General features: G+C 38.0%; 14 protein-coding genes across 15 annotated transcripts; 9 read left to right on the top strand and 5 right to left on the bottom strand.

Moving 5' to 3' along the window:
• Positions 1-30241: 30241 nt before the first annotated feature.
• LOC115631442 lies at positions 30242-30725 on the bottom strand. The gene has a single exon (XM_030528184.1). It carries the CDS (start codon positions 30699-30701, stop codon positions 30477-30479), a length of 225 nt encoding a protein of 74 aa, XP_030384044.1. The 5' UTR covers positions 30702-30725; the 3' UTR covers positions 30242-30476.
• Positions 30726-30760: 35 nt separating this feature from the next.
• On the bottom strand, positions 30761-31285 carry LOC115631443. Its single transcript, XM_030528186.1, has 2 exons — positions 30974-31285; positions 30761-30900 (listed from the first exon to the last, which is right to left on the bottom strand). Exons 1-2 carry the CDS (start codon positions 31024-31026, stop codon positions 30807-30809), a joined length of 147 nt encoding a protein of 48 aa, XP_030384046.1. The 5' UTR covers positions 31027-31285; the 3' UTR covers positions 30761-30806.
• A 3353-nt stretch (positions 31286-34638) lies between these two features.
• On the top strand, positions 34639-34955 carry LOC115631811. The gene is made up of 2 exons (XM_030528648.1): positions 34639-34750; positions 34813-34955. The coding sequence occupies exons 1-2, from the start codon at positions 34707-34709 to the stop codon at positions 34913-34915; spliced, it is 147 nt and encodes a 48-aa protein (XP_030384508.1). The 5' UTR covers positions 34639-34706; the 3' UTR covers positions 34916-34955.
• On the top strand, positions 34953-35314 carry LOC115631810. Its single transcript, XM_030528647.1, has one exon. It carries the CDS (start codon positions 34978-34980, stop codon positions 35221-35223), a length of 246 nt encoding a protein of 81 aa, XP_030384507.1. The 5' UTR covers positions 34953-34977; the 3' UTR covers positions 35224-35314.
• A 10434-nt stretch (positions 35315-45748) lies between these two features.
• LOC115631520 (UDP-glucuronosyltransferase 1-3) lies at positions 45749-52823 on the top strand. Its single transcript, XM_030528289.1, has 6 exons — positions 45749-45798; positions 49821-50104; positions 50702-51084; positions 51145-51343; positions 51993-52438; positions 52506-52823. The coding sequence occupies exons 2-6, from the start codon at positions 49847-49849 to the stop codon at positions 52801-52803; spliced, it is 1584 nt and encodes a 527-aa protein (XP_030384149.1). The 5' UTR covers positions 45749-45798; positions 49821-49846; the 3' UTR covers positions 52804-52823.
• A 2025-nt stretch (positions 52824-54848) lies between these two features.
• On the top strand, positions 54849-58159 carry LOC115631521 (UDP-glucuronosyltransferase 2B1). The gene is made up of 4 exons (XM_030528291.1): positions 54849-55122; positions 56110-56483; positions 57003-57641; positions 57699-58159. The coding sequence occupies exons 1-4, from the start codon at positions 54850-54852 to the stop codon at positions 57967-57969; spliced, it is 1557 nt and encodes a 518-aa protein (XP_030384151.1). The 5' UTR covers position 54849; the 3' UTR covers positions 57970-58159.
• A 1935-nt stretch (positions 58160-60094) lies between these two features.
• LOC115631302 (UDP-glucuronosyltransferase 2B14-like) lies at positions 60095-65392 on the top strand. Its single transcript, XM_030528016.1, has 4 exons — positions 60095-60119; positions 63692-63882; positions 63943-64316; positions 64381-65392. Exons 1-4 carry the CDS (start codon positions 60095-60097, stop codon positions 65306-65308), a joined length of 1518 nt encoding a protein of 505 aa, XP_030383876.1. The 3' UTR covers positions 65309-65392.
• On the top strand, positions 65371-67187 carry LOC115631471 (UDP-glucuronosyltransferase 3A1-like). Its single transcript, XM_030528224.1, has 3 exons — positions 65371-65714; positions 65774-66147; positions 66203-67187. The coding sequence occupies exons 1-3, from the start codon at positions 65451-65453 to the stop codon at positions 67128-67130; spliced, it is 1566 nt and encodes a 521-aa protein (XP_030384084.1). The 5' UTR covers positions 65371-65450; the 3' UTR covers positions 67131-67187.
• A 1079-nt stretch (positions 67188-68266) lies between these two features.
• Positions 68267-70954, top strand: LOC115631047 (UDP-glucuronosyltransferase 2B14-like). Of its 2 annotated transcripts, none has more exons than XM_030527679.1 (4): positions 68267-68309; positions 69187-69466; positions 69529-69902; positions 69962-70954. In XM_030527679.1, the coding sequence occupies exons 2-4, from the start codon at positions 69194-69196 to the stop codon at positions 70893-70895; spliced, it is 1581 nt and encodes a 526-aa protein (XP_030383539.1). In that variant the 5' UTR covers positions 68267-68309; positions 69187-69193; the 3' UTR covers positions 70896-70954. The 2 variants fall into 2 exon arrangements, with proteins under 2 accessions (XP_030383539.1, XP_030383540.1); XM_030527680.1 differs by having other exon boundaries at positions 68273-68309; positions 69190-69466.
• Positions 70955-70980: 26 nt separating this feature from the next.
• On the top strand, positions 70981-73545 carry LOC115631046 (UDP-glucuronosyltransferase 2B17-like). Its single transcript, XM_030527678.1, has 4 exons — positions 70981-71307; positions 71373-71667; positions 72421-72496; positions 72564-73545. Exons 1-4 carry the CDS (start codon positions 71035-71037, stop codon positions 73522-73524), a joined length of 1605 nt encoding a protein of 534 aa, XP_030383538.1. The 5' UTR covers positions 70981-71034; the 3' UTR covers positions 73525-73545.
• Positions 73505-75181, bottom strand: LOC115631048 (non-specific lipid-transfer protein). The gene is made up of 4 exons (XM_030527681.1): positions 75049-75181; positions 74653-74976; positions 74401-74591; positions 73505-74218 (listed from the first exon to the last, which is right to left on the bottom strand). Exons 1-4 carry the CDS (start codon positions 75091-75093, stop codon positions 73555-73557), a joined length of 1224 nt encoding a protein of 407 aa, XP_030383541.1. The 5' UTR covers positions 75094-75181; the 3' UTR covers positions 73505-73554.
• A 175-nt stretch (positions 75182-75356) lies between these two features.
• On the top strand, positions 75357-77929 carry LOC115630934 (non-specific lipid-transfer protein). The gene is made up of 5 exons (XM_030527501.1): positions 75357-75487; positions 75818-76141; positions 76196-76386; positions 76444-77327; positions 77389-77929. Exons 1-5 carry the CDS (start codon positions 75443-75445, stop codon positions 77577-77579), a joined length of 1635 nt encoding a protein of 544 aa, XP_030383361.1. The 5' UTR covers positions 75357-75442; the 3' UTR covers positions 77580-77929.
• On the bottom strand, positions 77923-84427 carry LOC115630933. The gene is made up of 8 exons (XM_030527500.1): positions 83654-84427; positions 83321-83568; positions 81833-82867; positions 81626-81766; positions 81206-81345; positions 81002-81141; positions 80641-80931; positions 77923-80528 (listed from the first exon to the last, which is right to left on the bottom strand). The coding sequence occupies exons 1-8, from the start codon at positions 84243-84245 to the stop codon at positions 79057-79059; spliced, it is 4059 nt and encodes a 1352-aa protein (XP_030383360.1). The 5' UTR covers positions 84246-84427; the 3' UTR covers positions 77923-79056.
• A 1866-nt stretch (positions 84428-86293) lies between these two features.
• On the bottom strand, positions 86294-91681 carry LOC115630973 (tubulin polyglutamylase TTLL4). The gene is made up of 8 exons (XM_030527553.1): positions 91581-91681; positions 90318-90989; positions 89131-89587; positions 88682-89053; positions 88118-88304; positions 87878-88048; positions 86729-87737; positions 86294-86658 (listed from the first exon to the last, which is right to left on the bottom strand). The coding sequence occupies exons 2-8, from the start codon at positions 90960-90962 to the stop codon at positions 86494-86496; spliced, it is 3006 nt and encodes a 1001-aa protein (XP_030383413.1). The 5' UTR covers positions 90963-90989; positions 91581-91681; the 3' UTR covers positions 86294-86493.
• Positions 91682-142911: the final 51230 nt, after the last annotated feature.

Here is a 142911-nt window from a genome sequence, read left to right as displayed (position 1 = left end):
TGTTTTTCAATGCCACATGTCCTAAAAAAAGTGCATGAACAAAGTTCGTATTGTGTTTCAAAAATAATTTGTAAAGTGTAAACATTTTCTTACAACAAATTGTAGCATTATTTTTTGTATTGTATTTCATTTTAGTTATGACATCGATAACATATTTTGTGACTTAATTATGACTCTTAGTTTTTATAAATACAACTACTACTAAATATTAGTGTGAAAGCAATTAAAGTCGTTCTCCATTTACTTTCTTTTAAAATAATTTTTAAACCTAAATTTAAATAAATAAAAATATTTTCCAATGAAACCTTTTCCTTTTTATTTATTTTATTTTTATATTTCATTTTTTTGCATAACTGTTGCTTGCTTTGATAATATTATTTGAAACGGGCTTCTTGAGAATATAAATCAATAATTGGTTTTGTAATAGTCGTTTGTCACGTATTTTCTTTTAACATAATTTTTAAACCTAAACTAAAATAAATAAAAATTTTTTGTCAAGGAAACCTTTTTATAATTTATATTTTATTTTAAATTTTATTTTTTATTTTTTTGTATAAAATTTATTATTTGAAACGGACTTCTTGAGAATGTAAATCAATAACAAAATATTTCAAGGAAAACCTTTACTTTTCGTTATGTTTAATTAATTAATTTATGTTATTATTATTTTTTTTCAGTTATTATATTTAACGGGTTTCTCAATAACAATCAGACATCTATAGTATAACACTGCTTTCAAGGGATAAGTCTTCATTTAGGCCAAACTATCTTTTTTTGTGATTATCTGCAACAGATTCCTTTTACAAACTAATATAGTTTAATGTTAATTATGAATATACTATAGATATTGCTTGCCTGCAGAAATAAACTAAAACTTGTAGCCTTCCAAGAAAACCCCACTTCTACTTAGAACCGATAGTTACATCAAGGAATTCGCTTCTAAATAATGCATACTTTTGTATTATGTTTACCTACAAAATAAACTCAAACATTCTGACAACATATATTGATTTATATCAGGCGTATTTTATCAGATATAGAGTATCAGACAATTGATTTTTTAATTGAATTTGAAAAAAAACGTATGTAGCAGACCAGTCTTCTTATAGCTTTTAATCCTAACCGATGTAGAATAGGAAGAATTTTGTCAAAAAATGGAGTAAGAGACAATTTATTTTTGTATTAAAAACTCGAAGAGAATTGCAACCCCTTTCCCAAACAAAATATTTCAAGAGTATTTATAGAGCTTTATAGAAATGCTTTCAAATGTATGTATATCCTTGTGCTGCTGCCCCGCCTGCTCTAATGTGCCACGCGACTGACCACAACAGACAGGTGAAACGGCTGGCCGAGTCGCTGTTGTCGTCATCGTCATCGTCCTCGACAACGCTCTAACCAACTAATTTGCATTTATATTCATAATCTTTAAGTTCGTCATGAAATATCGCATGTTCGGGCCTCCTGTGACAGTTTAATTACCTATGTACCTACTACCTAGCTAACCACCTAGCTGCCCGGCCCTGAATGGCAATCAAAATCTTTTACACACACGAACCCGAACCCGCACCCGCACCTGAACCCGAACTCGAACTCTAGATCAATGCCACGTGCGCACTTTGCTTCATTAATTTGCCAAATTGTGGCGCACACATAAATCTTTGGGTTTACGGTTGGAGTGCGTACTTTTCTTTAGCTTATCGTCCAGTCCAACCCGGGCATTATCGTTGTCTATATGAGCACAATATCTGTGTGTCTGTTTCAATGCCCCGACTACGTGACTTTTGCGCGATTTCGCTTTGGCGCTGCAATAAAACTGCACGCCTTCAGATCGATTTTCATTTAGACATCATCAGCATCAGGCAGGCAGGCAGGCAGCAGACGATGTGCAATGCAGACTCTGTTTATTGTTGTTGTTGTTGTTGTTGTTGTTGCTGTGGTTGCTGCCGGACTATCTTTCATGCGGGTGCATAAAAACAGATACAGATAAAAAGGAGTGAGCAGCTCTGTGGCATGTCTGTTTTGCTTAAGCGCGGCCAGACAAAACAAAGTTAAGTTGTTACGTTGTTATTGTATTTTGATGGTGTGGTGGTGGTTGTTGTTGTTGTTGTTATTGTTGTTGTTATTGTAGAGAATGCAGACAATGCACGCGCCTGATAAATGTCTAAAAATATTCACAAAGATATTTACAGTGACGCTCGTTTTTGTGCGGATCGCAAAAATAGAAAATAGTTTTTAAGGGCCTCACGCATATAGCGGGAATTCTAAAAAAGAAAACTTGTCCAGAATTCCACTTCCAGTTTAAGAATTTTTTTTTGGAAACAACATCCAACAGTAAAATATTCAAATCCAGATGATTGCACAGAACATATATGTATATAAATTATTTGTCAATATTGTAGAGATCGCAAAAGTAGGAATTAATTCTTCTCTTCAATCTCTTCAATCGAAAATAAAAACTATTCAACTTTCAGTTCAATATCATATTTGGAAACATCATAAACTATCTTGGCTGAGCATCATTTAGAAAAAGAATAAAAACCCAGAAACAATAGTAACTGTTTCAATAGATACCCGGAATTAGTGTGGATCGCAATAGTAGAAAATTATTTTGGAAGGCCACACGGATATCTCTTCAAATCTCTTATATCACTTCAAGACTTTCAGTCCAGTATTGTATTTGGAATCATCATCAGGCCATTGAGGCATAGAACTAGAACCCAGAAGGTTGAGTTTTATGGCTAGTTAGAAACCTATACCAGAAGCTATAATGTGAGCACTATCTTTACATACGAGTACATAAGTATGTTCATTATTAATTAGAGACCTTGTCAGAAATTGTCATTAAAACTGATTCATTGTTACTTCTAAGTGCCTTATTGCCCTACAAGTCTGGTGGATGCCCTCGTAATACGCTTCCCGGACTGACAATCAAATTTCCTCCATCGGGTTGAAGATTTTACTTTTCCCCTTTCTGCTCCCTATTTCATCTAGATAGTTCTCAAACAAAATTAAGTTTTCTCCTCTACTACCTACTTTTATATTCATTTTTTAGGTCCATAATACTATAACTGTGAATCGGCAAATGGTAAATAAAATTCCAATACAGTGTCGAAGGTATTAATAAAGATATTATTAAAGAGTAATATTATTATATATCTTTATTGTAATTTAATGTTAAACATCTTATAGTACTCTGTATCGACAGCACAATTTGTTGATTTATTAAACAAAAATATAAAAAATTAAATAAATAACAATATTAACATTTATTCCTGTCTCTAAATGGCAATTCTTAAATATGGAAGCCTCAGCAATTGCGACAGCTGCCTCTTTTTCTTTCATATACAAGTAGGGTCAGTATAGCTGAGAACTAAAAGCTCAATAACTTATTTCCATTTGAAATAATCATTCAACCAAATGCTTCACACATTTTCCATTACAAAATAGCGGCAGAGTGATTACGAGTATATAAGATTTATTTACATTTTAATGGAAATGCGTGGCATATAAGTTTCGATAAATGATAAATTTAAAAGCAATCACTTGATAGAGGGTTGACATCCAATGTTTTTAGTCATTCTAATGGAATTTTTGAAATAACTGCACAGCTCTGTGGTTTTAATTGTATTTGAGTAATTGCGGTCGAAGATAAATTTGTCCGAATGTGTGATAAATAAATCGAAATCGAAATGAAAGGAATGAAGCTGACCTTAATGCACTATTTTCTTCATTCTTTATAAGTAGTATGCAAAGAAGTTGAAGCCTCTGGGGCTTGTCTGTCACCTGGCATGGAAGCAATGTAACTTTCCACAGTAACAAACAGACTGCCATTTTGTGAGGCTTTTGAAGTGCGCAGGAAAAGTTGAAAATGCTTTGGCTTGCAAATCAGTAACAAACATATATACTCACCTACATGTATGTACATACATATGTATATACAGTCGGGCTCAGCCCAGCCAGCCAGTCAGTCAGTCAGGGTGCACTTTGAAATATAGCCAAGCGTGAAGAGATGTAAAGACATACTCGAGTGTGCTACTCGATGTATAGGGTGGGATGGGAATGGGGAGTTTTGGGGGGAGGGGGTATTCCGGCAAAGAAGCACGCAAACATTTAATTTTTTTTCTTTTTTTGCCATATGCAACGCACAAAATGTGAAACGAGCGTAAACTGCCATTTTGCCATTTGGAGTGAGGCTTGCGAAAAGTAGAATTGTATGTGAAATAAAGTATTTTATTATGCTCACTCTCATAATTTTATTGTAGACTGCTCAGCGCATTTGCATGCATTTTAGTCACATTTCGCCTCCTTAAATGTGGGTGGCCCACCACCACCCCCTTCCCCACCCCCTTCCCCACCCCGTCCAGCCTGTTTAGCCCTTTGAGTGGCCTCCTCACGCGCTGCTTAACTGATAGACTAGGCCTGGGAGAGGGGTGCTAGCTGCCTTTTAATTAGCCACATAAAAATGTAGGTATTTGCATTGGCTTGTTGTAAATTATTAAAAAATAATAACAATTACATGCTGCGTCCACCAACTGGTTACAATTTTAATTACACCGTCCTCCACGGCACAAAGGTGAGAGCCAAATCGTTGACTGGTCTGCTCAGTTTTTCGTTTTTTGGCCAATTAAGATTTTAATATGCCTTGTAAAAATTCATTTACTTAGCTGCACACTCAAGTATTCTGAAAGCCTTTTTAGTTCAAGCAATTACATTTGACAGAGCAGGATTATAATTTCGTTTAAAAAAAAGGCTTAAAAAACTACCCGATAAAGCAGCATAAGAAATATTCTTTTCTCGGGCTCTTTTGATTATGTTCGGAGTCAGCATATTGGGAAAAGCTTTTGTTAAATTCCGAAAGGCAGGTACGATAATCAATTTCACAGCCAGTGCCTTATAAAATTATTGCAAAGAAATCAATCACAAATTTCACAAATCGAGGGAGTTTTGAAAAAACAATAAAAGTGTGTAAGTAGGGAGGAAACTTTTCCTGCTTAGGGCTTAGTAAAAAGTTAATACCAATTTAAGTGATTCCAGCTCGTATTCTAGCTCTAAAGAATAACAAGTATTATATAGAATAGTATCATAGGCTGGAGGCTGCTCAGGACCCATCCTCTGGATCTCTCCTAGGACTAGCCGGATACTACAACCTCATCATAAATGCAATAAATTAATTGTCAAGTTTATTTAACCAATTTAATGAATTTTAAATAAAAACACTATGCTAATACAAAAAAAAATTTAGATAGATGTCGCGCATTTTATAAACAAACAAACAAACCTAGGAATACAAAAAAGAACGCCAAGATAAAGAAACAAGTTTTTCCTTAACGGCTTCAAGCCTTTCAAGACAGCTTCTCTATGATATCAATTATCTTATCATATTGTTGCTCTAGATATCTCAAGCCTTACTTACTTGATTCGTGCTCTTGTACAATATCCAACTATATATGTAAGTATGTATGTAAAACCATAAAAGATCGATTTACAATCAAATATAAAGCTGCCTACAAAAATTTGCAAATTTAGTGAGTTTTTAAAGTAAATGCAAGACAATTTCAGCCAGACACTCCACAATTGAATTTGTGTTTTCTCAGTAACTAATTAGAACATTTATTCGATTTCGCCAAACTATTGAAACAAATTTCTGTCAAATGCCAGTTTCCCCCTCCCCCCACACCTATTCAAGGCATTTCCATTTCAACCACAACTAAATGGTGTGCATTGTAGTTCCGTTACAATATGCTTTGAAAACTTCAAATTACAAAATGTTTCGGGCATGTCAAATTAGCTTGAAATTATTGTGCCTAAGTTGCCAGACCAACCAAGTCAAACAAATGGCAGGACAATGAGAAGCAATTGCCATATGTCTGGAGCATAGAAATAACATAATTTCTTATCACAGCGCAAGCAAAGGAATCATTTAAATAACGTAGAAGTCAACTTCCTGCACAACCACACACATAGACAGAGAAACAAAATGGCAGCCAAGCGGTGCCCCCCCCCCAAACAAAAGTCAGGAAGCAGCAGCAGTGCCGGGAGAAAGGAAAAGGGAGAATGAAAAAGAAAGGACTTGGTTGCTGCTCAGAAACAAATTATAACTCAATTTATACGCTTGTTTGCTCAACGAACTCAGCTCGAGTTTAGTCAGTCAAGTCAAGTCAAGTCAGTTGGACGATGTAACGATGGCGACGATGCCAACGTCGCTGGCAGACAAAGGAACAGGACACGAGCAAGCAAAGAAAATTCATTTTATGCTGAGCAAACAGAGCACCGACTTATACGACCACCAACACCAACAGCAACAGCAACACCAACTCCATCAAATCCATCCCATTCCATCAAGCCCATTCCCATTCCCCGCTTCGTGTCCCAGTCCTGATTGTGCGCATTATGTACATTTATGCATGGAGCGGATATAGTATATGCCAGCTAGCAGGGGAGGACCCCGTCCTCATCCTTATCCTCTTCGCTGGAGCTGTGCGAAAAATTTATGATTTATGTTATTTTAAATCGGAAAACGTTATGTCCAGACAAACAATCATACCAGGCATGGGAAGCCACGCCAAGCCAATGTCAAAAATATTTCCCAAGCCATTGCGACTGCGTGTGTCTGACTATGTTAGGAGATGTATGTGTGTGTGTGTGTGTGTGTGTGGTTGTATGTGGTTTTCACAGATTATACACACAATTGAATATGTGTGTGCGGTGGCAGCAACGCCCACCACATACGCAGCACATCAGCAACCGCCCCTGCCACTCGTACTTGCGCCTCCCTTCCTTCCACACTGTGTCACAGTTAACGAGCACATGCTGCCGTTCATGTGCCTACACATATAGAACACGTATATGTTTATGAATGTCTGTATGCACTGAGAAAAATATATTAATACTCCTGGCGTTCTCGTGGACTACACGAGTCCTCTGCATCTACTTTACAGCAAATCAATCGGAGCTGGGCTTCAAGCAACAGTTAAGATTCTTCACTTCATAGCGAGACATGGAGTTCAGAGATCCATAAGTTTGCTGAGATTTCATCAAAATTATGATATTATCTAGACAATTTAGAGGATTTTAGTAAGTCAGCTATTTTATTTACAGTTTCTATTACAATCGGAGTTGAGTTTAAAGCAATAATTTGGATCCCCAGCTTCTAGCAGCAGTTTGGAGTCACCATCAGCATTGGAGTTCCGGGTAGTTCGAATGCCCCATTTTTGATGCTAAGTTTCATGGCCTTATTCTAATTTCAGAATTTCAGAATTTTTGTATTTTCGATATAACTTTTAGTTTCATTTTATAGCCATGCTACATAATAAACTTCGACCCACGGTAGCTTCTGATAGGCACATCGAATGCAACTCTAAATCTGACACAAAAAAATGATCATTAACCATCTCTGCAACGAATATAGCTGCTAACCGAAGCTCAGTCGCCACAGGCTTCTCAAGGCAAGTGTCATTCGAAGCAATCAAACAGGATATTCGTTTTGGCCTCAAAATCGCACCTTGATGATAGAATACAGATGAAGAAATATATCATTGCATTACTATTAAGGCGAGCATCTCAGAAACTAGAAATAAAAGATTAACGTTACAAATATAGTTTCAATTTCTCTCAGTGTAGCTGTGTGCGTTCAACTTCAATGCGAAAACATTTAATTTGTTTCGGAGGTAATGTGGCATATGCTCCTACGTTTGAGTTGCCAGCAGCCCCTGATCGAGCGGCATCCCTTCCACTTCCCCTTCCCCTTCCACTTCGACTTCTTCGACTTGGGTGTTAACCTCAGATTGAGTGTTAAACATGCGCTGCCTCTTCTGCTTCTGCTTCTGCTTCTGCTTCGGGTTCGACTTGTTCCTCATCTTGGGGCTGAACTGCCCCTTCGGTGATTACCATATGCTTGCTCCAAATTGGTCAAAGCTTGCCTCCATTTTCTTTTGTAATTGCTGCAAATGAGCAGCACGCGGCCAGGACTTGGACTGGACTCGAGGCTTTAGTGGGCATGCATCGAAAATTTATTACACAATTCGTGGTCGGACGCAGGCATTTGCATATTTATGAATAATGAAGGATAACCAGTGGCGAGAGCATGTCGGGGCAGCGTGACGACGCCCACTTGACTATACGAGTATAGCGTGTCTTTTGGCCCAAAGCCCAAAAGCCAATGACAAGCGAACGCAGGAAGGAAGGAAGGAGCAGGACCAGGGTCTCAAGGGGTCTGCAAATGCTTGCCAGGATTTTCCATTTCTATAACCTTTGCATGCAAAGTAGTGTGCAAACGAAACTGATACATCAGTAGGAGTGGGGGTCGGCCGCACTCTCACACACACGCACACAGATACGCGGTAGGACGCGTGCGCACTCACACAGACATTGGTCACGAAAAGCGGAAATGCTGATAAGGAATTTCAATGTTTTTTTATTTCGTTGTCGTGTTTAATGTCTTTTTGTCGTGCTTAGTGTCTTTAGCGCTCGCACTTGCCCTCCTGCATATACTATATGCATATATATAATCTATAATACTTTAGTGGCCAGTTGCCCAGCAAGGACTATAAATGATTTACTTGGTATTTGTATTTATGTGAGAGAAAAGTGGCATAAGTCAAATGCCTGAACGGAAAAAAGCTGTTCGGGGGCAGTGTCCTGGCCATATTTATGCAGCTTAGCAATTGTTTGGTTAGTAATACAAATTGTAGCCTCAATGGGGCAAAATATTTATGGATATCAGAATGTGAGGTAAAGAAAAATTGGCAATCTCTAGACTTTTTATGTGCCCACAAATCTTGCAGCATTAGCAATGTTAATGCAGATATAATCGGGTATATTGTAAGAGGGTAAGAGGCAAAGGGCTTAAGGATTATTATAATTTCGTTTTCGATTTATTTTTTTTGATTTTAACTTGTTATTTGTTGAAAAATGAAACACATTCAAAGCAATTCTGTAATAAATAGTTGAAATAGTAAAGTGAAGAAAATTTGAATAAATAGTTGAAATAGTAAAGTGAGGAAAATTTTAATAAATAGTTGAAATAGTAAAGTGAAGAAAATTTGAATAAATAGTTGAAATAGTAGAGTAAAGAAAATTTTAATAAATAGTTGAAATAGTAAAGTAAAGAACATTTTAATAAATAGTTGAAATAGTAAAGTAAAGAAAATTGTATAAAAATAGTTAAAATAGTAAAGTAAAGAAAATTGTATAAAAATAGTTAAAATAGTAAAGTAAACAAAATTTTAATAAATAGTTGAAATAGTAAAGTAAAGAGAATTTTAATAAATAGTTGAAATAGTAAGTAAAAGTATTAAGTAAAAATAACACAAGTTAAAAAGTTTCAATAAATCTTGGATACCTTAGCATCTGTTATTGAAATAATCTAGTACTTGTAACACTACTATATAACTATATACTAATAGAAAATACATACATTTCTTCTATAATAAATGATTTTCCTAGAACATCGCCATCAGTCCTACATCTATTTCGCACTATTGTTTGTTCAGGTTTCCCTCCTATGTGCTCTTTATGGCTTACTGCCTTATCCTATTGATATTTTTAGCAAATAGACTTAACGAAGCATTTCAGAAAGTTAGTATTTCATAGAGCTTACAATTACTACAAAGTTTTCTCTCATTTGTTTTCATATCTCAAGAATAGTGCAACAGATAAGGGCCTCCAAGTCAAAAATATTTGTTGACCTGCTCGCAAATTTTCAAGATATGCAATACTTTTTATAACTGGTAAAACGATCTTCTGCTTTAAGTTACAATTTTCATTACAAGCACATTAAAAGCAGCACTCATTACAGAATAAATTGATCACGTCTGATTTTGGAAATAAATCTTAACAATTCGTGCTGTGATTTGAAAAACAAAAAGTGGACAGCAAGCGATAATTCGTACATCAATGCAGAACAGCTCTACAAGTATAGAAATAGCATTTATAAATGGAAATAACTGTTTCTCGAATTCTCTCGCATCACACTTGAATTGACTTTTCTTGAACAGATGATATAATTCAAATTTTGATCTCTATTAGAAAAGTTCGGTACATTTTTTATGGCGCTGCGGCAACAGCAACAAACACAAGCTGCCGCCATAAAAAACGCATAAAGTGTCGCGTAACTCAAAATACTCCGCTCTATAAGTAGTTTTGTCATAAACAAAACCGTCTCTTGAGTCAAGGATGTCCCCAGAATCGGAATCAGAATCGGGAATCGGCAATCGAAGTGCTAGCTGTAAGCCACTTATTGAATTTCATGCCCAATTTGTGAAGTGAAGAGCATTGCGTCCGACAAATTGCTGCGACGCGACGGCTCCCTTTGAATGCCGACGGACTGTGAACTGTGTGTGTGTGTGTGTGTCTGTGTGTGTGTGTCCAATCATAAGATATTGATGGGCTCTGGGACACAATGCGTTGTGGCATAAATAATGCGCCTACGCCTCAAAACAATTAAAAGTCAAGTGAGAGTCAATTGGGGCTGTGAAAAGAAAGGGAAGGGGAGCGAAGAAGTGAAGTGAACAGCACAATTGAAATGTAAGTTGTACAAATAAAAACCAAGAGGCATGGGCCAGATAATGTCTGATAATATCATTATGCATTTTAAATACATCCTCTTCACATCGCTTGCCAGCCCCCAATGTTGTTCAGTTGGGAACCCCCTTCGCGGCACCTGCCAGAGCACAACCCTTACACTCACCTGAGTACACTTACATACACTCCCTTCGACTACGATGACTATCTCAGCAGCAGTTCATGTGCACGTGACTTATGTAAACATACGAGCACATACTCCTGTACATACATATAAGAGTATAAACACTCAGGTGGTGTGTGGCTGGTAATTCAATTTGGTTCGTCATTTAAAGCTAAGCTTTTGTAAATGCCTAGCTCTACAATTTAGCCGCGGGCATATTTAATTTAATTTCAATGTAGGTATTTAAACTGAAACCTAAACCAAAGCGCTGCCAGCAAACAGACGGAGAACAATAAGCGCCCTTTGGGCTGTGAATGGATGTACACTAGCTGCCACAATTATGCGGACAAACCCAACCTCCACAACAATAAAGAAGTGCACATAGAACACTTTGCATATCATTTTATTTTCTATACTCGAACTTTTTAAGGGTATGGTGTGACACTTTATTTAACATTTTATTCATATTTTCTTGATTTATTCTCTCTACATCTGACTAGCTGCTCTTCTGATTGACTATATGAACGCAATGATCTTGAAAAGTACTTTAAGAAATAATTAAAATATAATTAGTTGCCATAACATTTCTGCGGAAGTACAAAAATATACACAAATAGATGGAAATTTTATTGTCCATGTGAACGTCTTTTTAGTCCTGGAAGCTCATTTTACCAGACCTGATGCGCTGGAGATCTTAGAAATATTTATCCATATATTCCATTTATGTTACTTTTCAGTTGTTGTCAAGAAGTTTTCCGCCAAACGTAATACCTGTAACAAGAAAAATCACTCCATAGATAGTTAATTATTTAAAAATAATAATGAGAGCCTTTTCAAATAGAAAAACTCCTCATTTCTTCCTTTATTTTTTTAATATACTTACATACTTGTATATAGTATTTATTTGTTAAATATTGATTTCTAATATTTTGTTGCTTTTTTATATGAAGACTATTGAAAACATCAAATTGGCTCCAATTTTCCAAGTTGCCTCAAACTTCCATACTTTTTTTAAGCAGCTTTAAAGCAATTAAAGAAAGTTGTATATTTATTTATGATAAAACAAAAGTGGAAAAAATTACCGCAAACAGCTGACTAGTAATGGTAATCGTAGATTGGTAAAAAACTGGCAGGTAGTTCTAAAAAGACTCAACTAAAGTTGCCTAAAACTTCCATACTTTTATTAAGGAGCTTAAGAGCAATTAAAGAAAATTATTTAACAATACAATGCAAACAATAACGTCCTGCACATTAAAATACCGGAAACAGCTGACTAGTAATCAGCGAGAGGTAAGCAATGGTTTAGTAAGTAGCGAACTAGTAAGCTTTAGTAAGTGAGGAGCCAACATATATTATAATTGTATTAAGAAAACTTTAAAGCAATTGAAGAAATTTATTAAGATAGCAATTTTAAGTTCCCTGGCAAGGTAGCAGTGAAGAGCCCACATAAGTATTCAGGAAACTTTAAAGCAATTGATTAAGTTTATTTAGTTGGGAATTATAAGTGCACTGACAAGTAAGTAATAGATTGGTAATCAGCAAAGTAGTAAGCAGTTAAATAGTAGACTAGTAAACTTAAAAGAGTCCAACTTCCCGCTGAGAAATAAAATTTTAGTTGGCACAATACTTATGTGGATTCGTGTACGTAAGCGAGGGCGAGCGCGCAAAATGTTCGTTTAAAAATTTATGCAATTATGAGCCGCAAATATTATTATGTAAACATACATATATACATACATACAAATATAGAAGCGGACGCAACAAGCAAATGAGCAAAGACCAGCAAAGACCAATGGCAGTTCACTCAACTCGATGACGCGTGCCTGGTCCACGACTCCGAATCTCTATGGATGGCTGGGACAAGACTCCATTTGTCTAGGCCGGAGGCCAGGCGTCAGATTTGAGACAGAGCGAGAGAGCAGAGGCAACATATTGATAGACAATAATTTGTCTTAATGAAATTTCGGGTATTATTTATGAGATTGCTCGAACGTGAACGCTTGGCTCAGAGTCTAGCTGGATGGATGATTCATGGCCACCGTTCCCGGGGGCTGGGGTGGGCTTAATGCGTCGACGGTTCTAAGAAAACAAAAACAAGCTGCTGCGCAAGTTGGCGGCTGCTGGCGGCTGCTGGCGGCTTGAATGGCTTGCCGGCTTGCCTTTCAGGCAATTAGTGTAACTTTTCACTTTTCGTGTTTGTATCTTGGGGTTGCGGCTTGTTGTTGTAGAGCTGTTGTTGTTTAACTGCCACTGGCAAGACCTGCGGCGGGGGTTGGTTGTTGTTGGTGTGGAAGCTCTGGCAGCCGCACAGGTTCACAATTTGTGTCTTTTGTGTCTTGTGCATAATTTATTGTTTTGCTCGGCAACTCAATTTACACGGCAACATCAACAATAACAGGAACAGCAACAGCAACAACAACAACAACAACTGCGGCAATATCAGCTAGGAAAAGTCCAATATCTGGGGCGTGAAGCTGTGAATAGAAGCCTCACACACCCGCTCGGCCATTTAAGCCATTTCCAATTATCACAACTTTTGACAAACACACCCAATCGAGAATTCCCAGCTAGTTGTATATACTCGTACTCGTATATCCAACGCACTCTCGTCTATTTTCAAATCTGCCATGTAATTACTTTTGCCTTTGTTGTTGCTGTTGTCGTTGTCGTTGAAACCACAAAGTCCGAGTCAGCTCTTGACGTGGCTTCCCTGCTGTGCCTGCCTACCTATACGATATATACTATGAGTATAAATAAATATATATATATATATATATACTCTTTAATGTTTGTGTGTCCTTTTCTTACATTGTGTGTGCTTCTGAATTGAATTTCCTTTATGCGAAGATATTCAAAAATCAATGGAATTGAAATTGAATTTTAAATTGGCCAACGGTCTCTTGGCCACATTTAGATTGTGATTGCCTATGCGAGGCGGCCACACTTGTTTGTGACACTCACAGTCATCTGTTCAGTTGGACCAACAGGGAGTGTGAAAATGTGGCAAAAGGTATAATACGGGTAATACTTAGTATGTACACATAACATGTGGCTTTTGATTGCATTCACAAATAGTGATAATCTCGTATTTGAAAGCTGCGTCGGGGGCATAAGTGGCTTTTATTAATAGCTTTTCCACAGATCGAAATTTTGTATTTTCTACTTCCTGACTGACTTATGCAGATGCCTAAGCCAATACAAGCAATTCCGTAATAATGAAACCACTTGTTAGAAATAGCTTTAAATAAAAAAAAATCTAAAAAAACAAGCTTTAATGGCAAACCGAACTAAACCGAACGAACTAACACTTTGTGCAAATTTTTTATCTAATTGTATATGTTTTGGGTCGTCTTTGATTATATTTGTTGTTAAGAAAAATTGCAATACAATAAATAAAGTTTATAAATGTTCTGCTAGCCGCGTCAGGTAAAATGTTTTAAGACGGTCACAAGAAAAAGTCTGCTTTTTGCTAAATAGAAATATAAATAAAAATATAAATATAAACAGTAGAACATAATTTCTAAGTATTAGTTTACGTATAAATAAAATGTATCTAATAAAAATATGTTAAGTAGGCTAATCAAATCACTTTTAATTTTATTATCCAAGGAAATTAAATGTTTCTGACTAGTGCATTAATTTATAAGAATATTTCTTGTCGCACTAGAAACTAAAAATAAATACTTGAGAGCTTGTGTTATAGCAATAGAAAATTCCAACAATCAATTACGACTAATTCATTTGGAATATAATTAAAATGAAAATTACATTAGTAATAAAATAATTTAATTATAGTAAAAAAAAGCGTGGGTTGCTTGCTAGTAAATGTTACAATTATTTCAGTAGGAGCTGTTTATAATACATATTAAAGTCATTATGAAAATATAATAAAATGCACTTACTGAACATTTTGTATGGTTTTGAGAGGGTTTAAAAATGTCTAGATTTCGCCCTTTACATATCCTTAATGAATCTTCAAGACATTTGGTTATCATTTCATTTTAATATAATCAAAACCCAAAACCCATTTGATAACTCTTTTGAAATTATTTTTATTTTTCATTACGATACAAACAATTACATGCAGGCTGATTTTAAGTCAAATTCTTCGGGTTAATAATGGAAGCAGTAAATCGCTTTTTCGGAACATGCCTGGTCCTGATTTTGATTTGGAGAACTGGAAGAAAATAACCAATTTATGCAATAAAACGCATTTTATGAATTCTCAAAAGATAGAATATTCTGTGTGGAATTGAAGCTCGTTTTCCGGTGCATTTGTCTACATGACTGTATTATATAGCCAGGTGTACTATGTTTATTTAAATTTCTAATTAACTGCCTTAACAGTTACCTGTACCGTTTCCTTACTTCAAGTGATTCGCATTAGTTTTAAATGTTTCTTCTTTCATTTGTCAATCAACGCCATTTTGAAAACTGAAAAATCCGAACTTGATAATAATACTTTATCAACATTTTTTACTGCCAACAACTTGAGAGCTAACGGCACTTCCAGCATCGATCCCTTGCGTTCAGATAAGCGCTGTACGCTGAACCCACTAAATAACGACATATGCATTCCTTTTAGAATCCCACATGGCAGGAGGGCGCGTATTCAGCATTTCCAACAGACTTGACAGCAGAACGCCTCTTCCCCTCCGCGCCGAACAAAACAAAAGTAAAAGTAGGCCCAATGCTGCTATATTCGTACACGAGTATAGCGGATAAGGACGACGATGATGACGACACGGTGGTTATCACAGAAAGGCCGGGCCCTGGAAGTTCAGGAACCATGTGTATGCATCGCATTGTTACCAACATCGGGTAACTTCGCATTGTCGACATAAATGCACAATTTGCACATAAAAGCACGAGTACATACACGCACACACACAAACACACACGCACACTTACACACACACATGCATATTCAATGTGTTTCCGGTGGCAGGACCTATGCGAACCATCAACTCCAAATGGCATGGCAGCGAACAGAAACCGAAACAGCAACAGCCACAGCCACGGGGTTTTCAAGGCCCTTTGACAGTGGCGTGTTATAGGGATAATACACACTTAATTGCTTAAAATGACGCGATTGTCGAACAGTACATATGCACACACACACACACACACACACACACAGATTCACATAAGCACTCACAGATATATACGCCCATGCGGAGGCTGGCTAAGAAAACCACCCGACCCGGACTCGACAAATGCGGAAGCTCGACGCGTCGCAGCTTTTGGCGGGCAAGATGCGGCGGCTGCCACTCTGAATGGATGTACGAGGACTCGTATATATGTATGTTTAACCACCCAGCATATGAGTGTGCACATGTTGTTGTGTGTTTGTGTGTATTGCATTTAAGCCACAACAAAAGACACTCAGGGCATATCATTGGCGTTTTGTATGAGCGGCCCATAAGCTGTAATTGCATTTAAGGCTTTATGTGTTGAAAACACACACAAAAAAAAATATATATATATGTATATATAAGAGTGCTCTGGAAAATTCATTCAGCCTTGCCGGCAGCTCGAATGCACTTTATTTTGGTATATCCTGATGGACAATGTATTGTAAATATGTATTTTTGAAAACAAACAAAATCAAGCAACTAAAAAAAAATTTATGATTAATGCGTGGCTAAAAATAATATAAAACGTTTGTATCGGAATGTTTAACTGTTGTAGATAATTAGATAATTAGCTCTCAATTCGTCAATCATAGAAAATTCAATTTCTTGCAAAATATAGTTTTAGCGATGGTTGGAAATAATTATATTATTCAATTATGTGCTCATAGCTGTATAGATCTAGCATTTAAATCAAATTAATTTCTTATTAATTGTTTCTGCTTTTGAAGTTTGAAGCTTGTGATGGTTGCAAACAATTATATTTTTCATTAATATTTTTCATTTTTGTGCTCATAACTGTGTAGATCTCGCATTTAAATCAAATGAATTTCTCATTAATTTATAAAGCCTTTGTAGATTTTCCATATTTTTCCATATATTTAAAAACAAAAGCTGACAATCATTTCACTACGTCCTTCTTTCTTTCTGAAATTTTATGTAATGATAGTCCACACCTAAAGTATGCTTTAGTCTTCGATTTTTCCTCCTTTCTTTCTCAAAGAGAGAACATACAAGTACATATGTATGTGGATAGCAAAACATATGAGCGATGACAATTGAGTAAAAAAGTGAAGTGTATATATTTATCTGATTACCTTCATGCTAAATAGCTTTCTTTCATTGACTTTTAATCGAATATTACCAAATTATAAATCCAATTTTATGGTTCATTTTAATACTTGTAGTTTCATTGCACATTGACGCACACTATACATATATTCATCAGATTAACAAATCATCGTATATAACTCTCTTGCATCGGCTTTTAAATCGAATATTGTAAAATTATAAATCAAATTTTCTAATGTTTATATTCCATTTCTTCCAATGTCTAGTTTTTCTTTTACTCTTATTTGCTTTCGTTTCTTCCAGTAGTTTTGTCACAGAATTACTTTACTTTTTATTTCCAAAACTTGATTTATTTGTTCAATTATCTCCTATAAACATTTCATGAGCAAATACTTAGTACCATCATTAATCGTGTCTTCAAGTGTACATAGTTAGTTGATTTAGAATATGAGTTTTTTGTACTAGAGATGATTTTTCAATGATCTAACCATTATCAGTCCATCAACCGGCTATTGAATTATATTTGAAGACAGAAGCCGTTGGACCATTCTTTTCACAGTATTTGAGCAGCTTCTGCATATTTCAGATCTTCAAGAATATATTTTATTTGCATATATATTTATAAAGACAATTGCCTTTCCAAGCTAATATTTTCGCAACACCTAATTAAATTCGCAATGAAATCACAGTATTTTAGTAATACATATTGCCTATATTGCTACGAAGAAGCGACATGCCCCACTTATTGCCAAGTATGTGGCACACAATCCACCAACTTTCCGCCTCTTCCCCCCACACCCACTTCTCCGGCCAGAAAATGCAACCGCAGTTCTGCGTTTTACTGAAGTGCCCTTCACTCCCAACGTTCCACTCTGTGGAAGCTGTGATGCGGCCATTGTTTCTGTTTCCATGTCGATTTCGTTGTTTTTATTTTGATGACCTCGCTTATTTTTGAAATCTATAAATACGCGCGCACAAGTAGGTAGGTAGGTAGGTCGGAGCGGCAGCCAGGGTATGCACCCCGACTCACTTAGGCCTTGTAGATTGGCCCGTTGTGATACCGCATGGACAAGTCCACTTCCCAAAATACCCGTGTTTGGCTGCATGTCTGCGCGAGTATTACGTCCATCCAGCTGCCTGGATGAACTTGAAGATGTCTATCGGCTTCTTGTTTGCTAGTGCCGATAGATTTGGTAGGAGACTGTCTCCTAAGAATCGATGTCTTGTTCTTGACAAGGCCGGGCAGTCGCAGAAGAGGTGTGTTACCGTTTCCTCCTCTTCCACGTCTCTGCAGCTTCTGCAGAAATCGTTATGGTGGAGCCCTAGTCTGGCGGCATGGGTGCCCACCAGCCAGTGCCCTGTGATGGCTCTGATTACGACTGAGCATTGGCTTCTGCTCAGTTTGCAGAGTTCAGAAGATCGTCTCTTGTTGAGGATTGGCCATGTTTGGCGTGTGATTTTACAGGAGTCTGTGTCGGTGGTCCACATTTGATTGGCGACCAAGTCAAAGTGGTTTCGGACTGACAGTTTACAGCTGGCCATCGGTGTACCGACGCTCTCCTTGTCTGGGAGGAGGGAGGCGGTAGTACCGTGTCTTGCCAGCTCATCGGCTATGCAGTTTCCCTCGATATCCCTATGGCCTGGGACCCAAATGAGGTATATAGAGAGCTGTGTTGCCATCTCGTGAAGAGATTTGCGACAGTTCTGTACTGACGTCGAGTTCGACGTGATGGCGTTAAGGGATTTTATAGCCGCTTGGCTATCCGAGTAAATGCAGATTTCTCTGGTATGTGTGGCTGGGCTTGGCAGTATAAGAAGAGCTTCTTGAATGGCTATTACTTCCGCCTGGAACACACTGCAGTGATCCGGTAGCCTGAAGGCTTTTCTGATTCCGAGTTCTTCGCAGAAGACACCCCCGCCTACGCGGTTGTCCAGCTTAGAACCGTCTGTATATATTTTGATGGAATTGGTTGGGCCTGGCGGGCCGAAGTTCCAATCTTCCCTAGAGGGAATGATGGTGTGGAAAGGAGTATGTGGATACTCTTCTGCGATGCAGTGGTCAGTGACTGATGGGATGTTGTCATTTCCCTTCAGAATTTTGGCATGACCAAAGCATTCCTCTGACCACTGGTTTGTTTCTCTCATGCGAAGAGCCGCCAGCGTGGCGTTCATTTTTCCCATGAGATGTATTGGGAGTATTCCCAGAATTGCATCTAGTGCATCATTTGGAGTAGTGCGTAAAGCGCCCGAGATCGTTAGTTCAGCCTGTCGCTGAACTTTGTTAAGTCTCTGAAGAGATGAGTTTTTCGAAAGGGATGGCCACCATATGGAGACACCATATAAAAGTATGGGTCTGATTATTGCAGTATATAGCCAGTGGACCACATGGGGGGCCATGCCCCATTTCAGTCCAATGGATTTTCTGCAGGTATAGAGTGCGATTGTGGCTTTCCGCACTCTGTCTTCAATGTTCAAGTTCCAGTCCAGCTTCCTATCTAGTATCAAGCCTAGATATTTGGCTGAGCTGTTGAAAGCTAATGGTACCCCATTTAGTAATGGGGGACGAAGAGATGGGATTTTGTATTTCCTCGTGAATAGTACCAGCTCAGTTTTGCTGGGGTTTACACTTAGGCCACTTGACGTTGCCCAAGTTGAAAGTGTGCTTAATGCGTCAGTCATGCGTTCGCACAAGGTTTGGGGAAATTTACCCGAGAAGGAAATGGTCACGTCATCTGCGTAGGCTATCGCGCGGCATCCCCCTATCCCTTCTAAGGATCGTAGGAGTGAGTTAACTGCCACGTTCCATAAGAAGGGTGAGAGCACCCCACCCTGAGGCGTTCCGCCACTCACATATCTAGATACCGTGGACATCCCCAGTGTAGACTTAATGGACCGCCTAGTAAGGAGCTGTCTTATCAGTTCCACAATGGAGTTGTCCATCCCTAGATCGGTGAGTGAGCCTGTGATGGCGCTTGGAGACACATTGTTGAAAGCACCCTCTATGTCTAGGAAGGCGATTAGAGTATAATGTTTGATTTTTAGAGCTTTTTCGACGCCCGAAGTGACAGCATGGAGTGCCGTTTCTGTAGATCTGCCTTTGCAGTATGCGTGTTGAGAGCTTGAAAGCTCTGAGAGGGGGATCTTACTTCTCAAATAGAGACCCATTAATCTCTCGAAAGTCTTTAATAGAAAAGATGAAAGACTTATCGGCCTAAAATCTTTCGGGGTAGTGTGCGAGGCTTTACCTGCTTTGGGTATGAAGACCACTCTTGATCTCAGCCAAGCTTCTGGAATATTCCTTGTCAGGAAGATCTTGTGAAAAATATCTGCCAGCCATCTGATGGCAGTATTTCCTGCGTGAATAAGCTGCGCCGGAATGATATTATCCGGCCCTGCAGACTTATAGGGCTTGAAGCTTTTTATTGCCCATCTGATATTATTTTCAGATAGAAGATAGGGTGGCGTTTGAGATGGACCAGCGCTTGCTGAACGGCCGGTTGGTTTGATGCTTGTAGAGCTGGGAAAATGGGTGCCTAGAAGCAGCTCTAAAGACTCTTGACTCGAGGTCGTCCAAGTCTTATCTGGCTTCTGAAGGTACCCTAGCGTTGAGGGAGTTTTAGAGAGGACCTTCCTTAACCTTGCGGCATCGGAGGTGTTCTCAATATCTGAGCAGAAGTTCTGCCATGAAGATCGTTTGGCCTGTCTGAGTATTTTCTTGTACTCTGACAGGCTTTGTTTGTATGCATACCAGTGTTGGTCTCCCCCTTGGGATCTGGCTGCATTGAAGAGTTTCCTAGCCTTTTTTCTTGCCTCACTGACCTGTGGAGTCCACCAGGGAGGCTTGAGTTTGCCTCTTGGTTTCCCAGTGGGGCATGATTTCTGCAGCGCGGTGTTGCACGCTGTGGTGAATTGTTTTATTAGCGACGAGGTGAATTCGACTGTGTCTGGGCCCTCGGGAGGGTAGTATGGAAGTAAGTTACTTAAGTGATTAGAGTACAAAGACCAATTTGTGCGTCTAGGATTTCTAATCGCGATTGGTCTTTCATTCTTTAGAGATACTTCGAATTGGATGTATCTGTGATCTGAGAAGGAGTGTTCTAATAGGACTCTCCATTTGGAGATACGATTGTAAAGTGCGTCTGACGCCAAAGTAAGGTCAAGAACCTGGCTACGGTTCCTTACCACGAAAGTTGGATCTGATCCAGCATTACATAAAAGTATGTTAGTAGACAGGATGTAGTTAAAAATGGACTCACCCCGTACATTGGTATCAGTGCTACCCCACTGAGTGTGATGAGCGTTGGCATCGCATCCTATGAGCAGATCAATGTTGTTCTGCCTGCTGTCCTCTATTATTTGTCTTGTCAACAGAGGTGGAGGGTTAGCTTCCTCGTAAGCCATATAGGCTGAGCATATTCTTAGAGGCTTTGGCTTAGCCTCAATGCATGCGGCTGTGTTATCTTCATTACTGAAATTGGATAGCAGAAAAATGTTTATGTTTTTCTTGATTAAAATGCAGGTTCTGGTCTTGCCTGAGCTCTTCGCTGTGATCAGCTTATACTCCTTCGTCCCCAGTCCAGAAACCTTGTCCCTACGGACCCAAGGTTCCTGAATGAGGACTACGTCGATGTCGTCTTTGCTCAGACGATGTATTAGGGCAGCTGTTGCTGCTTTGCAGTGGTGGAGGTTAATCTGTAGAAACCTCAAGGGCATCTACCTCCATCTCCACCACTGTCCTATCGGCCTCGTCGTCGTCTAGGATGAAGTCCTCATCCTCGTGGCCTAAAGTCGCGAACCCTTTCGTCAGTTCGGAGGTTTCGGAGGAATATCCTTCAAGGATATCCTCATCATCCGACGCGACCTCTGTTTCAGGACTGCCTGGAACGACTGGTTCTGCGTCTGCTGGTTCCGCGTTTTGTGTGGTGGGCTTACCACTCGCTGTGTCACCTCGGTAGACACGTATGGCTACCGATTTGTAGCCATACCTGGCCAGATTTCCACATCTTGCCAGCTCGTCCACCGATTCCTTGTTTATAACGAGTACGATCTGGCGCGTGGTCCCTTCCGCCTCCTCTACCTTGACCACGCTCCAGTCGTCCGTTTTCATGCTCGGGTTGCAGATCTGAAACACCTTCAGGATCTCTTCTGGCTTCTCTGGTTTCGCCGATACCCTGACCCTGGCACGTGGTCTGCTGGGTATGTCGCACCAGTCCACCGCAACCAGTTTTGCACCTGGATACACTTCTCCGAGTGCTGCAATGGATTTCTTGTAGGCCTCGGCTGACCGCTTGTCATGACAAGCGATGGCCTTGACCCTGCCTTGATGCCATCCTGCATCGTCGCATATAGGTGGTGGTCCTCCACTCGTTGCCAGGTCCGTCAGAAACCGACCTTGCAGCTCGTTTTCGACTCCTGCCCATCGGTGTCTCGGGATAAGACCATCTTTGCTGCCCTTGTCAAGGACACCAATGAGGATCTTATCCTTCGCCACTTCTGCGAAGGTTCGATGCAGAGGCTGCGGAGGTCGTGTTCTTTTCGCTGGTTGTGGCGGCGTATCTTCTGCCGACCTCTGCCTTTTCGGGGCATTTTTGTTTCTTTTTACCGGAGCTGGCTTGAAATCCGGTAGGATTTTCTTCGCCCATTCCACCATCCTTTGACCGTCTGGTGACATCTCGGGGGCGGAGTGGTTTTTTTGCAGAATGACTGCTGCGCGTCTCTTGTCTTGAAACGACGTTTTTGTTTTGGGTGGTAGCATTGCCGAAGTTTCTGGCTCTGCAGAGTTACCAGCCTCCTCCAATTCTACTGCTGGCTTGGCAGCTTGGCTTAGCTGCTTCGCCTTCGAAGTGGAGGGGGTCTGATGCTCCCCAGATTCTGAGACAACCGATTGGCTTGTCGGATTGTCTCCACCTGTACTGGCAGCAATGGAATGGGAGCTGCTAGGAGTTCCCATTCTGGCGACAGTCAAATCTATGACCATCTGGTTAGAGGGATTTGAGGTCCCGTCCGGCTTATGGCGAGTTCCGGTCTCATTGTTTTGTTTTGTTAATTTGTTTTGTTTTTTGGTGCTTTGTTTCATTATTGGTCCCACGAGTAGTCGGGAAGGGTTGGGTCACCCGTGGCATAGCCCGAGTACCACGGGAAGCCTGATTTAAACTGGAGGTCGGCAGGTATCCAGAGTTCGCATAGTAGAGACTGAGCACCCCCTCAGCCACGCATCCATCGGCCTAAGCTGTTCCGCTTTGGATTGGGGAAAATTTTATAGAGTATTCAGCTCTCGCCCGACCACCATTAGTCAGCACCACAAGGCAGAGACATGACCGTGCCAAGGGCCTGCTTCCAGCCGCCCTCGCGAGGAGAGTATGGTCGCACTTCCCATGGTGTATCACAATTACGGCGCGTACCACCTGGCTTGGTGGTTACACGTGATCCCCTTGTGATACCCATTGGCTGACGGCGCACAAGTAACGATGGTCTCATATTTTTATTGCATATTTTATACGAATTTGATGCATGCCCCTTGCCGTGCCACAGTCCTACCGAGCACGGCCTCAACGAGCAATCCAATTGTCATTTGTGACAGCTGTCGATCAGAGTCGGAGAGCGAAATGGCGGCTGAAAAATTGCCCCGCCGTCCAACTTTATATATGTTCTATATATTCACGATGTCCCGCTGCCCCGCTGTCCCGCTGCCCTTTGTTTGATCAAAGGTGGTTGATTTTGATTTCATTTTTCAGTCGTGGCAATTGAGAATTGAGGATTTTGTGTAATTGCTACCTTTGTTTGGCGCATGTTTGGCATATTTTGTAAATTTTATTGTACCTTCCTTATTGATTTCTACTTGCCCCCAATGATTTGGGATGAAGCCATCAAATGTCATCATTTGATATGATAATACGAACAAAATTATGCAAATCTGTAGCTAGATATCATTATAACCCAATAGTTATTTCAATATCATAAATTAAATATTAAAATTCATAAATGTGCCGCACCAGAGACTTAATTTTGATTCACTTGGAAATAAAAAGCTATTCAATGGATTCAAGCAAAAACAGAATTAATTTTCTACTTGTATTTAAGTTCTAGTTAAGTTATCTATTCCGGAAATGTGCAAGAAACTTGGGCTTGTTAGCATTAATTTATAAATATTGACCAACTAATTCAAGCCTGAAAAAAGTATTATATCTGTTATGTAAATCGTAAAATTATTTATTCCGGAAATATGCAAGAAACTTGCGTTGGTTAACATTAATTTATAAATATTGACCAACTAATTCAAGCCTTAAATAAGTGTTATATTTATTACGTAAATCATAAAGCATTTTTCATATACGAGTGCCATCAAATGTATATCGGTTTTATGCAACTAAAAAAAATCAAGCTAAAGATAGAGAACATATTTGCAAATAAATTAAACAAATTTTCTGTAATTTAAAACAATTTAGCAGCTTAATGACTATTCGTGAATGGATTGATTTTATTATACTTTTTTCACTAACTATAATTATTTTTTGTTTTATAAATGTAAAACTTTAACTATACTCTTATTATTTACAACAACTTTAATTAAAATTAATTATAAATCTATTGGCAAGATGAGCATGGTGTGGCCTCTTCAGCCTCCTTCTTACCAATCTTCTGCCTTTTCTACGCCGTTCCAGCAGGCACCTTGCTAATATAACTTTAATAAGGAATATTTAGCGTATTAGAGGAGACCTTACTGATAAAATATATAGTATTCTTGTTATTGCAATAAAGTCTTTTAGTTGTAAATCTAAGCTAACTTGTTGATTTTGTAATCTTGCTTTATTTATTTAAATGTATTACCCCTATAGATTCAAACACTTGATTCACAATTAAAATAGACGTTGCTTCCTCCATACATACAAGTATGTCACAAAGTAATTTTAATGTAATTTGTATTAGTGTGAACCACTGCTGAACGTTAAGAAATATCATAAAACTATTTAATATAGTATTTTGAAAAGGTAATGTTCATATTTGGATTTAACTTTTTAAACTAAGTAAGACTTCATTCATGAAAATAAAAACTCTTAGTATTAGGCTTACTGACTGGCTTACAGCCATTATTTCAAACACTCCTAAGTTAGACTAATATACGTATAAATAGTAAACATTTGCTTTTAGTATTTAAAGTTTTCCCCTTTCGTTTGTGGCATTCAACGTGCTGTATGGAGGCCTATTCACTCGACAATGTACACCTACGTTACTTAAGTAACAGCACATGACATTAGAGGTAACAGACATGGGGAGCCTGTGAGTATTGAATTGCAGGCGCAATCATTTTTGAATTACTCGCATGTCTATTGACAACTGCCACACCAGCTTGCCATGTGCCACAAATGCCAGCCAACAAGAGGCAACACCTTTCGGGAATGTCAACGCCCGTACATTTGAATGCCGTGCGGAGGGCAGGATCTGCTGCTGCTGCTGCTCCTGTCTGAGACATCGGCATAAATGTACTCGAATGTGGCAAAATCGCTGGCAATTGTTTTCGCGAAATCTGACGGGCGCAACCGGGCGCAACAACTGCTGCTGTCGCATTCCCGCACAAAACATCTGTCGGAAGTTGTATCTGACGGCACGCCCCATACTTGAGGCACGCGATGAAAAGTGGGAATAGTCTGCCGCACTTTTTCATCGCAAGCTGTGTGGCAGCAGCAGAAGTTACGGAAATTATTCATAATTTTCCACGTTCCCAGTCGGCGGCAAATGTGTTGAGGCTGTCACATGTTGTCGCCAGAGCTCTTCAAAGGAGATAATATAACGCGGGGTCTGTAATAAGGGTTGTCTGATTGCAGCCCACAGTCATAGACACAGACATGGACGTACATATGTTTCGGCAACAACGGCGACAAAGGCGGAAGTCAAAGCCAGCCAGCCTTTGTGTAGGAAGCGGAGGGGGCGCAGCCCAAGAAGCTGTATGACAATTTTTGAAAAACTTGCTTGACCAGTCGCTGGCACTGCGGCAAGGGGAGATATGAAGTCTACCCTAGTATACTTTATTCCAACACGTGCTCGCTGCCAAAACAAAGATCCCAATACTCGTACATTTGTGGGATTTCTGTGATAATGACGTGATAATTGCTTTTTGCCTCGCGCACATTTTATAACTCATCAAAAATCACAGCAAACACACACACGCAAATAGAGAGAGAGAGATGGCAAACGGTAGCATCCGGTTTCGGAATCCTTGCAAGTGACACATTTTATAGCAGAGTTCAAAGGACACCTGCTGCGTCGTTTTAATTGCATGACACGCGCATTTGCCAAGGTGACGAAGATGCAGACCAAGATTACAAGTGACGACCACCCGGCGCTGGCAAAAACAAAGTAATTACAGGCCAGAAAAGGTTCAAATTAGATGAAGTGGCGGAGACAGTCGCTCCAGAGTTCAATCAGAGTTGCCAGCCTCGCAGACAGATATAGAATCAGTGGTGTACAGATTTATGAAATTATTACATTTCGAGTAGCTTGGTAGCTAATGGAATCTGCAGTCGTTGATGAATTAGATAAAAGAAATACTTGTACTCATGGTTTCTCAGAAAGTACAGTCGCTCCAGAGTTCAATCAGAGTTGCCAGCCTCGCAGACAGATATAGAATCAGTGGTGTACAGATTTATGAAATTATTACATTTCGAGTAGCATGGTAGCTAATGGAATCTGCAGTCGTTGATGAATTAGATAAAAGAAATACTTGTACTCATGGTTTCTCAGAAAGTACAGTCGCTTCAGAGTTGAATCAGAGTTGCCAGCCTCGCAGACAGATCTGGTGTACAGATTTATGAAATTATGCTAAATTTCTCAATTAACTCACATTTCAAATATTTTGGTAGCTAATGTTATCTGCAGTCGTTGATGAGTTAGATATAAGAAATACTTAAGGTTTCTCAGAAAGTACAGTCGCTCCAGAGTTCAATCAGAGTTGCCAGCTTCGACGACAGATGGAGAATCAGTGGGGATAAGTGTATAGATTTATAAAATTAAGCTTGATTTCCCAATAAACTCACATTTCAAGTAGTTTGGTAGCTAATGAAATCTGCAGTCGTTGATATATATATAAGAAATACTCATGGTTTCTCAGAGAGTACAGTCGCTTCAGAGTTACCAGCTTCGCAGACAGATATAGAATCAGTGATGATAAGTGTATAGATTTATAAAATTAAGCTTGATTTCCCAATAAACTCACATTTCAACTAGCTTGATAGCTAATGAAATCTGTAATCAAATTTCTCAATAAACTCGCATTTCAAGTAGCTTTGTAGCTAATTTAATCAGTAGTGTTGGATGGAGTTAGGTAAGAGAAATCCTCATGGTGTCTTAGAAAGTATCTCAAAATCTCAAAAAATATTTTGCTTACCCACTGATAATGGTTTCAGAGATAGATATTTAGTACCTTAATAAACAATAACAGCGCTTTGTAGAACTCTTTTTATTTAAAAGCTACATCTGACATTTTCTGCACCTGAATGTTGGCAACACTGGCCACGCACTCACACACAACTCGAACAAGTGTTGTCGCAGTGACAGCTGCCAGCAGAAGTCACGCAGCGATGCTCTGATAAATCGCGTCAGTTCGCAATGCCACGAAAATTTTAGAAAAATTCCATTTGTGCCGTCAAAGAAATCGTTTTTGTGGCATCGCCCTAATAGCTACCGCCACGTGTCCGTTAAGCAGTCGTGTGTCCAAAGACCGCAGCATCGGCAGCGGCATCGGCATCAGCATCACTCCCCCCCATTTCTTTTATCCGTCTCGTACTATTCTATTCAATATCTGCCGCCGCCTTCCACCGATTGAGCAAACAATACAATTGAAAAATTATAAAAATTCGCACTTCTCCGCCATCCGAAGCGTAAATGTTGTTGTCGGCCACTCTTCCGTAACGCACGCCGGACGCCGGACGTCGTTGCGGTTCTAATGGTTTGCAGAGATACACTTGTTCCCACACCCCCTCCGTGAGTGCGCCGTGAGCCCGTCACGCGTCAATCCGAGCATGCCCGGGGGAGGCAGCTGAGCATCATCAATATTGCAAGGACGCGCGCACGTACTCGGGCCAAGGTTCAGTTTCGGAAAGTTGTGAATCGTCGTCGTCGCCCATTCACTGGGGCTGTCAAATAAGCGTAGCTAATGTGTATTAAGTGCACTTTACCGTTTTGGGGTGCATGGAACATAAGTTGGGCTAATCATGCTAATAGCTACAATTCATGCAAATGCTATAGACAGTAATATATTTGAGGGTATAAGTCAAGTAGCAAGGTCATCGGAAGCAGCAGTTGATCGATGGTTTCATTGTGCGGATGAGACAGAGAAAGGGATACAAAATGATGCTATTGCACAATTTTAGTGAATATGTTTGAAACTAAATTCAGCTAGAATAACGACTAACTGATTTTATTAACTAATAGATTCTTAACTAATAGCTTATTAAGATAAAGATCTGCTGAAGTTTCATTTCATTTCAGTCCCGCAATTTCGTTTAATTTTAAAAGTTTTGCATAAACGGAACATTAGGGTTCAAAAAGTCCTTCACTACAAGTCTTTAGAAGAATAATAGGGCTGCAATTCCTCTCTGGATTGGTCACTTGAGCTTAAATTAAAAATGGAAATAGAGAATTATATATAAATTATTTACGCAAAAATTAGTTTAGTGTAGAAATTCTGTAGTAGGGGAATAAATAAAATATAAAGCAGTTCTAGTCTCAGCCGCTTCCGAAATCTAGACATTCTTTCAGAGTTACAGACGGACGGACATGTCTAAATCGATTTGTCTTTTTATGCTGCTTAAAAATATATGCATATACAAGTAGTAACTGTATAGCAGATGCTTCACTTTCCCTTCACAAGTCTAATATACCTATCTTTTGTTACAGAGTATAAAAAGGGGAAACTTGAATGCACCCTTTAATTTTTTTTTTTTTTTTTTTGAACCAAAATATGCTCTCACATTCTTCTTTTGATTAATTTTAATAGACTTTACATTCTTGAATTGTTTATAAATTTTCTTTTTTTTTTAAATTATGTGGGTTGAGGTGAAAGCCGAGACGCTTTTCGTAATTGCGAGATAAATTTTCTTGCCATTAATTTTTGTAGTTTCCGAGAAGTAGATCCTAAAAGTATGCTGCTCTTAATTTGTTTTGTTTTATATATTTTTTTATTTTTACGACATAGCGGACTTATGTACATAAAACTAGCTTAAGCTGCCACAGTACACTTGTTTAATAAAAAAATATAGTACAATATTTGAAAAATAAAAGAACAGACAACTGCTATTAAAAGCAATGCGGGACTCGACTTAAATCCTTTCAATTGTAATGACTAGCGTAATAATTTAAAAGTGACCTGATACTTGTAACGCTAGGATAAGGTTAACAAAAAAATAAATAAAATAAATAAAAAAAAAAAAAAATAAAATAAAAGATGACTTGTATGAGCTAAAAATACCGTTAAATACAGGGTGCGCCTTCTTTTATGTCGGTATGTAAATATTGAATAACTTTGTAATTAGTGAACCGATTGACTTGATTAATGTTGTTTTAAAAAATTAGTCTGAAGAAATTGTGCAGAACCAAATTAAATAAAAATATCTCATACTTGAAAATTGGTTGTTTATTTTCAATCAATGTTCAATGTTTACATACCGACATAAAAGATGGCGCACCCTGTACATATTGTCATTAAAATTTTAATTGTGTTTTTTTTTAAATTTTTTTAATGTATTATTTAATTTATAATAATATTCTTTACATAGGCCCATACTATTTAAAAGCCGAGGCAAACGACCTTAGCTTTCCCACTTTTTTCTCTGATATATGAAAATGATTTGATTTTATGCGTTTATTAACTTTTGCTTAATAATCTAAAGCGATTGAAGCCCGCCCTGTTGAACACACGTTTGACAAATATAAAACCACCGATATCGCGTTACAGAGATAAATAAAAATAACATATTGAAAAGGAAGTCTACAAATCGAACCAGGTTTTGTAAATCAAGATCAACAATTTGAAGGGAGTTGTTTTAATTTCGCAGTTTCAGTTCACCCCCAAAAATAAATATTTATTTACTTGGCTGCTTTTTTTGGGCCGTTAAAATATTTACTTCACAATCAATGCGATTCAGTCAATCCAATGCGGCTTTTTTGTTTTGTTGACCAGCTTGTACTGTCTACCTTGTTTTGCTGGCTAACTTGTTGGTTTAAAATGACAAAAGAAATAAAGAGAAATTTTGATACATACTATTAGAGAGATAATAACCAATATTCCAATTCACTTACTGAAAGAGTTCTCCTCCAACAGGTTTCACGTTCACAAAACAAATTAAAACACGCAGTGGAATGGTTTTTTTTTGCGCATCTTATTTTGAAATTTCAATTCTAATTTAACACCAAATTATGCAACTATCACAATCTGAATAACAAGCTTAACTTATTTATGCGACCCCATGGACCCTATGGAGCTATAAGTATAGTCTCTGAATCACGCTGCAGTCACATTCCCCCTCTCGTCCTCCTCCATCAAACGACGCAAACGTATGGCCGCGATGCGCCATCGTCCGCCCGATATTGATGATTTAGGAGAAGTGCATGCCATTGAACTGGTCACGATTATTCTTAACCATATTGTTGTACTTCCATTTGTCCTCAGTCGAAGCCTTACCGCTCCATGCGCCAGCAGAGCCGCTGCTGCTGCCGCCGCTGCTGCTGATCTGCTCCGGCTTCTGGGACGCCGCCTTGCTCTGGCTGGCATTATCCTTGGCGGTCGTCAAATACTTGTCTGTGCGTTCGGTATACACCATTTTGAGCTTGTGTGTCGATTATCAGAGTTTGCTTTCCAATTAAATTTTTATATTCTGCCAATAAATCGAAGCTGCGCAGTTGCGTTGCGATTGAGAGTTCAAAGTTCACGGCACAGTTTGCAAAAGGGTGAGCACTTTTAATTCCTTATTGTTGGCCGAGTTGCCCGTTCGCGATCCTTTGCTCGATGACAGCCCTAATCTGAGATTGTACGGAGACAAGCTTAATGCTCAATGCTCTTTAGCCATTGATATAAGCACTATATGCGACTTACCTTGATTGTTTGAAGAGTTTTTGTTTGGAAACCGTTTTGCTAATTTTTGGCATTGACACACAAATTTTGCAAGTTGCACATTGAAATGAAGTGAAAAAAGGATTAATTTCTAGCCCACACTATCCTCGAAATTGAATGGACAATTTAAAGCTGCATCAGGTAAGGCAAAGTACTCGCCACTGCTCTGAACTTTCTAAGTGGAATTTCGCACACTCACTGAGTCTCGAGCCGAGCTTGCAACTGGTTTAATAATCAACGATCTCGACTGAGACTTCGACTACGACGGCAACGAATGCGAATGCAACACAGACTCTCGGCTCAGTACATCTGTCCCGCTGCCTGTGCGTCCAACTTCTGCGTCACAATTCTAAGCTAACGAACCACAACAGCAGCTGCAAGATAGCAGACGTGTCGATGTCGATGTCGATTGCCTGGCAACGCCAACGACACAGCCAACGGGTCGCATGAGCAATAAAGAAAGCAACACACAACCAAGCGACGATCACGCACACTGCTCCGAGGATTGTGGAAACTGTAAATTAAATATTTCAATAAATAATAATTAAAAAAAAAAACTAAAAATAGATGTATGTATGTATATTTCTGAGCAATTGGTTTTCATCTAAACTTGACAACATTTTAGAACAAAATCCAAAAACTTCAAAAATTTTAGGAAGCCAAAATGTATTTTCTTTAAAACTTAACCGTTCTAAAGCTTTTATTGAATGGTCGCCGATTAAAGAATTCCTTTACATATTTTAAAACTGTTTTAAAAATAACAATTACAAGCAAAAATTAAAAAATGTTTTAAAATTTCGATTTCAATTTAATAATTTTTGTGAATATGTTTGTGAATACAAATATTATTATTTTTTTCAATATAAAAATTATATGTTTATCCCTTCATCAAACTAGTTTAATAATATCCTTGTCAACTGCTTGTATGTCCGATAGTTATATAAAACCCCCTTCACCAAACTCGTTTAATAATAGATAGAAATTGTTTATAAATGATTTTATTTTTCAGTTTCAATTTAATTTTTAATTTTTTCAATGCAAAAAAAGTATATTTATCCTCGTCAACTGCTTGTATGTCCGATAGTTATATTAAACCTCCTTCAACAAACTCGTTTAAAAAGAGCGTTTTACATTTTTTTATAAACATCTTAAAGTATAATGAAGATGTTTACGAAACAAATCAATTTATTGACAGTGTGCGGCGTCTCGGACGAACTCGTTCGTCGTCGCCGCAGACGACAATGCAAATTAGAGTTGCCAAGTAACTGGTTTTCAGCGTAACACTTGCACAGCTGCCTGCCGCCCAGCCTCCCCGCAAACTTCCGCCCTAACTTATTTTTTCATCTCTTTTGTATATCAAATGGACCCAAACCTGCTATGGAGCACGTATCGCTGTCTGCCTGGCGATAGACGCGTATTATTAACCGGCCGGCTACTCAACAAGTCTCTGACACATCACGTAGATGATATTGGAACCCCTTGGGATGGGTCTCTAGGATAGATCGGATGTCTCTGACACATCACGTAGATGAGATTGGAACCCCTTCGGATGGGTCTCTAGGATAGATCGGATGTTTTCAAAGCCTCTTTCAGCTTATACTTGTACATGCATATAGTATGTATGAAGTCGACTGGCATCGTACCATGTATATAATGAATATGTATGTCCATTCTACATACTCGTCTTGGATATACATATATCGCCGATATTATGCATGGATTGAGGATGATGAAAAGTATGTGTTGCATTGCATCAGCCGTTTAAGCCAAGTCAACAACATCTCGGAATAAACTTTTAAAAGCCTGTTTGTTGTTGTTGTTGCTTATATAGCTACACCAGCTATCGTTCGATCGGTGCTATAGTTATCATAAGCTGTTTATTAACGTAATATGATCTTGAACTTGAATTTTATATACTCTTAAGGACACGTTCCTAAGTTTGATCGTAGATTGTCTAAAATAATTTCTTAGGTACTCAGTCCTGCAATTACAAATACATTTTTAAAAGTACATATAATATAGTGCATTCAAAAATGTATTAGGCAATTCTTTGAGAACTTATTTTGTTTAAGAAATATTTTCTACAATAAGAAAGGGAAGAAACAGAACCCTCTCCAATATCAATCGATCTCATAAAACTAAAAAGTAGAAGCGTAAGCCGGCATTCCCAAATCTGGAACATATCATAACGTATCAAATATTCGCCAAAAATGTTGTTAAAATTTTGATTTGTTTTATATATTAATTTCTTTAAGTCTCCTCCTAAATGTCAAGCGTTTTTTACTTGTTTCCTTTTTTCAAAATTTATTGAAATTAAGTGAAGTTTTATACGTTAAAAATCTAGTTTCTTTATATAATGCAATATGCAAATATGTCAGACACATGACTTTAAATGAAGAAACGTGCCGTGCCATTTTTTATGAACATTAAATTCTGAGACAGGTTTCTCGTAATGTCAGACAAAAAACGAAAATGCAAGTTTTGAACAATTTTTATATAAATACGGTTTGAACTCAATGTCTGTCTTTCTGCAAAGAGCAAGCCGGCCGGTGCTGAGCTAAAATCGTTGAGACTTCTATGTATTGATTAGATATCCTGAAGATTTAAAAAAGACACTCCTGCAGCTTTAGATTAGGACATGCTATGTGCTTTATTCTTAGGAAAGACTTTGCTTGGACGAGTTTCTCCGGAGATAAAAAGTCTTATAACAAAAACTAAGTAGACTTGGCTGCGGGGAATAAATGCAAGGAATTAGGACAGTTTCTTCAGAGATAAAAGCTTCTATAACACAAGGTTTAGTCTTCTTAATTCTTTGCGAAGACTTTGCTTAAAGTAAGTCCTCTAGTCGAGTTGATGAATCAAGTGCGTTTCTACAGAGACTGTCCATCAATGAAGATGTTCTCAAAATGACTAGCAAACAAGCTTAAAAACTAATTTAGATTCATCCTCAACAACAGTTTCTTCAGAGATGAAAGCTTCTATAAGTTAAGGCTCAGTCTTCTTAATTCTTGGCAAAGGCTTGGCTTAAAGTGAATCATCTAGTCGAGTTAATGAATCAAGTGCGTTTCTACAGAGACTGCCCATCAATAAAGATGTTCTCAAAATGACTAGCAAACAAGCTTAAAAACTAATTTAGATCCATCCTCAAAAACGTCTTCAACTTCCACTTTCATCTGTCAGTTATATATACTTACTTATGTCTTTCAAGTGCAGGTTAATCTTTTTGCTGTTCAATTCATCATCCCGTCACTAATTGGGAATCACATCCATTTATTTTTCAGAATAATATTTACCAGCGTTTCTTTAACACATAACTCACACCATTGACGCATAATTCAAATCAATTCAGACGCAACGTGCTGAAACAAATGCGTCTACCACCCCATCTCTTTCACTTAATGGGGTTACCAACCAATGTCTCGGTAATGGCAAATTTTTGGTTGTTTTCATAACAAGACGTCATTTGATTTTGCCAAACACAAACGTGTTTTTGACGCAAATCTTCCACAGACGAAGATAACAACAAAACGGTCTTCGCTAACACGCTCAAGGCGCATGATCGATCCACTCAACTATGTAGATCGCCGATCTAGGGGCACTATAAAAGCGACGACTTTGCGCCGCTTTCGAACACAAAAAACTAGTGCTAGTAGCAAACAACATCTTACCATATTTTACCCAAAGTTTCTGTCCACGTGCAGCAACAAATGTGTCAATGAAGACACCGGACACAAAAGCGAAGCTATTAAATAATTTAAGGTTAGTTTTTGCGGTTTTTCTAATATTTGGAAGCTTCTATTAACGTCTTTCCATATGCACAGCCTCTCGAAACATCTGTCATCTAAAAAGGGCGGCTCTCGTACCAGCAACTGCGGCAACTGTCTGGAATTCTCCGTACTCACGCGTCTCTCCAGCGTACCCTGAATCAATATCTGAATACCTTTTGTTTCAACTGTACTTAAACGCAAAAGATAACTTTCGCAAAAATGGTTCATCAAGATCGCACGCCCAGCAAGGCCATACCCGCCAAGCATCTGAGTCCCATGCGCAATGCCGGACCCTCGGGCAAGTATGCCGTGTCCAGCAGTCCCACGGACAGCTTCCTGCACAGCTCCAGACTCACGGCGAACAGCAACAACAACAGCAACAGCAGTCTGAACAGTGCAGCCTACAAATACAATAACATGGTCAACAACAATCGCGACCAGTTCAATGCCTTGCACTTCTGCTAGAAGATCCTTGGAGACAGAGTGTTGGAGATGAGGAGAAGTAGCCTTAAGATTTCATTGCAATCAATAAATTGCTATTGAATTTAAAACTGAACAATATTCGCATTTAATTCTGCCAAATGTTGAAAGATTGAATTCGGCTGAGGACGCGTGGCCGCATAAATCGCAGTCACGTGTCGTGAGCCACAAAGCCATATTGTATTGTATACATCCGCATTGCTAGCGCTTGCAATATTTATTGCAATTTTTTGGCAAATTAAATTATTAGCTTTGCTGGCTTTCAGCCAAACCACCCAGCCACCCAGCCACCCAGCCACCCAGCCACCCAACATATCCAAATAAGCCGCCGACGTCGGCGGCCTGGCAAAACATTTTTCATTGTTTGCGGCTGTCTGCCATTTGATGTCGCACTTTGTCATACAAATGTACATTTGTGTACACACACATATGTGAGTGAGTGTGCGTGTGTGAGTATGCAAATTTTGCACATCGTGTGCCCATTTGATATTCCGTTTTTTTCCACAAGCACGCCATATTTTCACATTAGCGCGAAATCAAAGCTTAAAGTCGTCTGCTCTTGGATTTCGTTCAAATTTATAATGAATTTTTGAATAAATCTTCATTCAATTCGAGCGTTGATATACCTAGGCATGAGTCGGCTGATGTGAATTTTGTAAAGCTAGGAAATATAGGGCCTGTTTAGGACCTAAGCCTTTCAAAGTGTGTTTAAAAAGCATGTTAAACATTATATTAATACTTGAACACAAGCTGTTTAAAAAGTAAAAGTGATTGAAAGCATCTTCTATCTTCACTTAATCAAATATATAATTACAGACTTTTTTTATTATTTACAAATTTCTGAATATTTTCAAGACTTCAAGTCTTAGAAGCTTCTAACATCAACAAAGTTGTTCTCATTTTTTAATATTTCGGAAATACTTTCCGATTTAATAAAGCTTGCATTCTAAATTACTTTCTTCATGTCTGAGGTGTGATAAGAAGAACCCCTTCAGCTCAGAGCGCAGCAACATGTTTAGTTCGTTTAAAAAAAGTAAAAATAAAACCCTAATTTAATTAGGCATTGTCTGGAAAACTTGTTAGCCGGCTCCTACTAGCGCAAGGACCTGACACAGGCTGTCCTCCGCCATTCTATGTACGCAGAAGCCCAGCCAAGTAAATGCGAAGCAGGCCGATTAAATGCAATACGAGTAAACGAAATATATAGAACAGGTTTCTACGAAGAATAGCAGCAGAAATCAGTTTTGAAAAGTGGGACAAGTTTCTGTTATTGTTTTCAAGCCCCCTGACTACAAACCTGAAAATAGTGTAATAAATTTGTATAATTGCATGAATTAATTAAACGTACTTCAGTTAATTAATTAACTATCAGATTATAATTTATTGAACTTAAGATGAATGAATAAGAATAAATAAGATAATAATAAATAAATAAATAATAAAAGTATTTAGTTTATTCGAACTGTACAAAGAAATTCTTACTTGGAACACATCTTAGACTCTAGGTAGGTCTGAATAAGATTGGGAAAACTCTGTGGCATTTCCATTTTAAAAGTAGTCTATATAGCTCATCTTCGAAATGTATGTTTTGAAACATTTTTTAAGTAGTTTAGACTTTGTCATCAGCGCATAAATGTTAATGTTGCGAGTATGCAAATGAAAAACAAGGGGCAAAAATATTTGGACTGGTTTCACTCGCCATTAACTTTGAAAAGTAAAACTAACAGTGCTTTTGAAAAAAAATAGAAAAAAATTGAAAAAATACCTCTATGTTATAAGCAAGTTGTTTGGCAAGAAAAGTAGGCAGATTCGTGCCCACTTAACTATGCATATACAGTATTATGTATGCCAATGGATTTGCACAGCTGGGAAAATCTATTAAACGCCGGCTAGTGGCTAAAGCGATCAGTTGAACAAATAGTCTTCTCCTCTACAGCGACTCAGATATAGACGTTATTCAAGAAAAAAGAAAAATTGTTGGCATCATGAGAAGAGAATTGAAAGAATATAAACCTAAATGCCGAAGAGATCCTAGGACGAAAGAAGCTTAACCAGGAAGCGACCAAAGCACAGCGAGCGTTAGCTTGAAATGAAAGAAGTTCCACGCAGAGATAGAACTCCACTCTGAAGCAATCCCAGAGTCCCAGTCCTGGGAGGAGGAATTGCATTTCGTTCGAGCAATTCGAGCAATAAGATAACATGCCCCATCCTCACAAAAGAGAAGAAAATAGACTGCATTTGTACAAATTGCGCGAAAATGATTTCATTTTAATATAAACTCTATCTAATAGGCGTGCCAAACATTTTCCCATGGAAGCTAACAAATTATGAGAGCATCATCCTAAAACATAGTGCTACGAGTACCAACAACCCCCGAAACGATAACTGCGTGATTCGTGCTTCAGTTATAGAACAGTGGACCGACCATTAAATGACAATCTGTTACATCAAAAGTGCACAAATCATATCCAGCCGTGAGCCGCAGATTTTTATGCCCAGGCAAACATTTTTATTATTCCAGTAAATTAAACTTGAAGAAGCGATGAAGAAGTGCAGGGCTACTGCTCAATTGAAGGCAGGCAGACGACAAAGGACGATGCGTCAGGCGTCAGGCTACGGGCTACAGGCGTCGACAGTCATTAAATTATCACACATTTAACTTCAAAAACAATTCAAAAGTAGCACACACACACACATATATATATACACAGACATGTACACAATGCACCCTCATGCTACTACCCTTTTGGCCTTCCCTGCCAACAACTTGACTTTAACCCCCGCAGCCAACACTCAGACCGTCAGACCGTCAGACCCAAAGTGTTTGTTGCTCGGCCGCATTACAAGCTGAAAACATGGTTATTACATCAGTGAAGGGGGGGCGGGGCAGATTGCGGCGCTTCTGCAACACATGTGAGCTTGCCCCATAGATGGATATTATGGATGGCTAGATGGCTGGATGGATGCTGCCGCGCTCTGTCTTCTGATGATTATGACAGCATGACGGCGACAGCGACGCCAACACCCCCTGCCCCTGCCCCTGCCCCTGCCCCTGCCCTCCCCTCGCACGGCTATTATGTCTAATTTAGTTTTTGTTTTGCAGCAAACGGCAGCAACATCAAAGCCGCATGCAATATGCTGGCCATTAGGCTGAGGCAGAGGGTGGCTGAGTGCCATGACTTGCCAGAGTTCGGAGCTCAGAGCTCAATGACAATAAATCATAAACGAAACATCAATTCCAGCCAGCACTTGACCCAAGCACCCCGCTGGGGCCCTTTCACTCAAATGGACAATGTTTTTGATGGCGTTTATTGCTCACGTATCGATAACAACAACTAACAGCAACTGTCCCCGAAACCACTATATCCCGAATGGTTAACAATAATGCTAAGCAATTTAAATGTTGCTAATTAAAATCTGCTTACATTTTGACATTCGATGGCATTCGATGGGTGGAGATGAGGATTGAGCTGGAACTGATTTGAAAATGACTTTCTCTCTCTTTTTAGAGAGCGTTGTCCTTGTTGTCCTTTCTACAGATCATAAGAAGAGCATGGGATGAGCCAATGAACTCATATAGGAAATATTATAAAGAGTTTTTTTAGAGTTACATTGAAATTGAAATAAAGTTATAGGCAATTATAACAATTAATACTTTTAAGGGTATCTCATGTTTTAAAGGCCTATAATTATTCGCATTTCGTTTACATTCAAATGTAATCTGAGCTTAAATCTTATCTATTTAAAATACTGGAATTACTTATCAGTCCTTCAATGTTAGTTGAGTAATTAATTATGAACTACCTTTTTCTTATAAGCTATTCAAACAATTTTCATAATATTTCAAGTTGTAGACAAGCCTTATTGAATTAACAAAGAAAGTTTTAACAATGTTATAAAGTAATAATTAAATAATAATACAAAACACCATATCTACTGGATTGTCAGCCAAGTGAAGGCTACAAAAAGGCCAGACTAACTAAGGGTCCGGTAGATGAATAAGAAAAGCACAGAATATATACGAATCTCCCTAAGAGTTTTCTACAGCAGTTGAGAGTTAACTTCCTGCTCAAAAGCTGGCGAGCGGTGGACAAAACAGCAGCAAGATGTTAAAGACTCAAATACATAGAGTGTGATCGACCGATCCATTGAAAGATTAGAGATTCTCCAAATGCAGATTCAGTCTATAAAGAAGACTTCAAAACACAGATCGTGATGTAGAGACTCGAAGGCTAAATCGATTACAGTCTATGAACGGTCAATTGCAGATTGTGATTTATAAACTGAAAGTGTAATAAAGAGTGTAATAAAGCTTCCCAGACATACCATGATGAAGTTTGTAAATCCACTCCCATTTAAGCCTACGTGACATTCTCAGGTGCAGACTTTCTAAAAGTATATGATAAAAAATTTTGAATAAACATTTATGAAGAATTCAAATATCAATCTATGTTTGAAGCTCTGAAGCAGATTCTAAGGCAGCGTTTTGGATTTTTTCTGGGGCATAACTTTTTGCAGCCTGCGGTGGAAATCTGCAGAATGTTGTGCTCTGCTGATGTAAGAGAATAAATAGTATGTGATCAACAGCTAGATGAATAATCTTAGTTTATGAAACAAGCTATAATTCAGGTTGATTTGCTCATGATTGTAGAATGGGATTTGTAACCGCTGGCAGAATGATCCATGGAAACTACATAATGGTTTAGACAAAAGACTCACCCAATTCTAAAGAGAGTAATACAATTCTTCCACCAGCCTACTTAGGGGTCACAACACGCTATGTATAACAATGAAATAAAGATAAAGGAAATGCTTGGAACACATCTTCTGCAACTATCCAGCACTTACAACGAGCAGGATTAGATACTTAATCATACATTGAGGAAGGTAACAAGATGGTGTTGGCTGACCAATTGATCCTAAATACCCGGAGCAGGAGCAACTTGTTTCTATGTGAGGGCAGCAGACCTGATTGCGTCAGAGTTTTGATTCCAGTTGCTCCGTTTAAAAGCCCTTATATTAAATACATATGCACTTACAAGTATATTCTTCTTATCAACTAGATAGATAGTCAGAGCTTAGCTTTATATACACACATGTATATAGACGCATGCACATCAATCAGGCATTGCGTGCTATTTAAACTTTTGGCACGTGCCGCAGGACACAATGCCTGCAATGCCTGCCGTGTGAGCCTTGCAAAATTAATTAATTGCCAACTAGACGAAAGATTGATGAAGCGGCACAGACAACGACGATGCAGACTACAATAACCCTTCCATTGACTTATCTATCACGCCAACCAATCAGCCCCGCCCCGCCCCGCCCCACCCCACCCCACCCCTCTTCCCACCACATCGTGCCGTCTTATGTGTCTGCAACTATGGCGCTGGCATGATTTATCGACAGTTTTGCGGAAATCGCTTTGCGCCAAAATTAAATGAAACGTAGCAAGGCAGAAAAGTTGGTCCGGACAGGCACAGGTTCGTCCTGGCTGCGTTTGAAGCGGAAACGCAATCGGCGTACTGCCAAAAATAAATTGATTACTGTCACGGAAATAGCTAGAAAAACTCACACACACACACAAACACACACACACACACTCATAGCTATACTCATACCTGCTATAATGCCGTCTTTGCTCAAACTTTGTTTCTTAATCGATATGCCCCCTTTTGTTGTGTGTGTGTGCGTGTGTGTGTGTGTGTTTGTGTTCGACTCTCAAAATGTCTCAAAGTCAAAAGCAGCTTAAATCAAAGCCACACAGTCTGTTGGGCATGGTTGGTCTGCGTCTTCAGGTAGCCTCACGTTTATAGATCACGTGACGGGGCAATAAATAGTTGGCGCTGTCAATTAAAGACACCTGACACTCACCGTTAGAAGTTGTGGCTTCTACACTGTTAGAAAAAATGCTGCCTGAAATTCAGGGCGAAAGTGCTTAACTTCGTCTGAGACGGAGTGTTTGTAGGCAAGAAGAGAAACAAACTAACTAAAAATAACTAACAATTATAGACAAGAGAGCAAGCTACAGTCGGACAATACCGACAGTGAAATACCCTGTAACGGCCCTGAGTCTTGGCAGAAGCAAAAAAAATTAAAAAACGGAAAAAGAGCAACTCCCTCGAAAACTTTGGGGTTATAGTATTGGAATAAAATTGTTTCACTAAAAACTTTTCTTGGAATCAAACGATTTGGAGAGAACAAAAAATAAAATAAAATAAAATAAAAACGTATTTCCTGGGGATATAAAAAGTCTAAAAACCAAGCATGGTCTTGTGGGTTCAGCCGTTTCCGAAATTTATTCAGACAGAAGGACATATCTAGATTGACTTTGCTCTTCATGCTTGTTAAGAATATGCGATTATATGTATATGTTATGCTTTCTTCTTTGTATTACAAACTTTGCACAAACCTAATATACCCTTTTTACCCTTCAGGTACAGAGTATAAACAGCCGAGAACAGTTCCATGTGCAGGCAAGATCATGGCGTCAGTTTTTTGGGAATGTACGTGAGATAATTATCCAAAAGAGAGGAGATTTTCTACGGCCAGCATTATGCTTCCGAGTAAAAAACGGACAAACAAACAAAGGTATTGTTCCCTCGCCAAGACGGTATACCACACTTACCATTTTTACCAGATTTAGGCCCCTAGGATTATTTTCTCTTTCTAAACATGAAGCTTGGCGGTAAAAGAAATTAAATCTGAAGCTGTTGAGGAGCTAGACATTTCTCTTTTGTTTTCTTTCTTTTTTACATCGACAGCTTTATATAAATTTTAATTAAGACTAAACATCTAGTTTTAGTTGTATTTGTATTTAGTTATAATTTAAGTTATAAATTACCAGTTAAATTTAAAAAAAAAGGTTTATTTGACGATGAAATAAATAAATGAAATAAAAATCCAAGCTACTGAGCATCGATCTTAAAGTGAACTATTTAGAAATAATGTTAATTTTTCCAAAATGGTTCAAATTATTTAAATAATTCAAAGCTCTCCCTTCCCAGCAGAGTTTATTAAAAACTGCCTTGTCCAAGTCCCAATATTTTTCCAGCTCCTACTACTACCATTACTCGTGTTGTATTAAGAAATCTCTGCTATCTGACGCCAAACTTTTCAACATTTCTAAGCAATGCAACACCAATTGCCCGCTGCTCGCTGCTCGCTGCCCCTCGCCCTTCATCGCCACAAACTTGAATGGCAGAGCAAAGCAATTGATTGGCATTAACAAATGTATTAGAAACTTTCCCTGTATAATTTCCGCATTTGTAAGGCTGTCGATGGACTGAACTGGGTCTGGACTGGGACTTCAAATTGCACTTCCGTGCGAAAAATTGTTTATCGAAAACTTTCATTTTGATTTGTGTTGCCGCTTCCGACCTCCGTAACTCCGTAACTCCCTTCCCCCGTCCCCCGTCCCCCTCCATTGCTGCCAACTCTTTTCCAGTATCAATGGAAATGCTTGTCGCAATAGAATGCCACGCCATGGCGGGCCAGGGCTCGAGCCGAGCCGAGCCGAGCCGTCGATAAAGTTTGCTCCTATTGTCATTTTATTGATTTGTTATAAATTTTACACATTCGCACGCTTAAACACACAAACACCAACACACACACACACACACACACACATGTGTGCTTATCTTTTCATGCGCGTCTATTAAATGTAAATGGCTGGAAAATTTTTTTTTTTTTGCAGACGCCGCCCACAGCACGCGCCCAGACGCAGTCGTACGTGTGGAGGTAAGTCGTAACCCTTTGGCCTTATCTGGGACTTTTCAATGAGATTTCTATCACTTTAAATTCCATTTTATTGCCGTTGACTGCAAAGTGATCAGCAAATACGTACGCAGCCGTAGAAATGGAGGTGAAAAGCGCAAAATAAATAGGAAAATACGAAAACCGTCGTATCCCATGAATGCCAGAACGTTAAAATAAATTGATATTTTCTTTGCCACTTTGCCACTACGAGTTTTTCAATTTCTCGATGCTTATCGATTTTCGTGCCAAATGATGGGCGTGCTTTGTTCAAAGTTTTTCTTAAACGCTTTAAGTACAGCGCCAGTCTAAAATTTTACACAGCTGTTGATATGTTTGTGTGTCCGCCCCCCCGTCCCGACATAATTTGTGACACTCTTTGCTGAAAAGTTTTTCACACTTGATTTGATAATCTGTCGTAAATTTCGTTGTTTTCACAAATTTTCACAATTAAGGCGCATTTAATGACGTGCCGCAAATATTAACACACAATACTTCCGTCTAAAACAACCACCAGACCCACATCCAGATCCAGATCTCTGGCCACCCCCTCCGCCAGCCGCCCAACACAGATGTTGACATCGCAACTCCATTCCACAGTCCACACACAGAGTCTCGGTCCAGAAACGGAAAATCTCAGCGCACTGCTGCGCTAATTAAGCGAAACGTGAACATTTTTGCTTATTATTTTCCCAAATTTTTACGACTTGCCCAATGAACCATTCTGGAAAAGATATTGTTTGGCAACATTCTGAAATTAGTATCTCGGAAGTTATTGTTATTGCAGTCACAGCGCCTGCCGACGGCCTGAGATCAAGGAGGAAGCTGTCAAAACAGAAAGAAGTGAGTTTTAATTGTGTAAATGAATTAATTTTTATGCTCGAGCGCACTCAAAACTTTCTGTCATTTCAGGGAATATACATATATACATGCATATATAATATTTATGGAATGCCAAATAAATGGGAAGCATTATTATTACCTACATTTTTTAATTTACTATACCAATTAAATTGGCTGCTACTGTGCTTAGTAATTGCACGCCACTTTGCTTTTCATAGCATACTTTTGTGATGGCCAACAAATAAAAAATGAACACAACAAACAGCCATATAAGTCGACATTTTCAATTTGAAAAACGACGTTTAAAAAAAACATTGAATCTTAATATTGTAAATTGAAAAAAGAATTAAAATAAACATTTAAATTAAAATAAAAGATATTATGAATATTTTATTGAATAAGGTTTGAAAAAATTGTTTAATATTAAAATAAAATAATTAAAATAAAAAAATTTTAAAAAATATACATTTTCGCCTCAACGCTTTTCATTTAATAAAGAACGAACTAACAAGAAGAATAGTTTTCCTATTGTGTCTGCGAACGGCCGATTATTCCATCCAGCTCGATTTGAGTGCATTTTAAATTGCTTTCGAACGCTATTTTATAACATATGTTCGATTACAAGATGATTATTATTATTAATAATATTGTAAACATCCACAAAATTCTATTAGTTGCATATTTACATAAACTAGTAACGAAAATTGAAAAAATTAAGCTAATTTTATATAATTTTCAGCAGTTCTTCGCTGATGTTTCCTTTTTTAAAATAATCTGCAAGCTACTTTCCACTAAATATTTTTTTAAATAAAAGCAAAACCCATACTTTTAAACATTATTAAGTTTAAAAAATATTTAAGAAACATCCAATGCGCCGTATTGTTCTTCTCTTTCTTCCGTCCTTAATATTTGTCTCTCCTTTACTATTTATTTATTTATTTTATCAACATGCAGATGTGAAAAAATTCAAAACAATACAGAGCTTATACTACATAAAACTAAAGAAGAACAAAGCCTATAGAAATAACAAAAATATCTAATAACGAATCCGACGCGGACCGGGAAATTTATTTGCCAAACGACCAGCTATACCCCGATTCACAGCAGAGAGTAGTCAGAGACATTATTAAACATAACAAAAAGAAAAATAGTAATAGAAGATGAAGAAGAAGTATTAAGTATTAAAATAAATAAATTTTATTATAAAATATTATTATTTTATTATTATTATTCACTTTACCAATTGCTTAAATATTGATTACCTTTTCCAACCAAATACTGAATGTTATAGTATACTTAATATTCTAAATGGATAAGCTTTCAAAGCCGCTTCAATTTATACGAACCTCGAAGCTAAGGGCGATTTTCGATTGAGCGCGAATCGAAATGTGTACAAACACTATATTGTTTTTTGTAATTCCATACATCAAAGCTAAACGTAAGCCCTAATTACATATTTGCTTTAAACATCGCACTCGCCTACAAATGTTGCAAAGGTAAACATTTATTCAAGTACTCTTTGTGCACTGTCGATATTTGCAGTTTTGTGCAAATATTTAAACTTTGGTTGCCAGAGCTTATTATTCAAATTAATTACAAATGCCTGCAATTATCTTATTTAATAAACAAATCAGCCAAATCACGACTAATGTGACATTATCCCCCTCCACATCATCACACAGCCGCGTCTGCACTCTATAATCTGAGAACGTATGACTGAGCAATTTTGGTGTCTTACCGCAAAACTCTCGGCGGCAAATGCCGCTCGTCATTTTGTTGCAAAAGTCAACAAGTGGCTAGAAAACCACAGGGCACCCATACGGCATCGCGGATTTTCCAACTGGCGACTTGACATTGAGACGGGTTCCAGTTATCCGCAATGCTTGTTGCATTTTCAGTTGCATGCGAGTCGCGGCTCTGACAGGTTGCATTTTGGTGGAGTGATTTATCTGACTAACTAGAGTCAGTGTGATACTATATATTGGAGTTCTTTCCTATCTAGTATACTAAAGCGCACTTAAAATATAATTTCAAACTCACGACAAAGCAATAAATTATAGGCGTGTGAGACAGCCTCTTAACAAAAGCAAGCAAAACATTTCATCAGTGCCGAAAGAACACTTAAAACTACAACTGCACAATAGCTGGACAATGATTTGTTATTGAAAATGTGTTTACTTTTCAAATACTATATTTATGTGTACATAAAAATGTCGAAAAATCGGAAAACAAACCTATGCGATTTTTTTATTTTTCCCAAAATATATATTTCATCCTTTACGAATAACTTAAGAACATCAAATGAAAAGTATCAATCAAAAGTAAAAATTTAAAATTGAAAAATCCTGCGTCCTTCGCCACTAAGTTGTGTTACAAAAGCGCTACACACCAGCAGCGGTTGTTTTATGAAAACAAGCAGGGACACAGAAAGATCGCTAGATGGCGCAAGAGTTCTGTTAATTTTAGTAGCTCCTTTCACCAATTTCAAATTTCTTTTCAACTTAAGGACAATTAAATCAAACTAACTTTTTTATAAACCGCCCAGGACTATTTTATGGACAATGTTCAGAAATTTGTGGGGCTAATCATAGCTTTATACCAATTGTGATTGAAAGGGTTTCTGTAAATTATTTTATTAAATGAATTTCTAAAAATTTAAATTCTTCATTAGATTACTGAAAGCAAGTACTGGTCTCTTAAACCACTTTATAGTAAATTAGCACTTCTATTGAAAAAAAATTAGTTTAAATATAACATTAGTATGTCAAAAGCCAAAAGTTTAATAATTATAGTTGAATAGTATTTCAAGTGGATAAAGGGCTCATAACTAGATTATTCCAGAACTTTTGGAGCGGTTTCTTTTAATGGTCCTTTAAAAGTGCTTTCAAATAATTTGAATAAATATATATGTATATTAAAATAAATATTAAAACGTTTATTCGAACATGAATTAAAGAACTATTTAAAAAACTATTAATATTACTTTAGAAACATTTCAATATAGTTTTTCATTTTAATATAATTGAACTAATTTAATGAAGTTATTAGTTATATTTATTCTTTTTTATTTATTATAAGAAGAAGGCATTAATGCTTTGGATGTTTAGTTTTTCCCCAATAACACCAGACCCAACCAAAATGTTATACAATAATAAGTAGCTGCAACATATTGATTTCCATTAAAATTCTACATGTGATGAATTAATTAGCTAATAACTAAGTTAGTGTCGAATGGTAGCTATACATTTTAGCCTATATATAAAGCACTTGAGGGTCTTCATGTGAATAAGCAGTGACTAATTATGTAGCCTGTATTAAGTTACAGTTTTTCGATAATATATTTAGTTTTTTTATATTTTAGTTGTTTTCTTCAATTATTACTTTCCTTTGAAGTCGATCAGTTGCTTATTAATAGTCAGATTTTGCACTATATTAGGCGCTTTCAAATACTTCCGTGTCACTTGGATATTGTCTTTAGTGGGGTTGTTCAAGGCGAGTTCTTTCAAAAAAGATTTGTGATAGTCAATAATTCAATGAAATACCTTTGGAATACTTTTGGACAGAGAATTGCAAATATGATCTAATTAGAAAATTGATTTTGAATTAAAGGCTCATTTATCTCTTTATTAAATATATATAAATATATATATATACAAACAAAGTTGAAATTTTTCAGATTCAAATTCTGGTTTCCTAAGAAAAGTTTGAAATCATATAAACACCATAATAATAACAAGAAGAAAACCAAACATATAGCCTCACGTAAACTTATCGTATTAGAGTGGAACCTGAGAATGTTTTTCCTTTTATTTGCTTATGCTTCGGGTTTTTTTTTATATAAACAGGCTTTTTTGGTTTGTTTATGAACAAAAGACATGGCGGGATCGATGTAATAAATAATAATTCCTAAAAATAAACCAAAATGAAGCTGTTTGTGGCAATCTTGAAAACCTATTCTATCTTTTTTTTTCGAAAGGAACTATTTTCAGTTAACTTGACATTTGATTTAAACGTTCTGCAAACCTGTCAACAAACTAACAATTTGTGAGAGTAAAATAGGAAAATCATACTATAATGCATATTATTTACAGTGAAACCATTTTGAAATTCTGAAGCTGGTTCTATCGAGCAATTATAAAATCAAGATTCAACATTGTAGGAAGCCAGAGATTAATATAAAATGCTTGCTTTATTTGTATGTGTGTTTGATTGAAGGCCGATTGGTCGTCGATTGCTTGATGATTGGCTTGCAATGCTTGCCCATAAAAGTGAATACATTGTTGCATTTCCAAACGTTTATGCTTCCATTCGGCCAATATGCAACGGCGTATAATTAAAGACGTAAGCCGGACACCTTCAGTCGACGTCAGGCCAAGAGTATATATTAAGACTAACTGAAATGTCTCCACGAACGCCTCAAGGTACCCCAAGTAGCGACTAACAATAACAATAACAATAGCAACAATAGCAATTGCAGCAAAATGCCGGTCACGATCTTTGTAGTATGTGTGCGCTTAAAATGCAATTTAAATTTTGAGTTCGTTGCAACCTAAACGGCCACAACTTGCCACTTGCAGCGCTTGGTGGGTTTGTTTTTTTTTTTTTGTATTTTTGTATTTGACTTCATCTTGTAGGTGCTTGTACTTGGCGTTCCATTTTGGCTAACTTTGATCTTTTGTTGGGCCAACCCGAAACAATGCTGCAGACTCGCAGCTAAGCGACTCGTTTTGGCAACAATTTTCCGCCATTTAGCCATAGAAGGTCAATTCTAAATTTTACAAGCATGTCATTCAACACTTTTTGATTAGATTTTTGGGTAAATGAGATAATCAACTTGAGCTTTGTGGGACTGTTTTTAACAATAATGTGACTAAAATGACAAAAGAAATGCAATGCATAAATGATATTTTAAGAGCAATTAGAATGCTTGGGCATATATGAGGAAGAAATACACAGGAAGTTTAAAACGTTATAAACTTTATATACAATCTTTATTTATTTATTATATAATGTTCATTAGCATGACAAGTCGAATTGTTGCAGACATCTGTCTGCATTTAAGAAATTATGTCCAAATGTATAAAATATAGAATTTCCTAATTTGTTATGCACTCAGCTTTAATTAGGAACTAAGCTCAAAGTTTCAAATAGTTGCCCTTTTTCGCGCTTTAGTGGAAGAAAAGTTAGCTAAATAAATATGTATATACTTATATCTATCTATATATATATATATATAGATATATATATATATAAATATATATATATATATATATATATATATATATATATATATATATATATATATATATATATATATATATATATATATATACGATACACGTATTTGTTAGATAAGAATAAGCAAACGAAGTTTACTTTATAAAGCACTGATACTAAAAACTCAAATTAGATAGATGATATTATTTTATAGATTCGAGCTTAAGACAGCTGAGTTAAGCAAACGAAGGGAGCTTACTTTATAAAGCACTGATACTAAAAAACACAAATTAGATAGATGATATTATTTTATAGAGTCGAGCCTAAGACAAATGTCTGCCTGAAAGCCCAAGATGAGAGCAAGACAAGTATTCTGGAAGATTAAAACAACAGTTAATTGGGTTCAGCCCTAAAACTTGATACTTCCGAATGCTCGTGCTTGTAAATAAACATATGAAGATAGTATTTAACAGACTTTGCTTCAGGCGGCTTAATTCAAATTTAATTTTAGCCCGAAAACTTGATACTTTCGAAAGCTCTTTCTTCTAATTATACATATGAAGATATTCTTTAACAGAGGAGGCTTTATCCAGAGGGTCTCATATGTACTTTAAGATTAATTTTAAAACTCTTTAAGTTCCTTGAACATTATTGAAAATGTGCAATTTAGTCACCTTGTATTAGATGCTATCAACCATATCTCAGACTCTTATCGCTCGCTTCGCTTCGATAAAATAAGGCAACTTTTTCATATCTTGCCATTCCAGCCGAGCATCTGTAAAGCAACTTTAAAATGTTTGTCTGCTCCATGCTGAAAATATGGCTTCTGGCTTTACTGCTAACACCATCAGAATCGGCACAAATTCTCGGACTTTTTGGACATCCGGGCAAGAGTCACTTTGACTTTTTCCGGCCCATGTTTTTGGCGTTGGCTCAAAATGGTCACAACATTAGCATGTATAGCTATTTTCCCAATAAGATGCCAGTAACCAACTATACGGACTATGTGTTTGACGGCATGCCAGTTTTAACGGATATAGTGGATCTAAAGGTAAGTCATTTGTTGAATACAAGTAGTTCCTTCTGCTTCTCTGGATATCTATTTGTTTGTTTGTCCAAACATATTGGACACCCTATATCTTATCCGTATATCTTATCTTATCCTATTATATTTTATTCAAAATATAAGTAAATGGATGCGAATTCTTTTCAAGTTAATAATAAATTCAATATGAGAACAGATATAAGAACCCTTACCTTTATTCTACATTAACACTTTTCCAACTAATTTAAGAAGAGTACAAAGATAGTTTACTTTAAATATAATAATAAGAAAACATTTCTTTTTTATCTTTTTCATTTTTTATCTTTTTCATTTTAAATTTAAATAGGTTTTAACTGAAATTAGTTTGGCGACTACTCCAACAAAATTTAGAGATATAAACTAGCCGACCAGTTCAACAAAAAGATATGCTAATACTTTTTCAAAATATAATCTACAAATCAAACAACATAACCTCACATATATTTTTCTTCTAAATTTATAATAAATTGAAAATAAATCGTCTTATACATTTATAATCATCTTTTTATACATCTTATAAATCTCCCTCATTAATGATTCTCTCTCCCTCTCTTTCATTTCCAGCCTCTGGAATCGGAGCCCCAGTGGTTCGGCCTGCCCTTCAAAGTATCCACCTTCTTCATGCTGCACGACTGGGGTCTGCGTTCCTGCGAAGTGGCCCTACATTCTCCACTAATCGCTCAGCTGCTCAGCTCGGGAATGCGCTATGATGTCATCATTCTGGAGCACTTCGCCAACGATTGCATGCAGGCGGTGGCGCACCTTCTGCGCGCACCTGTAATTGCGCTGAGTAGCTGTGCCATCATGCCTTGGCATTACAAACGCATGGGCACACCATTTCTGGAAGCTGTCACACCCATGAACTTTTTACCCTACACCGATGAGATGGGTTTTGTGGAACGTGTGAACAACTTTCTGCATTTCCACATTGTCGCTCTGCTGCACAAGTGAGTAGGAAGTAGGAGTCTTGGGCAGTCTGCCGGCATTAATATGTCTTTTGAACGCAGTCTCATCAGCCAACCCGCTACAGATGCTCTGATTGCGAAACGCTTTGGCGCTGGTCTGCCACCGATTAATGAAATCGTCACGAACACAAGCCTCATGCTTATCAATCAGCACTACGCTCTAACGGGCGCACGACCCTATGCACCCAACGTGGTCGAAGTTGGAGGCCTTCAAATAACTCCACAGAAACCACTGCCAGAGGTAGGTAACTGTGATTCGCATTGTGGGGTTCAAGATAATGCAGAAAATCTATTTATTGGATTCGGAGGGAAGAGATGAATACATATATAGACAAATATAATCAGATTAACAAACCATCTCGAAATCCCAAAGGGAGCTTATAATATTAAATAGTGACGGTGAAGAAATGAAACTTACTTCCATTTCAGAGTAAGTAGTCGATCATCTAGTCTGAAATCTATCTACAGATTTGAAACGTTTAATTTACTTTTACGCTCCTCATCAAGTTTCAATCTCCATTTTATTTTTATACAAATTATATATTGTTAAAAATCAAGCGGATGGTTGATAATTCTATCGTTGATTTAATTTTTTTTTTTGCCAAGCAACCTTTTTTGACGTTTTGGCATGCTAGGAAAACTCACCATAGTTCTATCACATTCGGCTGAAAAACAAGGAGAGCTTTAACAAAGGTCGATCATTTTTTCCCCCACTAGCGAGATGAATTTTCCTAAACTCTATTTAGTAATCTATGCCAACTAGAAAACCAAACTTTAATGCAATCAAATAAATAGTAAAGCGACGCCTAATAAACAATCGTACATTTTTTTTAAGATTAATAAAAATCTTCTATCATCATTACTAATGTATTTTTTGTCTTATTTTCTAGAACTTGGACGGTCTTCTGAAGCAATCCAAGCAGGGCGTTATCTATATCAGCTGGGGCTCTATGGTTAATCCGGCCACGTTGCCAGCAACGAAACGCCAGCAGCTATTCGAGTGTATTCGACACTTTGGCGCCTACAGCTTCGTGATGCGCTGGTCAAACGATTCCATGCCTTCGGATAAGCCAAGTAATCTGCATTTCTACGATTGGCTGCCACAGCGCGACTTGCTCTGCCATCCCCAGGTTAAGGCCTTCATGACCCATGGCGGCCTGCTGGGCAGCTCTGAGGCTGTGCACTGCGGCGTACCCATGCTGGTAACGCCATTCTATGGCGATCAGTTCCTCAATGCTGGCGCCATAGTCCAACGAAGGTTTGGCGTCACCGTAAACTTTGCCAACTTCGACAGCAGAAACTTAATCCAGGCCTTACACACCATACTGTCAGCTGAGTAAGTTGATCAGCGCACTATAGTGTAGCATTACATTCGAGCCAATCGACTTTTGTTTTATTTACAGATTTGCGGCGCATGTTAAACACTCAACTGCCGCCTTTCGCCAACGCCCCCAACCGCCCCTGGAACTGGCGCTCTGGTGGATCGAGCATGTGATAGACTCTGGAGGTGCGCCACTGGCCCAAAGCGTTGCCCGACATATCAATTGGCTTATTTACAACTCATTAGATGTCTATTTGTTTTTGCTTTGCGTCATCTTCCTGATACTATGGGCTCTCAGACTGCTGATTAAGTTGGTCCAAAGCTTAGCAACTAGGCGTGTTTCCACAACAGAGGCAGACACGAAAGCAAAGAAACAATAAAGATATGTTCGTTAAAATAATCTAGACCTTTTATTTGCCACTCTATTTGTATTTGTACTTTTATTGATACTCGCAGCTGCTGTCTATTGTTTCATGCGCTCATCGTTAGTTTGCAGAAAATTATTACACTCTGCGCAATCAAAACTAATAAGCGAAACGTTTCCATACACTGTTTTGGTAGACGTTATCAATGAATTCGCTGTGTGTCATTGTTATTCATTTGCCCTAATTTTATTCGCTTCTCATGACTGATTGTTAGGTACCCTTACTCCAAATGAAATAGCTGTGAAATCGGCCAAAAGCGTTAAAGGTTTTAATAGCAGGCAATGAAATGAAGTAAAGGTGTCTAAAATTGGGAATAGGTGTAATTAGGAAGACTAAATACAGTCTTTAAAAACACTATTTCATAGTTTATTTTACAATATTTTGTGCATACTAAATTATTTTAAATATAAAAATGTAACATAGCGTAAATTGTAACATTTTTGGACCATCCGCCTGAATAAATTAAATTAGAACTGAGTTGAACGGAAAAGTGGCCTTCGTTTCTATGCAGCGTCGAAGCGCTTCATGAGCTCCTCCGACGGATAGCTTGGGTGCTTCTAGACAACAGCATTTAATTTAAAATATTGTTATCTGTACATTAAAATTGATAGATAATAGTAAAAACAATAGTAATTTAAAAGAATATTCTTTAGCAGAGGAAAAACTCCAAGCAAAGTGAAATAATAAAAATTTAAAATTTCCAATTTCTAAATATACTATGGTTGAATCTCCATAAAGATGATAAAACTATAAAAAATCTTAACCTAAGATCTGCAAATTATTTGATAAATAATATCTGAAGTTACCATTGCTAATAATTATTGAGAAGAAAAAAAACATTCCCATAAAAAGCAAAAAATTAGTTCTCCATCAACTCTTACTCTGAACTATCCAGCACAGAATTAAGCTAAATTAACTTGATCCTTAGCTTATACCATAGTCGATCCCATACCCGGTTCCATTCTTCCGCGAGAGGGCTTAAGGATCAAGTTAATTTAGCTTAATTCTGTGTAATATATAAATATATGTATATAGTATATATATATATACATGTATTATATGTTTTTGCACATCGTATCATTTCCCACTAAAAAAGAATGGTGCTCCACCTGCTTAGAGTCTATTCACAAATAGTAAACAGCGCTGATTCCGCACCCCAATCAGCTGAGAAGCATTCACATTCAGGCGGCGGCAGAGCTGATAGCGAACGGCCTCACGTTTTTAAAGCATGACTTCTTTAGTACAGCCATGCGTTAATAAAAAGAGCAGCAGAGGCGTAGCAGCAAATAGTCGCGTGCGGGAAACCGGTCGCTGGGACGTTGACGTACGAAACGCTTTTAATGCACGGTGCATTGCCGAAAACAAAAGTTGCAAGTCATCGAAGCTTCGGCGAACAAAATTGATGAGTGCGTCGCCGCCTGCAGATCAGTGCAAGCTGACTTGAGAGAGCCAAGTAGGGAGCCAACTAATACTATATACGCACTATTGCGCTCACTTTGCTCTCTCATTGCCAGACCGAGTCGTCCGCCTGAGACGTTTTTTTGTAGACATTGCAGTTTCAGTGTCAGTCGCTTGTCGAAAGTGAAACAAGTAAGTACAGCACATAGGCCTGTCAGCGCCTCGCTCGCCAACGCAATGCAGTGGAAACGGCAGGCTAGTTAATTGAGCTCCACATTCTGGCAATATAACAGGCAGTGTGTGTATTCGTATTCCTCATAAATGGGCACGGTCTGATTCAGCAATTACTTACTATACATACGAGTATGTGCCTATTTTGCAAAAAGTGTAAACTCAAAAACTAAATGCCGCCTGTGATGCAATCGCTAACGACCCTGCACTTGGTTTATTGCCCGCAATTCGGTTTGCTTTCTTTTTACACTTTTACATAATTTTGCTCGTGTCATGCGCATTAGCGAAAAAGTGCAGTCTAGACGGCGGCTCAAGGTCGTGCCATAAACAGATGAGCAACAAGTGTTTTACAATTTTATTAATTTCCACAGAATGTGTTTGCTGCGCCCGCTCTTGGCACTAGTTTTCCTCTTGGCGCTGGGCATTGGCTCGCTCCAGGCTGGACGCCCCCTGAAGGTGTTGGGCCTATTTCCACATCCGGGCGTCAGTCATTTTCACTTCTTTCGCCCGATTATGCGTGGCCTGGCCGAGGCCGGACACGATGTGAGCGTTGTCAGTCACTTTCCGGAAAAAAACCCACCCATACGCTACAAGGATTTTCCCCTAACTGGGATTGATACGCTTACCAACAGTGTAGATCTACAGGTGAGTTATAATGAAATGTTTTCCTTCTTTCCTTCCTTTGGAGCTTGTCCAACACTCAGAAGAATTTTTGTTGTCACTTTTTGAATAATTCAAATTTTAAATATATGTATGTAAGGCCTTAAACAATAATGTGAAGAAGAACAAGTGGCTGCACTTTATACCTCATAGCTTGAAAGGAATAGCAATTGACAAGACAACTCGTAGGCCTATTAAGATTGACAACCCTAGTAGACCGAACACAGAGTTATCTTAAGCAGTCTGGTATTTGTTATGTTCTCCATTTGGCTTAGAGAGATACACAGATAATTGAGCCATTCACTAACTGCTAATTAACTTTTCCAATTATACTTGTACATGCATTTTTGACTCATCTGCATTGCGGAAGCTATTTTATTTATTACTGGTTATTTAACAGCCTTATCTACTAATTTCTAGTTATAACAAAAATGCTTAATTTTTACGGCTTAAAGTCGAGTGAGTGTGGATCCCAGTAAATAAATAAATACACTCAAAAAATATTTGATAAAAAAAATAAATACAAATTGCTCTTAAAAAGGGATCGCCTTACATTTTTAGAGGAAATATAAGAGTTCAAGATAATCTTCAAAAATGTCTTTCTTTAAAAAAAAAAAAACAAATACAAAATAATAAAAAGAAACACATAAAAGTATTGAATAAAATATCTTAAATTATTTAAGAAGGAAAGGCTTGTATCAGACCTGTAAAGTTGAAATTGGTTCTATATAAGATTTCTTTATATGCCAAGTCTTCTCTTTGATATACTCGACTCCCAAATTATCTTACAACATAAATTAAATTATCTTAGACATACTCATCTGAAAAATAGGTAGAAATAATGGGTTCTACATAAACAACAAAAATAGTAATCAACTTCTTTTGACCAACTCTTTTATATAATTAATTCATAACAACATTATTTTCAATCGAAATATAAGATAAATCCTATCATATTATTGCTTCCGACAGATGTTCGACAAACGCACATTCTACAGCCATTTCCAGGAATTCTTTCTGCTGCTGGACTGGGGTAAAGCGGCCTGCAATTATACGCTTCGCTCCGTGGCTTTGCATCAAATTATGAAAAGGAAGGCAGGCTACTATGACGTCATCATTATGGAGCAGTTCAATACGGACTGCATGATGGGCGTGGCACATCAGCTTCAAGCTCCAGTGATTGCTCTGAGCAGCTGTGCCATGATGCCTTGGCACTACGAGCGAATGGGCGCACCGATTATTCCCTCCCATATACCGGCGCTATTTATGGGGCAATCACAGGACATGGACTTTGGTGGTCGTTTGGCGAACTGGTTCAGTTTTCATGCACTGAACTTAATGTACAAGTAAGCAACGTTTAGTAGATTCCAAATTTCAAAGTAAGACAAATTTAAAAAATCGAACGTCTTCTACATATTTCGAAATTTAAATCGCATTTTAAATTGCGTTATTTAAGAAATTCTGAACCTAACGCGAATTTTTTGTAGAAACGTGTTTTTGAAGCAATTTTAATTAAGTTTCAAAACTTTTTACCAATTCCAAACCAATTTTTGAAATACAAAGAACTATTGTTCTTGATACCATCGCTCTATGATTTTTGAACCACGTTTAAATCTATTTGTAAAGCTTTTGAAGGCCTGGCTTAACTCAATTTGAACAAACTCGAAACCGAATAAGAATCTTACTGATATTTTTAATATCATTCTTAAACTACTTTCGAACCAAATCAATGACTTCAATTAATCTTACATAATATTATTTTAAAAACCTATATTTTTTCAATATCTTTTGATTTCTTTCATTAGCCTGTGCTTATGTTTCAACTGATTTTTGAAAACCACTCCTGTTTTCTTTCTCTTTGCCAGATTTTTCGCCATACCCGCCGCCGATGCATTGGTGCAATATAAATTCGGGCATGATCTGCCCTCGGTGGGGGAAATGGTGAAGAACACATCGCTCTTCTTCGTCAATCAGCACTTCTCGCTGAGCGGCTCGAAACCTATGCCACCTAGCGTCATCGAGCTGGGGGGCATTCATATACAAAAGACCGAACCACTGCCACCTGAGATACAACGCGTGCTGGATAATGCCGAGCACGGTGTGGTGCTCATTAGCTGGGGCTCGATGATACGCGCCAACTCCCTGTCGGCTGCAAAGCGCGATGGCATCATACGAGCAGTCGCTCGACTGCCCCAGCAGGTGATCTGGAAGTGGGAGAACGACACTATTCCGAATCGGCCGCGAAACATGCACATCTATAAGTGGTTGCCCCAACGCGATATACTCTGCCATCCCAATGTGAAGGTCTTCATGTCGCACGGCGGCCTCATGGGCACCTCGGAGGCGGCCTACTGCGGTGTTCCCGTGGTCGCCACTCCCATGTATGGCGACCAGTTTCTGAATGTTGCTGCCCTCATACAGCGGGGCATGGGCGTATTGCTCAACTATGAGGATATTGGCGAAAATACCGTTATACGCACCATCAAGAAGGCCATGGACAAGAAGTAAGTGCGAAAGGAATATTGATTGAGGCCTTCCTGTAGATCTCTTTCCTTTTGCAGATATGCCGATGCAGCCAAAGCCGTTTCCCACTCCTTCAACCACCGCCCCCAAACGGCACTACAAACGGCTCTCTGGTGGATCGAGCATGTGGGCCACACCGGTGGTGCTCCGCTTCTCAAGCCCAGCGCTGTGGAAATGTCAAGATTTGTTTACTATTCGCTAGATTGTTATTTGGTCTTTGGCAGCATCCTCCTCCTCGTAATTGGCAGCTGGGGTTATGTCATACGCCATTGCTACCTGAAGCGTGCCACAAAGAAGAAGCAGGAATAGATCCACAACAGACGTGCCCCACATTTTATGTCTAAGTACTATTTATGTGATATTTTGTACAACTATGTATGAGTGTTGTAATTAGTTTTGTAATGCTAAAGACCTATTCAGTAGACAAATAACCTCCGAAAGAACCGACTTGTTTGTTTAAAAAGAAGAACAAACTAAAATAAATTTGTAAAACATCGATTATAACTGTATTTTCACAGATCAATGAACATAGTCACAGCTGATTAAAGATAAGCTCTTAAGTGAAGAATTACTTGCAAATCTCTTAGAAGTTCTCAGTAATCCTCAATTCCGGCTTAGGCGCTCTCTTAGAAACATCAGAAGTAAACAAGTTATTGTTTTTTTCGCCATTAATTCGAATTTTGGAAAGCTTTGAGAACAAAAAATACTTTTCATCTGAGTAAGATAAACCACTATAGGTAACTTCACACGATCTGTAGCTCAGCTAGTTGTGTATTGTCTGTAACTCGAAGCGGACATTGCGCCGGCGATTCAGTTTCGATTTCAGCGCAATTTTTTGCTTGTAAGCGTTTGTAACCATGATTATCTTATGAGTTCAAAAAAAAATAACAACATCGAGATAACAAATGAGCACGAAACTGATTATAAGAGGCTTAAGATTTGTCAACACGACATGATGATGTGTAAAAATTATTCAACAAGAGAGAGTGATTCCCAACACGATCAGATATCGAATACTGTATATACTACACAGTGCAAATCAATAACATTTTTTTAGGGGATCTAATAAGAATAATATTTCAAACGAAAACATATCGCAACATCTTAGAACACAAAAAAGCTTTTATTTTGATGTGTATTTCTTTTTTCATTAACTCTAAGTACGTAACTTTTGTTTGCCGCATTTTCTCTTTATTTACTTAAACATTTGCTTGAGTTTTCTCTTTCAATTCTCTACTTGTATTATTTATTTAAGAGCGCGTCAAGACTGGTCCCAATAAGCGACTCTTTTGTAAACACTGCTCTGCCGTTGTCTTCTCTCTTCTAAAGAGACTGCTGAGACTGTTGTGCGTTTAAATGTTAAGTTTCACCTCCATTTGCTAAAGAGGCTTTGATTTCGCATACCCGAGGAATGAAAGTATATAGCTAGATACCCAACTTGATCAAAATCGTTGCATTATTGTGTATATAAACAATCTGTGATATAAAATATTTGCACTTATTCTTCAACTTGCTTTTATTTTCTACACAAGTTTTTTTAGCTTTTTTTTTTAGTTTAGAAACTTATGGGATGTGGAAAATTTGGTAGACGAGTTTTAAGTGTTATATAAAACTAATTGATTATAGATTGTTGCATTCAGCTTTAAAATAATACCATTTGTTAAAACACATAAACGGTTTTTAAGCATCGCCATTTAGATCAATTATTTAAATACTTTTTTTTCAAACGAACGCATTTTTAATCATCGATTTGAATTGGAAATCGAATACGATTACGCAATTGATGACTTGAAGTTTTCCATCAAACGACTATAATAACTCGTATTAGATTAGATATGGAAGAATCCAATTTCTCAAAAGAGAACTACTAAGTATTTTTCAGGGGGAAAGACAATAAAATTGCATACTACTTAAGTTCTACTTCTTTAAGTTATTGAATCGTAAGAACTTTGAAAATTTAACAAGGCAGAGCAAAAGGCCCACAAAATCAAACCTCACTCTAGAAAAGCTTACATTGAATGTTCAAGTAGTTCAATGAGTTTGGACTGTTGATTATTATTTATAGATGGTGGGACAATGTTTATTTGTCTGTTTAAAATATTTTAATTGCTTTTAGGAAAAGTTAAAAAGGTCCAGTACTAGTATATGTGCAGAAAACTGTTTATTTACAAGTATTTCACATCTGGAATATTCATTAAAAAACAATTTATACAACTGGTTTGTTTATGAAACTAGGGCTCTCGGTAATTGTAGTACAACAAGGAACCATTTACGGACATGTATTCGTGGTCACCGTTGTAATACGTCAGAACTATAGCGTATTCTCCATTCTCAATGGGAAAACGGACACGCAACTTGTCTATATCCAATTCCCATTTCTCGAGCCGAAATTCTTGATTGGGCTACAGGTTGAAAAAGTATAAAAAACAAAATAATGACTAAACTAGGTACAACTATATGTAAGTACTTACCATATAGGGACATTGTCGGTTTAGGAAATTTATATGAGTTTCTATCATAGCAAATGTTAATTTGACAACTACGTTGTTTTTCTTTTTTAAGAAATCACACACATTAAATTTAAAATTATAGAGAAACGGACGCCAACCATTGGCGCGCTTCAAAAATTGCAGGCGTACCTGAAGTATCCAGAAAAGTGATTAAATAGAGCTAATATTTGGAAGTTCAACAGAAAACATACAAATACATTGTCTGCCAACCGCTTCTGAATCCAGATTACGTTAACCTGGTTCCTGGTACGACTGATAGGCTTGATTTGGCATTTTGTGAATTCCCCATACTCCTTGTCAACAGAGTTGCAGAAAAGAGTTTTAACCTTCGAGTGCACCTGCGCGCACATTTAAATATAAAATTACTTTTTATGAGAAGGGTAGTTTATAATACAACTTACTGCCTGAATAACCAGACAAAATATGAGCACTTTAAGTAATTTCACTTCCATAATACACAATCGACTGAGCCCCAACTAAGCCCAACTTCTATATATACCCATCCACAAAAAGGAAATTGCACTTTTATTTCAAAATGTAGCTAATAAGCCCATTTATATATTTTAGGTTTGTTTGCTTAACTAGGCACGAAAATGATCTGATTTAGTCACATAGCAAATTATTATCTAAAATACATATAATATTTGAAAAAATTTCATCAGCGTGACAAGACGAATCGATTAAACCCTGTCTTTCGTATGAACATCGAGATCTCAGAGACCATAAAACCTACAGTACACATTGCAAGTTTATATTCTTCCTTTTCCCCACACCCCCACTATTAGTAATTATCCAGAACTCCCAGAACTCAGAAATGTTTAAACAAATTTAGCGATTACTCTCAGTTAGTGCTTAGGGATCGAACAATTCTAAAGGAAGGATAAATGTCTCAAACTATACATATATTGCATATATAGTAGTATGGGTTTTTACAGAGTGAAAAATTTCCACTTGTTTCTTATTATTAATTTAGAAAATATTTGTTGCGTTATCTAGAAGTACTACGAGTATATGTGCAGAAAACTGTTTATTTATTTGCCATCTGAAATATTAATTTGTTTTAAAAAACATTTTATACATTTGGTTTGTTTATGAAACTAGGGTTCCCGGTAATTGTAGTACATTATGGAACTATTTACAGTTATATACTTGTGGTCACCGTCGTAAAAGGTCAAAACTAGAGCGTATTCTCCATTCTCAATAGGAAAACGGATACGCAACTTATCTACATCCAATTCCCAGTTCTCGAGTCGAAATTCTTGGTTGGGCTAGGGTTGGAAAAGTATAAAAGCCAAAATAATAATTATAAATATGATTTGTAAGGACTTACCATATAGGGACATGTTCTGTTTTCGAAATTTATATGACCTAGTGCCATAGCGAATGTTAATCTGCCAAGGTAGAATGATTTCGTTCTTAAGAACTCACACAAATTAAATTTAACATTATAGAGAAACGGACGCCAACCATTGGCACGCTTCAAATATTCCAGGCGTATCTGAAATATCCCAAAAAAAAGTGATTAAATGAAGCTGATAGTTGGAAGTTTAACAACAAAACATACAAATATGTTATTGCATATCTTCTTCTGCATCCAGATTACGGTCATCTGGTTCCTGGTGCGACTTATGGCCTTGATTTGACATTTTGTGAATTCCCCATACTCCTTGTCAACGGCGGTGCAGTAAAGAGTTTTGAACTTCGAGTGGACCTTTAAATAAAAAATTACTTTTTGAACAGGAACAAAGTTAATTTCCTATACAACTTACTGCCTGAATAACCAGACAAAATATTAGCACTTTAAGTAATTTCACTTTCATTTTTCACAATCAACTGAGCCCCAAGTAAGCCCAACTCCTATATATATACCCATCCACAAAATTGCACCGTTCTTTTCCAAAAATAGATAATATGCCCATTTATATATTTTTGGGTTTTTTGCTTATTTTCTAAAATGTCTATGATTTAAAAAATATGACTTTTTTTACTTTCATTTTCCCACGTACTCTTATTAGTGTTTAGAATAGAATTGTTTCGTTGCATGGAGAGATAATGATTTATCAATTTTCTGCAGTATTATGTCTATTAAAATTAGCATATATCAAAGGTCAAGTGCCTTCACCAATAGAATACAACGGAAAAGAGCTGTATCCATTTCGGTTAATTCAACTATTTAAATACTTTTTTCCAAATGAATGCATTTTTTAATGTACTCTATTATTGGGAATCGGTTACACTTCGATTATATCTATGATTGTATATTACAAAAATGGTTTTTGTGCAGTTCTCGGTCGGGCAAATGTTTGAACATTTTCTGATAAATACAATAGATACTTAAAATTGCAAGTTATTGGGGGAAAAATACCAATCCTTTTTTATTTGGGCATGATAGCATGTTTTTGATTGCATTGATTGTGAAATTATAGAGAAAAAGACTACAAGCTGACACGTTTCATTGCATTCAGGCATATCTCAATATATCCACACTGTAAAGATTTCTAGAAAATAAATATATTCTCATCTCTCTACTTGCGTACGAATCATTCAAGCATAGCCTTTTATTTTACTGAGAAAATGTTAATATAAAATATTCGAAAGTTCTTACTTTCTCACTAAGTTATGCATTAACGTTTTACTATTTTATCTTCCAATATTTACTACATTTCCTTATGGTCCGAAATCCAGGGGAGTGCTTGGCAATCTCCAATCTTTTATTTTATTCCTTCGTTGTTTTCTCTCGCAAAAGAAAGCTGCAGCAACAATAATATTTAGTTATTTTACTTCCATATTACACAATCGACTACACTCGTATTATCCACAATTTCGAATGGCACAAAATTAAATTATACTTTTTTCCAAAATTATACATATATATATTTATGCTTTCTAGAGTTGTTTGGTTAACTAGCCACGACAAATACCTGATTTATCTAAAATTACTATAATTTCATATCGATTATTACTCTTTTTTTTTTTTGGTAAATTTTAAATTATTCTCTTTTATAGTATATTCTAAGCTTATTTTAATTGCAAGCAATAAACCAAAACTATATGTTCTATATGTAAGTATACAAGTGTTCCGTTCAATTTCAACTTCGTTTAGCTTTCGGTCATCCACGATTTATCCAACACCATATGGTATTAAAAACATTCTGAATATCTAATTTGACTTCAAAATCTTGATAAACAAAAAAGGCTTTTCTTACAAAATTTTAAATAAATATTTAATAGTTTTGTTTCTATGACTGGATAGATGGTTTGATAGAATTTTGTGCGTCTGATCGCTCCGATTATAAGTATATATCGTCTATATATCATTCTTCTGTAAGTTACAAAACCTTCCATCAAAGGTAACCCATTCACATTTTAGTAAAAGATAATACTAACTGATTTGTTATGTACGGCTATGTAAATACAAATATACATTTTCTGACTCTCTTATCTATCGCGTCAAAAAGTTCATTTAAGAATTTAATATTCCCATTTGGAAAGGGACTCAATAATTATCCTTTTCCTTGAAGTACCATCAAAAGATAAATTTAAATTATTATTTAAATTATACTTTCAATTTTTCCACCCACTTATGCGTCGACTGGCCGAGGCTGGCCATAGTGTAGATGTGCTTAGCCCCTTTCCGGATAGAGAGGCCCCGCCCGGCTATACGGACTACGATTTAGCGAGCGAAATACACCTCAACGTTATGGACTTAAATGTTAGTACATTTCAGCTGCCAATCCTATATTGGTAGAATTTAAAGAAGCCAATTTTGCAGGTCTTCGAGAGACGCAACTTTATGTATCACTATCTGGAGTTCTTTATGCTTCATTCCTTGGGCAAAGATACTTGCGAGCACGCCTTGAATTCTCAGGCCCTTGCACGGATCATGAAGCGACCCCCTGGCTACTACGACGTCATTATTATGGAACAATTTAATAATGATTGCCTGATGGGCGTGGCATATCTGCTGCAAGCACCTGTGATAGCTATGAGCAGCTGTGCCATGATGCCTTGGCATTACGAACGCATCGGAGCTCCCGTAATACCCTCCATAATATCCGCTCAGTTTCTGGCACTGTCACAGGACATGCCCTTTGCTGGACGCTTGGCCAATTGGATAACCGTCCACTCTTTCAATTTAATGTACAAGTAAGTTGGGATGAGACATGAAAATAAACTTAGAAATAATCAAAAATAAATGATTAATTTCTAGAATATTTAATACACCGGCGGCCAATGCCCTGTTACGTAAAAGATTTGGAGCTGGCATTCCATCGACGGGGGATTTGGTGAAGAACACTTCCCTGATTTTCGTCAATCAGCATTATTCGTTGAGTGGCCCAAAACCCCTACCTCCCAGTGTTATTGAAATAGGTGGCATTCACATACAGCCGGCCAAGCCCCTACCCGATGAGCTGCAACATCTGCTGGAAAGAGCAGAGCACGGCGTAGTTCTGATTAGCTGGGGCTCCCTCATAAGAGCCAGCTCCATGCCCCCCACCAAGCTGGAGGGCTTATTGCACGCCATTTCTCGATTCAAGCAGCAGTTCATCTGGAAGTGGGAGAACGATACAATGCCCAACAAACCGGACAACGTGCACATTATGAAATGGATTCCCCAGCGCGACATTCTGGCTCATCCCAATGTCAAGGCGTTCATGTCCCACGGTGGTCTTATGGGCACGACCGAAGCTGTCCACTACGGCGTTCCGGTGCTCGGCACACCCATGTACGGCGACCAGTTTCTCAATATGGCGGCGATAGTTCAGCGCGGAATGGCCGAGGTGCTCGACTATATGGATATAAGTGAAGACACGGTCTTTGCAGGGCTAACAAAAGTGCTGCAGCATAGTTATAAGGAGAACGCTTTGGCCGTCTCGATGTCCTACAACGAACGCTCCCAAAAGCCTCTCGAAAAGGCACTGTGGTGGGTGGAGTATGTGGCCAAGACCAAAGGAGCACCCCTGGTTAAGTCGCGTTCCGTGCATATGTCCCGCTTCGCCTACTACTCGCTGGATGTTTATTTGGTAATTGGAAGTGTCTCGGTCTTAAGCCTGGCCATCATCTTTGGCCTGATTCGCTTATGCTGTACTGTAAGACAGAAAGACAGGACAAGGAAGCTGAAGAGTAAACGACATTAGGAGGTCTATTGAGTTACAAAAGCATTCATAATCAGTAGAATCAAATTATTCATGACAGTCAACGAATTTTATATTATTCTCCAAATTTTTGAAGTAAAGACACAATTTCTAATCGCTACTTGTAGACTTATTTGGTAACATCATGGTACGAAGCAGTCGCTTTCTATTCCTACGGCTGCTAGTGCTGGGACTAACACTCGCATCGGTGAACTCGTTAAGAATCTTGGGGCTCTTTCCTTATCGCGCCATGAGCCACTTTCAAGTGACGCTTCCACTCACACGCGGACTCGCAGCTGCCGGGCACAATGTAGATGTATTAAGTCCCTTTCCCGATCATCGCCCACCGCCCCGATATACGGATTACGCATTGCCCGGCGAATCCTATTACAACGTATACGATTTACATGTAAGATAGGGTCTCATTAATTGTTTGGAGCTGAATTTTGAATTGTAGGCCTTCGACAGATATTCGAGAATCGCAACTTCTTGCTACCTCTGCTTGAGTTTTTCAACCTCTTCTCATTCGGCGTGGATAGCTGTAATCAAACGCTGAGCTCGCAAGCGCTTGCCAAGATTCTAACGCGTCCGACGGGCTATTATGATGTCATTATTATGGAGCAATTCCATACTGACTGCTTGATGGGCGTGGCATATCAGCTAAAGTCGCCTGTGATTGCTCTGACCAGCAGTGCCCTGATGCCCTGGCATTACGAACGCATGGGAGTGCCGATTATACCCTCCTTTATACCCAACTTTTTCCTGGGACACTCGCATGAAATGTCAATATGGGGTCGCGTGTCCAATTGGATAACCATACATTTTCTAAAATTGCTCTACAAGTAAGTAGAAACCTCTGCTTATTGGAACAAATTTGTTGTAACTAAGCATACCCAGACCTTTCAATACTCTGGCGGCCGACGAGATGTTGCGTAAGAGATTTGAAGACCCTAACATGCCGTCGACAGCCGACTTGGTGAAGTACACTTCCCTATTCTTCGTCAACCAGCACTATTCGTTCAGCGGCCCAAAGCCCTTGCCACCCAATGTCATTGAAGTGGGTGGCATCCACCTGCAGCGCTCAAGGCCGCTGCCACCTTATCTGGAGCACATGCTGAACGAAGCCGAGCATGGTGTGGTGATAATCAGCTGGGGCTCCCTGATTCGTACCAGCACCATGCCACCCGCTAAGCTTTCTGGCATCTTGAGCGCTATAGCCCGATGCGAGCAGCAATTCATTTGGAAGTGGGAGAACGATACGTTGCCCAATAAGCCGGACAATCTACACATTGTGAAGTGGCTACCCCAACAGGACATTCTCTGTCACCCCAATGTCAGGGCCTTCATGTCTCACGGCGGCATGATGGGCACAAACGAGGCCGTTCACTGTGCTGTTCCCGTGCTAGGCACTCCGATTTATGGCGATCAGTTTCTAAATATCGCCGCATTGGTGCAACGCGGCATGGCTGTACGCGTTGATTATGATGATATTAGTGAGAAAACCATTTATAATGCCCTACAAGAGGTGCTGAAAGAGAAGTACAGGATTCACGCCAAACATGTCGCCTTGTCGTTTAACGAACGGCCCCAGACTCCTGTCGAAACAGCCATCTGGTGGGTGGAACACGTTGCAAAAACCGGAGGTGTACTCCTAACTCAGCCGAGCTCAGTGCATATGTCCCGATTCGTTTACTACTCGCTCGATGTCTATTTAGTATTTATTGTTACAGTCCTGCTTTTAGTAGCCGCATGTTATGGAATTTTGCGGCAGCTTTGCCGCCTTAAAAGATATATATTTGCCCAAATAAAATTCAAGCAGTTATAAAGAAAATTAAAATGTAACAAATCAAAAGAGAAAATAAATTATAATAGGCATAAGAGATATATATAGTATACATATTAGGAGAAAAGACTCTTTTATGGAAACCAATTCAGTTTTTATGCAAATACAATTGATACAAGCGATCGGGGTCACCAAATGTTCACTGCAATTACTATATAATAAGATTAATAATAATTAATTAAGGTCATTGAAATCCTTTCTTTAAATCTCTGCTACTTATAGTTAACAAGTCCGTACTTCGGTTAATTTAACGTTGGAAATGAAATCGGAATGCACGGACAAGAGCCCTGTAGCGCTAGGAAAGTGCACGGCATCTCCCCAGCTCTGGACATCAATAGAAACACAGCACTGTTTAAACTTATAACAGACCTCTGCCCTGTAAACAGATATTTCGTCATTCCGCAGTCTATGGAATGATTTTTTCAGAAGTTGTAGAGAGGAGAAAGAGAAGAAAAGCTTGAGCAACCCGCGCTAAATGATCTCACAGGTATACTAATCGAAACTAGCTATTTTTACCCCAAGTGTCAATAAATGGATCGCTTCAGCCGGACATCTTCCAATTTATAGTTTAATCATAATAATTAAAGATTAAGCTAATTAAACTAAATAACCTTCCGTCGCTTCGTTGTAGAACTGCCCTTGGAGTTGTGTGGATTGTTGGGAGTGTAGATTCCTCTGCCCTTTTCAGTTCGCCGGAATTTCTCAGATTCAGAATAAGAAATTATTTTCCTTTTATTTTTAACAGATGTACAACTGATTATAAATTTTATAATCCATTTCGAAGATTGTGCCTATTTTTTAATAAACGCTCTCTTTTCTGTCTGTGAATTTTATTTTTTGTATTTTAATTTCTTAGTTCGTTTTTTAATTTAATTTATTTAGCCATTAACTACTCGTAATTTCAATTTTATGTTTCAAATAGCGCTACTCTTATAACATGCATATACATTCTATTATGCCAATAAAAAGCTCAAAATAGGCCACTGTACGATTTCTGAGTTGTTGTTTTTGTTTATTTACATATTTATTTTTGACATCGCTGACATCTCGGAGAGTTTGGATGTCGACGCTGCTCTTTCATGATTAATTTCGTAGTCTAATTCGCCAGTTGTTTGCGGTTTTTTGTGGAAGGTGGTCATTGCGCTGTCCACGAAGCTTCGCGTGAGTTAATATAATTAAATAAATATTTCTGAGAAATAGAAAAATTAAAAAATACAAATTTAGCTTCTGGTTGTGCGCAAAAGAAATTTATATATTATTATTGTTTATGCAATTCTGTAATATTTTATCAAAACGTAAGACTCGCAGTATATATTTCGAACAAGATTTAAGTTCTATATTTTCATCTAATATTTTTCAATGCTAGAAATAATTTTTTATTTAAAAATTCAAAACTGCAATGTTTTTTAAAGCGCTGTTAGTTTTTTTAAGAGCTCTACTTAAATGTTTATGCTCACACATATTGCAAATGGTACAGGCTTAGTTTCTTTCCTTTTTGTTATACATATTTCTTATTCCACATACATATTTATTTTTGACATCGCCAATATCTCGGAGAGCTTCGATCCGTCGCTGCTCTTTCATTTGTCAGTTGTTTCTGGTTAGTTGTGAACAGCGGTCCGCTCACAGTCGTGTGAATTAATATAATTAAATACATTTTTCCTAGGGTCAGGAGCTGCAAATTTTAACAAACAAAGAAATATAAAATCAAAATTCAAATTGTCTCAATATATGTGTGTTAATAACACATACAAAATGCATTCCTACGCTATAACAAACATAAAACAAAATTGGTGTAGTTCTTAAAATACATTCGATTTCTTGATTTGAAAAGAATTCCCTCTTCTTACCATGTGTGTCCCAATTCTTTGTCAGTCTTCTTTGCGAATATGTTGCAAATAATTTTATGTATACCTAACTCAGCTAGCACCATCTGATTATATGCTGAATACATAGTACCTATATCTATAATTATATATACATACATACATAGCTGCAGTAAAATCTTTAAGTATTCATATCATGCTTGTCTTCTCAGCAGAAACATGCCACACAACGTTCCATTCAGTTGGATCTTCCTGCTGTTGTTATCATCTCTAGTATTAACAGCAGAATGTGCCAAGCCATTGAAAATCTTGGGACTCTTTCCACATCCTGCCAAAAGTCATTTCAATTTCTTTCATCCGATACTGCGGGGCCTCGTAGACGCTGGCCACAGTGTGGATGTCGTGAGTCCCTTTCCTGATAAGAGAGCCCCCGCCAATTATACGAACTACAATTTAGCGAGTGCCGCTTACATTAATATCATTGACTTAAATGTGAGTATCCAAATGCCTTTATAAACTGTACCGCTTGACTTTAAACCCCGAACACTCTGCAGGTGGTGGAAAACCGCAATCAGTTCTCCCACTTTAATGACTTTATGGCGCTTTATGCGATGGGCAAGGAAGCTTGCAACAACACCCTAAGCTCAAAGGCACTAGAGTCTATACTCGCACATCCTCCAGACTACTATGATGTTATTCTAATGGAGCACTTCAATACGGACTGCATGATGGGCGTGGCACATAAACTTCAAGCGCCGGTCGTAGCTATGAGCAGTACTGGACTACTGCCTTGGCATTACGAGCGCATGGGTGTGCCGATTATACCTTCCTTTCTGCCCGACCTGTTTCTGGGTCACTCACAGCAGATGAACCTGGGCGAGCGCTTGTTGAACTGGGTCACAACCCATTCTCTCAACTGGCTCTACAAGTGGGTGCAATATTATTAGTAGAGGGTATAAAAAGTACTAGTATTTTTATACTTTCCAGACTATTCAGTGTTCCTGCAGCTGATCAATTGTTGCGTCAAAAGTTCGGCCCTGGCATACCTTCAACTGGTGAACTAGTGAAGAACACATCCTTGTTTCTCATCAACCAGCACTACTCGCTGAGTGGCCCAAAGCCTTTGCCACCCAGTGTTATTGAAGTGGGGGGCGTCCACATACAGCCACCGGGACCGCTGCCCGCTCAACTGAAACGCCTGCTCGAGAATGCTAAGCACGGAGTGGTTCTCATGAGTTGGGGCTCAATGGTTCGGGCCACTACAATGGCACCCGCCAAGCGCGATGCCATCTTGCGTGCCATGTCCCGATTCAAGCAGCACTTCGTGTGGAAGTGGGAGAACGATACACTGCCCAACAAGCCGGACAACGTGCACATCATGAAATGGATTCCACAGCGTGATATTCTGGCTCATCCCAATGTGAAGGCTATGATATCCCACGGCGGTCTTCTAGGCACCACCGAAGCCATTCACTGTGGCGTCCCCATCTTGGGTACACCCATGTTTGGCGATCAGTTCCAAAATGTAGCCGCTCTAGTACAGCGTGGAGCGGCAGTGCGACTGGATTACACGGCTATCACTGAAGATGCGCTTGTCAAGGCTCTCACCAAAGTTCTCGATAAGAGCTATAAGAATAACGCCCAAGCGATTGCTCACTCCTACAACGAACGTCCGCAGAAGCCGCTGGAAACGGCCCTTTGGTGGGTGGAGTATGCCGCAGAAACTGGGGGGGCTCCTTTGACCCAACCCAGCTCCGTGCACATGTCCCGCTTCATTTACTACTCACTGGATGTATATCTGGTGGTATTGGGAGCTCTGCTGCTTCTGCTCGCCATTGCTCGGGAAGTAAAGCGAGTGTGTTGCGCGGCCAAAGAGGAGAGCTCGAAAACCCCTAGCAATCCGAAACGCAAACAAAAATAGGCATTGAGGCTGAGATACTATTGTCACTTTAAAATAAAATGTTTTCAAAGAATAGCCGACATACATGCTATGTATCTTCAAAATTATCACACACGTCTTTTTAGATATATTTTTTTGAATTAATTTAAGAACCCTCCACATGGCACGCAACGGCTCTTCTAAATTGATTTTTCTGCTGCGGCTGCTCATTTGGGCGCTAGTTGGAGGATCTGCGAACTCGCTGAACATCTTGGGCCTCTTTCCATATCGCTCCATGAGTCATTTTCAAATGACCCTCCCAATAACTCGTGGACTTGCAGCAGCTGGACATTATGTCGATGTTTTGAGCCCCTTTCCAGATCAGCATCCACCACCTCGTTACACGGATTACGCATTGTCGGGCAAAACTCTATATAACAATATTGATTTGCATGTGAGAACATCTATCCATCGCTTTTCCTTTCGTTTGCGTCAATATAAGGGTTAACATCTTTACAGACCTATGAGAAACGCACCTATTTCCGCGACTTGTATGAGTTCTTTATGATATTCTCATTGGGCGTCTCGACTTGCAATCAAACTTTGAACTCGCAGGCACTCGATAATATTTTGAGACACGCACCAGGCTATTACGATGTGATCCTTGTTGATACCGAGTCTGATTGCATGACGGGCGTGGCATATATTCTGCGGGCGCCGGTTATAGCCCTCACCAGTACGGCCCTTATGCCCTGGCACTATGGACGGATGGGTGCTCCGATTATTCCATCACATATGCCGGCTTATTTTCTAGGTAAGCAAGTCAGTCCCAGGTCTACAGAGCAATGATAAAGGGGAAAAGAATACTCTACTTCCCTTGCTGGTTTCCAAAATTGAAGAATACTTGAAAATATTTTGTGGCTTTTCTTAGCTCTTGACGAGCACATTAGTGCTAATTAAAAGGTTTATAGATATGGAGAGATTCTATTACAAATTTGAATACCCTGGAACCAAAAAGTACATATCATCAACATCAACATGATGAGATGAATATAACTTTTCAACAGCTAAAGGTTTTTAAAAATCGTTTTGTCAATTATTCTTAATCAACTTAAGGAGATGATGACAGAAGACTCTACTATAATTCCAAACTTTTAATATATTTCTCTTAAATTCAATAACTATTTTATACCTCTTATTCTTCAGTCAACTTATTTTTCTGCCTCTATTAGTAATTGCTCTTATTCTAATAGAATTTCATCTTACATTCTCCTCCTGAACCCAAAAGGTACATATCATAAACATCAACATGATGAGATGAATATAACTTAACAACAGCTAAAGGTTTTTAAAAATCGTTATGTCAATTATTCTTAATCAACTTAAGGAGATGATGACAGAGGACTCTACTATAATTTCAAACTTTTAATATATTTATCTTAAATTCAATAACTAGTCTATACACCTCTTATCGTTCAGTCAACTTATCTGCCTGTATTAGTAATTTCTCTTATTCTAATAGCATTTCATCTTCACACTCTATTTAACATTCTCCTCCATTTTGTAGGTGAATCACAAGAAATGAGTTTTCTGGGACGTCTGGATAATTTTATTACCACACACACATTCAATTGGTTGCACAGGTGAGTACGAAATAAATAACTTAATCCAGAAAAAAAAAAAACAATAACATCATCTTCCACACTTCAGGATATTCTACACTCCTGCCGCGGATGAGATGTTGCGTCAAAAGTTTGGCCCCCGAATGCCTTCGACGAACTTATTGGTGAAGTACACTTCCCTATTCTTTGTCAACCAGCACTACTCGCTGAGTGGCCCAAAGCCATTTCCACCCAATATTATCGAGCTGGCTGGCATTCATCTACAACGACCTAGAGCCCTGCCTTCTGATCTAAAATTGTTGCTGGAGAGCGCAACGGATGGCGTGGTGATTATCAGTTGGGGCTCCTTGATACGTGCCTCCTCTGTACCTCCAACCAAGCTGAACGCAATCTTGAACGCCATCAGTCGATTTAAGCAGCAGTTTATTTGGAAGTGGGAGAACGACACGATGCCCAACAAGCCGAAGAATCTACACATTGTGAAATGGCTGCCCCAACAGGATATACTCTGTCACCCCAATGTTAGGGCCTTTATAAGTCATGGCGGAATGATGGGCGTAACGGAGGCGGTGCACTGTGGAGTCCCCATTCTGGGAACACCCATTTATGGTGATCAGTTTCTGAATATCGCTTCACTGGTGGAGCGAGGCATGGCCGTCAATGTGAATTATAATGATATAAGCGAGAAGGCAATTTACGAGGCTCTAAAAGAGATTTTGCAAAAGAAATACCAAACTGCAGCGAAGGTAGTCGCCTTCTCCTTCAACGAACGATCCCAGACGCCGCTCGAAACTGCCCTTTGGTGGGTGGAGCATGTGGCTAACACGAAGGGCGCTCGTCTGACTCAGCCCAGTGCGGTGCGCATGTCCAGTTTCGTGTACAATTCCCTGGATGTGTATTTGGTGCTCGCAATCGGGGTCCTTCTAACCATTCTCATCGATGTAGCCTTGCTTCGATTTATGTTCAGCATGAAGAGCAGCGCTGCAGAAAAATCACAAATTCCCTCCGATAATTTAAAATCAAATGTGGTAGAAGTTAAATGCAATTAAAAATTATATTTATAAAAACAATTCCACCATTTACAACTTTGCTTTGGTGGCTCCAGGGAACCCTAGACGATAGAGCGCCACCACAACGGCACCGCCCAGACCCAAGTTATGTTGCAAAGCCAGCTGGCAGTTGTCCACCTGACGCTTCTCGGCCAGGCCGCGCAGTTGCCAGCACAGCTCGGCGCATTGGGCGAGCCCAGTGGCGCCCAATGGATGACCTTTTGAAATCAAACCACCGCTCGGGTTCACTACAAACTTGCCGCCGTATGTGTTGTCGCCGCGGTCAATAAATTCGCCAGCCTTGCCCTCCTCGCACAGACCCAAGGCCTCGTAGGTGACCAGCTCATTGGCTGAGAAGCAATCGTGCAGCTCAACCACCTGAACATCCTGTGGCTTAAAGCCACTCTTGGCAAACAGACGCTGGGTGGCCAAGCGGGTCATATCGGTGCCCGCAATCTTCATCAGACTCTTGTCGGCGAAAGTCGACTCGGGATCTGTGGCCATTTCCATGCCCACAATCTCCACAGCTTGTGCTTGCAGGCCATGCCGGCGCACAAACTGTTCGGAGGCCAGAATGGCAGCTCCCGATCCATCAGAGGTGGGACAGCACTGCAACTTAGTCAACACGCCCTCCACCACCTGTGGCGACTTCATAATCTGCTCCAGAGTGTACTCATCGCGGAACTGCGAGTAACTAAAAAAAAAATAAAGTCCATAGATAAGCCAACAACGCGTGCTGTAGTGCATTTAATGAAGTGAGCAATGGTCGTTATGACGTTCGCTTTGCAGGAACGAACTTTGCGCTGATAAGATAAACCGATTTATAACAGAGCAAGACAAACGAACTTTCGACTCCAGAAGCAAACAATAACTTACGGATTATTAACCGAGTGCTTATGGTTCTTCCAGGCGATTTTACCAAAATGCTCCGGTTTCGTGCCATACTTCTTCATGTGTTCCTTGCCGGCATTGCCGAATATCTGCGCAGCCATGGGACCGGCACCAATTTCCGTCAGTTCCCCCATTTCTGTGATGTGTCGTTCCATGGGATTAACACGATCAAAGTACTAAAACAAAGAAATGCAAATTAGTTTTCTCTCTTTTTCTAGTTTACCATTCTTTACGCACTTTTGCTGCTAGAGAGCCGCGCTCCATCTTCTCGAAGCCTAGAGCCAGCACGCAATCGGCGTTACCCGACTCGATGATCTGTTTACCCAAATACAAGGCACTGGAGCCGGTCGAGCAGTTGTTGTTTACATTGTAGACGGGTATGCCGGTCATGCCCACTTCGTAAACGGCACGCTGGCCACAGGTGGAGTCGCCATAAACGTAACCCACAACCGCCTGCTGCACCTCCTCGAACTTGATGTTGGCATCCTGCAGCGCCTTCGTAACGGCCTCCTTGGCAAAGTCCGGATAGCAAACATCGGCACGGCGACCGGGTTTTTCAAACTTAAAGAACATACATATTTAAATTAAGATACATATGCCACAACCAGCGCAGGGTCAAAGTTCACCATTTACCTTGGTCATGCCGACGCCGATAACATAGACTCTTGTTTTCGTCATTATGTATTTCCAATTACTATCACCTCACCGCTTGATCAACAAACACCGACTAAGTGATTGAGCGAGTCGATCCCGCCGAAATAACATGGTTTAAACGTTAAAAAAAGCTTTCTGCATATTTAGATTAACTGCCACAGAAGTTGGCAGCCCCGCGACACACACATCGTAACGTATACTCCTATCGATAGCTATCGATATCGCTGGCACTATCGCCGAAGCAGCAGCAACGGCGATTGTAATTTATTCCTGTTCGTTAGACGAACTTTGTTTAGTTATTGTTGAGAGCCGCAGCGCAGCAGTTGCAATTCTATTGTTTTTTTTAGCAAATTATTCAACAAACAGGTTCAACATGACCAAGACTCGCGTTTATGTTGTTGGTGTCGGCATGACAAAGGTGAGGGGGCAAAACTTTGGGCAACTCTACGCAATTATAAACAAAGAAGCTGCAAGCAACAACTACAACAACAGCTAGTTGAGCTGCAAATGGAGTTGAGCAATAGATCGAGCTAATTATCGCACTCGGACTTTGTACAGAGACAAGCACTTCGGTCATTAAATTGAAATATGTAGATCTTGTTTCTACGCCCTAAACTTTATCGCTGCGATTTGAGATTGTATTGGCCCCTAAGTGGGCCCGATTAAGCTTGTTTTTTTTTTGCTAAGCATTTGATTAGCTGGCGATAAACAGTTCAATTACTGACCCCAAACCCTTCTCTCACTGCAGTTCGAGAAACCCGGACGACGTGCCGATGTTTGCTATCCGGACTTTGCCAAGGAGGCCGTCACGAAGGCCCTTCAGGATGCCAAGCTGAGGTACACGGACGTACAGCAGGCGGCTGTGGGCTACGTCTATGGCGACTCCACCTGTGGCCAGCGGGCGCTCTACGAGGTGGGCATGACCGGTATACCCGTCTACAATGTAAATAACAACTGTTCGACCGGCTCCAGTGCCTTGTATTTGGCCAAGCAAATTGTGGAGTCAGGCAATGCAGACTGCGTGCTGGCTCTAGGATTTGAGAAGATGGAGCGTGGCTCCCTGTCGTCCAAGGTATATATAAACCAACAATATTCTGGCCTCTAAGCTGATCATCTTTTTGTGCAGTACTTTGATCGCGCCAATCCCATGGAGCGTCACATTACCGAGATGAGCGAATTGACAGAAATCGGCGCCGGTCCCATGGCTGCGCAGATATTCGGCAATGCCGGCAAAGAGCACATGCAGAAGTATGGCACGAAGCCCGAGCATTTTGGCAAAATCGCCTGGAAGAACCACAAGCACTCGGTTAATAATCCGTGAGTAGTTTAATACTTAAAGTTATTCACATAACTTAACATTCATTGTCCATCCAGCTACTCACAATTCCGCGATGAGTACACTCTGGAGCAGATTATGAAGTCGCCACAGGTGGTGGAGGGCGTGCTGACTAAGTTGCAGTGCTGTCCCACCTCTGATGGATCGGGAGCTGCCATTCTGGCCTCCGAACAGTTTGTGCGTCGGCATGGCCTCGAATCACAGGCTGTGGAGATTGTGGGCATGGAAATGGCCACAGATCCCGAGTCGACTTTCGCCGACAAGAGTCTGATGAAGATTGCGGGCACCGATATGACCCGCTTGGCCACCCAGCGTCTGTTTGCCAAGAGTGGCTTTAAGCCACAGGATGTTCAGGTGGTTGAGCTGCACGATTGCTTCTCAGCCAATGAGCTGGTCACCTACGAGGCCTTGGGTCTGTGCGAGGAGGGCAAGGCTGGCGAGTTTATTGACCGCGGCGACAACACATACGGCGGTAAGTTTGTAGTGAACCCGAGTGGTGGTTTGATTTCAAAAGGTCATCCATTGGGCGCCACTGGGCTCGCCCAATGCGCCGAGCTGTGCTGGCAACTGCGCGGCCTGGCCGAGAAGCGTCAGGTGCCTAACTGCCAGTTGGCTTTGCAACATAACTTGGGTTTGGGCGGCGCCGTTGTTGTGGCTCTATATCGCCTCGGTTTTCCTGCTGCCAACAATGTGCGCCACAATCTGACAGCTGCTGCAAAGGCAGCCACCAGCGATGAGGGCTTCAAGGTGACGGCATTGCTTAAGCTGCTGGAACAAGCCATGCAGGAGGACAAAGACAATCTCATTGAAAAGGTGCGTGCTGTCTATGGCTTCAGAGTCAACAATGGACCCAATGGCACAACTGGCTTCTGGGTTATTGACTGCAAGCAGGGCAAGGGTCAGGTTATCTTTAATGGCACACGTGAGTTTGGATTATAATGGATGGTTTTTATAGCTTTTGATAAATAATGTTTATCCCGCAGAGAAATGTGATGTCACCTTTATAATCAGCGATGACGATGTCTTTGAACTCTTGACCGGAAAATTGCCACCACAGAAGGCATTCTTCCAAGGCAAAATCAAAATCCAAGGCAACATGGGCTTTGCCATGAAATTGATGGATTTGCAACGCTCGGCGCAAAGCCGCATTGATGAGCTGCGCTCCAAGTTGTAATGTGTTTTGGAATGCGTTCATGTATTTTAGAAGTCGCTGTCATTCCGAATTTAGGTTCTACATATTATCCGACTTGTATAGAAAGAGTGCAATTTACATTCGAGGGGGCGAGCTGTCTAAAGTGCGAACTGTTTCTTATTTCAAAATGATTATATAGATCAAAGTTTGTTTAATAAGAATGTCTATCTGCCTTAGCGGAAATGTAAGCTCCGCTCTTTCCATATGCGAACGATAAATTGTATATAAAAATATATGATATTTGAAATTTATATAATGGGCTGGTTGTCTCACATCTGTACATGTTTTCTATATGTGTTATAATACTTAAATAAAACTAGAGCTGTCGCAGATTTTTTACGTTTTGAATCTTTATTGTTTCATCAACGTTTAAGCTACATGGGCGTTTAAAAACTACAGTTTACATCATATATGCGGTTCGTATCATAATTTTTAGCTTGTATGTATAATAATAATATGTGTGTAAGGTGTATTGTGTTATGCACTTTCTTCAAACACGCTTCACAAAATAGTCGTCATCGAGAAAAGAGAAAAGAAAACACTGGGGTTTTTTCGATTCTTTTTGCATTGCGATGCATTTAAAAACTTCACCAATGTGCAGATGCAAAATAGTAATACATAAAAAAGTGGCATATGTAAACATATCAAATAAAGTACATACATTTAAAATATATAATATGCTGTTTAAAGTACAATTGTTATATATAAACGTGGGCAACTGTCTTGATTTTTCGTTCTGCATCGACTCTCGTGTAAATAAATAAAAAAACTACATGACTAAAAGGGGTTTCCAATTTGAGCTTAAAAACTACAATCAATTATCAAATATAGGGTGTGTGTGTGTGTGCATACATATATATGTCTTGCTATGTACAATAAAAAGTGTTAAGTGAGCTCAAGCCTTTCGTTAAACGAATACACATGCGCTTAGGTAAATAAAATAATAATAATTCTATAAACAAATGAAACATTATGCGAAGTTCAGGTTTCTTGCGAGCTGAAGAACTGGGATATCCCACAAAAGTATTGTCAAATCTTTGGAACAAATTGTATGATTTCATAAAACTTCCATAGTCTCTATATTAATATTACTTGCATAGGTTTGTCTTAAAATACGCGGACAAAGTTTTCAATACCCTGCACCGAAAGTACAAAAAATCTAATAGTTATAAAAGGAGACCTTTGAAAAACAGGCTCACACAAAAAATTAACAATCATTTTATGAAATTGCAATTAAAATCGCACCAATAGTTCCAAAGATATTGCAAGGCTTGTGAGGACACTTTGAACGCAGAGAACTTTGATCACTGATCGCTTAAATTGTTTAAATTCATTTTCCACTTAAATATTATATGGGGAACAATTCCTTATTGAATTGGAAATGGTCAGTGATCCAATTCTGAAGGTTAATATAGTATTCCAGCATAATGTCTACAGCCTCGATTGCTGACCCTCCAGTTCAGTATGTGTTATTGGAGTTGGCATATGGATTCGTTGTGGCTGTGGCTCCACCTCCTGATGAAGCTGATGATGTAGCCGAGCTATTGTGAGTGGTTGTGCCCACAATCTTAGGCTTGTCCATGCTGGCCATTATGGAGCCGAGCAGGTCTACTGGTGTGGCTGATGTCTTTGCTGTTACGGTTCTCGTGCCGCCGGCTATGATGATCTTATGTGAGGGCAAATTGAAGGTATTATAGGCGGGCTTTAGGGCAGGTGTGGGTGTGCTTGATGGTGTGGATAAGGGTATGGTTGAAGGTAGTTGGGCTGGCGGTGGAGGTGGCGGCGGCGGTGCAATTGTGCAGGAAGGTGGCAGCGGCGGCAAAGGCGGCAATACAGTGGGCAGCACCACCTTAACCAGCTGGGCGGCATGTATCGGCAGCGGTGGCGGTGGCGCCTGCGCTGGCATAGGCGTGGGTGTATCACTTGGAATATCCATGTGCACGATTTCCTCCCCCATCACCTCCTCCTCATGATCCACAATTAGTTGTGGCGTACTCTCTACGCTGAGCTCATGGGCCACTTCCATGGGACAGGCGGGCAGCAAAGCCGACTCAGCTAAGGCATTGCCAATAGGCGTGACATCGTTTGCTTTTGTCGTTTCTGTGGCTGCCGATACTGCTGGCGGTGCATCAGATACCATTTTGAGTTGTATTTTGATTTCGGGCGCTTTTTGATTTAAATTATTTATGTAGGCGTCGCGGTGTATTAACGGCGTTTGAGGCACTAAAGGCAGCGGCAGGCCGGGCGGCACACTAGGTGGCGTCTCTGGTGTCGTCGTTGTGGTTTTTATTGGTGAGGGCGAGGGCGTTGCCACCACTGGCAGGGCATTGGTTGATTGATTGGTTGCCTCAATGGCAAGACGCGACACTTTGGCCGGCGTGCAGTTTTCGGTTTGCTTTTCTGGCTCCTTCGTCTTCTTGCTCGGTGTTGTCTCTCTGCTGCGACTGCGGGACTTGTTAGTGCTCTGCTTACTGGACTTCTCCTTGGGCTTGGGCTTCTCCTTGTCATGTGCGGCTGCCGCCGCTTTGGTCAACTTAAAGGAGTGGTCCAGCACCATTTTCCGCATATCTATTTTTGCATCGTCTTTGGTCGCTTTTCTTTTGGGCGTGCTGCTGCCGCTGTTGCAGTTGCTATTGTTGTTATTGTTGTTGTTTAAAGTGGGCGAGGCACTGCCCACTTCCTTCGTTGTATCCTCAATGCTGCTCTCACTCGAGCGACGTTCCTTTCCATCCAAATCGATGAGCTTGCGTTTCGCTTTGCCATCGTGAGCCCGCTTCGAAGGAGTCTTCTTGCCGCCCTCGTCATGGCCAATCGGATGCGGCAATATGGTTTGTTTCTCCTTATAGTGTGGTGTTTCGGCCAACACTGGATTATTTTTCTCGTTGATGACCTCCTGGCCGGGATAATACTGACGCAATCGCAGGTGCCAAGCTAACAGAGAAAGTTAGTTAATATTAATTTTGAATAAGCCGATCTACATTCAATTCATTTCAATTTAATCACATTGAAATCCCTTATATCATTTTCAATATTGGTGTCTTACCTATGCTCGTCACTGCCGTCACTGTGCGAAATTGATGAATGATGTTGCGTGGCAGAAAGTAGATGTCGTTATCGCAGAGCTGTATGCGCGCATAGCGTATGCCATCGCGTCTCAACTGATTCAGTTTGGCATCCTCAATCCATTGCACGCACTGCGAAATAGGCGGTTCATGCAAGTCCAGCTGCAGCATCTCGACGAGTGTGTTAAAGTCCTGGGCGGCAAATGCGACTACATCCTTGGTAATACGATTCTGTGTATATGGTTGGCCGCAATGCACAGCCTTCAAAATACCTACAAAATAAAGAAATACATGGTTAGCCAAAGGCTTCATTGTTCCAAAACTATGATGATGGGGGCTCACCAACTGCTGCGGTTGTGATACGCTCGTGTCCATGTCCCACATGGTCTGCATGCGCCTTAGTGCGATCCTCAATCATTGTTTCGCGCGCCTCCGACAAACGCGGCAAATATTGCAAGTTGCGCAGCTCATTGATGCGTGTGCTGCAAAGAGACGATAAGCCCAGTGAGTTAGCTTGAATGTAGTGTACAGTTAAGGGCAACCTACCGCTGCCTTTTGAGTGGTGTTTTGCTGTTTAGCTCAGCCGTGGGCACTAATTGCTCGCCGGCACGTATCCACAGTATGGGACCGTCATTCGATTGACGCGGATCTGTTTGCAATATGGAATTGACAGCCCAGGGCATGGTCTGTAAAGGAAGTGAATGGTAAAGAGTTATTGCTATATAATGTTGAGTTCGTGAAGCAATACATAATTATACAAAGTAACATCTTGAAATCTTGAAAAAAAAAGGTGAGTATCGCTGGAAAAGTCGACCCACTTCTTTCATTAATAAAAGAAAGGTCCCCAATTATATCAAAGTTTTTACAAAGCACTTTAAAGCCAAATCGCAAGTTAAACTGCTTTGTTCATTTATAAGGAAAAGTGAATGAGTTCGACAAATCTCTGAATAGTTTGTCTCACCATACCTTGCGCAAAAACGGATTCATTTCGATGCGTCCGAGGAGATCAGGAAAGTAGCCGCCTACCTCCTCATGCACTTTGCCCACCAAACTGATTTGATGCAATGGTCCATAACGAAAGGTTCCCTGGCAGTAATTGCGCATCACCTATAAGGAGGTAAAAATGGTAAATATGCAAACTAGATTGGCAATTAAATGGCAATTCTAACTCACTTGTTCGTTGTACTGTGCCATTGTGCAGGTCTCTATATCCGAGTTTCGCCCTAGAACGCCAGCCTTGACGGTGAGCGTCGAGTAGTTCTCGGCCATGTGTTCTAGCAGATCGGGTATATAGCGTGCAGCATCGTGTACAATGCCCATTACATGATGGGCATAGCCCTGTTCGTCTTCGGCAAAACAAACGCCAAAGAACTCGTCGACCAATTCCTCCATTTCGTCGGGTGAGAGTTCATCTATTTCGTGCTGATACAAATGCACAATTGAGGCGCCACCATTGGGATATTGTTCTACTTGAAAGTAGTGTCCGTATTTAAGATTCTCCAGTCCAGGCGGTGGTTTGCGGTTCGGCGCCGGTGGCAAACTCTGCACCGTCTGCCAGGCACCAGCAACGGGCGCATGTTGCATACATTGGACGCCCACACTGCTGCGTCGAATTTTGGAGCGTTTATAGCATTTGGAACAATCACGCGAGGACGATGAGGAAGAGGAGTGACGCGAGGATGATGAGCTGGACGAGCTGCCGGTCTTGTGATGGCTGCTGGACGAGGAATAGGACTTACGCGCACTGGAACTACTGGAGGAATGATGATTGCTGTTGGATGTTGAGATTTTTGGCGCTGGCGACGGCATCAGAGAGGCCGAGCTACTATTGGCTGTTATTTTGGGCTTCTCAGCGCTGCCAAAATTCAGTTGTCGCGTGACCTCGTCGCGTGTCTTTTGCGCGCTCGCTTCTGTTTTCACATCACCATTGAGCAATGGCTCCTTTTTGATTGTATTATTGTCCACGGACTTGCTGCTGGTAAGTACTTCTTGTTTAACCACGATCTCCTTCCCTTCCACCTTAATTTCCTGCTCCAATGCCGCAACTACTGCTGGCTGCAGCACCTCGTCCGTTGCTACCGCTGCAGTTGACGACGATGACGACTTAATGACGTTGAGTTTGCTGGAACTGTTGTTGCTGCTGCGACTGCTTTCGGAGCTGCGACGCCGATGCGAATGTGATGAGGAACTTGATGATGACGATGGAATCTATGCGGAACAAATACGACAATTAGTTTTTAGTTGTGTAGCTAAAGAGCATGTGTTTTTCCTTTAATACTCTTGCAAAGTGTATTTGTGTATGAGTTTCTTCCGATATTTCCAACTCAGAAGAAGTCATTCAAACTAGTCTCTCAGTTTGAAAGCAAAAGAGCTAACAATTCTTCTTTTTTTGCAAACAGATAAGATATCGGAGCCAGCCATTTTGAAATAGTACATCAACTGCGATCATTTGAAGAAGCATTCTGAAGCTATACTAACGATTTTTTACATACGTTGTTTAATATACAGTGATATAGCAACGATCTGGTTTAAACCATGATTTGTTGCTGATAAATTCAACAACAATTTAACACAATAGGTAGAGGAACGGAAAGGTAGTTTTGCAAGGGTATTTAGGCTTCGGTGTGCAGCAGTTCATGTGTTACAAGTTTGTTTTCTTACTTTTTCGCGCTCCCGCTCTCGATCGCTTCGATGATACTTTTTGTCTTTGCTGCGCGACGATGAAGATGTGGATGTAGTTTTATAATCGCTGCCGCGTCTACTACTGCTGCCGCCCGTGGACACTTTTGAGCTGCTGTCCCGATCACGATCTTCACGTGAATGATCCTTGCGTTGATCGCTGCTATGACGCCTCTCTTCATCCACACGATCGCGTTCCTTATCTTTTCTCTTTTTCTTGTGATTGCGCTCTGTAATAGAAGCAGAAAACAAATAAGAACAACAAAAACGTTGTTTATATGTGCCCGAGGAATGTGTTGGCATTATTCTACTTACCCGCCTTGTTGCTGTCCGATTCCGTGTCTGCTACTTTGACGTAATTCGCATTCACTGTCGACGCTGTGGCATTTGCATTCCCATCGCCTGACAGCTGCCGCTGCTGCTGTAGTTGTATTTGCTCAGTGTTATAGTTGTTGGTGTTGTTGTTATTCTGGCCCTCCTCTATTGCCGCGCCATTCCCGAGAGCACTTACATTGTTTTCCATTAGCACCGCTTTGTTTACGGCCAGCTGCTGTTGATGATGTTGTTGTTGTTGTTGCTGCTCCAGCTCCAACTTAGGTTTAATGGTGCGCTCATTCTCCAATTGCAGCTTATTATTACTGTTGTTGTTGTTATTGTTCTTGCTGTTGGCCAACTCTGCTGGGGCCCTAATAACTTCAGCACTCGGCTCGCTTATCATTACAACCGCCGCCCCCGCAGTTGTATTTGTTTGTTGTTCTAACTCTTTTTTCATTGCCTCAGCACTTGTAGGCGCCACACTATTCTTAAAACCACCAGCACTAGCAACACCACCACCTCCACCTCCTCCTTCATCTACACCACTACCGTCAACATTGGCATCGCCGCCTAATGTGTTTTCCGCTTCCATTTACCACTATTTGTGTGTGTAAGTGTGCTTTCAGTGTGTGAATATTGATCGGAGCGCTACGTGATACAAATCAGGAAGCCGTTTATCTTATGCGCGCAGCGACATGCGTAATTCTCGCGAGGTACGCGCGCTTGCACTTGTGTGGGTGAGCAATACTTTGGGTTATGGTTTCGCAAATTTACAGCGCACTTTTGTTAATTGCAGAACGTTTTCGTTCATTCATTGTTAGCAATTGGCAATCGACTAAATGTGGGTGTATATCGAGTGGACAATCGAGTCGCGCAAACGGTGGTGAGTCGCTAATTGCGCGGTGTTTCGCAGCACTTATGCGCACGCATAAAAATTAAGCAAGTTGGCAGGGTAACGGAAAAATGTTTGTGGGATCATTAAACTTGGGAAATATTTAAATGCATCCTTTCTTCCTTTAGCGTTTTCTCAGGAAAGTATTTCTTTTGGCTGCCCTAAAAGCTGCCAAACACCTTGTAGTTTACTACAAGCCCTAATATATATATATATATTAAAATATTTTAATTTTATAAATATTATTTTCCATTAAAAACGTTATTGCATAAATAATTCATTTAATATATATTTAATTTCAACAGATTTTTGTACGGCAGAAAAAAAATAAACACAACTTCTGTGCTTTTGAACTATTTCGTTTCTTTACTAGTACTTTAAGTTTAAGCAATTGTAATTGCACTTAAGATTTATGCATACACATTTAAGTTTCATTAACTAAAACCAATAAAAAATGTAGTTGTAGCCATCATTTGCGGTTGAAAATCACTCCACTTGTGAAGCTGCGTGAATTTCTTTTCCATCTGCACAATATATTAAATTTTGTTTGGCATCAAAACATGAAATGAAAATATAATTAGTTGAATTAAAATTTGAAAATAATGCTTGTTATTTATTCAATTGTGATATTACATCTTTAAGAAAATTGTGCGTTTCCTATTCTACAACCTTGACCTTAAAATAGCTATCCACCGCTGCTAACGTAAGAATTTCACGGCCAGCTGCGCCGTGTAATTTAATTATTTACAAAATTATCGCACAGTTATGAAATTCTTAAAAACACTATTCATTCATAAATCTTTTTCCGAACCGATCTACTCTACTTTTTTCAAGGTGCGGCAATCCTTGGCTTTAAATTTAATAGTTTCCATGAAAATATATACATATGTGAGTCAGATAAATTCAAATTAGATATTGTGAAAAGATCGATTACAGAATGTGATTAACGAAAACCATCCTTTTTTGACGCATTTTCGAATTTTATCAGTAAAGTCCTAAAGTATATAAATTAAAAACGTGTCTATACCGATCAATGTTGCCAGCACATCGCCACAAAATAGGGACGAAGAGACAAAAAAAAGGCAGGAAAAAGGTATAGAAACATTTTAAAAGGACAAAAACACTATTTTTTCGTTTAAATGTTTACTTTTAGTGTTTGGGATGCCAAAATGATGTCCTTAAATAATATTTACCCAAATTCAAGTAATAATAAACAAGCTCAAACAAACTCCCGGCAATGAGGTTTAGCAGAAGAAAGAAAGAAGTTATTTCGCTAATAAATTCTCTTAAAATTGACAGATTTTTATGAAATTTTAAACAAGAGTAAATAGTTATATATACTTAGCATACATTACGCATTCAAAGTTTGGTTAATCTAACGTGTGGACAGTATTTAAATTTTTTCAGGCAGAAATATTTTTTAAATAGACAGATCTATCCGGAAAAATGCTGAAAAGGCAACACTGATACCGATGGCTAAATCCCATTATTAAATTAAATTAGGGACAGTATGTGAGCAGAACCTCAATCTGCATTTATAAGTTAGATAAATCCAAATTAGATATTGTGAAAGATGGTGGTTAACGAAAGCCATCCTTTTATGACGCCTTTTCGAATATTATCATCAGTAAAGTCGAAAATATATAAATTAGAAACGTGTCTATACCGATGGCCAAATATCCATAAATTAAATTAGGGACAGTATGTCTGCAGAACGTCAATCTGTGATGCGTGTGTACAAACAATAATCAGAAATGTTTAACTTTATTTTTTCCATTTCGACGTAAAATTTAAAAAATTAAACGAATAAACCAGATATTATGTGTGTGTATGTTGTTTGTTTGTGAGTGTTTGTATTACAACAAAATACGAACAGAAATTGTGGCTGGGCATCAAATAATGGTATTGGTATTGTTATTCAAGGAGCTCGATCTCTTTTCTTCAGTATTCAGTCTTCTTTTTTGGCAGCGGTAGCGACGGTTTCTGTATTATGACCATCAGTATTTAATGAGCTCATTGGCGGCTTCAGCAATGATAGATTCGTTGCACTGTCCAAAATCTCATCCTTGCGTACATGCAGCATATCGATCTCAGTGAGGGCCACATTCGGTTCCTGCAGGACGCAAATAAAGTTATGAAGGCGAATTCTTTCAGATGGTTAGCTGATGTAAGTAAGCACTTACCTTCTCCATTGCAGCATCAGAGACCTGCAAGTGGAATTTGTCCTTGCAGAAGCGTGAGAGGAGTGCAATGCCAGTAGCACGGCATTTGGCGTACTTGGACTCCCAAGCATCCATCAGGCGATTGTAGTAGCGCGCATTCTCGAGGTAGTCCAGATAAATATGAGTATTGGCAGTGGGAAAGATACGCTCCAGCGGCTTACAACGGGCCAGCTCGTCTTCGGAGACGATGAGGCAGCGCACATCATCGGGCAGCAGATTGTCGAGTATAGTATCAATATACTCCTCACGGAACTCCAAGTTGCGATTTGTGAACTGATTGTGTTTGCGCACCTCGTCGGCAGTGAGGCAGGTGGTGAAGATGCGTTTGTCGTGGCACAGGGGGCCCTCTAGATTCAGCTCATCCAGTATATCGGTCTGTTGCCGTTCGTTAAGCTTAGGCGGCACCTGATAGAGAGCCGTGTTCAACACAGCCTGTATCAGTGGACCCTTCACATGTAAATCGAGCGGCAACTCTGAATGCAACGATGGCGATATGTTTATCTCCAACAGCCATGGAACTAGATTCTCATCCAGCAGCACATCGAAACCGAACAGCTCGAAGCAGTTGTAGCGAAAGTTAACATTCTGGCGATACATGCGATTCAGACCGGATTCGCCGCTGATAATGCCTTTGATGACGAGATTCCGTAAAGTGGCCCACAAACGTTTCGTGTTAACGCCCCGATTCTCCAGGCAGGACCACAAGGACTGCAAAGTCCACTTGTGTCCCTGGCACGCATTGAAATCCTCATTTTTGGCATAGTTCTGCGAAAACTTGTTGATGCTATAGTTGGTGAGGTGCATGCAGCGTTCATCCAAGTTACTCAGCTCCGAGCTATACTTCACAGAAGCGAAGCGCGCCAGACCATCCTTATAGATATAGATCCGCAACGGATTAATCGATGTGAGCACAACATACAGACGCATATCGAACTTGTTGTCATTGATCAACAATGGTCGTTCTATGTACCTGGAATGATATCAAAATTAATGCGATATAGATAGCAGTAACTGTAGAGACAGGCAAGTCAATTGATTTCCCGAAACATAATCCCTTTTAGATTTTGTGACGCTCGAAATCACCTGCCCATCTCTATGCTTCATCATTACTTTTGCACAACCAGGGGACGATCTTTGGGAAATTGGCTCCATTTATTTACAATACGGATGCCCGTTCCACGGGCACTGGCCGGCGGCTTTACGATCCATTTCGTAAGCTTGGACGCATTCTTTGGCCACACTTGACGCAGATTCTCCAAATCATCGGGCATTATATACGATCTGAGCACAGAGAAAACAAAATATTGTAAGTTCTTCTAATAGGACTATTGTTAAAATAATGATTTGTACTTTTGCATGAAACCGAATTCCTTTTTGCCAAACTTCCGCATGTTATTATAGATGCTGCGCCACATCGTGTCCTTGCGTCCAATGCGAAACGATCCGGGTATGTGATTATATTTCTGATGCGAACGTATCGTGCGAAAACCTGGACTCTTCATATGCTTCTCCCAAACGGCCATCCAATCAGTAGTGTCTGCATTTGAAACAAATTAAAGGGGCTTTTTCGTTAAAAAATCGTAATAAATATAAAGGTTTCGGTACAGAGTGTTTTTTAATTAAAATACCGTAATGGACTAAAAAGTTATTTCACTATAAGTAATTTTTTTTTAGCGATTGTTAAAACTGGATATGCATATAGATAAGACAAGTCCACAGTCTAAGTTTGGTGCCGCTAGCGGTTTTAGTTTTAAAGTTGTCGACGTTCATACAGACGGACGACTGTGTTACAAGTTCGATACAAAAACTTTTAAAAATTCATATATTCACGAATATATTGACGAATTCAAAAATGTTATCAAAAGTAATGAGAACTGGAAGTTTGCAGTTAATTTATTTAAATTTCGAACTTACTCTTGATAATACGAAATCCGGAATTGAGCACCACGCGCTTAACAATTTTGGGCATCACCGGACTCAGTTTCCATTTGAGCACACGATGCAGAGAGGCAGGCATTGGGGGTCCCTTATCGGCGTGCGAGGTAAAGTTTAGATAGGGCGGCACATGTGGAAACAGACTGGGCGATAATATGCAATCCGGCCTAAAGTACGCAGAGGCCTCTGAATCGGTTGTTCCTACGGATTCCTTCGATGGAACCTTGTCCACCTGCAAACGTATGTTACGACTCTGATGCGTCTCCTCCTCATCCTCATCCAAATAGAATGGTGTGCCCACGTACTCCTCTTCCGAATCCGAATCATCATAGTTGTTAATGTCATCTATAGCTGTGTGTATGGGAGGATGATCGATGATCCCTTATGAGACCAAATGCTATATACTACAAATGGGGAAGGATACGCACCTGCACATGGATCATCCTCGTGATGGCGTCGATCGTGGTCCGTGACCTTATTTAAGGACACCCCTATATAATTCGTGTGTTCTCCGGAATTCAAGCGCACCGTATTGTAGTGAAGGGCACTCTGTGTTGGATGGGCGTAGAGCGATGCATATAGACTGGTCTCCAGGGCCGTTGCTGCGGATTTCGTCAGACCGTTTTGTGTTAGAATCTTTGATTTATCTTCATTGTGCTGGGCGCTTAGCAAACTACTGCCATGGAAGGTATTAACCACTATCTTACTAGTAGGCTTCATCGTGTTAGTGCTCGATATGCTTCGACTGCTGCTCTGATTGCTGTTGCGATTGTAATGCACAACTGCTCCGGATTTTGGGGGGCTATGTGTGCTGGTCGACCGTTTGTTCTGAGAGACGGCCTGTTTAGCAATACCCTCGTCACGTGGGCGCTTTAAAAGCAGTTGCTGGTGTTATATGATTAAGGCAAAGCAAGGATACACAGCAAAGCACAGCACAGAACATGAAACAGAAATGAGGATGCAACGTGCAAAAGATTAGTGAGATGGTGTTAGCGGTTGAATTAAACAGGGATTATGTATATATAAGATTACTGTATTTTCTCTGTCTTCAAAAAAGTCAATCAATTCCTTGCTGAGATAACATGTATTTCGAAGTTAAAGTATAAAGAAACTGAAACTTTTAAAAACTAACTACAAAAATTATTCGATATATTTCAAAACTCAATAAATAGGGAAAAGAATAAACATTTACATTTGAATATTGCCTGTTGAAGATGTATTTAAGCTGCTTTAAATTCTTGATAATCCATGACTATTTCGAACTCTATTACTATTTTAAGAGTCGAAAAAGTATATATGGTTCCACAAAATATCTCATAAATAGACTTTTATTTTGTAATTTTGTGATGTATTTGGATTAATTGTGAAATGTCAAGCTAATGAACTGAAGCTATAGATTACAACATATAGATAGATTATGGCAAATAAATTTGGCGTATTATGATTTCCAATAAACTTATTAATAAAAAAAATAAAGTAGAAGGGTAATTTGTAAGTTACGGGAGTTCAATTGTAATTGTAGTTTCAACTAAAAGATATGGTAGTGAAGTGATTTTTGAGTTAGGGGACTAAAAATACAGACATTGAAAGGTAACATCATTCCAGCGCCGCTTACCTGCACTTTTCTAAACGGATCTGCAGTTGCTAGTCGAGTTGGCGAGGTGGAGGCAGCGCTAGCCTTTGGCACACCACGATTGTGAATACGACCCGGTTTGGAGGGCGGCACTTCGATAATCTTCTCGGGCGTCGCACGACGCTTGGGCGACGGCGACTTTTGCTGACGATGCTTCTGTACGGGAGAGAGCGACTTCTTCAGCGAATACATGCCAGTGATGTTTGCAGCCGCAGCAGCAGCGGCGGCAACGGCTGCAACTCCATTGCCAGCACCAGCAGCAGCAGCAGCAGCAGCGCTGATACCACCAGCCGGACTGCGTGGCATACAGAGCTGATTATCCATTTGGCAGGGAACAGCGAATCCTTGACGCATGTGTCCGAAATTATGGGGCCCTAAATGTGGCGATTGAAATTGCTGATGCTGATGTGGTTGATGGCCATGGGATGGCATTTGATGAATGCGATGCGGATACTGTTTGCACATCACCAGCTTGTCCTTGTATATTTCGACCTCCTCGAGCCATGATTCGTGAAAGTCCAGAATCTCGATGCCTTTGCCACGCGCTGACCGCCTGTTGCTGCTATTCTCTTTAGCGGCATTTGTGTGCGGTCGAACTGTTGTCCTTTTATCGGTTATCTGTGCCATAACTTATTTGACAACAAATTTTGATAGCTGCGGGTAATGCAAATGATATGTTATTGTAGTAGTTGTTGTATGCGTATTTTCTTTTTATCGTATTATGTGACGCGCACGTTCAAGGTGCACGCGCGCCGCTTCTCTACTTAAGTTATTACTTCAGTGCAATGAGATAGATGGCCAACTGTGTGTGGCTATTTTCGACATGGCACAGCACCAAGATCATTTAGCCATGCCCACCAGAGCGCGAGACAAAGGCACACCACGCACACACACACCCATACACAATCTGATAATATCGATGTCGTCGTCGTCGTCGCCGTTGATCCGAAATCGATCAATGAAATATCTGCTAATTCCTTTGCATGGATGTGTATGTGTGTGTGTGTGTGTTTGGCATCAAGATCATCGGGCGTTTGGCGACGTTTTCTTTTTCTTGGGCGTTGGCGTTGCCAAAATGCAAGCACTTTTGTTTAAGGGAAGCGCGCGCGTAACCAATTTTTCACACTTTCATTGCATTTCTCGTGCAGCTGCCGAGCGACGCCCGCTTTTCAAACTGCAAAACCCGCGCAAATTGTTGGCAATAATTTGAGACTGCTTTGCGCACTTCAACGGCCAAACACTCACCTTTACATTTACAAGCACCACTAATAATTTTGTTAGGACAGATAAGAAATGTACGGAAAATTTGTAAACTTTCATATATAGTAGGAGCACTATGTTTTTAAATACTATTTTTTGCTATTACTTATATTCTTTTCAAATGTAGTTGTTGGGCCCTAGACATGAAATGCCGGCAACAGTGTTGCTTGTTGAAAGTGTGGCCAAGCAGCCAGTGTTGCCCGTTTAGTAAACCAGCCAAGGAGCTGCCAACTGTGGGGAAATTGGTTGGTTGCTAGTAAGGCGCGCATTGCTGATAATTTAAACTATCAACTAGCACGATTTTCAATGAAGACGAAAGTAAAATCATTAAACATGCCAATAATAATTAAAACAAACTAGCAATAAATTATTGTGCTATCAGTTGAACATTTACACGCCACATAAATCAAACGAAAGTAGCTGTTTACCTGCGTTCGTTGTGGAAAAAAATGGACACACACAGGGAGAGACTAAGTTACGACCTACATGTGCGGCACGAATCAGAATGTTGCTGATCTCGTTGATGAAGCCATCAACATTTCAATTTTATATACACCTTCTGTCGGCATTGTGGCTGCTTTTATTGATTCTGTTGGCAGCAGGCAACGGCAGTACAAAGTGATTTATCGCAGATCCTGCGGCAAAACTCAAACTCAGAAGCGGTCATAAGAGCTGCGGACAAACCACAACCAGCCTGGTCGGGCAGATACAAATCTGTCGATACGTTGTGGCCGTGGCTGTGGAGACGGCATTACGAGCATTTAAACGGCACTCAAGGCACCGCCTACAAAACGTCAACAACACAACGGCAGCCGCATGATGAACTTATCTACATCTTTGAAATACATACATATTTAACGTGTTCTGTCTGCCCGTGTACGAGACTGTGTGTGTGTGTGTGTGTGTGTCACTAACGTTGCAGTGGCACTGACTCTTGTCCGATTATAGATACAGAGACGTCATCTTTTCTGGCCGCCTGTGTGGCCAGCCAACCGTCACTACTTAGTTGGGTCCTCTCGATTTGAAGAGTGTTTGTGCGATAAGCGCGCCGCTTGTTTATTAAATATTATTAATTAACACAAAACGGGCATAATTAATATCAACATGTCGAGTTTAGAATTTCATGCCATGAAACCCATGCTTACACCTTTGTGCGCTTCTCGTAGGCGTTTCAAAATATGAAAATATCCGATTTCTGCACTAAATGCAATCGTCAACCACTCGAGCTGCACTGCATTCGGCCTCCTGTTATATATAACTAATTTTGATAATCAGTTGCTGAATAGTAGGCATTCCACATGTGTGCTTTGGCAAGCCTTTCACCTATTTTCGGCACCTTTTGGTAAACATGAGACGTTCCAAAAAGGATTTTTCACTCTTTGCCGCCGCCCGCTTTGTTGGAACTCTTTGATCGGCACTTCGATTAGATCTCAGTTTACACCGTTCAAATGTTCAAGGTGTGCAAAACTGAGAGCTCTCAGCTCTGCTGCGCCATTATTCAATTACAAAGGCCATCCCAGCCGTCCTCAAGACGGGCACACATGCTCCAAACCCAAATCTATTCTTTCCTTCTCTTTATTTTGTTCTGATCTAATCGGCATGTGTGTTGCGTAATGTAAGAAGCCGTTGTAAATTGGCTGCTATTCAGGATGAAGAGGAGGAGGGGGAGAAGAATTTTCATCTCTTCCATTACGATTTGTAGTTCCAAAAGAGTGCAAGTAAGAAGTATTTACATTACATTTTCATAGTCAAGTCAACGATTCGTTTTTATAGCAAAGCTAACTGGAGATTTAGCCTTAATTAGCCCTTTGATATTAATTCGATTTTGAATTTTCATCAATTAGAGATAATTCGAAAATTTTTTTTATAGATTGGCAACTAAAGAATTTATATAATGGATGCTACTTTTGGCTTCTTCATCTAGTTAGTTTCGAGTAAGATCTCGACACTCGTTGAGGAAGAACAATCAATAAAACGAAAGGCTATTGGAGTTCATTGGAAAGATGGGAAACTCCCTAAGATTTGATTAACTAATAGATTGGGTTTGAACATATATTAAAAAGTGTAGTATATTATTTTACTAGCTGGTTTTATTGTTCCCCAACGGTGGATTTTTGTGTGTACTATATAATAGCAGCTTTTTAAAGGGATATTATTGTTGAATAGGGAAAGGAATATTTTCACAAGTTTCTTCAAAAATCAAAAACATTTTACAAACAAGCTATTTCGATTACGTGATGAGCGTGGGTTTTCCTTTTATTAGAGATCGATATAAACATATTGTCTAAATTCGAAACGATCAATCCATTTAATGAATTAGTTTTTAATTAATTCCAAGATTCCTTTATCTGATTAATTTGGACATTGTATTTGACTGCACTTGGCTGAGATTTGGGGTATAGCTAGACGTATAGCAAATAAAATTCACCTATCGAGTCGGAGTCTTTTAATATTATGATATTATTGTTAGTTGATTAGATTTTTCCAACAACGGCTTTCCTAGCTCATGAGACTATGAAAACATTTTTATTTTTTTTACCCGACAGTCTCGACAGTCTATGTTTGTCGTCATTAACTAAATTGTTAAAAAATAAATAAAAAAAAAAACACCTAATGGTGTTTAAAGTGGTTTTAGTTAACTACTTAACTTCTACTAAATAAATAAAAAAGAAGCGCAGATATTAGATATATGCAAAGGTGATAAGACTAGATCAGGACTAATAGTCCTAAGGTGGCTTCAGTTATGTGGATTTTTTGAGAAGCGCGGCGAAGAGGTTTGTTTTTACATTAGTCGTAAAATATTTATATAAAATTCAAAATAAGGAATACTTATTGCTGCTTCTAGTGGTTTTATGTATTTACTTCATATGAGAAGCGCAGGGAATTAAATTGCAAATATTAAATCAGTTATTATTGCCTCAAATGCTCTAAAGTAGCCTTTCAAACCAAATATTTTCACAAATTTTATAAATATTCTTAAAATTTATTTCTTGTACTTGTATAATACCAAAGTTTTGCTGTATTATTATTATTATTTTTATTGAATTTGTTAAACTACCTCTTGGAATTGCCAAAATAAAAAGACGCCCCTTTTTATTTAAAGTTTATAACTCAAGCATAAGTTAAAACAATGCCGATTAATTTTAATGCTTTCGGTTGTTTCCAATGGCCATAATAAAGAGTCATAAGTTGCAGTTGTTGTTGCTGTTTTATTTTTATTATCGACTTCAGTGGCAATATAAAATGGAAATTTATTTTATGGCCCAGGTGGAACGGGGTTGTTGTTTCTGCTACACCCGTTCCTATCCAATACAGTCTCCCCTCCTCTCCTTTCCACCTTTTTGCAAAAAATCTTATATTCACGACGACAACGCAAAATTGCCGTCGCGCTTTTTTGTTTTTTCATTTCTCGTATATTTTTTCGCTTCATCCCAACTGGCTTAATGGTAGCTGGTTTGTTTGACGTTGATAATTTAGCAAGAAATTTCAATATTTTGACAGCATTGTGTGTTCCATTTTTAGAAGCGAATAAATTGTGGAGAGCCCAGATGAGCTGAGAGATGAGAGAGATGTGCGCGACCTTTAACGCAGCGCTTCCTTATCGATGTCAAGGCAACACCCCAAGGGGTTAAGAATAGAATGGGCAGCAATTGATTGGGTTGCCAACAAAACCCCAAAACCTTTAAGCAGAACCTGGAGTTAAGTAACAGCGGCACAGTGGTCCATCATGCATAAAATTAACATAATTGAGCGGTCAAACAGACAAATAATTTTTGCACAAACTTCTCCGAAATTAGCACCAAGCATTTAAAAATGATCCCAAAATAAGTTTATTGCAGTAAGTGTCTTAAAATAATCTTATTGCATAGAAAGATAATTATTTATTGGTTGAAATTTTGTTAGCTTTATCTTTTTATCTTTAACTTTTTATCCAAGTTTGAAATATTGACATTGTAGAATGTTTTTTTTTTAATATTTTTAACTGTATCCTAATTGATAGTAAGTTTTTTCCAGCAAATAACTGATGTTTGGAATTTGGAAATATATTTATTTAACTTTATTAAACTTATGGCCCTATAAAAAGGCAACTGTTTTTTATCTTTGCCTGTCTTCGGTACGATTACAATGATGGATTTAGTTCACTTTTCATAGCTGCGAATCATTTCAATGGGCTTTTGGATACTTATATCCGAAATGAACTATCTATGAAGCCCCATTACAAAACTGGACAATCGCTAGAATCCTCGGACCTAAACAGTCTAGGTATAATATAGTATAGAACTAAAAGCTTAAGGCTCTTATAGATCTTACGGCTTTTAAGATTTCATATGGTGCTAAGGATTGATCTTACGACTTGGGAATTTTAGAGGTTTCAAGATTTTAGGAACATTTTTATCTAAGACAAGGTTTTAAGCTTGTTAGGCAGCTAATGAAAAAACAATTCTTTTTACACGGTCTTTATTTACACGATTTTGATTTAACACTGTTTGAAAATTAGAATTTTTTATATGGTTACACGACTTTATTCCATTAAGCACGATTCATTTTGCATATAATCAATGTCTTTTTTTACACGGTTTTTTTCCCCACGACTTTTTTAGGAACCAATCTACCGTGTAAATACATCATGTACATAAGTCTAAGAATATTAATCGGAGCTTTGAAGACTTAAGAATTAATACTTGTAATATAACGTCTATCAATCACCTAATAGTGCATTGTTACTTAACATCGCCGTCTAAATATAATCTTCAATTGAATGCCTTACAAACCATCTGCAACTGACTGCGAACAATCGAGGGTACCTATATACTTGTATGCCTATTTAATGCCTATTTTTCCTTATTATGGCACCACTATGTACAATTGTTCTAAGAATATAGTGAAATGCGAATTATGTGAAGAATCCACTGTAAATCAACTTAACAATTATTATTATATAACCATGAACCGTCAACCTGCTGCATTCTTCAGCCTTCAACAACTTTCTCGGGGTGGGGAAGGTACCTATGTAATACCTATATAATACCTATTTTTCCACATTATGGCACAGTTACAATTGTTCTAAGAATATAGTGAAATGCGAATTATGTGAAGAATCCACTGTAAATCAACTAAACAATCATGATTATATAACCATCAACCGTCAACCTGCTGCATTCTTCAGCCTTTAACAACTTTCTGGGCGAGGAGAGGGGATGGGTGTGGGGTTGGAGTTGGGTGTACAATGCGAACGCGCACCTGCGACGCTTCAATGACGCTCTATTACACACACATTCACACGCACTTTAGAATTTTAAACTTTGCTCAAATTACATAGCGTTCAACACCCCTCGACAACCCCACCTCGACCAACCCCCTACCCCCCCATCCAACCCAACAAACAGCAATTCACTCACGTGCTGTTCGATTCCCGCGCAATTTAACTTAATTGTATGTTTCGAAACTATGAATTATGAAGCATGCTACAATATTAGTGGTACGTAGTTGGATAGTTTGGGGTCTACGAGTACTATTGAGTGGGGGGCGTTGGTCTTTTGGATGGCGTCTTTAACGCGTGACGCTTGACGCTCATCTTTCATGTGCGTCGTTTGTGGCTCGAAAAAATAGTCTTGTGGTTGACATTTAATTATATATATTGGAGGGGCACCTGCTGTTTGCACGATTTGTTTTCCATAAAGTTGGCTTTCATTGTCGCATGTTTGTACACAAATCTTGTGTAGTTGGTGGGCTCTCCGTTCGGGTTCTATTTGGGTTCTTCAAGGTTCATTGGTTGGCCGGTTAGTTGGAAACTTAGTTGGTCTCCCAAGCTATCATTTATTAGCATGAAATGATGTTATTTGATGAAATGAAAACTGTTGGCTATAATTATTACAAATATTTAGTATTGTGAGAGATTCTAGGAAAATACTTTGTCATTGCCAGGTGACATTGTTCGCTGATATTTATGGCCGGATGGGATGAACTGGAATGTGAGTTAAAAATATTGGATTTTTAATGAAGAGGTTAGGGATGAAGAAGTTGTTTAGGTTTGAAAAGAAGACAGAGATATTTTGACTCTTAAGGGAAATGCATTTCAGCTTTAAAGTTTCAAAATAACAGATGGGAAAAATACGTTCTAGGAACTTACCGAAGGATGAACCGGAATGTGAGTTAGAAATACTGAATTTGTAATGAAATGATGAAGGATAAGGAATTTGAAGAATAAGAAGACAGAGATATTTTAACTCTTAAGGGAAATGTACTTCAGCTTTAAAGTTTCAAAATAACAGATGGGAAAAATACGCTCTAGGAACTTACAGATCAAACTTGATTGGAAAAACTATGCCCTTTGTGAGTCATATCTTGCAATAGGTTTAAGCGTAAGGTTTCTAAAAATCAATTCATCCCTAGAAGAAAATCAATCAAGCATGAAAAATATATGTTTTAATTTCCTTGTAGCTAATTTTCTTCAACTTAAAGCAATAAAAGTTTAAGGGCTAATTATTGCATTATTAATATTAAGAAAGAAGTATGTACATATACATATATAAGAAGTAGATTTTTCTCTTCTTATTTATAGCTTATAGCAATCATATTTTTACAAAAGACTTTTCGTTTAAGAACTAGCTCGTGCTCTTATCTATTCTTAATTTGTTTAGGCAAAGCCAAATAAAAAGTTGGCATCCAAGTGTTATTCTTTTAATAGATCTGGCGTATTAATATAAACTGCTAACCATTTGGCGAGGCATTAAGCCTACACAGAACAGCAAACAACGGAACTAAACAAATTTCGGCTGATTGGCATAAAATGGTGATTCAAACAAGCGACACAATGGCCACTTAAAATTGGTAGTTTAACTAACAGAAGCAGCGCCACAACTTTTTGGATCAACAGTGAACAGCAGTGGGCTATAAAGTAGCTGGAAGCTGTCAACAACAACAAGAACAGGCATCGCCATTGGTAGTGCTTGTATAGCCATCGCTAATCACTGTCCACGGACCAAGTGAGGTATTCAGTCGACGCAGACTAAGCCAAGAAGCCACTCATTTGGCTTGACAAATTTATGTGGCTTATATGGTAAACGAATGCATAATTGAACTGTAAATGGTAAAAATATTTATTGTCTTATCACATCGTATAACTTTTGGTGTCACCACACGGGCTACCCGCTTCTGGAAACCGGTCGCTGGGGATCATCTCTTTCTGTTGCTGTTGTCATTGCTGTTGCTGTCTCTGATCTGCTGTTGGGCAGCAGTTAGGAAACATGCACGACTACAAATTACATTTGAATAAATAACAAATAAAAACATGAAAGCTAGCAATGTGGCAGCAACAGCTGGCTGCCTGGCTAGCTGGCTAGTTGCGGCCTAAGCGCATTTTTATGGCCGAGACGGTTTTGGCCAACGCTCAATCATATGCTATGCATATTCCCATATCCCGCTAGGCAACAGCCACAATCATATCCATGGACTCTGTACAGTGGCAATTGCCTAAGCAAAGGTGCATGGAAGTCCTTTGGCAACATGTTGAGCTGTTTGCTAAAGGACTTTTTGAAATACGTTTTGTATACCTTTTTTTTTTTTTGCAATAAAGTTCGCATTTCTTTGAAAGTAATTAATGCTTCTGTCTATTTTATAAAAATTGACTAGTTTGGTGCAAACTAAAGCTACTTCCCATGATGATGCAAATAATTTGCTGGTATTTCAGAAGTAGGCTTTCAAAAAATATAACGTAAGAAAGAGTTTAAGTGTAGATTTCTGTTAATTGAAATAGCGTTATATTTATGACATGTAGTATAAGAAAATAAGATTTCCAATTCAGTTCAACTATACTTGAAAGCATGATTAGTTCAAGCAAAATATGGAACTGAATCGTCGTGAGTTTTATAAACTCATACACGTTCCCTAAAGAGTAAGCTAATCCACAAACACCTCCTGCCAGAAAGAAAGACATTTGCTAATTCTTCAAAATTAATGTTTCTGGCAGAGTAATTCATAAAAGTATTTTATCAGAAATTTTAGCAATACTTTAATCCATACTTTTATCAATACTTTAACAGTCATAGGTAGAAATTTTTCCCATACACTTCTTCTTTTAGTCCCTCTTAAGAAAACTAATAAAATCGAAAAAAAAAAACGAAAAAGATCGATGCGATTATATGGCGGATCTAGCTATATTAGCTGGCTATATTAAAAATCCCTTTCTTCAAGTATTTCTTAAGGTATTCTACCCTGTTTGAAAAGGTCAACGATTTCTTAACTCCAGCAACCTGTTAATTCAAAAAGCTCTACGTTTTAAGATTATCTCTTTGGGAAACAAGGAAAGAAAGAACTCAAAACTTTGGATGTGATCTAGCGGGTGTACAAAACTTTAAAAGGTTCACATATTTTCCAAATTTAATAAGGGGACATGGAAGACCCCCTGCAAGATCAGCATAATTTGTCCGAGAGCTTTTGAAGGCAAGTCTTAGTTGCATAACTATTTTGCTTATAAAGTTATCTTTAGTCGACAGGTTAAAGGATATTGTAGGAAGTCTTACTGCACGTGTTATAAGAAGGCGTGGCAGAACCCTTGGTGTAAGTAGATCTTTATAATCATGACGAAATGAATAAATATAGCGATATCTGTCTGTCCATTGAGAACTTTTGAACCATAACAGCTAGGGACACCAAAGTTTGTGTGTAGACTTTTCTAATCCACACGGAGAGCAAGTTTATTGCAAATCTTACTTATTATTATTATTATTTTATATAACTATCATAGGTAGTGTTCAGATGTCCATTATTATAGACATTTCTAATCCACACGGAGAGTAAGTTTATTGCCAATCTTACTACACATAATTTGACTATTTTATATAGTTATCATAGGTAGTCTTCAGATATTCATTATACTGTAAATGCTCAGGCATTTCAGCCAATTTTCACTGTGTATAGAATAAAGGTATGTGTTGAGTATATATCGCTGGCAATGCCAGGAGATTGCCTTCCATTTTCTCGCCGACAATTTGCGCATAAAAATAATATTCATCGTTATCGTTATTAAGTTATGTTGTTTGCGCTAATGCCAACGAATCGAGAATCGAGAAACGGGAGTGGACTGGAGTGGAGAGAGGATGTGGGACGTCCCTGCTCCTATGTATATCCACCGAGCTCAGTTCGCCACAGCGGCAGTTGGCAGTTGGCAACAACTAAATGCGCTAATCCGCGTGTTGTCAACTTCATTAGCCGATAAACACGCCGACACATTAAATTGGCGACCACGACAGCGGCGTTGATTTTGGAGGCAGGCAGGTTTGTAGGGAGCCAGAGGAGCCAGAGGAGCAGGCAGGCAGGAACCTTACAGCGGCTTCCATTTGATGTTGCCAACGAAAAATTGCTGCCACTTGAATTTTTAATGCCCATAAAGTATACGCAGCAGCGCCGAGAAACGAGTGTTGCTGGATAAGAAGAAGGGAAGAACAGAGAGTGGGAGGGGGAGAGACAGAGAGAGAGAGAAGAGGATGCAGTGCAGCAGCAGCAGCAGTGGATGGTGGATGGCTGCGATTGCTGCTGTTGGTTATTAGCTGTTGGCCCAATCCAGCAACCAGCTGGCTTTGACACTTGGCAAATGTTGCTCTGAACAGCAACAGCAACAACAGTTGGAATCGTCGCATCAGCAACCCAATTCTCAAAGAAAGTTCACATAAAATATATGAACGGCTTAGCTTTTGTCTGCTTGCCAGTCTGCCTCCTGCCTCCTGCCTCTGCTTCTGCTTCAGCACCGCCCTCTTCCGCTCCCTTTACCCTTTCGCTTAATTTGTACATCTACGTCCATGTCGTCAGGTGTGTAATTCGATATCTTTGCTCTTTAATCCCGCATCCAATCGCCAGTCATTCGTTTGTGCGCGCGATTTATGTACAACATTTGTATTTTTGCAGCAGAGAGCGCAATAATAATAGCAACAACAACAAAAACAAGAAAAAACAACAACCATAACCACAAAAACAGCAGCAACAACAACACAACAAAACGTTCTCCTTAAAGACGTCGTTTAAATACTCTATGGAATACTTTTAACAATACTTGTATATCTAATTCTGATTTGAGTTAACACGGTTTGAAAATTAAAAATGTTATACATATATATAACATATGATCAATGTCTTTTTTTACACGACTTTTTCTGGAACCAATCTACCGTGTAAAAACAGAATTAAGTATACTTAGTTTCATACAAGTTGTCTATTCACAAGAAAATATTTTTATATTCTCAACGGTAATTGGAACAAAGAAATTATTTTATTATAATTCTGTTCACAGCAATGGCTCTTAAATGAATGATTTCCTAGCTTTCCACTTCTTCGCCAGGTGTTTCAATGGGTTTCTTTCTATATTCCTACTTTTTAATCTCGAATTTTATCTTTTAGGGCCCATATCTCCACCAATATCTTAATTCTTATGAGAATGCACCAAACCCACAATCTACTGCTCAACTCTCAGGGCACCAAAACTGACGATAGCTAGTAACGATTACAATTCTTAGATTGTCCTGATCTAATATACAATTCTCACCTTCTTCCTATCCTACACCCCAAATTTTTAATTCTTCAATCTGTACTTTAAAGACTATTTCTTGCAATCTCTCTGTGCTATATTTTTAGAATACCATTTCTTTTTCCTTTATAATTACAATATTTCGCTAAAATAAATATCCATTTTAAAAAGATCATCATATGGGTGTCATATTGGAGAGTTAATGGGGAGCTTCATACCAAAGTTCATCATATTTTCGATGGGTTCCATATTGTTGAACTACGGGGGAGCTAAAGACCACATACTATTTCCAACTTCCGTGCTTGTATTGTTTTTAGGTTAAAGCTCCTATGTTCTCCATTAGTATTAATTACTTTTAATATGCGATCTGGCATAGAATTAGCCATGCTTTAAATGAGTGATGCATACAATTTGGAGCACTCTGCTGGAATTGCTTCCTTCAAGGAACCAAATTATTTTCCATGCATATAAGCCCTATTGCAAAGGATTCTTCAGAGGTGCTCTATACTCTTCTACATCAATTTTTGAATTTGCTTTGTAGCTGAAAGACTTTTAATGAAGAAATTATAAAGTAAACAAACTTATTTAATTCACGCATTAGAACGGCGGAGTTGAAGAACTGAGAACTGCAGTAACTCCATTTTAGTTATGGTTTACAAATAGTAGTCACTAATGGAGTATTTCACTATCTTTAAAAAAGATGTAACTTTCTTTGGTATACTTGTATATATTTTAAAGTAGCTCTGATCTGAACTTGCATTTAAATGTAATTATTTCTCTTAGAAAAATATAAAAATGAGATATAATTAATGATTTAAAATGTATACTTGTAGTTCTCACTCTATTTTCGAACTTTAAGAGAAATTATAACTTGAAAGTCTAGAGCTTATAAAACGGTGTAAGCAGATGGCTTATTTTGAAAAGCCTAGATCTTTCGTATTCTACCTTACCAATCTCATCTCATTTCTTCTAAATGGTCTTGCTATTTTAGAGATTTAATGCTGATTTCATCCCAAATTTGTTGTTTGTTTTCTACCAAAACGAAGCTACCATTGATTACAAATCGATTTAGAGCTTGAAGATGCACTTTTCAATTTCCTAGGGTATAGCCAGAGCCATCCGGCTGGTTGGCGCACAAAAGGCCATGTCCTGCTTCTTTGGACAGCAAGAAGTTGAAGGCGGCGTTGCGCAGCGCATCCTGCGCCACTAAACAATGAGCAGCGAGAACAGCAGCCGCTTATTTGCCCACAATTCAAGTTTAAGACAAAAGGGACAGCCAGGGTTTTGTTGTTGATTAAATATTAGGGGGCAATTATTGCTTCACACGAGGCAGCGACGGCCAACGGTCGTTTTGTTTTGGTTGCTGCGACTGACTAAGCAACGAAACAAAAGCTATTGTTTAAACTTCTGGTACTAAATACACAAAAATACAAATAAATATAAATACATATATGGAAGGTGTGCATATTCTAAGCGCCGGTATTGAATGTCCTTACGCGGAATTTAAACGGACTAGTAGACGAACAGTTGAAAACAACTGATCGGCAGTCTCTGCATTAAACTCACGTTTTGATTGAATAGGCATGAAAAAAAAAAACTTGGTACAATGCCCAATTGAAGACATAATTACTACTTAAAAGCAGCATTAACAATATCACTTACACATGTCACATGCTCTTCGTGCATTACTGGCAGAAACAATAAGCATCAGCAATGGCCACATCATCTTAAACATCATTATCATCATCATCTTCTTCGGGTTGTGCCTCATCATGATCTTGACCGAGCGCGCACAAAAGTAAATATACAGCTGGGCTTTTGTGTAGACCCAGTTGGGCCTCAAACTGAAGCTATATACTTGTATCCCATGGTAACTCCACCAACTTACAACGAGCCAAGCAATCAGCCAACCAAGCAGCCAAGCTGCCAAGCAACCGAAAAACCAAGACACACATTTTTTTCTTCTTTTTTTTGGAGGATGACGGCGGACTTGTTGGCGACTGAGGAGGAGGAGGAGGAGATGGAGATGGAGGTGGAGGCATCGTTCAAGTTACGCGGCATATTGATTAATGGATCAAAGTCTTTTGACACGAGCTATTTTGGTAAGAAATCCTTTGTTGATCTTTAACACACGCACACACACACACATGGCCAGTCATATAGAGTTGTACGGTATTTAAACTTTTTTCTTCTCTCTCGCGTTCGTTATTCAATAAATTTTCAATTTTGACTGATTGTGAGTGGAATAAGGTCGTTCGTCAGTCGTCGGCGTTTTGCGGCGCGTTATGATGTATGTTTACGAGTATGTTTGTCGGCCTGTGCGGGTGTATATATACATACATGTGTGTTTGTGTGTGTGTGTGTGTGTGTGTAGTTGCGCTTTTTAACTTCAAGTTGTGTTTTGTTTTGTTGTAATACTCATTGTGGCTGTGTTGTTGTGTTTGTGTTATTATTATGATTGTTGTTATTGTATTATTGAATTGTTTGGGCCAAAGCACTTGGAGTTCCAGCCAGCATAGTCATCAGCATACAGTGTGGTACGCACAGTGGGCCTAATTATATGTTTCGAAATGAAACAAATAAACACATGAACATACCTTGTGAGTACTTTTCCATTTTAAAGGAATTGTTTTCAGTATTCAGTCGCTTGAAACCTTCTTTAAACACCAGCTGATTATATGTATTTATTAACTGAATAATAAAGTAGCATCGAATTAACAAAATACCTAGTAAAATCCATTGCGTATTATCGCAATTTAAATAACAAGAGACGTGATAAAAACATGTCTGTATGTATGAACGCAAAGATTTCGAAAAGTAAAAAAGCTACAGTCACTTAACATGGTATCCTGGATACTTGAAGGTTTCCTAAAAAGGAAAACTTTTTTCATCTATAAATAATTTAAAGAATAAAACAATATTTTAAATGAACTCAGGACGATTACTCAATTTGTCTTAAATTGTTTTTACTTGAAGGTTCCCTGAAGGAGTCAAACTTTTTTCATCGATAAAAAATTTAAAGATATACAACAATATCTTAAATGAACTGTTTTCGGATTGGAGACAAAATTATATTAGAGTTCAGGACGACTATTCAATTCGTCTTAAATTGTTTTTACTTGAAGGTCCCTGAAAAAGGAAAACTTCTGCATCGATAAAAAATTTAAAGACATAAAATAATATTTTAAATGAACTATTTTCGGGCTGGAAACAAAATTATATAAGAATTCAGGACATTTATTCAATTTGTCTTAAATTCTTGGGTTCAAAAGTTAGAAGCAATTTTTTTAGACACTTTATTAGTTGCTTTTACCTAAATTTAAGTATTCTATTAAATTAAATGGACTATTTTTCAAAATTTTATGAAAAAAATGTCAATATTAGCTGTAAGTTTATAAATTATTTATGTTTATTATGTTTCAGAGATAGTTTCCATTCCATATTTATGGTCCAATTTCACGAGACTACACCGTTTTGAAAAGATATTATTAAAGTGGTACGAGGATCATATATTTTATTACAAATTAATCCTCAAATTGTCCAATTGAAAGATATTGGGCTATATTGATTCGAGAAATTGTTTAAGTATGAGAAAAATATCAGAAATATTTTCCATTTAAGTCAGCTGTAAAGCTCGACAACTCTCATATTAGCCGGTCTAACAGTCTGCAAAGAAAATGGTCCTCTTTTCAAAAAGATTTTATACGATTCATGTAGCAAACAATCAGCTTTGAATTCACTAAATGAACAATAGATTTATGATAAAGTTTTGAAATCCGACAATTGCTTTGCGAATTATGTTATGTTAATCTGCAAAAAAACTTCAAATGCCGGAGTTCTTGGTATAATATTACAGAAAGTTCCATCGTAGTTACCATTAATCAATTGACTACCATAGTGTATATGCCTTTAAAGAATTGAAGAATTGATTTTTGATTTTGAAGCAATTTTTCGCAATGAAATCATAGGCAGATCTCTACGTTTCACATAAATAAGTTTGCTAGCAGTATTCTGCTATTTAGAAATCATAGGTTCTGTACCCACTATGGAATATGTATTTCGAAGTCGCCACGCACTTGCGTTGCTGCCACCAACACACTCTCATGGTTGTTGTTGCTGGTTGCTGTTTTTGTTTACAAATCGTGATTCAAGTAGTAGTCAGTGTCGAATGTTATGCCTGGGACTCAGACGGCGCGAGCTACTCCCCAAACACTAGAGCACTAGAGCTAGAGGTAGAGCTAGAGCAGATCGGATCTGAACGAAACGGAACGGATCGTTTGTGGAAAAGAGACACCCAGACGGCTGAACAGGCAGCGCCTTTGTGCCACTAAATGGAGCTGCACAAATGGATGAGAACGACGATCACGATGATGATGATCATGAAGATTACAGCAGTTGTGAGGAGATGGAACGAGACTGTGGTATGCCGCGTCGGCGAAGATGGATTTCTTTTTACAACCCAGAGCCGAAAAGAATGAAGAATGAAGAGAAAGAAAAAAAAACATCAAGCAGCAACAACAAAGAGCTAAGAAGTTGTTTTGTTGTGGCAAGCATTGTTGTTGTGATCAAAGCGGTATAGCGCGCCATATGAGTTGTTCTTTTTTCCTTTTTTCATTTTGTACATTTTTGTTGTTGCTGTTTTTTTATACATATATACATATATATATATTATTATTATTAAATTGTAATTACTCATGGCGCTGTGGTGGGTGTGGGGCACAGCTTCCCCCCAGCTCAGGAGTTGTCATATTTAATTGTTTAAGCCATAGAGCTTGACCAACAAACGTATTGTGTGTGTTATAAGAACCGTTAGGCTGCTTTGTTTGTTGTTGTTGTTGTTGATTGGTGCGTGCCTCTATAGAATTGTTTGAGGCCCAAGAACAATTGATTACGACGAATACGGTTACAGGCTGGCCATTCGTTGCAAAAATTCCCCAAGGGGGCTGACTGACTTCCAGAAAGTCATCCTGGCATGCGCTTACATGGAACTGGAATAGCAGTTGTTCCTACTGTGTTGTCTGCCCTTTTGATTGATTGCTCCTTCTTGGCCGCTCTCTTCTTTACATTCTGTCAACACGATTTGGACAACAAACAGAACCCATGCAGCGAGCATACGTCAAACTGGCCCAAAAGCGGGACGACAGCCTCGCACAATTGCAATGCAATTGTCAGGCATTGGTACGACGGAGATGGCCAACACAAACAGTTGCAGCAAATAAAGAAAAACACGTTCGGGTCCGGGTCGGACATACGAGTATGAAAATGTCAGCTGGACGTTGACTGGGCCGGTTCTGTTTCTGCTGCTGTTGCTGCCACGGAAGCAACAATGAGGTGCATGCCCACTAAATAGCTTCACAAAATGCCCACACTTTGGTCTCTATTTGTATGTTTGTGTGTGCGAGAGTGCGTGTGAATTGGCAACAGATAATCTGTCTTAGAGGCTTAAGAGAAATGCAAATTGCTGTACACAGTAAAAAAAAAAATGCATTCCAGGTGTATGGAAATACACAAAAGTTATCTCAAAGTGGGCTTGTCTGATCTATGAGAAATGCCAACACTATCAACATTATCTTCAGATGTCAATCGACGATTTGGTGCACCCATTCTTCTACTATTCTTTTCGATCGATGGGAAGTTTAAAGTGTGTTTATTTCTTCTGCGTTGACTTCTAATGTTAACAAACAGTTCTTGTCACAATTATGCAGTTCAAATAAAAATTTGATTTTGAAATATTAACGATTTTTGATCATTTATTATGTTGATACTAATTGGCTTTCTTTTCTGTGCCATTTTGGTTCAGAGCAGGTTTTTCTAGATCGATTGGAGGTTTAAAGTGTTTCTTTTTTTTTTGCGATGACAATGTTAACAGTTCTTGTCACAATTATGCAGTCCAATTAAAAATTTGATTTTGACATTATAAAGAGTTTTCCTAATGTATTCTGGTGATATTAATTGGCTTTCTTTTTTGGTTGAGAGAGAGACGGGTTTTCTAAATTGAAAATAACAAAATGCAACTGCAATGTTCGAAAATTGCATCTCACAATTGTGAGTGGAATCTTAAATTTGAAGAAGTTTTAATAGTTCCTTTCTCTGGCGTTGTTTTTGGATATTTCGACTGCTTTTCTCAACAGAAAATTAAACTGAGAATTGCCATAATTTGAGGCGCCATTTCTTTTACAAGGCAGTTGTTGCATATTTTGAAAATTCACATAAATTCACATAAAACAACAGTCTGTTGATATTGAAGCTCCAATAAAATATTCGGTATTAATGTTGAAATGAGATTAGTGCTCTAAACATTTTTCTTTAGTTAACATTCTCACAAACAAGGATAGAGAAAGTTTGTTGATATTGAAGTTCTAATAAAAATACTCGGTTTTTAAGTTGAAATGGAAGTAGTTCTCTAAACATTTTTCTTTAGTTAGCATTATCACAAAAAGGAATGGGAGAACGAAAAAAAATATCCAGTTTAGTTAACGAACAGATAAAAAAGTAATATTTATTATAGATTCTAAAAACTGAATTTACATTTTTCAATTAAATTGAATTTACATTTTTCAACTAACTTTAAAGTTAATCTCAAATTTATTTCTTTTTTTTTTGTTACCTTTGCTTTATAGTTTTCATTACCATGTTGTTAGATTTTTTGCAGTGCAGCATTTGGTTAGTTTTTTAAAATTAAAAAAAGGATAGGTATGGAACGGTAAAATATTTTCTCCAAAAACTGCACGCACCCCAAAAACAAATCCGCATCGCAATTTATAAGCAAAATAAGCCAAGCTGTCAACAAATAAAACAAATCAACAATAATAAACACCTATTGTTGAGGCAGTGGCGGCGACGGCCAGCAAAAAGAAAAAGAAATGCGCCATGGCGATGTGAAAAGGGCAACAAAAGATGTGCAGGACTGGCGGGACTGGCGGGTCTGTCGGGACTGTCCAGTCGAAAGGCAAGTCAAATCATATCGCTTGGAATGTGTAGAGCATGGAATAAATGTCACTTTGAATATGAATTTGCGCACGAGATGACGAGCGAGCGTAGCGTGAAACCAAATGGCATACAGAACAAGAACAACAACAATAACAAAAGCAGTAATAGCCGGCCCGAAACTCCAAAACGATACATCATCAAAAGCAACAGGACTCGCGCGCATGCGCAGCACCAACTCCGACTGCAACTGCTGCTGCCACTGCTGCGCTGTTGTGCTTACTGCTCGCTGCCTGGTGACTGGTAACTGGTGAGTGGATGCCTGAGTCTGGGCACTGGTTACTGCTTAGTGGTAACTGGGCGCTTTTGTGCCAAGTCAACATGATCTCATCTGTCATAGATCGATCGACCTGTTCAACAATGCCAACAACGACAAGCGTAGCGGGTCAGCGGCATGGATTTTTCTTAACTGGGTAGCTGTGGCACTGCCAGTGGCAGGAGGCCGTGCCTCGTACCTGACGACCAGCGGGTGATCGAGCGAATTCACCAAAAACACCAACAACAATAGCAACAACAACAACAACAAGAAAAATAAAAACCTACAGAATACAATTCAAATTTGTTGTCGCAGATTAAAACACATTTGTTAATTTTAATATGTTTCAACATCGCTGCACAAATTGTGCGAATATTTTTTTTGGAGTGGAGTTCCAGGTACGGCAATAAATGGGTGTTGCTGTTTATGTGGCGACTAATAGGTGTGGGATTATACATAGCTCGATTTTGTGATGCCTTTGTCATGGATAAAGATTAGTGTTTGGTTCCAACCAAAAAAAATGGGCGAAGTTTTGGGAAAGAGTTGTCTTAGGCTAAGCTTTTGAATCACACTTCAAAACATTGTTTGAGGCATAATTGGGACTATCCATTTTTATAAATTGGCGTAACTGACCTGAGTTGGTGTTTATTTTCAGCTCCAGAACGACTCTCCTTTCTCAACACTTCTTGTGTTTAATTGATTGATTTTTGCATACAAATAGGTTTCGTTTTCAATTTTAAGACAGGCATGTCACTAAGCTAGCTTCTTTTAATATGTACTTTACTTTATACTGTAAAAATTTCATAAATATGTTTCAATAAAATCGAAACAAATTTCAACATTTGATCTAGAACTAAGACATTATTTAAGATCTGACATGAATATCTGCATTGAACAGAGAAAGAAATGATAAGAAGTCGATGAAAGAGTGTGCAATTTTTTATACGACCCTTTATAATATTTTTACTCATTCAAACTTTAGAAATATGCTTATATTAATAAATATAATAATAAATAGTTATAAAGAACAAATCAATGGCAAACATGTTTGGATTAAATCAAAATTTTTTTCGTATAAAAACCTGCTTATTATGATTGCTTCGAGGAGGCGGCCCTTTTTAATCGCAAGCATTTGGTTATATAATTAATATTATTATATCAGCTATATATGCTTAAAGTTGTTTCTGTTAAGTGCTTCGTATGAGAAGCGTAGAGAATGGCGCTGTTTGAAATAAAATCACAAATATTAATAATAAATGAAAAGATGAAATTAGCTTAGCGGTGCTTCAATTGGCTTCGGCAGTAAATGCTGAATATTCATAATTTAATTGTAAGACTACTTTAATATAATTATATGACTAAATCGGGTATTGAAAGTGCCTTCAGTTGAGTTTTGTTTTAAAGATTTTTGGAATGCTGAATATTCATAATTTAATTGTAAGACTACTTTAATATAATTATATGACTAAATCGGGTATTGAAAGTGCCTTCAGTTGAGTTTTGTTTTAAAGATTTTTGGAATGCTGAATATTCATAGTTTAATTGTAAGACTACTTTAATATAATTATATGACTAAATCGGGTATTGAAAGTGCCTTCAGTTGAGTTTTGTTTTAAAGAGTTTTGGAGTTTTGTTTTAAATTTAGTCGTAAAGGACTACATCAGCTATTGGTGCTTAAACCTAACCACGATGAAATGGTCTGCATGGGAAGCATGGATCAGATTCAGGGTTTCATTTTAGTCGTCAATATTGTATATATAATTTGTAAGAATAGATCAACTAATCGCGCTCGAAGTGGTCTTAGTTCATTATTTTATATTTATTTTATATGAGAAGTAGGAGGAGGGAGGGAAGTGCATGGAGGTAGCGTGGAGGAGGGGTTTGTTTTTCATTTAAACGTAAAAGTATGTATATATACGTGTATGTATATGTAAAATGTCAAGATTAGATCAGATATTAGTCCCAAGATAGAGTCACATGAGAAGCGCTTTCTACATTAGTTATACAAGTTGTATTTAAAACTCAAAAGAATAAATCAGATCTGAGTAATTTACTGCATATAATGAATATTACTAAGGTTATTCGTATGAAAAGGTTTTGAGCGCCAAGTATAGCTTTTGGAACCTAGCCCCCATATTTCTCTCAAGGCGTCAGCCATCAAGTGGTTTAACTGTTCAACTAATTACAATATAATCGTAAAAATTAGTCGTTCTACTTAATATGATATTTTAATTCAGCAACTGACACTCATTCATAGCTTTCCTTAGGAATCATGGAGTGTAGTTAACGGTATTACTTACTACTAAACAACGTTAACGAATAATGTCCCTTAATTTTGTAACCAACTCACACACACGCCCAACCAGAAACACCCATTAAGTCATCCAAAGTATTCAACTAACATGCCCAAAAGGCAAGCTATTGATATAAGCAAGGAGGTGGTTCCAGTTACTGCAAGACCATAATTTTCCAAATCCATTGGTTTTTATTGTAAACATTTAAGCCCGAACGTCAACGGATCGTTGCAACAAATCGCTCCACATTGGGAATTGGAACCAAACGGCACCTCATCAACACATCAGCATTATTATTAGTATCATGAAGAGCGGCAGAGCCATATAATTTAAACAATATACAGGTATAGGATGTGGATGGATGCCGGTTATAGCATAATGATAGCAATAACAATAATAAAAATTTCAAACCTTTAACTTTTGGGCATAAAAACTCAGCGCTTATGTATGTTATGAGGTAAAAAAATATTTATGATTATGAGAAATATACGGCAGGCTTATTATAAAATACAACAACTTTTCCAAATCAAAAGAAAAGTCAAAGTAGCCGACCAACAAAAGCTACGACAACGACATCGGTGATGATGATGATGATGATGATGGTAATGATGATGATGACGACGTCGACGACGCATTTATTTAAATGTGTCTGGGGCCTTAAGTAGCTTGAAATCGGCTGGATGCTGCGTAAGTTGCTTGCCCAACTCAAGATATATGCCTATGTGTGTGTGTGTGTGAATGTTTTTTTTTTCCGATATCGACAGGTAGCCCAAATATTTATAGTGTTCAATAATTGAGATACACATTAATGAGTTTGACTCAGAATAGTAGTAGCGCCCATTATTTCATATTGAATAGCAACACAGAGACGGCATTTCCAGAAATCTTTTCATTCTGTTACTGTTGTTGTTCTTGTTTTTGTTGTTGTTGTTGCTATGAATTTGAATAATCATATTGTTGTTGTTATTGTCTTTTCATAGAAAAGTCTTTTGCATAGTTCGCGCTGTTTTTCTCACTCACTGCATTTTATTTCTTTCTTTCTATCTTTTTTTGTTTAGGAAACGTAGGATGGGAGCTCATCTGTTGGCTTTTGTCGGTTCGCAGTCGCTTTGATTGCCATGCAACTTATTAGTTGTTGTTATTTGTTTGACTAGACACAGTCATATATTTGGGCCCGAAAGGCTAAGGGCACCCAGCATTATGTATAATATTGTTGTTATCGACTGCGAATGGAAGCGGTCTCTGCTGTTGCCAGTTGGAAGCCGCTGCTGTCTGTGGTGATAATGGGACTGCTGTCCAAGGAGTGGTGGGGGGAGATACACACAGAGGTACAAACAGAGAGAAAAAGCCTGGCTTACTTAATCTTCAGGTGTGTGTGTAATCATTTGTGCCCTTTTTCTTGGCCTTGTCAACATAGCTGGCTTATGTGAGTCAGAATTATGTGACGATCGTCGGCGGCGGCGGCAAAACGTTTTTGAACACAACACACATTTATACATATGCCCATGCACTGAGAGAAATAATGCTTAAGCTATAAGAATCAATAAAAGTAAATATGTATAACAGAAATGCTTAACAAGTTTTAAAACCCAAATTAAAATACTCTCTATATATGTTAATTCTGAAAAGATTAAACCGCACCAACGCATTGAAAACAATTCTAAAATGTTCCTGAGATGGATTTAAAAATTTCATACAACATAGAAATGTTTTGAGAAAATTTCAAAATAGTTTTAAATAGTTTCATAACAATAATAAGTAGCTTAGTGGAAGATCGTTTGACTTTACAAGAAATTGTTTAAAGAAATCTCAAAAATATGTTCTAAAATTAATTGTCAAAATTCATTTTCAGATAAATAATTCCGAAAATTCGCAAACAATGTTTTGGGAATTATCAAAAAACGTTCAAAATAGTTCCCAAAAACAAAAGAAGCCAACAAGATGAGATGTTCAAAAAAGAAATACGAACCACGAAGGCTATTGAAACAAGTACTAGAATTTTGGAGTTCTATAATGCAATGCCAATAAATTGTATAAAATGTTTAAAAAATAAAATATGCTTTTATTGATTTACTCAAATAATTCGAAAAAAAAAGCAAAAAATGTTTTAAAAAATGAATAAAAAACTTTAACAAAAAGTTTTAAAGAACTAACGATAAATGACGATTTTATAATAACATTTAGTAGCTTTTTAAAAACTATCCAAAATTTGTTCCTAAATTTTTTTTAAAAATATATTAAAATGTTTTAAAACGACTAGAAAATTGATATGGAAAAGTAAAAATTTTGCAGTGTTGTTTAAACTAGAATTCAGAGCTTATTGAGCATACTTTAAGTAACTTGGCTAATGCTAAGTCTTTTTGTATTACTTTTTGAAGATATATATAGAGTCTATAAAGTAATTGTCTTTGTTCCTCAGACACGCAACAAAGGCAACTTGCTATCAACTAGTCGCTTGCCAGATATTTCAATTATCCAAGTATCTTTATTAAAAATTCTTTACATTCATTTAATAATGTTATAAATATGTTGAAGTTGAAATGGTTTTTAAAAGCAATTGTCTTAACTTTCCAATTTATTTTGATAGTAGTCTGACTATTTTTTCTCTGTGTAATACCGACCAAGAGCAGCTCGACACGTTCTTGCAGCTTTAATAAAGACATCAGCCGAGTATAATTATGGATTTGTAGTAGCCATGCAGTTGGCTTCGATTCGTTGGCCAACTGCGTTGCCTTCCCAGCTACTCTTACAAATGCAATTCGTTCTGGTTCGTTTTTTTAGTGCAGCGAACGGCGACGAACAGTTTGTTGTCCGCTTTTGGAACTGTCGCTTTTTAATAAGTCGTAGATTGGCATTATTGTCAAGCGGTCGCAGTCCCAGTCCCAGTCGCAGTCTCAGTCCCAGTCTGAGAACGCTATCTCTTAATTCTATTGCATTTTGTTGGCATTCCATTTGCATTTGTTGTTATTGCTGATGCGGATGCTGTTGCTGGCTGTCTCCATGCGCTTTTATTTTCAACCAAATGGTGCCGACTCCAACGGCAAATTGGGCGCGTTTTGGGGCAATGATATGCAAATGAGCTCAATTAAATTGTTATCAAATAGCATGCCCACTTGTGGCTACTTCATGACTCTGCTCAGCGATAGTGCTGTTAGAAACTAAGTATATCTATTATGAATCGGTTCTAAAAATAATCTCAGCAAGCATATTTGAAAATATGTGCGGCCTATTTAGATGGTTAGTGGATACTTCGTTGGCGAAATTGTAAGAATTGGAGAGCAAGTAAGAGATGCTTAAGAACGTTCTAGAAACTTAAATTTGAGCATAACTTATAAATACAAGTATACAAAGTTTATAGACATGGAAATTGAACTTATAAATACAAGTATATATAGTTTATATACATCGAAATTTAATTTATTAATGTCTTTTGAAAATTTTAGGAAATACAATTTCACGCCTATGTCCTAAATAAAAAAGTTAAGTTCGGCTTTTAGAAATTAAAAAGATCATATTTAATTTATTGATGTCTTTTGAAAATTTAAGGAAATACAATTTCACGCCTAAGTCCTAAATACCAAGGATAAGAAAGTTAAGTTCGGCTTTTAGAAATTAAAAAGATCAACTAAGCTAAAATATGCAAGATATGATAAAGATGTCTTTAAATATATTCTAAATATATAGTTTAAATATATTTCAATTTCAGAAAGCGTCAATAAATTCAAATGATAAACATGCCTTTAATTATATTTTAAATATATAGTGTTTAAATATATTTCAATTTCAAAAAGCGTCAAATTAAATCAAATGATAAAGATGTCTTTAATTATTAATATTTAATTATATTTTAAATATGTTTCAATTTCAAAAAGCGTCAAATAAATTCAGTTAAACGCACATAATGAGTTTTTATTAAAGCTAAGCGCCTTCAGCACGTTCTAAACAATTCGTTATCAGGCATCTTCGTTGTTGCATCTCCTGGCAAGGTCCTTAATCTCCTAGCTAATTTGCATAGTTTTGCCGACAACAATTATGCTGCTGACCACATTTTTCGACTCACACTCTCCCAAGACTCTGCACCTAGGGCGACTCAGAAGAGGGCGCGTAGTTAGGGGTCTTCTTCGCGAAACAACTCGAGCCGATTATAAAACATAATACGCCTGCTTGTGGATGTGACTTGCGCGCCCTTATTTGCCCGATTATTTGGCGTAGATGGTATAGGAGTATACCAGAATTTGCGCCATATACATACATACGCATATGTTTGTAAAATGTACCAGTGGCTTGTGTAATACCGACCAAGAGCAGCTCGACACGTTCTTGCAGCTTTAATAAAGACATCAGCCGAGTATAATTATGGATTTGTAGTAGCCATGCAGTTGGCTTCGATTCGTTGGCCAACTGCGTTGCCTTCCCAGCTACTCTTACAAATGCAATTCGTTCTGGTTCGTTTTTTTAGTGCAGCGAACGGCGACGAACAGTTTGTTGTCCGCTTTTGGAACTGTCGCTTTTTAATAAGTCGTAGATTGGCATTATTGTCAAGCGGTCGCAGTCCCAGTCCCAGTCGCAGTCTCAGTCCCAGTCTGAGAACGCTATCTCTTAATTCTATTGCATTTTGTTGGCATTCCATTTGCATTTGTTGTTATTGCTGATGCGGATGCTGTTGCTGGCTGTCTCCATGCGCTTTTATTTTCAACCAAATGGTGCCGACTCCAACGGCAAATTGGGCGCGTTTTGGGGCAATGATATGCAAATGAGCTCAATTAAATTGTTATCAAATAGCATGCCCACTTGTGGCTACTTCATGACTCTGCTCAGCGATAGTGCTGTTAGAAACTAAGTATATCTATTATGAATCGGTTCTAAAAATAATCTCAGCAAGCATATTTGAAAATATGTGCGGCCTATTTAGATGGTTAGTGGATACTTCGTTGGCGAAATTGTAAGAATTGGAGAGCAAGTAAGAGATGCTTAAGAACGTTCTAGAAACTTAAATTTGAGCATAACTTATAAATACAAGTATACAAAGTTTATAGACATGGAAATTGAACTTATAAATACAAGTATATATAGTTTATATACATCGAAATTTAATTTATTAATGTCTTTTGAAAATTTTAGGAAATACAATTTCACGCCTATGTCCTAAATAAAAAAGTTAAGTTCGGCTTTTAGAAATTAAAAAGATCATATTTAATTTATTGATGTCTTTTGAAAATTTAAGGAAATACAATTTCACGCCTAAGTCCTAAATACCAAGGATAAGAAAGTTAAGTTCGGCTTTTAGAAATTAAAAAGATCAACTAAGCTAAAATATGCAAGATATGATAAAGATGTCTTTAAATATATTCTAAATATATAGTTTAAATATATTTCAATTTCAGAAAGCGTCAATAAATTCAAATGATAAACATGCCTTTAATTATATTTTAAATATATAGTGTTTAAATATATTTCAATTTCAAAAAGCGTCAAATTAAATCAAATGATAAAGATGTCTTTAATTATTAATATTTAATTATATTTTAAATATGTTTCAATTTCAAAAAGCGTCAAATAAATTCAGTTAAACGCACATAATGAGTTTTTATTAAAGCTAAGCGCCTTCAGCACGTTCTAAACAATTCGTTATCAGGCATCTTCGTTGTTGCATCTCCTGGCAAGGTCCTTAATCTCCTAGCTAATTTGCATAGTTTTGCCGACAACAATTATGCTGCTGACCACATTTTTCGACTCACACTCTCCCAAGACTCTGCACCTAGGGCGACTCAGAAGAGGGCGCGTAGTTAGGGGTCTTCTTCGCGAAACAACTCGAGCCGATTATAAAACATAATACGCCTGCTTGTGGATGTGACTTGCGCGCCCTTATTTGCCCGATTATTTGGCGTAGATGGTATAGGAGTATACCAGAATTTGCGCCATATACATACATACGCATATGTTTGTAAAATGTATCGAGTTACGATCGCAGATAAGCTGCTGTGCAAATACATATATAATATTTATACGCAAACTTGCTCAAACAAGCCAAACAAGACGCCTGACAGCTCAGCAGACAAATGTGCTGCCGAACAAAACAATAAAACAAATAGCAATTGGCATAGGCAGAATGAATCTGTATGAATCGAAACGGAACGGATCAGAATGGGCAGGAGAGCAAAATAAATTTGTAACGATTTTCTAATTTTCAACAAACAACCCCTCCTGACTGATAAATATCTGTTGAAATTGCAACAACAACAACGACAGGACGCGCCATGGCAGTTGCTCTCTATCGAGACTGCAGAATCGAAATCTGTGCAATTGTAACAGAATGCGGATTACGTACACATCCCATACAAGGAGCGCTCAGCCTCGACTCGAGCCGCTGTGCACACATTAATGAGAATATTGTTAAATTAGTAGGCTTTGAAATGTGATACGCCCAACCACAGAACAGAGTAGAGCAGAACTGAGCAGAGCAGAGTAGAGCAGAGCAGAAAACTGAAAACGAAAATAAAATGCGCAGGGGTCGTCGTAACGACCTGGCCGGTGCTTGACTCTGCAATGCGAGCAGCTGTGCCCAGGACCCACCCGATCAGGATTTCATTTACACGTCTCAATTGTGAATATGTCATAAAAAATGGGTTATTTTTATAGCTTCCCAGTGTTCAGTTGTCCAGTCCAGTCCAGTCCAGTCCAATCCATCCACCCACTGCACATTGGGCCAGACAGCCGATTTTTTGGCATAAATTCAAAACATGAAGTTAGAGACTTGAAATTTGGTACTTTTACTTATAATGACATGTATAAGAACTGATCCGACCACGCCCACTACGACCGCCCATATAAGACACAGCTGTTGTCACTTGTTTTTCAACTAATGTGTGTTTGTGTATTAGTATTTTTATAATTAACACCTATATTTATGATTATTTTCGCTTTAACTTACAAATAATACAAAAAATTGGATGCCAAAAGTCACATATTGCCATTTTGGTTTGTGATCGCCCCACAGATAGGTTCGACTATTTCTAAAAATTTTTTTTTTTTTTTGTTTATTAATTCCTAGTACTACAAGAATATTTCTTATAAATTAATGTACTAGTAGTCACAAAGAATACATTTTTCTTAGATAAAATTAAGAGTGATTTGTATACTACTTAATTTACTTACTACTTACTTACTTACTTACTACTTAACTTATTTTTATAAGATTAATTTTATTAATTTTTCGCATTTTGGTCAATTTTTAAAAAGGGTAAAAAGGGTATATTAGGTTTGAGCAAAGTATGTAACATACAGAAAGAAGCATCTCCGACCCAATAAAGTATATATATTCTGACGATATTCATGACGAGATTCATGCCGAGAGAAATCGATCTGTCCGTCCGTCTGTCTGGACGAACGCAAGGATCTCAGAAACTATAAAAGCTGGAATAACCAAAGTTGGCATCCAGATTCTCCTAGATCCGAGAAAGGACAAGTTTATTTTATTTTTTTGAATTTTTCTAGATCTTTCTAGGTCTTTCAATTCCATTATTAACATTTACTTATTTTCCATAAATAAGAAATTGACAAGCTCGCAAAGTTAGAAAACAGGTTCCCGCCTATTTTACCAAAAAGCCTTGCAGATCGAACAACTGACTTTGAAGTGTTTTCAAATATTACAAAAATATTTATGTTTTTGTTGTAGTAAGGGTATGTGTTTTAAGAAAGTTCTATCAAAATAAGAATTTGTTTCCATGAAATTAATAAATTTATTCCAAAAACTCTGCTGTCTGGCCCAATGTGCACTGGCGCGAATACATTTTATGGCAATTTGACAAGCGTCTTGGTTAGCTTCGCAAGGACTTCCTACGCCGCCGCCTACTTAAAGCCCATTTAATAGGCTTATGATAAACATGACACTTGACTTTCTCATATGTTTGTTGTGGGTGTGCGTGTGCGTGTGCGTGTGCGCCTGTGTTTTCCCCAGTGCCGGCCAAATTGCCAGTTGACACTCAATTTGACACATGAGCCCAAAAATACAGGCCACCAAGGCAAGACCAAAGTCTTGCCACTGCCACTGCTTAGAAATCAACCTCAAGTACGCTCCATGGTAACTTGGCTAATGATGTGCTCTGCGGGCTATGGTTACAGACCGGAGCAGAGCAGAGCAGAGCCGAGCAGACATATTGTATGAATAGCTAAACATTCGTCATTATGGGTCCCGTCTCAATGCCAATAATGTGCCGGCAAGTTGCCTCAACAACAGTTACAATTACAGCTCTCTAGCTTCGGGTTGTTATTGTACTCGTACTTTCAAGGGGTGGTGGCCTCAGCCGGCTTTGTGGCGAACTTAAGGTGCGAAAGTGGGTTAAGCCGAGCACAACAAGAGATAACTTTTAAGGGTAGTAAGAAATTAGTTGAAAAGTAGTTGAAAATGTAGTTGCAAAATCAAAAGTTACGAGCATAGGCAAAGGCAAGTTTTTATCATTCATTTAGGCCAGAAAGATCATATCTATAGTTTTTTAATTGCTTTGTGAAATCGGATAAATTTTTGTATAAATTTCGGAATGTCTCTGTGACAAAGCAACTTCTTTCGCTTGATTTCCAAATTTTAGTCGCACTAGAAAGAAAATTGTCATCAAGTCACAGAATTGTTGGGTTCTATGCAATTAAAAGTATTTTAATTTAGACAATTTTTGTGATAAATTTAATATAATTTCAATATAAATTGTTAGATACGATGAATGGGAAAAATATGAAAATATGCACAAAAAAAAAATCACACCTTCTGAGAAAGGAAGCCTGAATTTGGGATTCAATGCAAGTGTTGATACAGAAACTTAATCGTAACAGTCTTAAACTAAATATAAACCAACTCTGACAAAGCCACGTAAGGCCTGTTCATCAGCTCTTGGAATTATATGACATAACAATAAGGACTGGCATCGAGTGTTTTTATTGGAACATTTTGAAACGATGGAGTTCAAATTTTTATCATCACAGTTGAATGCAACATTCCATTTTATGATTCCTAACCGAATTTAGAAGGTTATTTCTAATAAATTATGGAATTATTTAATTTATTAATACATAGGTATATTAAGCACTGAAGTTCTTACTCAACTGTACTATTTACTAGTGAAAATTCGCCAAACACTTTGGAGGAACCGGGTGATGCTCAAGTGGATTCTTATGATGCATTGTAAAGTGGAAACGATTGTTCATTTTTATTGAATTTGATTATTCAGATGAGAAAGAGAGAAAATATTATACGAAGTTTTCCCCAATAGCGGGTCCAATTCTTTGAAACCTTAACTAAAAAGTAGAATCAGTCCAGAAAAGGAATAAAAACGAATCATTTGTTTGTGATTATATTTTCAGTGCTAAAAATGTACATATTACTTAGCCCTTTCTATAAACTATATATACTTTTTATATACACATATATACAGAAGTATGTAGTATATAATTCTGCTATAGAAGAGTGTCTCTTGATAAACCGCTGTACTTAAGTCTGTTTGCAATGTGAGGGATACTTATGATGTACTCTTAAGGGTATGTATAATGTCTTCAAAACTCTTTCTTGAACATTGCTTCAATTCTACATGATACCTAAGCCCTCTGGCGAGTAACGGTAGCTTTCCTCAAGCCTTGCATCGTCGCGACGCGTTTATCGCATTTATCATGCCAGCGTGCATCGCCTACAATGTTGCATCTTTGTGCATTTGAATATGTTTTCAATTAAAATTGAACTTGATTGAAAATCACGAGAGTGCGAAGTGGCAAAAACCAATTTCTCAGCACAGTGCGCGATAATTGCAAGCCAACTATGCGACTGGGCTGGCGACTGGGACCGTGTTGTGTGTGTTGTGGGATGCGCTGCCAAATGCGAGTGCGCATAATACAAAACTTTATTTATGGCAAGTGGTGGCAGCAACAAGCTGCCGCTTATACGAGCACGCTCCTGCTGCTCCGACTCGCTGTCCTCAGTTCTGCACCAGACTCGGGTCCAGGACAACATAATCAGCCACCGATTTTGTGCGTGCATATTGCCAGCAACCATCAGCGGAGCAACTTAAGCTCTGCACACAATTTTCTCCAACAAATGAGAGTGTAAATTTGCGTGTAAACACTCGGGTCACCCGCTGACATAGAGACGGGTTCCTGTTGTTGTTGATGCTGTTGCTGTTGCTGTTCCTGTTACTGTTCCTGTTGCTGTTACTGGTTCAATGAAATGCGCAACTAGGCGGCTATTGCTGTTGCTGTTGCCGTCGGTAGTCGTGTGCTGCGCGGGCGCATGCGCGCACACTGGGCATAAATTTATCGCATCGAATATAAATTATATATAAGCCAATATCAGCAGAAAGGCGCGCACAAACACACACACACACATGCACATGCACACTACTTATACACACTCACACTTGTTACCACCAGGAGCAGCTCATTTGAAAGCGTACCAAACAACAGCCACGACTCTAAACTACAAATACCACTAAAGTGGAGCTTCCCTATAAGAATGCATTCCTTAAGCTAAAAAAAGATTGTCTCTAAATTTAATGACTGTTCCAATACATTATATTAATTCCTAATTATTAATTTCCAGTAATTCTAAAACCAAACAACAGCCTCGTCCCTATAAAAAAGAATGCCTTAAGCTAAAAAAAGGTTTTCTCTAAATTTAATGACTGTTCCAATACATTATACTAATTCCTAATTATTAATTTCCAGTAATTCTTAAACCTAACAACAGCCATATAGGTACAAGTATGAACTGGCTAGGAAAAGAGTCGGTTCAGCATAAGAGTTCATGCAAATCTGCTGGTTCTAAAGTTCGTTAACTGAGGGGAAATCTGGGAGGTATTTTAGAGAATTAAAAGTATTTTATTTTAGATTCTTAACAATTCATACCTTAAATGAGTATTCAACGAAAGAGAGGACTTCTGATGACATTTTGAAAGTATTTTTCTGATATTTATTTAAATTTTTGATCATTGCGATCATACGTAATTCAAATTGAATATAAGCTTAAGTTAAATGTAATGCCCCTTTTACCATTTCAAATGGGATGTCTCTTTTTTTTTTACCAGTAATTTTCGTTACTATAATATTTATTTATTTTTAAAAGAGAAGAGAAGAATAGAGAGATTTTAATCATTTATAATTATAATATAGCATTAAATATTTATCAATTAGATCACATAATTGTGCAATGCAATTTATAATTGGGTTTCATTTTAATCATACAAATATATATGCATTTATGATATAATATTTGTATATCCTGGGAACCTTCAAATAAAATGAAGAAGAATATTTAGTTAGATTCAATTTAGTTAGATTCAATTCCTTTTTAGAATAACAATCACACATTGAAACTATATTTGTGCAGTATTGGCGAAATCTTCTTTAAGACAAACTTTGTTATTAGAAAAGCTTACATTTTTTAAAAACTTTTTGAAGGCATTTGTCGCTCTTAGAGAAGCTCAACTGTAGTTATAACTGCCGACACTGAAAACAGTGATAAAAAGGAACTCAGCATGTCGCCGCGGATGCGTTGATCATTCATTATTTAAGGATTGAAAAGTTAATTAACATTTTTGCCAAGCCAAGCTAAAGCTGCAAACGGTGCGGCATGACCAGCAACTAAAGTCTAAAGTTGGTTCACAGCGCGATTTACGGCGAGCAGTTGGCGGCTTGACTGGCCAATGCTGCCGACTGCCTGAATGGCTGAATGGCTGACTGGCTGACTGCCTGACTGGCCGGCCCCAGTTGGCTATATTGAAATCAAGTCCAGTGCCAGTGCCAGTGCCAGTGCTAGTGCCATTGCCTGTTTGGGGACTGTGTGAAATGCGGCATGGAAATGTGAAAATTATTATTGATAATATTTTCGTTGCCGGACACTTAACTGATGTTGAGTTGCTCCGTTGCCGAGCAGCAGGCGGGCGGGCCGAGCGGCTGGCCATCGGATCGCTGGCTAATGTAAACATGTAGATGTGGATGGCTCAATTTGTTGTGTAGTAGCGGTATAGTTGCAATTGAAGATCGCGACAGATTAAAAAGATAGTCCCCGTAATTTCTAGCTACTTGTGTTAAAGCATTGGAAAGAAGAGTGGCACCTTCGGTTGATCAGCTCCCATCTAAAGTGCACTGCAGCATAAACTTTGAGGTTTACTTGTATTTACACAATGTGCAATGATAGCGTTAGTTAGTTTTATAGCTAATTAGCTCTACTCTGTTTACTCCTCGCCTAAGCCAAACTGCTAATGAGTGGATTATGATCGACATGCCGGTATTATGTTACAAAGTTAACACAACTAGAGCACGAAATACTTGAATTAAATTTGATGAATCGTCAACTAAATTGCTTATAAACATAAGCTGCTTAAGAAGCGCACTAGCAGTGGAGTTCAATTGCATTTCGACGTCCGTGATTTAACTAAGTTTTTCCACAGCTTTAAAGATAATTTTTAGCTCTACTTTGTTTAAGCCAAATTACTTTGTAATAAGTGTACAAAACAGCAGCATAACAGCCAACAATTGGGATCAACTGCCAATTACTTAATTTGACTCCACTTAGACATTACTGTTCATTTTAATAGTCAGTTCTTCAACACATTGAAGACAGTTTTAAAGCTAATTACTTATACTTTGTTTGCTCTTCGCTTAAGCCAAATTGCAAATGTATTGATCATAATTTTGAATCGGCAGACATTATGTAATAGAGTCACATTTAATTGAATTTTGATCAAGTGTCAATAACTTTACTTTAAATAACGGGTTGCTGTCATATAACGAATGCACTTAGACGTTTTTGTAAATGTGCTTCAACGACTTATGTACATGTTGAAGACAGAAATTATTTAGCTATTATTAACGCACATTTATATTTATATGTTTGTTTTATTTGTTTAAACATCAATGGATAGATTTGTATATTGGAAACGGTAATCATGCCACTTTAATGGACATTTTAGCAGGATAATGATCTGAAGCATTAATCATGATTTCAAGAGCATAACATGGACCTCCCTGAGTAGCCAAGTCACACACAGTGCTCAACCTCATAGAGAACGTCTGAGCTGAGCTTAATTCAAAACTCGCGAAGACGACTGTTTTGCAAAACAAAACAGTACTTTGGACAATTATTAAAAAGAAAATATTATTAAAAAAGCTACAATATTCAAATAGAATCTTGACGGAAATGTGTATCGTCTATGCGCCAGAATAATGGCGGAATTACGCTTACAGGTTATTAAATATGTTATAATAAACAAGCTTATTGACGCTTTGAAATTTTGGGATAAATCTGTGATTATGTTGAGGTTCTGTAAAACAGCGGCTACAATAATTTCATTCTCTCGTGATCATAAAATTTATTGATATTCCACGATGTTGATGATTTGCACCCATTCTTTATAAACTTTTTTATTAGATTTTGTACATTATAATGCGATCTGTTAATTATGTACATACCCTAATAACACTAAAGGAATAATTTTCTAAGGATATTTCTTTAATTCGTTAAAGTTTGTCAACTTCAGTCAAAGAAGAATGCAAGAAAACTGATGTACAAGGTCAATAAAATTCATTAAAAAGAATTGCCAATTACTGTCTGATAGTACCATTAGAAATGTTTGTGCACATGATAGGCACAAAGTGTACGTAACAAAATGTCTTTTTCTGTTGGTTTCAGCTTTTTTTTACCTTTGACAAACATGAATTGTTTGCAATTATTTGAAGTTACAAAGTTACAGAGTTTTGAAGGCAAAAGTTAAGGCTGTACAAATAATTATTGTGATAACTGCGTTTTCTTATTATTTCTAAAACTAGCTAAAACATTCTAGAACTCTAGGAATGCGTGGCCCGATCACACATTTCTAATTCTCTCATTTGCTGGAAAGTTCATGGGAAAATGTGAATAACTAACAGTACATAAATCACAGAGATTCTTCATCCCGGCTCCATTCTAATGAAATGTGCAAACAGCGGCCAAACATTCTTCGCACCTCGCACCAACCATACGCATTCAAACACACACGCAATTAAATTAATGTCTTAATCTGCGTTTATGGCAAACACCCCAAACTAAATACGCACACACACATATATATATATATACATATGCACAGCCACACAGATACGCAGACCTACAGGCACACACAACGTAATGCCAATCCTGACAAGCGCTAAGCCCACTTGGTTGCAAAGGCCACTTGGCTGTGTAACAGCAGCAGCAACAACAACAACAAGCAACAAAAGTCAATAGAGCGTAATATAAATCCGTGTAATACGCACACACACACACACACACACACACATACACACTCACTACATACATATGGCGAGCCGAAGGGCGAGCCAAGTACGAGCATATGCCTTGAAAACAAAAACCCCCTCGGGGTAGACTGCGTGTATGGTTTACACTTTTGGTTAGATTAAGACCTCAACGCAGCGCAGCGCAGTGCCGCTGACTCAGAGCCCCGTAAGGCCTCAGCCCCAGTCATTCCGCCAGCCAGTCAATCCGCCAGTCAGTCAGTCTTGGCTAGCTCTTGTAATGTCGTAGCGAATCACAACACCAACAGCAACAACAACAGCGGCAGCAGCAAACGAGCGGCCAGTAACAGTAATCATTAAAAGGAGAAAAGAGAAAAAAAACACTAACAACAACAACATCTCTTTAACAGTTATAAAGCTGAACTAATGCCGCGACAGTTTCGAAGGAATGCTCAAGCCTGGCATTAGGGTGCGAAATCCCAAATATTATTTTATTTATTTGAATTTCAATGTTCGGGCAAGGCAGCGGCGACAGCAACACACACACACACAAACATAAATACACACACACACACACAATATTTCCATTTGTGTCTGAAATCAAAGGAAACTTTATAACCAGCCGTCTGAGCGCGGCAGGACGGCGATCAAAACGCAAGCAAATCAAATGCAACTCAACTGGAAAACGCAAAGCCAAAAGGTAGAAAGCAGTGGTCGTCATACAGTGCACAGTGGTGCTAAAATACAAGTATCTAAAATGTTTTCATACATTTGTTGAGGGTAACAAACTCAAATGGGTTCCACAAATAGATCGAAACGGTCAGTTAGTCTACATTGAAATGCAGCTGGATCGCAATTTCAACTGAATTCCTATTTGATGTTTTTGAAATGCGCTGAGAATGAAATTGAAAAATTTTCAATCCTATTAATATATGTAGTAATATATTAGGTAGGATATGGTCCATCAAAGAAAATCTTCTATCGGAAAAAAAACCTCATAAAAATAATCATACCATGTAATAAAGTAAGAAAAACATTTTTAGAAGACAATTTTTAATAAGAAAAACATTATAAAAGAATACTCATGTTACACAAAACATTATAAAAGAAAAATGTTAGTAGGAAAAATATCAATTGAAAATTGAAATTGAAACAAGAAAAACAATATAAAATAAAAATTATTAATTCGTTATATACAAGAGAAAAGTACTAGTTATTAAAAGGAAGAACGACGTTATAATATAAAACATAGAGTATGAAAATAAAAGAAAATAAAAAATAAAAATAATAAACTAGTAATGGTTGTAAATGAAGGATTAAAAAAGCATTAAATATTTAAGGTAATTAAGGACTGGTGCTCCTTATAAACAACATATTTTGTCGTTGCCCATTTCAATAAAAAAGTTTCCGACCCCGATGCTGAATAAATATACATGTTTTTGTGTAGCTGTTGACTTTTAAAAACGATTCGACATTAAAAATATTAAATCATTTGAGTTCAAGTCGGCATAAGTAATGTCGTGTATCAAGAAACTGTAATATTTTTATACGAAAGGCACAAATATTATTATAACTATATTTCAAAATATAATATAAATATTTTATGATTATTTTGGCAGACTAGGGCAATATGTACATTTAGAATTCATTTTATTTTTATATAGAACTGTTTTTTATTTATTTATATTTATTTATTATATTTATTTATTTTAATAGGTTCGACTAGGTTCGAATAATAGGTTTCCCTTATACTATGATGAAAAAGTTTGGACTGAATATCAACAATTCTTTAATAGGATGATTTAGAATAGATATATTAAATTAAGCTAAGTTCAGATTAGAATTTGAGAAATCGGGGTTTTTTCTTATCATGAAACACAAATATCTTTGTAATTTACTGCAAGTTTAAAAAAGGCCTAAAAATAATATAATTCATAATAAAAATTTATAATAAAAGATTTTTATTATGGAATAAGTTCTATTATCTTCAAATTGGGGATCTCAAGAGATTGTAAAATTAAGCTAAGTTCAGACCAGAATTTGAGAATTCTGAGTTTTTTTTATCATGTTTAAAAAAGGCCTAAAAATAATAGAATTCATAATCAAAATATATTTATTATGGGATAAGTTTTATTATCTTCAGTTATAAACTTTCGCAACTGAATTCCATGAACCTATACTCGTATATGTAATGTGTATTTCGAAATCAAGAAAGCAGTTGAAAGAGCATCGAAGCATAACTGAAACCCAAGCAAGCACTTCAAACTGAACCATTTTTCATAATGTTCGCATAAGGTTCGAGAACCCACTGTTCGATCCGCAGACGGAACTCTCTATTCAAGCATGGCATGTAAAACAAATAAGAAAGAGGGAAATAAAAATAATGCTGATGAGCATGATTGTGCGGAACTTATGAGCAGCGGCATGTATCTGAAAACAAGGACTCAGGACATACGGAAACAATAATCCATAAATGTAAACATCACGTCGACATTGCAGTCATAATCAGCAGCAACAGCAGCAGCAGCAGCAGCAACAACAACAACAACAGCAAACGAGGTGGCAACAACCAGTTCTCTGTTGATGCAGCAGCAGCCGCCATGCCAGAACGAAAGCCAAGGCGGCGCGGGCTTTATGGCAACTAAGGGGCAGCAATGGGCGACGGGCAGCGGGCAGGGTGAAAGCGTAACTGATTTTGTTGTATTATAAACACAAATAAATAAAACGCAGGAGAACGCAGGAGCGACGGCTGTACAGGATGCGCTGCGCTGCGCGAGCATTTCTGGCTGGATGCGGCGAGGCAGAAATTTTATTTTGCGGTGCGGCTGCCTCAACAATGGCTGCGACGACAGCCCAAGCTAAATGCTATACAAAAGGGTGCCCAAACGTACACACAATATATACACATATATACATACACACATATATACATACACACATAATTAGGAATGGCATTCTCCATTTCATTTAACCCGCGCCGTGATTTTTAGGGTGCAGGGTGCGTTGCGTTCTGCCACCACCACCAAAGCCTACAGGACTGCATGGATGCCACAGTTGCCATTGTCCTTCTGTTAAAACGTGCTAAATATGGGAGTGTCCTTGTCATTTATATGTCGCTCTCTCTGTGTGTGTGTGTATGTTTGTGTATTGCTCCCGTTTTGCCATAAAATTGCGCGCTCTGCCCTTCCTGCCAACCATCCGGCCTGCCTGCCTGCCTGCCATCCGTCCTTCATGTGAATAAATATGGCAATAAATGAAATTAATACATTACGCGATTTTGTTCACACATTGTCCTGCCAGCTCGCCGCTACATCATGAATATTTAAACGTTATAGCATTTGATTTATGAATTCTGCTCATCGGCACCGAAACAGAGCAACGCCCCACAACTGTCTTGTTGCGGCGCTTCGGCGCATTTCGATTTCAATTTTCCTTTCAAGGCACCACTGACAAATGCAGCAGAAACAATAAATAAAAAATAAAAATAAAAAATACAAAACAAAAAACATACATTTTAGGCGTTGCCCAAAACGTTTGTCGTTATTGTCTTTCGTCTGTTCGGAGTTCTCCGTGGCCGCCTGGCCGGCTTTTGAAGCTTCATCGAGTTAACGACGCAGGCGCGCGCGATTTGCAAACGCAGGCATACTTGTATATGTTCGACTATAGGTAGAATCAGAGATTCGAATTGTGCCCATTCGCCAGTGCAGGTATCCAGTGTCCGATGTGAGTGCGACTCATTGGAGGGACAGTGGTCCACAAACTACTACTAATGTGTCTTTAAATCATGACTTTACAGAGTAGTTTTAATTGTCATTATAACCAAGTTAAATATAATATATTAATTAAAGTTTTTCAATTCCTCATTGGTTTTAGCAACTCGTAAAATGTATTTAGTCATTGTTCTATAGAGAATTCAAAACATTTTTTTTTTTTAATTATACTGTTATATTTATAACTTAAATTAAACTAGTTAAATACAAATATAACTTAAAATAGGTGTTCAATCAAAAAAATTCTCCATTTTTTTTATAATATTACAAGAACTCATCGATAGCTTCCGGTAGCTATGTAGTGTATGTTGATTAGAAATAGTTTCTTTTTAACGTTTCTGCGATAGAGAATCTGTGATCATCTTTTGGATCATCCTATTTACAAATCTTTCATCATATTAAATCTTTAACCTTTGGCCATCCATAATCAATTCTTTGCTTCTTACAGTTAGTTATTATTATTGTGAGTGATGCTTAGCTTAATAATAGAGTTGGATATGTTTACTGCGAGCTAGTTCCGAAAAGAACTACTGAACTAGTTTTTTGAGCTTACATCCCTTAGCTCTCCAAGTAAACTAATTGAAAAAATGGGAAATTGATCAAATCTAATTCGCTAAAAACTCAGCGATAACGCTTTACTTCATCGACTAGTTTCCTTTTGAAGAACTCTTTGCTCATTAAAATAGAAAACTATTTGAATTGTTGGAATAAGGAACGCAAAAAAATACCTATTAATAACTAAAAGAGTTAAGCATGCAAGCGATTTATCGTTCCTCAGAAAAATAACTGAGCTATAAACATAATTTAAATAAGATTTCCCAACTCTACTTCTATTGCCACAAAATTTGCTCAAGTTTTAATGTTTTCTAATAAAATTTGTTGAAAATGTTTCCCCATATTTGGATCGAATTTTCACACACAACCAAACTTTTAATTGAAACTGGATAAGTGGCTCAGCAGTTTATAAAGAAAGGAAGACGAAGCGAATTCAATTTACAAATAAATTGTTATTTTTATAAATAAGTAGGAATGAATACTTTGTAAGTTCAACAAGTTACAAGTGTTAGTTTAAGCAACAAAAGGGTCGCCCTAAACCACTGTGCGTACGCGCCGCCGCCGCATAAAAGCCCACAAGGCCAGTTGAGTGGAACATTAATTTAGTATCAAATTACGAAAATATTTTGCTAACAACAATTAGTTAACTCTCGTTAATTAACACGTCTTTAGTGAGCACATACGCGAAATCTGTGTTGACAGCGGGCAGCGCTTGCGACGTTAACGCCGATGTCGATGTCGATTCCGATGGTGGAATGAAGTCAACAAAAACCGAATATATACATGTATGTACTATATACATATATGTATATACTCGCATGTAGTATCTGTGCTGTTCAGCTCTCTGAGCAACTGAGTACGTGAGTGGATCTGGGAGTGGAGCAGCGACAAGTTCGTTTGCGCGACAACAAATGGTTGAATGTCTTAAAACTATTTAATTAAATCAATAGGGTCAAGTGGTAAATATTTTGACCTGCGACTGATTAGTGGAGAGCACACGAGTGGACAACGATGATGATTTTGATGATGCTCATGATGTTGAGCCCGCATCTGCCATGTCTGGACCTTATCTGTATCTGAGTATCTTAGAGTTGCGTTCGTTTCTCTCCGTGTGTGTGCCTTTTGAGATGCTGTGGCCGTCGTGGCCGTGCCTCAAATTCATTGGCTTAATTGAATGAATGGCGTTTTAAACGGGAAATTAAGTGCATGACTCGGACTTGGCCTCACACACACACACACACACACACACACACACACACACACACACACACACACACACACACGCTCAGTTCAGCAGAAGTTCGACTTAATTGCGAAAAGCTGAGCGCAGCAAGAGAGAGCGAAGCGTCGCAGCTTGAGTTCAATTGTCAATTGAACGGAAGCGCAAGGCGAAAACTTTGACCTCTGACTCCACACTTGGCCAAAGACTGTTTGATTTCTTGGGAACTTTTACATCAAGTACCCAACCACCCGCCCGCCCGCTGATGTGAGCCACTTGTGTGGCACATTTGCCAATAGCTAACAAGGCACTCGAGGACGCAACTTGAGGCTGTAAGTGCACAAAGCACATTCGCGGGTCAACTCTGAACCCCAGACTGGCAGTACACTGAAAAGAACTGGATAACATTTCCACCTTTTCATTCACATTTGAAAGAAGCTGTTTAGTGTTTAGGAATTTTATTAAGAGTTAATTTTAGACACTAGACTAGTTACATTAAAGCTTTAAAATTTCTGTAAAAGTCGTCTTAAAATATGGCTTGTCAGTCTTTAATCGATGGAGTAGCATTAGGCACCACTCATTGCTAAATGTGGAGATCTATATCCACTTTATATTCTTCAATTTTCTTACAGGAGATGTACATTCATGGAATTTGAAATTCAATTAAACGACCATAGAAAACACTTCTATGAGAATTGTAATGGAAATGGTTCTCTAAAGGAGAACTCTAACTTATCATATAATTTAAAAGAATCTGTCACTTTTTAAATTTGAAATGCTGCACTTTTGCATATCCACTCCATATTCCTTAATTCTTCTTACAGGGGAAGTACATGGAATTAGAAATGCAATTAAACGATCCTAGAAAATTGTAATGGAAATGGTTCTCTAAAGGAGAACTCTAACTTATCATATAATTTAAAAGAATCTGTCACTTTTTAAATTTGCAAGATGCACCATTCTATAAATAAAGAACTCTGAAATAAAGTAAGGTAAGAGACTCAGCTTAGAAAGGTGCATACACATCATATATTTGGCTTGTGGAACAGAACTCCGCCTCCTCATCAAACTCTAGTTTATAATCTTCAATCAAATTTGCGGCCCCAAGTCTCTATTAGGCAATGCAATTTCTTTCTTGGCCAACACTAAAACAGTTAAATATTTAGTTTAATGTATTGGAGCTATTATCAATTATATAAACATTTTACTTAAATTAATTTATATGAAAACTTAATTTATCTATGTGATTTGATTATAATGGACGTCATTTAGTCTATATAGACACAATATTCGAATCAGCCCTCCGTAATGAAAAGTAGGTTGTGGAAAACTGTAAATAATAGTTTACTCTAAAGTTTGTTTATTTTTCCAATTAAAAGCTTTTATTTTAATTCAGCTGCACTTATTTATAAAAAAGAATATTTGTTCGTCCTTTTTTTTTCAGAAAAAATTTGAATAAGTTGCACGAACACTCTACACATTTGGAATGCTTTAGTAAATTTTGAGAGCTATAGAATATTTTTAATTTGTTTTTGCGGCTTGGGCATAGGTATCTGATAAATTGATTTGTTAATGTTAAATGACTTTATGTATAACCACTATGTTCTAATCGAAATTAATCTTAAAATTTAAACAAGGCTGTGTATTAAATATACTTTTTGATTTAGACTTAATAATTTCGATTTTGAGTGTTCATTTTCCCAAACATTAACAAAACTTCATCTACTAGTGGGCTTAATATTAATGGAAAGAAGACCTCGTCATTATTTCCTAAGCGACTGCTATTTCTTGAAGAACTATACGTATATGTTTTGAAACTATAATAACATTTAATTGCTAAAAACATTGAAAACAGATATTCCTATTTAAATTAAAAGATTTAAACAAGAAATAGAAACCAATGAACATTTGCAAAGGCGCTATAAAAGAAATGTTTCCATGTAGAACCATTTATTTAAAATAACTCAAATTGAAAAAAGGTTTTCCCCAATTCCAACAGAATAATAAATTTCTCTGAGTGCACTAATGATGTAGATGAGACGAGAACGCCGTTGTGTTCAGCTGCCGCCACCAAAAAAAAAAACACAAAAAAGCAAAAAAAAAGTCAACAAGGCAACGACGGCCGGCGGGCTGACTTGGCATTTGGCAGCAGACACTTAACTTCAATTGAAATCAGTCAATTGGAATCAATGAGTCCATTTTGACTGTTTCCCAACAATACAAAATGCATGAAACGTATTGAAACAATCAGTTTGTTTGCCGCACACATAAAAATATTCACACAGAGGCCGAAAAAAAAAATACTTACTACCTATAAATCGGAAGCAAACAAAAGGAAACCCCAACCAAATGCCTTTTTGTGGCTAAGCCGGAGATTCCTGGCCGTCGGGCAGGCAGGCAGGAAGTAAGCACAGGACTCTGTCTCATATTTTGTGCGCCTTTTTAGCTGCTCAAGTGTTTTGGCTCTGCCGTTGATTTAAAAGCTTTCCCAGGAAAATATAACCCAAAACATTGCAGCTGCAAGTGCTGGTCGAGTTGTGCCTCAATTTTCAGCTCACACAACACAAACACAAGACAATGAAAGTCATCTTTCTGACCAACCAACCGCAATATTCGAATGCTGCAATCCTAAGCCAATTTCGGCCAAGAAAATATTATCGTTAGGAGCTCGCATTACACCTAAGACGCTAAAGTAGCAGTTGCCCGTCCAGCTGCCAGCGGGCCCACAACAATGCCCGTGTTGCATGGTGTAGCCTTTCCGATCCTCCTGACCTCCTTTGTCTTGCCACACAGATGTTTGCGATAAGTTTCCAACGCTCTTACGCCATATTACTTGCTTCAGTTTTTGGCAACATTTTGCAATTTCCTGTGGTTTTGCCATAATCCGTAAGCCTTTTCGTTGGCGGTCACCCAGTTATGGGTTAATGGCTTGCCAATCCATTGTGGTTAACAAATAGAGAGTATGAGGTGCGTATAATGTTGCCATTTACAAGCTGTTCCTTGTAATCTTTAGCTATTGAGCTGCTGATCTAATGGTAACAGTTAATGGCGTTGTTATGTAATATTTTGGTAATTAGGCTTAAGGAGCAGGGAATAGAGTCGATTTTGATATGTGATATGATCTCAAATTATAGTTGCAGAAGATTACAAATCCCACAAAATGTCTGCTCTAATTACTTCATATTTCTATTTCATTATATTAATGATATAATAGTATGTTATACAATATTTCACGAGAAAAAAAGTCAATTAATATAAACTAGAATCTCATCGGCACTTTATTAATTATTATTATTTATTTGGTAATTTTATTCGAGTTTATTTATTTTGTTTTATGTTATAAACAGATCAAAATTATATTATATTAGTATAGATACTTGAAAGATCTTTATACTTTTGCGATCCTGTATGTTTAATATTTGAAATTACTGTGCAATTTAGTACTGTCTCATATAGTATGTATATTAACGTATTTTTTGGCGAAATTCAGACGCATAGGTTTCTTTTTCCTAAGTGGAATTCGGTCACGAAAATGTTCTTTATGTAACACATTTCTTATGGTTTGTCGTGTGACATGAACATTGAAATCTAAACCAAATTTTTTTGCGATTTCTACGATGTTGAATGTTGTTTGGGGATTCTTTTTAATTTGCCGCAACATCCAATATTTTGTTGTGGAAGACAGTTTTCCTTTCGTACCTTCTCCGCCTCTACATTTTATCAAGCCGTCATTTTTACAATTATTTATTATTGCTTGATTTGTTGTAGATTTTTTAAGTTTTTCGGAAATGTCCTTTTGCGGTAAACCTTTCAAATGGTAATTAATAATTAAATTTCGCAGGTCTAAACGGGCACTAATTTTTCCAGAAGCTGTCAAAAAAGTGAACACAACTCTGTAAATTTATTTCTAAATGGATCATTTGGAATAACCGTATAGAAAAAACAAAAGAAATTCTAAAAGAACATCAAATATGGCCCCTGACAGGCCCCTACAGCAATGTGGACGATTTATTTTTTGGCCGTAAAATTTGAGATTTAATGAAACACAAATTCTAGCAAAACAATTTGCAAAGAAATTTCAAGGATTAAACAAATGGGATAGCAAAAGTATATACTATACAGTCCTTTAATTATCTATTTGGTGTTATATGCTTGCCTTTTATTAAAAGTGAAGGATTTCCAAGCTTCACCATTTCAGTTATTAATCAAATTCGTGTCTATTAAATAATCGACTTTATCATCAGCACTTAACTTAGCAGCAGTATTTTTATGTAAACACAAATATATTTTATAATTTTCCTTTAAAAAGGGGGGTACGTAAGAGTTCGGCCTCTCAACACTAGCTTTTTATTCTTGTTATTTATAAGTACATTATTTTATTAAGCAATCTATTTTATATTTTACGCTACAAAACATATAAAAAGTATTAAAGAACGATTTGCTTTCAATACCAAAATAAAGAATAAAGATTTCAAAAAAAAAAGATATTGTAAAACATTTGTTAACTCGATTGTTGACCGTCTCCCCACTTACTATACACTACTTGTGGTGGGCATTGTGGAATTCGGCTTTGGCACGATTTGGCCGCAAATGCCTCAAAATACCAAGTCACGCCCTCAACTGCAGCCACACCCAAAATGCATGAAGGCGTTGGCGGCATAACTCAAAAACTCAGCAAAAGCATAAGCATAAGACATTAACATTAACACACAAAAAAAAAGAAGAAAAAAAAACAACAACAACTGGAAACCACATGAAAGCGGTGGCGGCATTTGTGACTTGCCATGAATTACGAATTACAATGTTTAAAGTCGCTCATTAGGAACTAAATTTGTAAACTTGACGCGATAAAGATCGCGCGCATCTCGTTGTTGGTCGGCAGGCGGCCAACAGCATTAACAAACAAAAGGAAAAGTTTTGACCACCGTACTACCGGGCTGAGGGGCGCCAAACAATAAACCAAACAGCCAATGGCAGCCTTTGGAACAATAAGCCGAGACTCAAAGCTGAAGTTGAAGCTGAAGCCGAAGCCGAAGCGTGTGGAAATAATTTGGTTACAATTAAATAACAAAAGAATTTGTTTGGCAACTCTTGTGCACATTTTGGCCAACAACTACAACAACAATGGTGATGGCGGCAGGTGATGGCTATGGCGATGGCTATAGCGATGGCTATGGTGGTGCTTTGGGCCCAACAGACAAAGCGGCGCATTACAAAGCGAGCAGCCCCCATTGTCAAGTCGAGTCGGGTCGGGTCTACGCTCCAGATTAAGTCGGCTCGGGAGGCTATGCCGATGCATTATAATTAAGCATACGGTCGCAATTCATAACTAAAAACCAACCGACTGTTTACCATAACAATGACGACGACGACGACGACGGCGGCACGACGGGGAAAAAACACCTTTCGGCCGATCAGGTGTTAATGTCTGTGTTTATTTCCTAAGTGAATAGAAGTTGGCCGACAAGGAGAAAAGCAAACCAGCTGAGAAAAAAGCATTGCCGACTTATGAGAGGCGTGCGCAATTATCGTCATTAGTCGGACGGCTTCATAGCATTAGAGCTGAGCGCGTGACTAAAAGAAACTCACATCACGCACACTCACGAAAAAAATGTGTTATCTTGCGTGGCTTGTATTCGATTATAAACCATTACACAGGAAGTTATACAAATATTGGTTTACCTCTCTTTGTTTACCTCTCTGATCAATAAAGAATTCAAATTTCAACACAATTGATGGCTATACAAGCCACGAATAGGTAGGACAGCAAATTAAACTTATCGAGAGAAATGAGACACTTTGAATACAATTCAACTTGAACCGATAACAACAGATTCCAGAATTTAAAATAAAAGATAATTTAAAGAAGGCACGTAATGGTGCAGGAAGGTGTTCATGTCCGTAGCGTGCGGAATGATTCCTGGGGATATCTTCATTATATCATACATATATTTCTAGATCGATAAACTCGTGAATTGAGCTTGTAATAGGACTAGTAGCGAAGAAAGGAAACGCGTAGTCTTAAGGATCTATCGAAAGTACAAACATTTTACAAAATTCTTAAGCAATGGAAAGTCATTTCGTAAAGTGACAACAGAATATAACAAGGAAAAGCTAAAATATCGGATATAAAATATCAAATATAAAATAACGAACTATAAATTATCGAACATAAAATATCGAACAAAGTACGAACATTTTACAACAGAATACAACAAGGAAAAGCTAAAATATCGGATATAATATATCAAACATAAAATATCGAACATAAAATATCAAACATAAAGTCTAGGGCCCTTAAAGAATGTTCTTTTTCTAGCTTCAAATATTTCAAACACTTTGTATGAAGAAGAAAAATCCTTTAAGTCGTATTTCCTTTTCATTAAGAAGAACTAGGTGTTTAACAATTAAAATGAATTCAATTTGTTTCCAACAATGTGTTTTATTTTAAAACTTTCCTAAGTCTTTGTACACCTATCCGAAATTTTTAGTATTTCAGAAACACTCATTGTCTGAATTTGAGAATTTTCACAGGATCAGCGGAATAAGGCCAAATACAGCCACAGCAATCAACAATAAAAGCACCAGGATTAACAACAACAGCAAATTCGTACCCGCAAGCAGACGAGAAAAAGGATGAACAACTGAAGGATAAGGCGGGTCAGAGGATTAAATGGGTAGAGAAGTGTGATAATGTGCAGGACTATACCATATAGGACTATTTACAATACTTAAACTATATATATTTTTTTAATATTTATTCCTTATTTAAGATCTGTTCTATTTTGGACAATTATTAAATTTTATGATAACTTTGATATTTTTGTAATCATGCTTCTTCTCATGATAGTTGCGGCGTGATTCGAACCGAGAACCTACTCAAGGAACGAAATCACATTGTGGGATTCCTGCTAGCTCGTTGAGCTATGCCAGGCGCCAGTTTAGATATATAAATACATATGTCAACATCTTAAGATATAGTTTCTTACAATTCAAATCGTCTAATAAAATGATTTTCATTATAGATTGTTGATGTAACCTTTATAATCATAAGCCTTTATTATATTATTAAATTTTGTACCCTTTCCGGATCACGCACGCATTCCCGCACAACTCTTACACTCATTTGTCTGCATAGGCTGCTTTAGTTTCGGCTTGTTGTGTATCGATGTGCATGCTATAATTTAAAAAAATGATTTCTTCATGCCCAACTGTCGGCCCATTGCAGTCATCGTCTTCGTCGTCGTCATCATCAAAATCATAATCACAATCATAAGCACAATCGTCAGCCACCTCATCGTCATTATTATGATCATCCACATCAGTCTCGCCTGCCTCTCTTGCACAATTATTACAGTTTAGTCGGGGCAGTCGGGGCATACATCAAACAATGGATATGCGACCGCTTCATGCTTATAAAGCCGACAAAACACAAAACACATATTCCCTCTCCACCGAACGCCGCCTGCCACTTCGAGTGTTGTGTTTCATGACACGAACTTTTCCTCAATACAACATTCTCCCAATTTTAAATTATAATGCGTTAACTACCATGTGAGCGAATGCGGTCAGCATTCAAAAGGGTGGTTGTCTGCCTTCTACGGATAAGGACTTACCCACCCGACAAATATTCAATTCACTTAATTTTACAAAAATGCACAGACATTTTGTGTTAGGAATGTATTTTTTAAAAAAATGTTTTGTTTTTCTAATTCAATGGAGACTTCTTCATTTATAGTTCAAGCTGCAAAGTCTAATTTAATTCTAGTTTCTAAATAACATAAACATAATAATGACATAAATAAATAAAATAAAAAATAAAATAATTGTTTTTGAAAATAATTTTTGAATCTATTCTATTCTATTTTTTTCTCTCTCTTCATTTATAGTTCAAGCTGCAAGGTCTACTCCAATTCTAGTTTTTAAATGTTTTTGAAAACAACATTTTCAATCTTACGATAGAGTTATATTTTTTTCTCTCAGCAGCAATAACTATTTCCAATTTTTTTACAGCCGTTTGGTAATTCTAATGATTATAGTTTAAGAAATTTGTATCACGCCTGAGGGGTTTGTTATTCAAATACAAGATATATTACTCAAATGATGAACTTAGAACTAAATTTTTAAAATTTTTCATAATTTTTCATTTTTGGTAAAAAAGGTGTGAAAAGTTTTGGCAACCACAAGAACGATAGAAAGTTGGAGGATGGTTTACAATATACTCCAAAGTTTTATTTTTTGTATACTTGAATCATGGAAGAATTGATTGTTAACCAGCGAGTGCAATCGATATAGAAATATAAGTATTATTGGTGCAAGATATGAGATCTTTTCAGACTTTTAACGGTCATGATACTATCTAATCTGTTTATTGCCAGTAAACTTTTATGCCTGACACTCTGTTTTAGTGTTTTTGAGATGTTTTGCTTATTTTATCTCTGAAAAAGGCTACATTAAAGTCTTTGTGAACTTCGAATAACAATTCTCGATTTAGTCGGTGCCTAGGTCCATACCATATCCGGATTGAGGACTGTCTTTTAAAGCCAAACTTTATGCCGGAGACTGTCATCGTCGAATTATTATTTTAAATATGAAACTTATTTAAAATCGGTCCTAAGGTCATCATTAAATTATATAACAATAATTTGAAAATTTCAAATATGTTGATATATATAAATGGATAATATAATAGAAGTTTTTGACAATGCAATTACGGACTTATTAAAAGACAGATCTAGCGATTAACTTCTTAGTCTTCTGATGGCGTCAAGAAGACTTGTGGCCAGAAGATAATTATGGAGTGATCGGAGAGCTGCTTTCTGATGTATATATGCTTGCATTAGAGATGAACGGATGAGAGTTGGAGATTGTTATTAGGGGTTTTCTTTTTTGGAATCTTTGCATTGATATCTTGGTCGTGCCCCAGAGGTGAAGGCTATATGTCCATACTGTCTTCAGAATACTCTTCTATAGAAAAAGCTAGTTCCTTAGTTTCAACTTAGGCTTTCTAGCCAACAACTAGTTTAGCTTTCTAAGGCTAACATTAAGTTGTTTGCGCTTAGCAACAGAGGAGGGCTTCCAGGAGAGTCTGCTGTCAAGGCTGAGACACAGATATTTGATCACTTTCCACCACAGAAACGGAATCGAAAGTTAGACAGACTGGAGGATATTTATTTGAGTTCAAATTCTGTAACTATCGAAAGCATCTCAAATTCATTTATAAGTCTTCTCTATGCAAGGCACCAGCTTCCAGGTAATTCCAAAGAAAAGACTCTTTTCACCTGGCATGCATGCGAATCGGACTGACATCGTTCAATCTTCATTTGCTGGCACTCTGGCATGTATTTTGTGTGAATCAGCACCAGGTTAATAAACTACAAGTTTGCAGTGTTTACTGCTCTGGTCTTTTGTCTTCGTGTCAGAGCTGCGTTGAGTGACAACGCGGCGTATGTGTGATGCGATGTGATCTTATTGGTGGCCCCCCCTTCGGGAATCTGCATATCTATATAGAGGTAGCAGCATGTGTATGTTTCTACAGGCACTTCCCATCCATCTAGATGACAATTGCCAACTGACATTTCTCAGATGCACATTTCAATTTAACAAAATCTTAGAGACTCCATGACAACGATGTTGGCTCTGGCGATGGCGATGACAACGAGCATTGACTCTGAAATCAACTCAATGCTCAGATGAGATTATCCAATTCAGTTAGTTAATACAGCAAGTATATATGTACATACTTGCATGTACTCGTATTGTATCATAAATATATACCAGTGTGTATATTCTTATTATTGTGCTTATACACTCGTAGCTGCTGGCAGCGCAGCGTCTTCGCTTGTTGTTACAATTTCAATTTAGTTTTGAGCATCTGCATCTGTTTTGCTTGCTACTCAATTCCATTCAAGTTGCCAATTACGGGACCATTATTCAATCAAAGTAAATTTATTTGTTTGTCTCTTTTCCACGTAAATCACAGCCAAACAAAAACGTACCCCCAAGAGGCAGAACCGCAGAACAACCCAAGCAACAATAGCACTGCAACATTTCTTTCAATTTAAACGCCTTACCAGCGGATTATTGTCTGTGTAAACATTACGAGTGAATTATCCTATGATGTCACTTGTAGTTTACTCAATTACACAGATATATAGTGTACATACTACATACATATATCGCGACTCTGAGCGCGATTATTAGTGGCAGGTTCAAGAAACTTTTAACTAAGTATGCGTCGCAGTTTGCAATTGAAACTGGCGCCAGTTTGCGGCTCAACGCCAAATGAATATCAGTTTTTGCTAAGCCTGGTCTAGCTATTCAAACCGGGAAAGAAGTTGGGTTGATGAGATTTTCAATTATATTAATAGTGGTTGAGTGATGAGATTTCGTTAGTTTAGCAAAACTAGGATTAGTCTCCTTTCTTCATTTTGATAATTGTTCCCATATTTTATAGAATTTGCTTTTAAAATACAACAATTATTTTATATCAAATAAATCCCAAAAAATGTTCTTCTTTACCACAAATACTTATATATTTCAAAAACAGAGTTAATACTGTTATAATTGCATATGAAAACCGAATATCTAGGAATCGTAAATATGGTAAAAACTAATTTGACATGAAAACAAAATATTTAAGAAACATTGTTTTTTTCTTAGCCGAACGTCGACTTTTTATTCTGAAACAGAGTTGAAACAACATATTTCTCGATTCGTTTTGATCTTGACTGGTGAATCGATGGCTTCATAGTTATCGATAAATGGTGATTTTTAAATAATTACTATATGCTATACAAACGAGCTGCGGGTAAATGAATTTGAATTTATTGAGCTCAATACTTTTGAGAATCAAATTTGTTCTTTATTTGAAATTATGTTTTATAAATAAGTTGTTACTAAATAGTTTGATTTTTTTAAAGAAGTAAGTCAGTTTTTGGCATAAAAATATAACTCAATAGATGAGTTGCAAATTAAAGTCGATACATACAATTTATAAAGCTAAACTAATTAATAACTAAACGCTTTAAAAGAAATTATATAAAAAAAGAGCTTCCCACTCATAAGAGCATAAGATGTCCATATACCACGAACTTAAAATTTAAAAAAAATATATATAATAATATTATTATATTATATATATAAAATAATATAGCTTAGGTTTAACCAATATTGCATGCCGATTCTTAACTTAATAATCATTAAACATCTGAAATGTTAATACCATCCAGCCCAAATAAATTTCATTCCCTTCGCACCTATAAAAAAATCGGCTGTAAATATAAGAAAATTGTATAAAATGCTTAAATATTGATGTGTCTTGCAATTTTTGGAATCTTGCCTGCTTTCAAGTTTCTTCAGATGAATGTATTATCTTAATATACCCTATAAATATATACACTAACACTGGCGGGCAGTCTGGAAAGCTGTCGTAGAATTGAATCAATTTTTCAATAGAATATAGAATCT

The sequence above is a fragment of the Scaptodrosophila lebanonensis genome, unplaced genomic scaffold, assembly GCF_003285725.1.
Source record: "Scaptodrosophila lebanonensis strain 11010-0011.00,11010-0021.00 unplaced genomic scaffold, SlebRS2 tig00001412-arrow-pilon, whole genome shotgun sequence".
Classification (NCBI taxonomy): domain Eukaryota; kingdom Metazoa; phylum Arthropoda; class Insecta; order Diptera; family Drosophilidae; genus Scaptodrosophila; species Scaptodrosophila lebanonensis.
Note: the sequence above shows the minus strand (reverse complement) of the source record. Positions and strands in the feature narration are given on the sequence as shown.

Excerpts from the sequence above, each read along its gene's own strand:
- LOC115631442 (XM_030528184.1), bottom strand. The coding sequence starts at position 30,701 with ATGGTGTATACCGAACGCACAGACAAGTATTTGACGACCGCCAAGGAT.
- LOC115631443 (XM_030528186.1), bottom strand. The coding sequence starts at position 31,026 with ATGCCAAAAATTAGCAAAACGGTTTCCAAACAAAAACTCTTCAAACAA. Across the intron at positions 30,901-30,973 it reads AAACTCTTCAAACAATCAAG|ATTAGGGCTGTCATCGAGCA; the intron begins GTAAGTCGCATA and ends GTACAATCTCAG.
- LOC115631811 (XM_030528648.1), top strand. The coding sequence starts at position 34,707 with ATGAAGACACCGGACACAAAAGCGAAGCTATTAAATAATTTAAG. Across the intron at positions 34,751-34,812 it reads AAGCTATTAAATAATTTAAG|CCTCTCGAAACATCTGTCAT; the intron begins GTTAGTTTTTGC and ends CCATATGCACAG.
- LOC115631810 (XM_030528647.1), top strand. The coding sequence starts at position 34,978 with ATGGTTCATCAAGATCGCACGCCCAGCAAGGCCATACCCGCCAAGCAT.
- LOC115631520 (XM_030528289.1), top strand. The coding sequence starts at position 49,847 with ATGTTTGTCTGCTCCATGCTGAAAATATGGCTTCTGGCTTTACTGCTA. Across the intron at positions 51,344-51,992 it reads CACAGAAACCACTGCCAGAG|AACTTGGACGGTCTTCTGAA; the intron begins GTAGGTAACTGT and ends CTTATTTTCTAG. Across the intron at positions 52,439-52,505 it reads CACACCATACTGTCAGCTGA|ATTTGCGGCGCATGTTAAAC; the intron begins GTAAGTTGATCA and ends TTTTATTTACAG.
- LOC115631521 (XM_030528291.1), top strand. The coding sequence starts at position 54,850 with ATGTGTTTGCTGCGCCCGCTCTTGGCACTAGTTTTCCTCTTGGCGCTG. Across the intron at positions 56,484-57,002 it reads GCACTGAACTTAATGTACAA|ATTTTTCGCCATACCCGCCG; the intron begins GTAAGCAACGTT and ends TCTCTTTGCCAG. Across the intron at positions 57,642-57,698 it reads AAGAAGGCCATGGACAAGAA|ATATGCCGATGCAGCCAAAG; the intron begins GTAAGTGCGAAA and ends TTCCTTTTGCAG.
- LOC115631302 (XM_030528016.1), top strand. The coding sequence starts at position 60,095 with ATGACTAAACTAGGTACAACTATAT. Across the intron at positions 60,120-63,691 it reads TAAACTAGGTACAACTATAT|TACCATCAAAAGATAAATTT; the intron begins GTAAGTACTTAC and ends TTTTCCTTGAAG. Across the intron at positions 63,883-63,942 it reads TCAACGTTATGGACTTAAAT|GTCTTCGAGAGACGCAACTT; the intron begins GTTAGTACATTT and ends CCAATTTTGCAG.
- LOC115631471 (XM_030528224.1), top strand. The coding sequence starts at position 65,451 with ATGGTACGAAGCAGTCGCTTTCTATTCCTACGGCTGCTAGTGCTGGGA. Across the intron at positions 65,715-65,773 it reads ACAACGTATACGATTTACAT|ATATTCGAGAATCGCAACTT; the intron begins GTAAGATAGGGT and ends GGCCTTCGACAG. Across the intron at positions 66,148-66,202 it reads TTTCTAAAATTGCTCTACAA|ACCTTTCAATACTCTGGCGG; the intron begins GTAAGTAGAAAC and ends AAGCATACCCAG.
- LOC115631047 (XM_030527679.1), top strand. The coding sequence starts at position 69,194 with ATGCCACACAACGTTCCATTCAGTTGGATCTTCCTGCTGTTGTTATCA. Across the intron at positions 69,467-69,528 it reads TTAATATCATTGACTTAAAT|GTGGTGGAAAACCGCAATCA; the intron begins GTGAGTATCCAA and ends AACACTCTGCAG. Across the intron at positions 69,903-69,961 it reads TCTCTCAACTGGCTCTACAA|ACTATTCAGTGTTCCTGCAG; the intron begins GTGGGTGCAATA and ends TATACTTTCCAG.
- LOC115631046 (XM_030527678.1), top strand. The coding sequence starts at position 71,035 with ATGGCACGCAACGGCTCTTCTAAATTGATTTTTCTGCTGCGGCTGCTC. Across the intron at positions 71,308-71,372 it reads ATAACAATATTGATTTGCAT|ACCTATGAGAAACGCACCTA; the intron begins GTGAGAACATCT and ends ACATCTTTACAG. Across the intron at positions 71,668-72,420 it reads TATGCCGGCTTATTTTCTAG|GTGAATCACAAGAAATGAGT; the intron begins GTAAGCAAGTCA and ends TCCATTTTGTAG.
- LOC115631048 (XM_030527681.1), bottom strand. The coding sequence starts at position 75,093 with ATGACGAAAACAAGAGTCTATGTTATCGGCGTCGGCATGACCAAG. Across the intron at positions 74,592-74,652 it reads GCGGCTCTCTAGCAGCAAAA|TACTTTGATCGTGTTAATCC; the intron begins GTGCGTAAAGAA and ends TCTTTGTTTTAG. Across the intron at positions 74,219-74,400 it reads AAGCACTCGGTTAATAATCC|TTACTCGCAGTTCCGCGATG; the intron begins GTAAGTTATTGT and ends TTTTTTTTTTAG.
- LOC115630934 (XM_030527501.1), top strand. The coding sequence starts at position 75,443 with ATGACCAAGACTCGCGTTTATGTTGTTGGTGTCGGCATGACAAAG. Across the intron at positions 76,387-76,443 it reads AAGCACTCGGTTAATAATCC|CTACTCACAATTCCGCGATG; the intron begins GTGAGTAGTTTA and ends TTGTCCATCCAG. Across the intron at positions 77,328-77,388 it reads GGTTATCTTTAATGGCACAC|AGAAATGTGATGTCACCTTT; the intron begins GTGAGTTTGGAT and ends TTTATCCCGCAG.
- LOC115630933 (XM_030527500.1), bottom strand. The coding sequence starts at position 84,245 with ATGGAAGCGGAAAACACATTAGGCGGCGATGCCAATGTTGACGGTAGT. Across the intron at positions 81,346-81,625 it reads TGAATCCGTTTTTGCGCAAG|ACCATGCCCTGGGCTGTCAA; the intron begins GTATGGTGAGAC and ends CTTCCTTTACAG. Across the intron at positions 80,529-80,640 it reads GACGGCAGTGACGAGCATAG|CTTGGCACCTGCGATTGCGT; the intron begins GTAAGACACCAA and ends TTTCTCTGTTAG.
- LOC115630973 (XM_030527553.1), bottom strand. The coding sequence starts at position 90,962 with ATGGCACAGATAACCGATAAAAGGACAACAGTTCGACCGCACACAAAT. Across the intron at positions 89,054-89,130 it reads CGAGGATGATCCATGTGCAG|CTATAGATGACATTAACAAC; the intron begins GTGCGTATCCTT and ends CCATACACACAG. Across the intron at positions 86,659-86,728 it reads CTGATGCTGCAATGGAGAAG|GAACCGAATGTGGCCCTCAC; the intron begins GTAAGTGCTTAC and ends TGCGTCCTGCAG.